The sequence below is a fragment of the Myotis myotis genome, unplaced genomic scaffold, assembly GCF_014108235.1.
Source record: "Myotis myotis isolate mMyoMyo1 unplaced genomic scaffold, mMyoMyo1.p scaffold_m19_p_3, whole genome shotgun sequence".
NCBI classification, from domain to species: Eukaryota; Metazoa; Chordata; class Mammalia; order Chiroptera; family Vespertilionidae; genus Myotis; species Myotis myotis.
The window spans coordinates 11,705,046-11,849,224 of record NW_023416335.1 but is presented as its reverse complement, the minus strand read 5'-3'; the positions used below and the strand labels follow the sequence as shown (position 1 = coordinate 11,849,224).

General features: G+C 38.0%; 1 protein-coding gene across 1 annotated transcript; it reads left to right on the top strand.

The window, feature by feature from the left end:
* Positions 1–37,293: 37,293 nt before the first annotated feature.
* TUSC3 (tumor suppressor candidate 3) lies at positions 37,294–143,686 on the top strand. Its single transcript, XM_036299950.1, has 10 exons — positions 37,294–37,634; positions 71,446–71,615; positions 88,808–88,925; positions 93,275–93,415; positions 96,984–97,124; positions 97,242–97,331; positions 128,523–128,586; positions 136,221–136,295; positions 138,597–138,687; positions 143,387–143,686. Exons 1-10 carry the CDS (start codon positions 37,497–37,499, stop codon positions 143,400–143,402), a joined length of 1,044 nt encoding a protein of 347 aa, XP_036155843.1. The 5' UTR covers positions 37,294–37,496; the 3' UTR covers positions 143,403–143,686.
* The last annotated feature ends 493 nt before the right edge of the window (positions 143,687–144,179 follow it).

Below are 144,179 nucleotides of genomic sequence, written 5' to 3'. Positions count from 1 at the left end.
ATTTATCTTCAAGCCAACTCTCCTCAATACAGGCCGATACAGAAATTCATTTACTTTCTTTTGCTATCATCTATGTCTACTTAAATGTTTTGATAATTGTCAACTGCTACAATCCAACTACTATTTTTTATAGCTACCCCTTTTTTACATGATTTGCTGCAACATGATTATAATGGCTGATTTTACTGAGCCATTGTCACATTGACAGGCACTGCACTAAGCTCCAGGCTTAAATGATCCAATTTGGTCTTCACAACCCTAAGTGGCTCATATGATGACTAGGTTCATTTTATAGATGAGTCTAGAAATGGTAGGAAACTTGCCTAAGTTATAGAACTCGTAAAGGGCAGAGCTAAGACCAGAATCCAAATCAGTCCGTCCCCAGGGATGGAGCTAGTACTCTGCACAGCTTCCCTCTGCCCTTTGGACGGGCTTGCACAGTTAAGGCAGCATTTGAGATCATTTTTAGGTAGTATCATCTTTGGATTCAGTTAATTAGTGCCCATATTATTCTTCCCATCTGTCAGTTTTCTGTTGATCTCTCAGCCTCTTATCTAAATCCCAAAAGCGATTTTTAAATTCCCCAAGATAAACTTTCAGATCAGAAACTGTTTAACCCTGTACTTTTATTTCTGTGGAGTTGAAAGAAGAAGTTTAAATAAATAAACTGGAAAATTAAAACTTTAGAGTACTTCGGGATATACACCATTTCAATAGCTGGGTGGTTTTTTTTTTTAAATAAACTAATCATTTTAATTTTATATGAAGATTATCAGCTTAAGTGTATTTTTGCCTTAGTTAAAATTGTGCACATTAACATAAATACACAGAGCAAAGGGAAGTAAGTAATTTGCATTTTATAAATGTAATTAGCATTAATAGGATGTATGCACTCTGAAAGTCTAGATGATATAGCTGCATTAATTCTCTTCCCCTGATAGATTTAAGTGATTCCAGAATATATTTCTTTCTAATTAGATTGTTCTAACAAGGATAACTCAGTTTGATGAACATTTTGAGCTCAGTAGCGTAGAACTTCTGGAACTTTAACAACATAATGAGATATTTTTTGGCTTTCTGTACATCAAGCTTTCAAAGATAGCTTTAAAATTATTCCTATAATACTTCTTTGCTCCTACTTAGAAATTCCATTCTGAATAAAGTGAATTTTTTTAACACACCAAAGTGCAGCCTCTACCCAAAGAATGACTAAGTAATTGTATGATTTTTCAAATAGGTTTTGTGTTCTTGTGTAAGAAAAAATCCATTTAAAGAAAAAAAAAGTTAGTAATATCTAATTCAATATAAACAGTGAGCAGAGTATAATATTTTAAAAATCTATAATAATTCCTAGGAAATACATTTATCACCCAAGATGTATATATTTTGTAATGTATTGTATTCCATTATACTTTATTCTTTTTGTATAGTTCAGAGGTTTAGAGGGTGTTTTGATTTTAACACACTATGGTCCTTTCACTTATTAAAGTGATATTTCCCTCTAAGGAAAACAATAACTATATCACCGAAGTTAGTAAATCCTCAGATATTAAGGTTTAAGAGAGAGCTCACTTATATTTTCCAAATGTTATTTACAAAAAAAATTATTCTACAGTGTGCTCAAATATTGGAATTTTCTAATTTCATTGACCAGAGGGTAAACATGCCTACATCTAGTTTTCTACTATGCATGTATCCCACTCCCAACACCCCCTTTCTAAAAGTTTTCTAGAATGGATACTCAATAAACTCTGCCGACAACATGACATCAAACTTTCTTTGTAGAGATAGTTTAATTCTGCAAATAATGACTTGCAGTCAATGAGCTACCTTGGAAAATTGACCCCACTTTTCACAGTGAACAACTTATAAGAAATAAATATAGTGAAAAATATATTTGTGCATACACATATGGTGTTTTCGTATAAACAGTCAAAGAATTCTAGATCACAAATAAGAAAATGTTGGCAAAAGTATCTTCTTGTTTTTCTGCTTTTTTATTTTTCTTATTTTTCTCTTTCTTGCCTATTTCCCAGTGGGGTTCCATGATGCTAAAAAAAAAAAAATCAGTAAAATATCCACAGAAATTTTCATGAATAAATGCTATACTTCCTGGCGAGTGTGTTTCAGTGGTTGAGTGTCAGCCCATGAACAAGGAGGTCACTGTTCAATCCCAGGTCAGGGCACATGCCTGGGTTGTGGACTTAATCCCCAATAGGGGGCGTGCAGGAGACAGCCAATAGATGATTCTCTCTCATCATTGATGTTTCTCTTTTCTCTCCCTTCCTCTCTCTGGAATCAATAAAAACATATTTTTTAAAAAAAGAAATGCTATACTTGTCTTGGTCAGCTAGGCCTGTCATATAAGACTGAGTGGCTAAAACAACAGAAATTTATTTTCTCACAGGCCAGGAGTCCAAGATCAAGGTGTTGGCAGGGTTGGTTTCTTCTGAGGCCTCTCTCCATGGCTTACAGATAGCCACCCTCTCACTCTCTCTTTCCATGGTTGTTACTCTGTGCACACATGGCCCTGGCATCTCTAGCTATGTTCTAACCTCCTCCTCTCATAAAGACACGTGTCAGATTGAATTAGAACACACCAAATGGCCTCATTTAACCTTAATTACCTCTTTGAAGGCCCTGACTACAAATTCAGTAACATTCTAGCAGTGGTCGGCAAACTGCGGCTCGCGAGCCACATGCAGCTCTTTGGCCCCTTGAGTGTGGCTCTTCCACAAAATATCGACTTCTGCGCATGGGCCACGAAGTTTCAATTGCACTGTACTTGCACGCCCACATGTGGTATTTTGTGGAAGAGCCACAGTTTGCCGACCACGACCACTGTGAGTTAGCTCTTCAACATATGAATGGGACACAATTCAGTCCACATGACTAATCTAGTTTTCTAGCCAAATAATCTACTTTGCCTCACTCCAATTCCCGTTTCTATGGGGAGATTATCTGTAACTTCCCTGCCTGTTGGTCCTCAGTATGAAATATAAGCAGAACTTTTAAAAGCCACCATGTGGCTCATGTGATCTCTGTTTCCTGAGCATAATTATGGGTAAAGTCTTCTTTATTTGGATCCTAGAGTAAAGACGACCTAGAGCATATCTGAATCTTACCTTCAGTGGATATCTATGGGGAGCAAAAAAAATATATCTTTGTTGATATTTTGGAGATCATTTGTTTCTGTAGCATATAGCTTACTTTGATTACTATATACATGTACATATATATCATTGATGTATTATTAAATCCTTCACAGTTCTTTATACCATAGGAGTAAAAGTTGAGTACCTGGTTCCTCATCTTGTTTATGCTGGCTTTGAAAATAGGAAATTGAATTATTTTTTGATTAGTGAAATGGATATATAAAGCCTTATGAATTAGATGGTTCATTTTAAATCCAGAAATCTTGCTCACTCAACCTCATTCTCCAAGTCCTCATTCTTTGAGACATGGTGATTTCATGGTTAAAAGTTAATATAGTTAAGGAAGAAGTTGAGTATCAGCATGCCAATCTCTGTTCCCACAATCATATGTACAAAATACTCAAGGCTGTATAATTGAAAAACTGTATGAGGTATACTTAATCTAAATTATGACATATGAAATATTATGCAGTCATTTCAAGGATGTTTATTTAGTGTTATAATAGCCTAGAAAATTAATTCTGTGGTGGAGTAAAGCCTGATCTACATAAAAATAACAAATTTATATGTAAGAAATTTTTAGGGATAGAAAAAAAATTGGAAAAATCTAGGAAGCACAATTTTAATTGCAGTGTTTTGTATGATAGAATAAGTGATATTTTTTCTCGTTTTCAACTTTCTTGTTTTCCAAAATTATACATTGAGTATACATTACTTTAAGTAACGACTTTTAATAAATGAAAATAATACCTGTACAAAACATAGAAGTTCAAACTACATAAAAATTCTAAGTGGGAAAAACTCATTTGAAACTACAAACATTTACAGAATAAAAAAAACCACCTAAACATTTGCAAAACATGAAAAGTATTTCTCTACTCACATATATTGAACAGGAGAAGAAAAGCGAAATATGATGTGAGAAGAATGTGTTAATATTATGTTCTTTTAAGGTTAAATCCTATTAAATTTTGTTAACTGTATTTCACACAAAAAGAAAATGGGGTATAACTGAACATATTTTTAAATTTCAGATAAATGTTCTTAAACATCATGAGTTATTATTCTTTATAAAAAGACCTCTGAGAATAAGAACAAAGGAAACTGCCTGTTGCTAGTTTTTCTACTATGAAAGATAGATACTTGGCATTGCTACACATTTTGTTATTTCCTCTCTGACCATCCTGTCATTGTACATTATATTAAGTCTACTTTAGTGATGTTTTTAATGTTTATATTAGGTTATGCAGTCAAACATTTTCAAATTGTTTAACTTTACTTTTGATTTTAATGGATTTAATAATCTACACTAGCCCTTTAAAACAAACTTTCCATTCCTGAATTCTCTTGGTTGGCTGAGAGTTTTTACCATCAAGTATATTTTATTGGTTTGTTTTGTTTTGTTTTGTTTTTCAAGGGGGCTGTCCAAGATCTGTTACCTGAGACCTTTCATGTTCAAGAAAATCTGCTTCCTGCATTTATACTTATTCTATGGTCAGACTTTTTTTCTTTTCTTCATGGTCTTTGCTTTATTCCCTTCTTGCAGTGAATGTTACTGTGAAAAAGTCTGAAGTCAGTCTGACTTTCCCTGCTTGGAAGTGATTTGTTTTTATTTTCTATAATCAGGAAGAAGTCTTTTATTATTATAAGTACTCAATTATTTACTAGGCTACATATCAATGACAATAATTTTTTGTTGGAATAAATGATGCCCTTTGGAATAAGTTCTTGTTCATTACTGGAAAATTATACCATATTATATCTGATTACCTTTTGTGTTCTATTTTTTTCAGTCCATACATCAGAAAACCCATTTGGCTTTATATTCCCTTATTTTCACCATGTCTTACCTGTTCTTTGTCATCAGTTTTTATTTAATTTAATTCATATTCTTTAAAGATGTTCTACTACATAAAGCATTGTAGGAAAAGGCTCTATTCCTTGATATTTTACAGCATTCTCCTTTTTATTCTTTTTCATCATTGTGACTCGAGGATGTTTACATATTTACCATGTTATTTTATACATCTTATTCATGATTAAATAAGGCAGCTTTGTGCAGACCTACTTTTAGTTCTGATATATTAGATGAACTTTGACATACTTCCCATTAACTTGAGAATTATGTATCATCTATGAGCTATCATTTGAAGACGTGTTATTCCATCCATTTTTCCATAGTACAGTCATTTTTCTTGGACTTTTGTTGAGTTCTTTCAACAACTGTCTTATCCCCTTATTTTACCCCCATTTAATTAAGTGAACGAATGCAATGCTGCCATCTTCAGGTCACTGGCTAAATACGACTGGAAATGATAAACTGATTCCTTCCTTAAAAAGAAATATATATATATATTTTTGATGGAGTGTAAATTTGATGGAACAAAACTGGTGTTCTTAGAGCTCATGCTATTCTTTAAGTTCCTGTTTTTCTAGCGTGGTCCTTGGGGAGTGGTAAGTTCACTCTCTATTTTCTGGTATCCTATTTTGTCCTTCCCCTGTCCTGACCTAGCACTGATCCCCAGAGGGTAATGCATTTGGCTCCTGGGGATCTATGCTTCCCTCTGTCATGTCCCAAATATTTACTTGTACATTCTAGTAAACTCCTTTGCTACTCCATGCCTTAGAAATACCAGGTACATGAGCAGGGACAAAAGCCACTTATGATTTTGTGCTTATGCAAAGTGTCTCATTTCTAAAATAATCCTCTCCACTTTTCCTAGTCCTTCCCGTGATTCTCATCTTAACTCAAATCCCCAATCTGCCCTAAGCCCAGTTCCCCCAGAAACCTGTCATCATATTCATCTCTCCTCATTACTAATCAATAGAATTCAATACCTAATTGTTCTCTAGTTGCCTCATTTTGCTCATTTAGATTTATGATTATTTTCTAAAACTACTGAAGCAAATGTTGTTTTCTGCACATTTCCTAGCACAATAGAAGACACAGTAAATGCTCAACAACCCCATAAGAGTTGTTTATGTGAGATACATCTAAGTGCTCACTAAAAGGAGATCTTACATATCTACCCCTTCCTCATTCCTTAGTAGAAAATGAGTTTATTTTTGTAAAGTTAAGTATGAGCACCTTGTTCTTCATAAAAATGACTATGTAAGCTATAACCATGCAAAGAAATCTTAATAATCAGTGGGAAAAATTATGATTGTTCAATGATCTTCAACATTTTTTTTCAAAATTTAAAAAATTCGTACTGTTGCTTAAAAATAAATAGGGGAATGAAACCCCGTAAAATGAATGTTTTTTGTACACAATTTTTCAAAATAACTTATCAAAAGTAATTTGAACAGCACTTGCTTTTTTTCCCCAGGATAGGTTATGATATGGAATAAGCATCTTTTCTATTTCCTGGTGAATCATACCACTCTGTCCTAAGTTTGGATTAGCTATTTTATTTACCTTTTGCACTTTCAGTGTCAGAAAATATCTCCCAGAATTCCTTTTAAATGGAGATTTTGGCAGCATCACTTCCTCTAGGACTTTCTTATTTCTTTTGTCACAACCACATTCGTCCTTTGTGTCTATAAGCTCACCTTCATGAAGTTCCTCCGGCTGCTTGTCTAGTCTTTGGAGCAGCAGCAATGTCAACATTCCCATTACCAGCTCGTTCTTCTCTAACTCCACTAATGTTCAATTAGAATTTCACTTTCAGTGTTGTCACTTTTTGTTTCTTTGCTGCACTTTCTTCTTCATTGGCTAATTCCCTCTTTCAATTAGTATGTTTCTAAAATGTCATGTGGGCTTATCACTGGGAGACAAGGAAGCAACACAAGAACATACTTTGCTGTCTCTGCATGAACTGAATGGGAGGTGCATAGTAATCAATAGCAGACTTTGAAAGAAGAGATGTGATTGGTCATTGATCATGATACACATCTATTATTTATGTAGTAATTAGTGGACTGAAAAGCTAACAGCTAAGTTTGTACTTTATGCATTTGTTCAGGTTAACACATAGCAGTACTTTAACCAGGAAGCACGTCGTTGTGGGATGGGTATTATTTAATTAAAATGTGGTAACTGAAATAGTTGCATATCTGAACTATACAAAGCAAGGGATCCCTGTACTTGGTTTTAACATTCTTTAGATTGATCATTCTGTAACTTCCAAGAATAATCCTCTCTTCCTCTCCTACATTTGCTAAGATAAACATATTATTGTCCTGTTACTAATTTTCAGGAATTTATTCTAAATTCCTTTTCTCAAAATTGAAGCTAGTAGCAATGCAAATGTATCTGTAGTCCCTTAAGTATGCTATTCAGATATCCTATATTTTTTCCTTATAGCCTCAATCTTGCATCTTTTGAATATAATTGGAGGATGATTCAGCCAATCATCCTATATAATAAAAGGCTAATATGCAAATTGACCGAAGGGCAGAATGACCAGTTGCTATGAACACACTGACCATCAGGGGCAGACTCTCACTGCAGGAGCTTCCCCCTGGTAGTCAGTGCACTCCCACATCCCCTGAGGGCTCCCAAACTGCAAGAGGGCACAGGCCAAGCTGAGGGACGCCCCTCCCCCCACCCCCACCCCGAGTGCATGAATTTCGTGCACTGGGCCGTTAGTCTAATATATAATCTTATCCAAAGGGGCAGGAATGTATAAATTTCTCATTCCTTAGTAGGACAGAGATTGTTCATTTTTCCGTCTTCTCTAGCTAAGCAATAAAATACTCTTTTCATCATTGCTTATTATATTTGAGGAATATTTTTTCTTATTTTGTTGTTTTCTATTTTAACCCTCATAGTTTGGTTTATATCTTTCTTCCTTCAATGATCTGACCTAATTTCTACTACTTGATTTTTTTGCAATTAACCTGAAAATATTGACATACAAATATCAAACTATTGTTTTCCAAAGCTTTTATCTTTAAAACCAAATGGGTTGCCTTGCTATTTACTCTTTTTCAATATGATAGTGAATGGCTAGGCCTATTTGGGTAGATTGTTGATATGAAGGGCAATAGCAGTTAGAACTAACTTAAGAAAAGCTGGTTTTTGGAGTCTTCCCTGACTGTCTACCCCTCATATAACACTAATGTGGCAGTTAACATTCACTTTTCAGTATTACTAGTATTTTATGTTATTATTCAAAGATCTTGTATACAATAGAGACTTCTCTATACAATTCCAGAAGGTAGGATTAAAGCCAATAGGAGGAAGAGAAAGAGCTTCCTAGTTTGTTTTCACCTTAAAGATTAAATATTCTAATGTTAAGAGCTTTCCCAAAACTGAAGACTTGAGGAGGTAGGAGTCCTGTATCTGGAAGTGTTCAAACAGAAACTGGAAGGTCCTAGGAATATGGCAGATAATGCATGAGTAGGAGATTTGATGTAGTGACTTTGCAGATTACCTCATACCCAAATTAAGTAGTTTTTAATATATCACTTAGTGATATCCATGTTATGTTTTATCCTGGTGTGGATGGAAAATATGCAAAGTTTTCAAAAATAAGGGAGTTGATTGTCTAGTGATAGTGCTTTCCCCTCTTCACCAAGTGCTAAAATACATTGTAAAATAGACAAAACTGGTAAAAGTGGCTGCCATTTCTTGAACACTACTGTGTTCCATGCACAATGTATGGTGCTTCATACATATAATCTTTAATTCTGTAAAAGTTCTGCAGGGTAGGTATTATTTTTTAAAAAAGGACAAAAAAATTAGAGTGCTTAAATAACTTATCCAAAGTCACACATTGAATCAAAGAGCTAAAATTCTATTGTGGTTCAACTCCAGGTTCTGTACTGCTTTACTGTATTGTATGATTCCAACTTTTAAACATGAACTTCAAAAATGAATTCTAAATATTTATTGAATGCTTGATACTGGAACAGCATTATAAAGATGTAACTAAATTTTAAAATAAATATAAAACATAGGTTGTTTTTCCTTCAGAAATTGAACTTTCTGGTTAGAAAAATGATGCTATATTTTGAAAGTCTAACAAGTCAAAAACGTAACCACAAAAGATAAACCTTAAAATAATTTTACATCTAGAATATAAAATATATATGTTCCTTCTTAGTAACCAATTAGGCAATTATAATCTTTACTTTCAATTGGGTTTGGAAAGTAAGATATAGGAATGTCTAATTACCCCATTCTTCCTGGCAGAAGGGCTATATACTCATGGTTTCTACTGAAAAAGTCAGTAAATGTGCTACAACCTCTTCAGTGAGTTGTGCACAGAAGAATTGCCCTTTGATTTACAAGTCCAGCTGCTATTTGCACAACATGGTCTTATTTGTACTTCCTTCTCTTTAGACTCATAACATGCTTGAAATCTTTGTTCAAGAATAACCCCGTCATAGTAGCCTGCTGCTCCACCAGCTGCTGCACTCTCTGCTGTGGCTGCTGTCCTCATGTTTCTACGAGGCTATGTCATTTCCAGTGGTCTTTCAGTGAGCCAAATAGTCAATTAATTTGGGGTCTGAATTCCTTCATCGTATGTGTATGTCAATGGAGTCTTATTGAAATAAAGTGAGTGACATGGAGCAATGCTTTAGCTAACAGGTCATAAAATCTGGCAGGATTTGGTATCCTCCAGATTATAGCTTGGAGTATTTTTCCCAGGTATGAAATGCTGCCTTAAGAGCCCAGAGAGTTCTGCATGGTGTTGTGTTTCCTTTGCCATATTGGAGATGAAAGACCCATGATTTGTTCTTTGCCTTTAATGAGGTAGTTCAGTATGTCCCTGACCACTGGACCCCTAAGATTTTACTGATGAAGCAGGCTTTTAAATCTTTATAGAGCTTATCTCTTGCCAATTCACCAGGATTTCCTGCCCTTTAGCCATCTTTTGCGCATCCTACCTGATCAGCATCATGCCACGGACCAATGTTCTGTCTGCACATTCTGCATTTAACAACATGTAGAATGTCCACACAAAACAGACCTTTGGGGGTTGTGTTATGACAGAGAATGAGAGAGATAACGGAGTCCTGCAACAAAACTGAAAACATATACTGTTGTTCTTTCTGTGTAAATGCAAACTATTTCTGATACTCTTTTTTGGTAGGAATGGAATTAACTTATTCATCAAATCAATGGCTGCATGCCATGTACCTGAGGCCACATTGATCTCTCCTAGCAAAGATGGAGCACATTTGGCGTAGCCGACGCCGCTGGGAGTTCCTTTTCATTGAGTTGATGGTCATCACGTTCTGGGAGCCTCCTGGTTGTTGCATGGGCACCAAGCTGGTAAATTAAATGCAGGGACAATAGAAACCAGCACTCCTGCACCTTTTAGAAATCCCTGGATTTAAGTTATCTATTTTTTAAAATATATTTTTATTGATTTCAGAAAGGAAGGGAGAGGGAGAGATAGAAACATCAATGATGAGAGCAAATCATTGATCGGCTGCCTCCTGCACACCAGGGGATGTCCCCACACCCCGGGCATGTGCCCTGACCAGAATCAAACGGTGACCTGGTTCATAGGTCCACACTCAACCACTGAGCAATGCTGGCTGGGCAGTATCTGAATTTTTATAATGCTTGACTTTTGTCCCAGAATGAGACACTACTCCTATCTTGAAAGGTTGTTAGCGACAGAAACATCCTTAGAAGATATCCTAGAAGAAAGGGAATCAGTATTTCTTTTCACAAAGCTTATTGAAACACTACAGACCTAGAAGGAATAACCTCTCGGTGAATGAGCCCTTGACAAGAGCAATTCATTGGAGTGACAGGATTTAAAGCCTAATTGGAGTGCATTTCTAAAAGAATTCGAGAAGAATTAGAGACACTAATTATAGACAATTCTTTTAAAGAGTTTTGCTGCCAAAGAGGGCAGATCACTGAAAGGGAAATGTGTGCCCAAGACAAGTTTTTTGTTTGTTTGTTTAAGATGAAAAAGGCAAAAGTATGTTTGTATTAAAGAAAGAAAAATTGATAATTTGGGAAAGGGGATTAAAAATTACTAAAATGGTGCCTTTGAGTAGAGAAATGGATGAGATTTATTTGAAAGTGTAGGTTTCAGCCTAGAGATTATAGCTTACAAATGGAAGAGAGCATAAGAATACAGATTGCAGAGATGAATAGATGGGATGGTGAGTTCTGAAAGCTTTCTTTTGATTGCTTCCATTTTCTCAGTATAGTAGGAAGCAAGAGCAAAAGTTTGAAGTGAAAATAAAAAAGTGTTAAAGGTTGGAATAGAGAGGAGTAGGTTTAAAATCTTATTCTAGGAGAGTGGGAGAGGGCATGGACCAGAAAGCTGTAGTATGGTCGCTAAGGAATCCAATTCGGGCTTCTAGCCATGAATTTGAAGTTAAATCACTCAGCGTGGTTTTATCTTTTTTCAACCAGGATTAGTTGCACAAGTCCAGGTAGGGATTAAATGGAACGTTGTAAATAAATGGTGTTTTAGGTTTTCTCATCTCCTTTTGCAGATTGCCTGCATTGTCAAAGTTGGAGACAATGAAAAATATACAAGTTCTGGTTTGTCCTCATGCATTTCGGTTTTGCTTCTTTTTCTCCCCTTCAAGCTTTTCCTCCCAATTGTTGGCCCTGTTGACCTATAGTGACGGTTAGGCACCCTCAGACCCAGAGACTAGAGCAGTGATGGTGAACCTTTTGAGCTCGGTGTGTCAGCATTTTGAAAAACCCTAACTTAACTCCGGTGCCGTGTCACATATAGAATTTTTTTGATATTTGCAGCCATAGTAAAACAAAGATTTATATTTGGGGTATTTATTTTATATATTTAAATGTCATTTAACAAAGAAAAATCAACCAAAACAATGAGTTCACATGTCACCTCTGACACGCGTGTCATAGGTTCGCCATCACTGGACTAGAGCCTTCCATCGACTCCTTCAACAAATGTGTAAGTTTGAATCCATATAATAAATCCCTTTGTTCCATAGTGTTTCTGTTTACCTAATTGAACCTCAACTTATATAGGATGAAAGGATATTCAGAGAAATTATGACAAACCATGAATTCCTATGGCAATAGCAGAAGTACAGTATTTCTGTAGATGGAGAGCCATTGTAGATTAGGGCAAAATGGTGAATGCAGCCAGTTAATCGGAGGTTAGAGTGTAAGTGTGGAAGGTGACATGGGAGATCAGCGCACATTAAATCCACATAAATAAGGGTGATAGAGTGTTATCCTTATTAGTCCTGTGGAGTCCACACCAACTCTGATAAAGAGCCTCTGATGGCAGAAGACCAGCAGATTGGATAGCGGGAAGCTATCTTTCAGGTGCAAAGAGGCCTGAGCAGCTGGTTTTATTTCACTCACAAGTTTGGAGTTAATTTGAAGGAAGTGAGCAGATCAGGGAAGTCAGGTTTTACGTTATTCCATACTTAATGCACATTTAATTTTCTCAAGAGGCCCTATTGTATGTCATCTGTTTATCACCAAAGGTCCCACAGACTCTTTTCTCTTATGGTTTTTACATTTTGGAAGTTTTTTTTGTTTTTTTTTAATCAAAAATGTTGGGATTTTTTAGTCAATCAATAATCAACTGCCAATTTGAAATTTAGATCATCATAAACCAGCCACTGTTATCAGAAAGGAGAGAAAAATCAACATTTTAGTTGGTCTGAGAAAGTTCATACAAGAAATAAATGTTTTTTATTTGCTCAGTTTCCAGAAATACAGTATAGTCTGGTTAAGCCTGATAGATTGATCATGTCCTTTTAAAATTCATCTTTAATAATAAACAATAAAGGCCCCCCTAAATAATCCTATATAATAAAGAGCTAATATGCAAATGGTTGTCCTGTGCTCGCGACTTCATGCCCTTGCACCCTTGCGCCGGTGCCTGGGGACCTCAGGCCACCCCCCTGCCCTGGTGCTGGGGCCGGGAGACCTGAGACCAGGTTGGGGGACCTGAGGCTGCGCCCCCTCCTCCGACGCCAGGAACAGGGGACCTGAGGCTGCGCCCCCCCGCCCCACCTGGTGGGGCTTGATGCGGGACCTGAGGCTGCGCACCCTGCCCGGCAGGGCTTGACAGGTGTGGGGCCAGCCGGGTCTGGGTCTCGTGTGATTTTGAGTCACATGTACATGGGCGGGGACTTGACTCTGGGTCCTGCGGTGCATCCCAGACTCTGACAGGAGGGAGATTTTTATATACATTTTACTAATTTTCTTTCATCTCTGACACTTCTATTATAGAGAAAGGGCAAATAGCAATATTAAAATATTTCCTCTAATTAATTCCCTTTTAATGTGCACGAATTTCATGCACCAGGCCACTAGTGTTAATTATATTTTAAGTCATTAATCTACAATAACAAAGAGAATAGGACATGAAACATCAGTAGTAGGTTATTTTAACAAAGTTTCAGAAGTTTTGATCCAGCTCTATCAGCTGCCAGGAGATATAAATACTGCCAAAGGCAAACATACTTTTTTCCCCCTAACTTGCTCCATTGAAGAGTAGTACCTCTGGGTGATGGACTAATTTAAGGAAGATTGATGGATAAACTAGATGTACATTTTACTCAAGTTCTACTCTCTTATATTTAATATGAATATTTTGTCTTCCTGACTCTAGCAAGTGTCCAAATGTTCTATTTTCCTTGGTTCATTATTAGTTGTAGAATTTGAAACCAAATTATAGGCTGTCCAAACACCAGCCTAGAGTAAGATGGCAATGGAGTTTTTATTAATCAAGTGTTTTCAAACCCAAAAATGTATGCAGTATATTACACAAGAAATTTATTATTCAAAAAGTTTACTATATTCTTAGTACTTTCCCAGAATTTTCTCTTTTGTAAAATTATCCTAAAAAGTTTTAGGGGACTTCAGAGGAGTATATAAAGAGGTCGGGTTAGTATCGATTTTTATAGTTACCTATTGTTAATGACTTCCATGGTTGAGTTAACGGAATTTGATTCATCCTCATCTAGTATATCAGAAATGCTTCACTGATCTTAGAATTGATATATATTTCCTATATTTTGTCCGTGATGTACTCAGCATATAATGGCCATTAAAACAATTACAAAGGAATGCATTGCCAACCAATATACAGAATTCATTGCAACTTTTTGTTCTCACCTGACCTTAATTACCGACAATTTCACTTTGTTCTCTAGCTTCCTTCGTTGCTTCTCACTCTGTTTGTTCCTGGGGTCATTCATTTACAATACATTACATTTGGGTTCTTTGTGTTTCTGTTGATACATACATAGCCGCTTGGTACTATGGCAGGTGATTATTTTCCCAAAAAATGGTTTGGGTTTCTATTACCATGCAGATTACTTTTCTTAATTAAAGTGTGTAGGTTTATAAATTGGAGCTGAAAGCATTTGGCTTCTCCATGAAACTCTCTGTTCGGCTATTCATTACTTGAAGTGTTCTCTCACATTCACACTACCATTAACCGGAAGGCAAAAAATGCTTCATCTTTAGACAGGTTATATTTAGACAATTAATCCTATGAAATATAGCCACTCAGTATTCACTCAATGTTTCCTGAATAATAAAAATGATGAGTAATACACAATCAGACAAAATATAAAAACAGGCACCACCCACTACAAATAATATATTTCCAAATGAGTCTATGGTTTTAACAGTAGGATATAATGTTGGAATGTTCATATTATTTAAGTTTAATTTTAAGGAGTGAGATGATTAACTTTATGTTCCCTTTTAATACAATTGGTTGAATTGTATACCAACTGGACAAAAATCTTAACAAAATTTAGAAATATAAAGGTCTCTAAAATTCCTCTACTTCATAGTACCAATGCTCAGATTCCCTCCATCCCTTATAACAATGACCAACGTCACTAATTTACACCTGCACTTCCCTTGGGAACCTGGACTTTCTGAACAAAGAACTTACGAAGACTCACCAGAAGTCACTTGATATTATACCTATTTGCCATAGTTTACCTTATCCCAATTCCATTATTTTATAGGTAAAGAACTGAGGGACAAAGAAGTAAATTGATTTCTGTAAGGTCATAAAAAGTTATTCCCAAGACTGAAATAAGAACTCAAAACTCGAGGACCCTTTCCCCCTCTCCATGTGGGAGTCTTCCCCCTCCCAGCGTGGGAGTCTATACTTGTTCTTTAATAAATTTCCACCTTTGCTATAAAAAAAAAGAACTCAAAACTCCTGCTTACTAGTTCAGTATTCTTTGTATGCATCAAAATCATCAAGCTGACTTCCATACCATTCCTCCCTATTCTATTGATAATTAAACAGGTACACACAGCCAAGCATGGTTTTACATATATACATATATACACATACATACACGCATACACACACATACGTTAAGGCTAAGGTGATAACAACTTAAAGTCTAAGTGATTGTGAGAGCTTCCTAACCTATATATATATAAAACCCTAATATGCAAATAGACCGAACAATGGAAAAACCAAACAACCAAACAACTGCTCGGAATGACATGCACTGACCACCAGGGGGTGCATGCACAGAACATAGCGGGCATCAGCAGCAGGTGGCAGAGCACGAAACATGGCGGGTGTCAGCTGCAGCACAATGGTGGAGCAGGTGAACGGGGGTTCCAGACCAAGGCAGGGTGCTGGTCACCGTCATCAGGGTGAGCCTCTGGTGGTTACTGAAAATTCTTTGCTCCCATGTGCCACAGTACTGCCCAGCACTTTCACCTGCTGCCGTTGCCGGCCCTGCTCGCACTCAGTACCGGCCCCAATTGCTCAGCGCCATCAGCAGGTGTGAGTGGCGACTGCTGGCAGAAACAGGATTGGGGGCTGTGGTAGGAGGGGCCAAGTGGGGGCGTGCCCCTGTGCCCACCGCAGCCTCATGGCTCACAGTTCTTTTTAAGGTGCGTGAATTTGTGCACTGGGCCCCTAGTATTTAATATGAGGTAAAAAACAAACAAAACCACAATGTTTACATCTAAGATTTGCACATAGCTCTTAGATGATTGTACTTTCTGGCAAAATGATCAAATTCAATGACAAATCATAAAGGGAGACTTTCTTTGTATTTTAATTAATCCTGCATATTACACAGTTGATAATCATCACATTAAATCTTTGTTAGCTCTGACCTGTGAACCAAGAGGTCATGGTTTGATTCTGGTCAGGGCACATGCCTGGCTTGCTGGCTTGATCCCCAGTGGGGGGCATGCAAGAGCAACCGATCAATGGATCAATGATTTTCTCTCATTGATAAGTCTATCTCTCCCTCTTCCTTCCTCTCTGAAATAAATAAAAATATGTTTAAAAATCATTGTTAAACAGGAGCTATATCATTATTTCACATTCAATTGTATATTTCCAAGTTTTAAGCTTGTTTGATTGTTTTTTTTCTCCCGAAACACAAATAACAGATTTTTACCAATGTTGTACATAAGAGTGGATGTGTGCCATCTTGAAATAAATGAGGGATGATGCGGTTTTAAATTTCATTTTTAATTGATATATAAGTCATGTGCAATAAAATGTACCCCTTTAAAGTATATAATGCAATAATTTTTACTAAGTTTGTAAAGTTTTGTTACCATCACCACTATCTAATTCCAAAAACATTTGATCACTCCAACAAAAAAATTCTATGTGCATTAGCAGTCTTTTCCTACTCTTGCTTTTCTCCTCCTTTGATAACCACTAATCTCATTTCAGTATCCAAGTATTTACCTATTCTGCTGATTTCAAATACGTGGAATCATACAATATGTGTCTGTCTCCTTTCACTTGGTATAATGTTTGTGCTTATATCTTGAAATCTTCTTTTTCTAATTTTATGATTTGTTTAGTAATTTTTATAATCATTACCTTTTATCACTTAAAGTATTTTACATAACGATATATGCTTTTAATTTGCTGGCACTTATATTTATAATAATCTCAAATTATACATGTTATGATTTTATCCTTATAGTGTGATATTCAGAAAAAAGTAGAAAAATTAAATTAAAAATATAGAAAAAAAGCAATGAAAAAAACATTTAATGTAATCAGCTCCCTTAAAAATCTTTATTTATTCTCTGGAATGGAGGGAAAAATAAAATATATATATATTAATATAATAACATATTATTAAAATATATTAATATAGAGATATATTATATCAAATATATGTGATATTGTATGTGTATGTATACACCTGTATTATAGAGAATTTTATTTTTAATTAATTGAATTGGATTATGATATCATCAAGTCACTTCTCCTTATCAAAAGATACTCTCAGTTTCCATAATATTTATGTCTTTTTCTTTTTTTATGTAGACTTGTAAAGACACATTAAATAAACCACATATTAATAGGAATGGTTACAAGTCATGGCAGTGCATTTTAATTTTGAGAAAAAAATATAGGGCTAAAAGCAGTTTTATATCTCTAAAGGTTTATTTAAGGGTATTGTTAGTACATATCTAAAAGATCATGTTAGTAATGCTAATAATATGGCATCTCTTTCATAAAATTAAACATAAGTTTCATGCTTACATGCTTCATATCTAAATATGAAGAAATAATTTCATTTTAAAAATAAAATTGATCTAAATTATATTGTTCTCTCTTCTCTATTTGAAATTGTTCATTGAATTATGCCTATAACCCAAGACTATCCTAAAATTGAATCAATAAATGAAATCTCTGTATGCAAATAAGACATAAAATAGCATTTGCTTATACAACAAAGACATTATTACAACAGTGTTGTGTCATCCTGTATTTTGGCTCATTGACTTGGCTCCCTGCTCACTCTCATATACACATCTGCTGACATAAGATTTATCACCCATCTTTTAATTAAATTGTTGGAGCATGATGGAGGAGTAATGATTGTGAGAATAATGATTGCATTTTATTATCTTGTTTGGCTAATTTTAGGATAGGTTTAAAACTCTTTTTCGAGATAAAACCATAATTGAAACTTAATAAATATTATAAAATTGATGTATTTTTGTTGTTATTGTTTCATAATTTTTAAATTAAATTTAATGGGATGACATTGATTAATAAGATCATATAAGTTTCAAGTGTACATTTCTATGATGCATGATCTGTCTATTGCATTGTGTGCCCACCACCCAAAGTCAAGTCATCTCCTGTCACCATATATTTGGCTCCCTTTACCCTTTACTACTCCCACACCCTTCCCTGTGGCAACCTTCATACTATTGTCAGTTTTATATCCCACATAGGAGTGAAATCATATAGTTCTTAACTTTTTCTGACTGACCTATTTCACTTAGTGTAGTATTCTCAAGTCCATCCATGTTGTCACAAAAGGGACTACTAGTATTTCATAGAGGATTGTGGTACATGTATATTATGGAATACTACTTAGCCAATGGACACAGACAACAGGGGGTGAGGGCATGAAAATAAAATATAATAATAAAAATAATAAACAAAAATTAAAAAAAGAAAAGATGAAATATCTTTTTTAAAATGATTTTTGATAGAGAAGAAGGGGATAGAGAGAGAGCAAGAGAGAGATCAACTTGTTCCACTTATTTATGCATTCCTTGGTTGCCTCCTGTACATGCCCTGACCCAAGATCAAACCTGCAACCTTGATGTGTTGAGATGATGCTCTAACCAATTGAGATTCCAGGCCAGGGCCTGGAAATATTTTTTGGTATTAATCCCAAAGGTATATTTTATAAAATTATCATTTTTCATAGCTTTTTTCTATGTTGTTGGCATATAGGATTTCAATTAGTTTATTATTTATAAACTAGAAGCCTGATGCAGGAAGATTCGTGCAAGAATAGGCCTTCCTTCCCCTGGCTGCCAGCACCTGGGGGGTTCGCTCGGCAGCCTGTTTAGCGGTAGCGTGGCGGTGGCAAGTCCTGTGTGCTCCAGAGCTGCTTCCTCCTCACCCTCCTTCTCCAGAGAGTTCCTCTGTGCAGCGCTAGGGCTCCTGAGGAGGTGTGGAGGGGAAGTGGTGGGGGGAGCGAGGCAGGCGGGAAGGACCGGAGAGGTTGGGTGCGCTAGTGAGTTTCACTTTCCCATTGTGAAAGTGGGGTGCAACTGGCCCCCTTCCTCATCCTCTTCCTCCTTTGCCCTCTGCCTCCTGCCCGCCTGCCCTCCCTCCACGCCCATCACCCCTACCCTCTTGATTTGGTGAGATAAGGAGGGGGAAGATCTGATCATTTGGGTCTGTGTAGGTGGCCTCTTTCATCTATTCAAAACAAAGCTGAGCCGCCTGCTGCTGCCACCACAGCCGCCACCAGCCCCTTGGCTGGCCCAGGGCTCACAGGATGCGCTAACTGTGTACGGAGCGAGCTCCCACATGTGCCTGCGTCTGCACCCGTGAGGCTGCTCCAACACTAGGGTTTTGTTTACCAGAGCATCGGGGCAGGGGTGGGGAGACCCAAACAGTAAGAGCTATGACCTCAGGCCCCAGAGGTTTGCCTCTGAAGCCAGGGGCTGGGCCACGGGGAGGCTGCAAGGACGGTTGACAGGTGTGGAGCTTGGTAGGGAGGCTGAAGAGTCACGCTGCCCAGAGGCCCAGAACTGGGGGCGGGCCGCCACCATCTTTGTCAGGTTAATTTGCATACTCACTCCTGATTGGCTGTGGGTGTTGCAAAGTGATGATTAATTTACACATTTCTCTTTTATTAGTACAGATTATAGCACTATATCAGTAGTGATATAGTTGTAAAAAGGTATATATCTACCATCAAAGGCAGCTGGATGCTTATTCTAGTTTTAAATATTCCTATGCATTAAAATTATCTCATTCTTTGGCTGTCCTAGTCAATATGGAATAAAATAGTCTTGGCATGTGGTTATAGCTACTATAACTCTCGCTATACCTAGAAAAATAAAGTAGAGCACCTATGGGTAACAGAATTAGGAGATGTATGATCACTGGTGGATCATAAGAATGGACACTTCACTGATGGTGTTTTTGAACTCTCCTTCCCCAACAGTAGTACGCCTAGACTTTGACAATGGATTCTTAGATTTTTATCCTTCCAATTTACCTCTTATTCTGCTATCCTTTCATCTCCTAATTTTTATCTAGTCACATAATACCTTTTTCATCATGTTTTAGATGGATTCAAATTCAATAAACACTCCCTTTCTGCAAGGCATTAGGGAAAGACCAAGAGAGAGACAGATAGAATAAGATATGGTCTTTGTCTATAAGGATTTCTGATTTTGTAAGTAGATAGACATGTTTAAATATCTTTGACATCATGAAGACCGAGATTAATGCTACAGTAAAATTGGATTTTACTTCTAGTTGTACTTCTTAACAGCATTATGACCTTGAACAAGACATTAAACCTCTGAAAGCCTTCATCGCCTCATTTGCAAATGAGATAGTTAATGCAAACCTCTTGGTCCAATGCCTAATACAGTTCTAAGAAAATTTTTGGCTACTCTTAGCTACTTGTTATTTAAATGCTATCTATATGTCTATGAAATAAAAGAAGTCTATAAGATGCCATGAAACATCCCTTCCTCTGCATATAACAATATTTTTACTGCATGTACATGGAAATATAAGGATTTATAAATGATAGAGGAGATCCATTTATAAATGATAGAGGAGATCCCTTCATAATTTTTCTCATGCATTCATATTTTGCTCTACCTATTTGATTCCAGCCTGCAACCTATTATTGCCTCTACCCATAGGAAATTGCCCACAAATGATATCATTATTTTTTTTTAATACAATGTTTTTACTATATAATAGGCCTAAGAGTTGTAGAAATGGACAAATTCAAAATTCTTGTCCTTAGAATCTTGTTGGATAAGAAAAAAAACCTTAGCCAATGTTTACAATAAAATGATGAAAGTCATTGCCAAAGCAGGGCTTATATCTCTTGTATTGTTACTTATTCCTTATGTAAATTTCATGAGTGCTTTCCTGTCTTCAATAAATTATGTGTGCTTTTTGACGGCTAAGATTATTTATTTTACTTATTTTCAACCCTAAGATTACCCATCAGTGTGCCATGTGCCCTATAGTAGCATGCTAAATAATTGTTGATTAAATAATAACTACATTACCAACCTCCCAAATAATTGACTTAAAAAAACATTAAAAATATTTTCAGTAGAGGAGTAAACTGTCCATAATCCTAAGTTTAATAGAATCACCTATTTCTTTGTGTATGTTAAGTGCTGCGATCATACCAAATACTTAATTTTGTATTCTTGAAAGTAGTAATATTAAATAGAAGTTAACTTGCACGTTTAAAAAGAGTAAGCCTATGTACTATAGATAATATCGATATATAGAAACCTCTAATATGCAAATAGGCAGAACGGCGGAACACCTGAACAACTGAACAACTGGTTGCTATGATGTGCGCTGATCACCAGGGGGCACGTGCAGAACATGGTGGGCATCGGCTGTGGTGGGATGGTGGAGCAGGTGAGCGGGGGTGCCAGACCAAGGCCAGCCTCTGGTGGTTACTGAAAATTCTTTGCTCCCTCGCACCGCAGTTCCACTAGGCACTCAGAGCCACTGTTCGCATCAGAGCCACTGCTCGCATCCACTACCAGTGCCCGCACTGGCTGTAATCACTCGGCACCATCAGTGGTGCGAGCCGTGGCTGCCAGCCCCGATCGCCCCTCAGGGCTTCTCCACCTCCCCCTGCTCCTAAGAGGCAATTGGGGCAGCAACCGCCACTCACACCTGCTGATGGGACCGGCCCCAATAGCTCCACACTGTCAGCATGTGGGAGCAGCGGCAGAAGTGGGGCTGCAGGCAGATGGGGGGGGGGGGGGGGGCGGGCAGGGCTGCAGTGGGCAGGGCCGGGCTGGGGAGTGGAGGATGGGCCGAGACCTGCCCCTGGGCCCAACACAGCCTCCCGGCCCACAGTTCCTTTTAAGGTGCACAAATTCGTGCACTGAGCCCCTAGTATTTTAATAAATCTACAACTATCTAGCCATAATAACAGTGAACAATTGGGACAATTAATAGACAGTTATTTGTGATTTAAGTAATTCCTAAGATCATTTACCTTTGAATTTAGAATATATTAAAACAAAACTTAAAACAAAAATAATGTCTTACATTGATGTAAACTCAGTGGCTTTTGCTTATGCTAATATTGAACTACTTTTTTCTTAAGACTAAGCATTGTGTAAATGATATCCATTATTAGTAATGGGAGGAATTTTATTTGATATTCAAAGCCACAAAGAGGGTAACTATGTTTGAATAATTGTGACCATATGTGACTTCCCTGTTTATTTTATTTTTCATAAGTAGATTAAGACATAAATAGGCCAAAGAAACTCATTTTCAGATTCCCAAACCCATGGTTTATTCCATGGTATACTATTTTTACTATCATTCTTTCATAACTATACAGTGGAGTTTCCAAATATTATATGATGTGTGATATTACAACAGATTAAATGTAGAAACAGTATGAGAATACAGCTGTCTTCTATTAAGCCAGATATTAATAAGATTGGTAAAAATGTAAAAAAGAAGTTACTCTCTTCACTCAAATTTTAAAAAATAAAGATGTTATTTCTCTTAATAAGCAATGAACTTACTATTATTCTTAAATAAGTTGTGCAAAAATTTTCCTCAGTTTTAATTACTTTGGGTCCTCATTAATTTTCAAGAACATAAAGAGGTCTGAGTTCAGAAAGTTTGAGAACTGCTACAACATATCGCTAATTGTCTAATTATAGGACTAGGCAAAGAATTCAGAAAGACAGCTCTTGGTGGACTGGAGGATTCTGGGAGACTTCTTGGAGATACAGTAACTTGCATTGGGTCATCCATGATACAGGGGGATTTGAGCATTGTGCACTGGAAAGGGCCTCTTAGGAAGCCTGATGGAACAAAGACACTGGCACAACACAGAGTGCGGGGTAGGGAAATGGGGTCCTTTTGCTGTCATGGGAAAGCAAGTAGCAACAAATTACTAAAAGGAACAAGAGACAGGTAGAAAGACAAAGGCTGTAACCCAGGATCAGGGAAATTGAAAGGTAATCAGACTGGCTTTGGGGAGCCACGAAAGCTTTCAAGCAGGAGGGTGACATAAATGTAAGGCTGCTCCGGGGAAATTCACCTTGGTAATGGATTTGATTCTATATAGAGGGAAAGAGCAGAAGTGTTGCCATAGGAGCCCCTGTATAAAATGATAAGGACCAGAGCTAGAGCGTGCTGGAGTGAAACCTGAGTGATGGGGTAGCATTAAGGGAATCAGAAGGAATTAGAAGTAAAGCTGAAATACCAATATTGATGATAAAGCATCATTTGATTTTTTTAAATATAATTTTATTGATTTTAGGAGAGGAAGGGAGAGGGAGAGGGAGAGAGAAACATCAATGATGAGAGAGTATCATTGATTGGCTGCCTCCTGCACACCCCACACTGGGGATCAAGCCTGTAACCCAGGCATGTGCCCTGATCAGAACTGAACCGTGACTTCCTGGTTCATAGGTCTATCTATTCTCAACCACTGAGCCACGCTGGCCAGGCTTACCATTTGATGTTAAAGAGGCCTTTGGATCATAGCTGCTAAATGTTATTTGGTATAAATATTCAATATAATTATTCAATTAGAATTTTTAATTATGTGAACTCATCAGCAAAGTGTATGAAAACATTTAAATTAATGTGAATAACTGATGAAATCTCCATGTCAATCATGCCAGGTCACTAAAGACTTACTATATTGTGCAGATGGATACACACTATTGGTCTGTTCACTTAATGATAAAGAAAATACAGGTCTTGTCAGTTTAAAATTGCTCTTCAAACATTATTAACCCTTTTCTATGTGAAGCTTGCATGATCCTGAAGTTTGCTTTATTCTTTCTTTTTCTACTCATAAATAAGTACTTATTTTCAGAGAGTAAAAGCTTTAGATAGCTTGAACTTCCAGAGCAATCAAAGAGCACGTGCTGGGGTCCAACCCCAGCAGGTCCAGGGGTCCCCAAAGGTGTGGACGGAGTCGGCGAAGAGGGAAAGACTCAGAGGCAGCGTTCAGTTGATCAGCATGGTTGGGTTCTCTAGCCAAGTTCTGGTCAGGATCTCCAGCGAAGTTCTGGTTAGGATCTCCAGCCAGGTTCTGTGTCCATGTTCTCTTGCTAGGTTCTCCAGCCAGGTTCTCCAGGTTCTCCAGCCAGGTTCTGTAGCCATGTTCCCTCGCTAAGTTCTCCAGCCAGGTTCTGTCACCAGGTTCTAGTCAGGTTCTCTTGCCATGTTCTATCCAGGTTCTGTAGCCAGGTTCTGTCTCTAGGTTCTTCAGCCAGGTTCAGTCACCAGGTTCTAGTCAGGTTCTCTTGCCATGTTCTATACAGGTTCTGTCTCTAGGTTCTGTGGCCAGTTTCTGTCCAGGATCTTTTGCCATGTTCTCTCCAGCGAAGTTCTTCTGTGTCTAGGTTCTGTGTCCTATTGTCTTGTTGCATCTGTATTTATACCAGTTGATTCCAATCCTATCAATCTCTATTCCAAAGGTTAGGGCATTTCTTATCTCCATTCCAGGGAGTAAAGATTATGTAGCTTAAGCGTGATTGTTTGTAGTTAAAGTGATTAACTACCCACCGGGCACTTAGTTAAGCGGTTTTATTCCCTCCCTAACTTCAGGAGAAAATCCCTACCTGGGGAAACAACCTTTCTTGGAGAGGTGACCTTGGTTAAAACACATAGCACCAAGAAGGTTAGCAAACATATTAAGAACAGTATGCCATATACACCAGGTCCCTTGAAACATATGCTGTGCAGATGTTTCTTTCCTGCAGCGACTGTGTCAAGCAGCAAGGATGGACCGGCTTCCGGCAAGCACGCAGTGAAGAGCCTGCCTCTCACATCTAGCTTCCAGTTACCCAGCTCCTCTACCAGGAGGCAGCAGTGTTGAGAAGCTCGCTTTGATCAAAGTGGCACAGGCACTCTCTGCAACTAAACCCCATTACAAGACACAGTTTCAATATCATTGGATAAAGTAAATCCCTGACTTAAAAGGCCTTTTCACTCATTTTAAATATTCCTTATACATCTCCCCTTCACATCCTATGTTAATTTATATATAGTTTTAATGAGTAAATTAATTTTTAGTAATAAAATCATTGTAGATTAAATCCATTGACTAATCAATTGTGGTACTTAGCTTTAGAGCTTCTTGGTTAGCCCTGCTTTTAGCCCAGAGAAATATCCTTTGACATATTTCTTAATAATGTATTTAGTTCCTGGAATATAGGATGAACTCTTGCAAGAAACTCACTGAATATGTTATAATATTCTACCAATAAAACTTAATGACTGATTATAAATTCAGGGTAATACTTTTAATATGAAAATAAACTCATACTACTCAGCTTAGCATTTGTGGTGTTTCAAAAAGCACACACAACTACCCTTCATTTCATTTCTTGAAAATGACAAAGTTAAATTGAACATTTATTCAGTAAAATAAAATGTTGACATATGAATATAAGCATATAAGATACCTTATCTGGTGAGTTTAGGAAATAAATTAGGAAGACAGTTGTGTTTTTGGAGATTGAGTGTATAGTTTACTCATTAATTTTAAAAGTTTAATGTAATCTTATATATGTGTGTATGTGTGTGTGTGTGTGTGTGTAATTCCGAAGAAAAGATAATTGAAAGGAAGGAAAAAAAATAAGTTAAATTATTCACTTGTATCCTAACAAATCATAGCATTTTTAAGCCATGAGAACCACAAATCAAAATAACACTGTTAGGCATTCTGCAGCAAACTCACATCTGCCCAAGCTCAGACAATTTGTTTGGAATAAGAAGGATAGTGAAGTTATCTCTCCTGCTCACCTGGCTGCGTAGTCTCCTTTCCAATGTTCCCCTGGCTCTGGAGAACACTTCTCCAATTACTTGCAGAATCTCAGAGATACTCTCCACACACGCCTGTGACCCTCGTGGAGTCTTTTCCTTTTTACAGAAATTGCTACAGATTGCTTGAATTAAATAGCTTCAATCATTTGTCCATATCCCTACCTTCCTGCTGTATAATTTCATTAAGATAAATTGAATGTTCTTAATGCGTCTAGAAAACTCTGGCTGCATTCTGGCAAAGAGCAGCCAGACTCGGGGCTTTGACCTTAGAGCATCTAACATACAAGAACGTCAGAAAATAATATCCTCCCCCCACGTTCCCCTCAGTCAACCAATGAGCAGTTCTTAGAAATGATATTTTTTTGACCCTAATATATGTTCTTATGGCATCTCCAGGTACATGGAATATGTTGAACAAATAAGTGAAATGCTGTTTGAGATAACTAAATGAGATGCTAGGGTTGCTCTAAAAACAACCCAATCACAAACATAAGTTTGAAAATGTAATTTCACAGGTGTATGCTGTTTAGTATTATGATTCCATTTCATAAATCTTTTTCTAGACTAGTTCTTTATCCTGTGTTTCAAATATTAATTTAAGTTGACTTTTATAAAAGTTCCAGGACAGAAATCAAACAGTAATGGAAAAAAAAAAAAAGCATATGCAATGGGTTTTTACAAATGCTACTAAAGTTTATGAATAAAAAGGCACATTTTAATTTCATGCTATGAGAAATGATTTTAGGTTGAGGTCTAACAATAATTATAAAAATAGTTTACTTCCCATTGATTACATAGACATAGTAGTTAAATGTTTCAGTTATTGCCCAGCCGGCATTGCTCAGTGGTTGAGCATCTACCTATCAACCAGGAGGTCACGGTTCGATTCCTGGTCCGGTTGTGGGCTCAATTCTCAGTGTGGAGCTAGCGTGCAAGAGGCAGCCAATCAATGATTCTCTCTAATCATTGATGTTTCTCTCTCTCTCCCTCTCTGTTCCTCTCTAAGAAGCAGAGCAAGGAATCCAACTCCAGAGCCCATGGTCCCAAACAGTTTACTCTGTGTAGTGGTGCAGGGCGCACAAAATAAAGCAAAGTCCAGTTCCTGCCCTCAGAGTATCCTCAGCAGGAGCGGAACAATCATATTTTTTTTTTAAGTCATAAGAGCATTTTATTCTGATATCAGTAACAATTCAAAAAGGCACATGACTATGCAACTTAACAGAAACCATTGATTAAATCCTCTACTTTCATTAGAGTTCCCCCCAAAATTTATGGCCTGCCATTCTTAAGTTTATAATGAGCAATGTGTCCACATGTTTGGAACAAACATATTTTCAATGCAATAGTAAATGATCATCATAACACTACCAAATATTAAGAGTATATATTTTGAACTTTGTAATCATCCCCTTACATGTTTTATTTATTTTAATCCTCATAGGAATCCTATGATTTTTTTAAATAGAAAATTAAGATAATTTTGCTCAAGATGAGAAAGAAAGAATCAGCTCTTGGCTTCAGTCAGCTTGGAGCTGACCTGGCTCTGACAACAGGCCTTAGCATTCTTCTTTTGAAGCTAAAAGATTTCACAGAACATGAACGTCAAACAAGTCCACTCTGTGACGGTGACTGAGCAAGACAAAAATAATTCCCTTCCATCATCTGTCAGAACAAAGACAAGAACAATAGCACCATGCAAACCACGAATATGACCAAGCATCCGCCTCTCCCAGCTAATAAAGTGACTGCTCCTTTTTTCAAAATCAATTTTATCTTTAGCTCTATATTGTTCCTTTAACCTTCCGGACAAAAATTATTAAGATATCCTACCATGGATGCCTGGCCAGCATGGCTCAGTGGTTGAGCATCAACCTATGAACCAGGAGGTCACGGTTCGATTCCAGTCAGGGCACATGACTGCATTGAGGTCTCCATTCCCGGGGGGGACGTGCAGGAGACAGCCAATCAATAATTCTCTCCCATCATTGATGTTTCTATCTGTCCCTCTCCCTTCCTCTCTGAAATAAATAAAAATATATTTTAAAACAAACAAAAAAGACCCTACCATGGAACTTTCTCTGCTTGTGATGGCTCTCAATCCAGAGCAAAACCACACGTCCTATAATCCTCCCTGAAAGATTAAACACAAGCCTAAATCCTATCATAAGGAGCCCGAAAACCCAACTTGGTTTCCCTTCAGGTGCATTTGTTGGCTGGAGGGGATTAACAGAAATGGAGGTTCCACCAAGTTCAGCAGACACCCTTACTGTAGGAGCAGGACACAAGGCTTAGGAGTCACATGAATATTGAAGTCCCTTAAAATCTCTCTCTGTTTACATGTTCAAGGTCTCATGCTGGCCATGGATGGGAGGTTAATTTTACGCTGAACTGAGCTCTGATTGATGTTTCATTGTGATTGTTCAGCATTTGGGTTATTTTGTTTTGTTTATTCACTTAGGAATAAGTTATCTTGACATTTTTAGTCCCATGATCAGATATGTAATGCTTCTTGGTGAACTATTTTCTTGCCTTGCAGTATTTACTTCCAAGATCTGCTTTTCTTTCTTTTCTTAATGTGTTTTTATTGATTTCAGAGTGGAAGGGAGAGAGAGAGAGAGAGATAGAAACATCAACGATGAGAAAGAATCATTAATTGGCTGCCTCCTGCATGCCCGCCACTGGGGATGGGGCCCACAACCTAGGCATGTGTCCCGACCAGGAATCAAACCATGTCCTCCTGGTTCATAGGTCGATGCTCAACTACTGAGCTATGCAGGCCAGGCCATAATCTTCTTTTCTAGTCTAAGTGAGGAACAGTCTGTAAGGAGGGGACAGAAATAGATTTGGAAAGTCCCCGCTTAAGCCAGTGCTGAGGAAGGAGGAATCCAGGTGTCCTCACACGGTGTTCTTTGGGTAAAAAAATGCTTTCGGTCACCATTTCCAAATGAGTTTTCCTTCATTCTTGTGAGAAATGATTTATTGAGCTTCATCTGCCTAGAGTCAGGGGGTTTGTCTGGGGTCTGATCAAGGCAAATTCCAGAGACATAAGTTTGCACAAGTACCAGCCTCACAGACTGCTGCAGTTCTGGAACTTCTCAGTCTAAAACTGTACCTCTTTCAGGTCCAAACCCTGTGTCCTTCATGTTTTATAAGCCAGTCAGAGAAGGACAAGTACCATATGATTTCACTCACATGTGAAATTTAATGAACAAAATGAACTAATAAGCAAAATAGAGACAGACTCATAGAGAGCAGGCTGACAGCTCTCGGAGGTGTGTTGAGGGGGCGGGGGAGGGTAGAGGGATTGAGCAAAAAAGAAAAAGAGAAAAAACTCATGGACATGGACAGCAATGTAATGATTTCTGGGTGGGGGGAGGGCAGAGGTGAAGGAGGTAGAGGAAGGTATTGGGAGAATAAATGGTGATGAACAGATAGACATGACTTGGGGTGGTGAACACACAATACGGTGTACAAATGATGTGTTGTAGAATTGTGCACCTGTAACCTGTATAATTTTTTTAACCAGTGTCACCCCAATAAATTCAATAAAGAGAAAAAAATAAATATAATACTTACTTACCCTTTGACTGGTGACATTTCCTGGAGACAATTTGAAATTGCAGTGACTACTGGGCGAGCTTTTGACATTAGCAAGATGTTTACTTGATTGCTCCTTTGGAACAAAATGGGAAGAAACTCTCATGAGGAGATGGTCTTGTCTACAACAGAGATATTATTTTATTTCATTAGAAGACCCCTCTTCCATTTCATTTCTATACTTCTGGGTTCAAAAACCCTGGCTTTTAAATTTTATGGCTAGATAAAATTGTCAATGACTCTCTCTTTTTTGTGTGTATATATATGTCAAAATGGGTTTTCCTACATCTAAACTTTGTCTCCTCTTCTTGCAGATAGGAGCCAATAAGCCCTTTACAACAAATAATTTAATTTTTGTCTGAAGTTGACTTCTCATTTCATATTTTTCTATTTCTGTTCCTCTCCTCTTTTCCTAGTGCTTGAATTTTGCAGAGTAGAGAAAAATATTTTGTTGGTATGTGTGCATTCTTGGAATATCTAGTGTAGACAAACATTATATTCATTGAAGCATTATTTACAATAGCCATGATATGGAAGTGACCTAAGTGGATAAATAAGTTATGATCCATACATACAGTGTAATAGTACTCAGCCATAAAAGAGAATGAAATTTTACATCCTCAACAATAAGAATAGACCTAGAGAATATTATGCTAAGTGAAATAAGCCAGACAGAGGAAGGCAAATATCATATGAATTCACTTATATGTAAAAACTAAAAAACAATAAATAAATGAACATTCAAAACAGAAAAAAAAAATCATAGATACAGAGAAGAAACTGATAGTTGCCAAATGGAAGGGAGGAGGGAGGTAGAGAGCTGGGTGAAAAAGGTGAAGGGCATAAGAATTGCAAATTGGTAGTTAAAAATTAATCACCAGGATGTAAAATGCAGCGTAGGGAATATAGTTAATTATCTATCTATATAAAGGCCTAAGCGACCATCGCAACTGAATGGATGACCAAACAGGCTGCATGGGGCGACCAGGCTGGCAGGGGGGTTAGTGAGGGGTGACCAAACGACCAAGCAGCAGGCTGTGTGGGGTGACCAGGCTGGCAAGGGGGGCAGTTGGGGGCAACCAGGCCAGTGGGGGCAGGGGGCAGTTAGGGGCGATCAGGCTGGCAGGCAGAGGCAGTTAGGGGTGATCAGGCTGGTGGGGGGGGCAGTTAGGGGCAATCAGGCAGGCAGGCAGGTGAGCGGTTAGGAGCCACAGGTCCAGGATTGTGAGAGGGATGTCTGACTGCCAGTTTAGGCCTGGGATTGGGTCTAAACCTGCAGTTGGACATCCCCCGAGGGGTCCTGGATTGGAGAGGGTGCAGGCTGGGCTGAGGGGATTCCCCCGCCCCGTGCATGAATTTTGTGCACCAGGCCTTTAGTATTGTAATAACTATGTATGGTGCCAGCTGGGTACTGGAAATATTCCAGTGAATACTGTGTAAAGCGTATGATTTGCAAATCAGAGAACAGAGCCCTCCATATCATCCAAGGACAGGCTTCCACATGGGGTCATGGGAGGGGAGGAAGGAATTTTAAAAGAAATAAACTGCAGACAATGATCATGAAAGAGAAAGACTGCTAGGGAAATGAGGTTATAAGCTCACATTACTCATTTTCTGATTGGTGGAGGCAAATGGACTTTCAATGGTAAGAACGATGGGTAACACTGTTAGGCGTTTATCAAAGTCCTAGTTTCTGGTTGAGCAACTCCATTACAGGGAGTCCTGCTTATTAACCACACAGTGGGTACAGGTTTTCAACCAGTACAATGAGCACAGGAAGGCTGCCTGCTCTGCAGGCGGTTTCAGAGCCCCAAAGGGCAAAGTTAAGCTTTTCAAAACAGCTTCAGGTCTCAGGTTGCAAAAATCCAAATGTTGGGCCTTAGGTTATGATATTGAAATTCTATATAAATCCTCACACCTGTTTCCAATCAACTGGCTTATAGATTGGAGGTTCTAAAGACCCTCTCCTTGGGTTCAATTGATTTGCTAGAGTGGCTCACAGAATTTGGAGAAGTATTTTACCTACTTAATAGATTGCCAATTTATTATAAAAGGATATAACTCAGGAACTGCCAGATGGAAATAATGCACAGGTCAAGGGAAAGGGGTACAGAGCTTCTGTACATTCTCCAAGTGTTCACCAACTCCAAAACTCTCTGAACCCAGTCTTTTAAAGCTTTTATGGAGTCTTCATAACATAGCCATGACTGTTAAATGATTGGCCCTTGGCAATTGATTCAACTTGCTGCCCCCCTTACCTCCCTGGAGGTCAGGGAGGCAGGTAGAAAGTTCCAGAGGTCTAACAGCATGGTTGGTTCTGAAAACCAGCCCAAAACCTCAGGTAGGGGCCTGTTACAATTAGCTCCAAATGACCAGGACTTGATTAAGAACTGACAGCTTTCCAAATGTTTGTCCTTGTTTCCAACTTAGGACCAATTAGAGAAAGCCAAATATGCACCACTAACCAATCACAGAAGACATCTTTCTTGTTAGCCTACTTGCAGCTTCCCCCATGCCAACGGCCTCCACTCAGGGCACACCTGAAGCCCTTCATTTTTCTACTATTAATCTTGTCTACTCCTCTGCCTGCTTTTGTCTCTGCCAAAACTCAGGTGATGGTGGCTGACTCTCTTGCTATAAGCAAGCTCTGAATAATTAGCCTTTGCCTGTTCTCATTTGGTCTTCATTTATTTCCATAAGCCAAAATACATTGGTTTTGTGGCTGGGTCTTTATGGTGTAAAATTCATCCATATTATGTATAGATGTCATTGTTTTATTTTTATTAATATAGAATATTACTGTATCACAAATTATTTATTTTGCCATTAATGGCTGTTTGATCTCATTCCAGTTTTGGATTTTTAGAAATTAGGCTGCTATACAAGTGTGTACATGTCACTTGGTGAATACAGTAAATGTCCATAGGGAATTGCTAGGTCATAGGTAGATACTGCCAAACAGTTTTTCAAGGTGGTTGAACTCAGTTACCCTCCCACCAGCAGTATAGTTTGATAGAATTTTATCCTAATGTAATATTTATATACTAAAGGCCCGGTGCACAAAAATTTGTGCACTCAGAAGGGTCCCTCAGCCTGGCCTGTGCCCTCTCACAGTCTGGGACCCCTCGGGGAATGACCACCTGCTGGCTTAGGTCTGCTCCTCGGGGGATTGGGCCTAAGCTGGCAGTCAGACATCCCTCTGGCAGCCCAGGAGCCCTCAGGGGATGTTCACTTGCCAGCGGGGAGCAGGCCTAGCTGCAGTCGGACATCCTTAGCACTGCTGAGGAGGTGGGAGAGGCTCCCACAACCACCGCTATACTGGCAGCCGTCAGCCTGGCTTGTGGCTGAGCAGAGCTCCCCCGTGGGGGCACACTAACCACCATTTAGAACCTCCTGCATTGAGCGTCTGCCCCCTGGTGGTCAGTATGTGTCATAGTGACCAGTGATTCCTAGTCGCTCTGCTGTTAGGGTCAATTTGCATATTACCCTTTTATTATATAGGATTTCTATGCTTGAAAGTCATTTATTGATTTTTTTTTAGTGCTTGCAAACAATTTTTCCCTGGCAAAAAGGTGTGTAAATTGATATTTGATTTAAACAAACTACTGTGATCATAAGGTTATATGAAAATTTCTTTTGCACTGATTTATCATTGGTTATTTATAAGTACTACCCAATTGATAAAAATAACATATTATGACTTTGAGAAAATATTAATGAGCTAAATTTTATTATGACATTACTTTTAGAAATGATTTAGGTTTTTAAAAATCATTTTATATATCTATGGATCAATATTATTTATTGCTCAAATGAGATAATATTCAGCATCACTTTATTATCATTTTTTATTTTTCTTATATGCTAAGAAACTATTCACAATGAGTAGACAGGAATAGGAGTCTATTATTAAAATATCACTCAATCCTTTGAATTCCTTTTGAGTAATGTGCCAAAAATTACATAGCATTTTATGCCCCAAATGATTTTTAAATTGTCTATAGGACCACAGGATTATGTCCTCCAGTTGGAGGCAAAATATTGAAAACCTCTGATTAGCAAAAAGGTTTTTGCTAAGTAACTAGAATCACTCACTTTTTCAACATCTATGCAAACATGTCCTTTTGGCTGCTGCCCTGGATTGGTATTATTATTTTTATCACTAGTGGGGACAGCACACCTCAGCTCACCACGCAGGCTGGATGGAGAAAAGAGAGAAAAGGCAATTGCCCTAAGAAAGGTGTGGGCAAAGAGAACAAGTCATAGCCTTTGCCTCAGGCACTTTCCTAAATCCACCAATTTCAGGAAAGTACACATGATAGTTGAGATTTTGGAAATTAATTCTGGTAAAACCAATTGTCTATGTAGTTCCTGCTGCACACTCCAGTTTGAAGGCTGCTGTGTTAGAGCAGGAATAAAGGGTTGGATTTGGCTATGAGCCATGATCTATAGTTTAGAGCTCCTTTTGAATCTAGTGAAGAGCGACGGAAAGTCTGTGGACTGAAAATAGTGACTCAATCAGTGCTGTACTTTAGGGAATTAACTCGCCCAATCATTCAACAAATGCACCATTCTGTGTAGTGTGGATTCAAAACTGAAGAAAATAAAGCCCCTGCCTTCCTGTAGTTTACATCCTAATGGGAAAGGACAGGAAAATGAATACAAAAGCATAATGTCAGTGAGTGATGGGAACTATAAAAAACAAAAAACAGGGATGATTCTGGACAGTGTGCATACACAGCCCCTGTCCCATGGAGTGTAATTCCTAATGAGGGAGACTGGGAATAATGAAAGCAACAGCATAATTTCAGGTATAAAAAAATTAAAGGAGTATGTGTATTTTTTTTTTAGAAAGGGTAAAGAGTTTTTTCAAAAAGAGCGAATAGGAGATGACATTTTAGGAAATCTGGGCCTGGACTTGAATAAAATGATCAAGTATGCCATGGGAAATCTAAGTAAAGCGTTTCACCGACTAGAACAGGATAGAGGCAGAATATACTTGACATGCTTGAGGAAAACAAGAAAGCTAGCCTGGCTGGAGTGGTTAGAATGTGCAAGAAAAGTAGGGAATGAAGTTGGAAAGGGAGCCAGTGGCAAAGTAATGTAGGATCCTGAGGGCATGGAAAAGACTTTGCTTTCTATGCTTAAGGACAGAGAAAATACTTTGCACTGATTTATATATTAAAAGTATCATTAGCTGCTCTACCAAGAATAGAATGTAAAGAAGCAGGATTAAGAAGTCTTGGATTAGGCTGGTAGAGAAGGGTAAGATTATAAACAAGGGAAGGAAGAAGACAGACTAATAATGATGTCTGATGTCTTTTTAATGAATGGTGGAGTTACAAAGTGAGTACAGGAGGTCATATTCCTAATGCACTGGAGTTGGAGTAACTTCAAAACCAAATACAGGTGGCAGCATGACTGGAGAGAATGGGGAAAATGGAAGGCATCTCTGAGGCTCCGAAAATTGGTAGTTAGGGGGACGGTGGTACCCTTACTAGTAATTACAATAAAGAGATTAAGACCAGTTTGGAAGAGAAAGGGGCTGATGATACATTTTGATTATGGTAAGTATATATCAATGAAGATGTTTAGCTGATATAGATCATACATTTACTGTTGTCTTCAAATAGAGAAAATTTGAGGCACTTTTAAAGGCCCAAGGAAAAAGCAAGAAGCTATTCTTTGGGCAGTAATAATTATTATGGACAAAAATGCTCACTGACGAGTGGGAAATTAAAAGCCTGGGAGATAGAGAAGAGAGATTTACAGTGGAACCTCAGTTCTCGAACTTAATTCATTCTGGAAGGCTGTTCGAGAAGTGATTTGTTTGAAAACCAAGTCATTTTTACCCAGTAGAAATAATATGAATTGAATTAATCTGTTCCAGACGCCCAAAGATGCCATTTTAAAAGTTCTTATATACTAGTACAGCGCATGTCCAATGTACTGTTTAATCTATAAATAAACACTTCTTTCCTTAAATTTATTGAACCACCCCCTACTACTCTTAAACAAGTCTCTTTCAAGCATTCAGTCCAGAATGTCTTTCAGGTCAGCATGCAACATCTTTGCTTATTTATACCAGATATATCACTGCTTCCAAAATGGCTGTCGCTGACTGCTTTTCCTTTATCCAAATCAAGTTTTTCTACCTCTTCAATTGTCTGTGATCATTGTTTCTTTCACGCCCTTAGCAACATTAGCACCATTGATGGCCTCTTTGTTTTAAAATTATGCTACAAAAGCATTCTCTCCTTTGTTGCCTCAGAGATGCTTTTCGTCCCGCTGAGGTATCAGCTTGAAAGGGTTGTCAGTTTGAAAACCAAGTTTGGTTCCACAGCGGAGATATTTTTCTGTGAACAACTTGGTAGAGAATCGAATTGTTTGAGATGGGAGACGTTTGAGAAAGGAAGTTTGACTGTATTTGTAAATTCCTTTTACAAAGGTGGCATAGCACAGTCTGTAAGAATGGCTATGGGGCTAGGCTGCCAACGTTCAAATTCCTACTCTCCTCTTTTCTAGTTATATGACTTTGAGTTACATCTTCTGACCTTGATTTCTTTACCTGAAAATTGCTATAAGACTTATCTGACGGGGTAGTTGTGGAGCAGGAGTTGCTAATCTAGAGTTCATGAAATTTCAGAGCATCTGGGAACCTTGAATTTTTTTAAAAAACTTTTTTTTCTATTTATCTTTCATAAAAATCTTTTCTTCAATCATGAAGTTAGGCAATAAAACATGGTAGTATTAGAAGTGCTCATGGCTTTGTTTCTTGTAGAAAATGACAGATATTTTCATGTTACAGTACAATGGTAGCAGATAATTCAAAATATCATCATCACTCTTTCAAAATTACTGTTTCTATTAAAATTGCTGTTAGGTATGCTGCTAGATTACACATCTTAATCACAATGTGAACTTTGAATGTTTATACATCGGTTCTCACATCTACATTGCTTTCCAGGATTTCCAAAATACAAATGTTGGTTGACTACCAGTTGGAAGAATTGTTTCAATTTTGATAATGGTGTTTAATGATAATTGATTCCTTTGGAATGCTCTGTATTTAATTTATGCATTTAGAAGTACTATTTTAAGACCGGGTCAGTTGGCTTCCTCAGACTATCAAAATGTGTTCATGATCCAAATGAAAACCTCTTGAGACAGACCAGAGGAATACGGGGTACCTAGGAGGCATTGCAACAGTACTTGGCTCACAGCACACATTCATGAACAGTCTGCTGCCGTTGTTCTTGGAGCCTTAGAGAGCAGGAACTGAATTACGTCCTATTCCCTTCCGCATTGCAAGTGTCTAGTACAGGGCCCTGCAGCTTGGTGCTCCACGAGTGCTTAATGAGCGAATTAGAGGAAGGTGTGCAGCTTGGCCCCTCATTTGGAGGTGCAAGGAAGGGCTGTGAAGTTGGGGGCGGCTCCTGGGCCTCCAGGTGCTCCGGCTTAGGGCAGAGGCGGTTCAGAGGCGCCTCGGTGAGCCACAGCTGTGTCCCTACAAAAGGCATCAGGAGCCCAGCTGGCGCCTTTGCCTAGAGTGGCCAGGTCCCGACTAATTATCCTCAAGGCTCTGCCACGCCATCCGATGGGACGGGTCCGTCTGTGGGTCCAGGTAGGCTGGGCGCCCGGGCCCGGTGGACCCCTAGGACTAGCGTGGGACTCGGTGGCAGGACCGCCCCCGGCGCGGGTCCCGGAGCGAGAGACGCACGCCCCTCGCAGCGCGGGTCTCCATGGAAACGGCGGGGCGCGGGACCCGCCCCCTCGCCACGCCCACTTCCTGCCCCATCCCCGGCGCCCGGGCCCCTCTCCCCGTGAACCGGATGCTCTGTCAGTTTCCTCCTCCGCGTCCTCGGCCGCTGCACGGGTCCCCGGCGAAGCCGCAGGCACCCCGGAGGGCACAGGCGGGAGGCCCCCGGCGGCTGGCGGGGCCGCTGTCGGGCGCCGGTCGGAGCTGGGCGCGCACGGTTACCGAGCGTGGAGGAGACCCCCCGCGGCGATGGGTGCCAGGGGCGCTCCTTCACGCCGCAGGCCGGCGGGGCGGCGGCTGTGGCACCTGCCCACCGGGAGCTTCCCCTTCCTCCTCCTCCTGCTGCTCCTGTGCATCCAGCTCGGGGGAGGACAGAAGAAAAAAGAGGTAGATGGGCTCCCGGGGCCTTCCTCCGCCGGCTCGGGCGGGCGCGCGCGCGCGTTGCTAGGCAACCCAGTCGCCAGGCCTGGGTGATGTTGGCCTTGGGGTGGGCCCCGGGGGCGGGGAGCCTGGGGCCCAGGCCTTTGGGTCCCACCGGCTCCGAGGTGGGGTTGGCCCTGCGCTTTCTCAGGAGAGGAAGCCTTCGTGGACGATGCCCCTCGGCATCTCACGCCTCCCAGACCCCGGGCGCCTTTGACCCCAAATTGGAGAAGGACCTTGAGGCCCCGGCGTCACGCACTTTAGTGTTTGGGACGTGAACACACTCTTTGGGATGTATTTGTGCGTATGCTCCTGCCCCCTTCCTTATCCCCTTCAACAGGCCACAGGGCATCATGAGGATGTATGCTCTTCTGTATTCTTCATTACACATTTTTGTAGCTGTATGTTTGTTTATCTTTTTGTATGTTGAACTCACTGTATAATTGTGAGAGTAACCTCACATTAGTTATGCAAATTTCTTTGTAAAGGTCAGATCACCTGATTTCAGGCTTAGGCCTCTTAATAACTTGGATGAGGGCGAGGGTTGAAGTTAACTGATTTTGTTTATGGTGGAGTCATTTGCAAATTTCAGTCATCCTTCTTTACCTGGGATCTCGCAGGATCAGACAAATATTTACTTTGGAAATGTGAGTAAGGTCTCCAATTGTACATCACTGGAGTAAGAGCATTTTCGTTTATATAATTCAAGATGGTTTTTCCTGGTGAAGTTTTACACGTGGCTCAAAATATAATTCGGGTTTAAAATATTACACAACTTCCTTGATAGCTGGGTAGAGAGAGTGAAAAACAAACAAACAAACAAAAACAAAAAAACAGCCACACACAGAAAATACTTCTGATTCTCTTTCGCTTTACCTGAAACAACTCTGAACTCAATCTTAACTTCTTCCCTTTAATTTCTTTAAAAAATATATTTCATTGATTTTTTACAGAGAAGAAGGGAGAGGGATAGAGAGTTAGAAACATGGATGAGAGAGAAACATCGATCAGCTGCCTCCTGCATACCCCCCTGCATACTGGGGATGTGCCCGCAACCAAGGTACATGCCTTTGACCAGAATTGGACCTGGGACCCTTCAGTCCTCAGGCCAACGCTCTGTCCACTGAGACAAACCAGTTAGGGCTCCCTTTAACTTTTTTATTTTAACATGAAAGTGGTCCCTAAAAAATTCTTGGTGGAGTTCTGGTGAGAGGTTTAGAAAAGAACCGTTGTTAAATTAAAACTGTACTTACATATAAATTAAAGATATGTCTCCTAGCATTTGGTATTTATATACCATGGTTCAAGAGTTTTAGATTTCATAGTCTGTCTTAAGAAAGTAGTATTTTGTGTGTGCGTGTGTGTGTGCGTGTGTGTGGATTACCACAGCAGACGACAATTAAACGATGAGGAAATTCTGTTTTATCTCCTGGAAAGAACACTGTGATCACAGTAATTTTCAGTTGAAAGAAAAACTTTAAAAGAGGCCTAAAACATCTCAGCACCTCCAATTATGCATACTTATATGAAAAATGTTGTGAATCTAACATAGTTATACATTACAATAACATCTCAATTAAAAATATTTTTAAATGAAAAATTAGGGAGAAAATTGTTGAGGATTAAAAATAGTTGTCTTCCACAACTGCTTTTATTTCTTTTAGACAGGAGAGTCTAATACAGACATACCTCATTGTATTGCACTTCACAGATGTTGCATTTTTTACAAATTGAGGGCAAGCCCCTCCACCAGCAAAAAGTTTAGAATGTGCTTTGTTGCAGTAGTCTGGAACCAAACCATCAATATCTCTGAGGTATGCCTGCATTATATGATTGCAGAATGCACCTGTTTTATTTAAGGGAAAAGAAGAGCAACATAACAACTTAAATAGTTAACGTTTTAAGACTCATTGAGCACCCGTATCTCTGGAATCAGTTCAGTTCTCTGTCTGGTACTCAGTTAAAAAACTGATCTCTTCCAATAGTGGAAGAAAAACATTTTTTATTGGAAATGTTGGGAAATGGTTGGTTACCAATGTGGTACTTTTTTGACCATATGTCTGTCTTTGCTGAGTTTAGAACCGCATGCCCAGTGTAAGGTTTGACACCACTGAACCAGAAAGTAAGGCAGTTAGAATTTTATTTACTACATTACGTATTACTGACTTATGTGCCAGAGTGGACTTGGCATGAATGATGTATTCCTTTGTTCTGGGGAAGCCAAATTGAAGTCTGAAGTTGAACCTGGAATCAAGAATGGACCTTAGTCACATCTATTTATTTATTTATTTATTTATTTATTTAATATATTTTTATTGATTTCAGAGAGGAAGGGAGAGACAGAGAGAGATAGAAACATCAATAATGAGAGAGAAAATCATCAATTGGCTGCCTTCTGCATGCCCCACAGGGGGAGAGGTGGGGATAGGGAAGGGGGGATAGTAGTGCACGAAGTCTTATATGCAGATATGACTATCTAAAGTGCTTAGTGCAATGTCTAGAACATGATGATTAATAATTGGTAGCTAATATTATATGTTCCACATTTAAATGAAAGCATTATACATGATGAGGTCCTAAAATGTGATAATATTCTTAAAAATTAATTATTTTGCTAAATACACTGACTTTATAATAATTGTAAATTATATAGTTACTGGAATAAATTGTCTATTATCCTATATAATAAAACCCTAATATGCAAATCAACTGAACAGTGGAACGACTGGTCGCTATGACATGCACTGCCCACCAGGGGACAGACGCTCAATGCGGGAGCTGCCCCCTGGTGGTCAGTGCGCTCCCACGGGGGAGCACCGCTCTTCCAGAAGCCAGTCTCATGGCTGGTGAGTGCAGTGGTGGTTGCAGGAGCCTCTCCCGTCTCTACTGTAGGTGGGCCGTAAGAAGTGAGGGGTCCCAGACTGCGAGAGGGCACAGGACAGGCTGAGGGACCACCTTCCAATGCAAGAAATTTGTGCACCAGGCCTCTAGTTTTATTATAAAACAGTGAGAATTCCAAGCTCTTGCATTGTTTGAGAACTTCCCTGTAGGAGACTTTGCATCGTGAAAGAATTGGTGGCATGTATGGGGTGTGTGTGTGTGTGTGTGTGTGTGTGTGTGTGTGTTTCTTGATGGAGATATTTACATTCATTAAAAAATAATTAGTTTTGTTATATTCTCTAAGAATATAGTCAAGAGAAATAGTTAAGTGAACAGGCAAAGATAATTGACTAGAGATTTTTATAGTCACTTTCCTTAATTATGTTGAATACAGTCATTAAAAACTAATTTTTGAGTCCTTACTCATGTTGTCATATGACTGTGGGAGACTAGCCTCTTAGTGGTATGTCATTTGCTCTTCTGGTATGTCATGGAGTTTCTTTATTTTGATGGTGTTTCTATTTCTTATGTCATTAACACTTATCACCTAATCAACTTCATTTAGAATTGTTTTAATCTGTCATGACCACTTCTGATAATATAAAAAGAGCTCAAATCCTGTAATTATTTCCAGTGGACTTACTGACTTTGCCATCATCAAAAACAGCTATTATAATAATTTATCCTTTTTTTCAAGAAAATGATCAGTTACATGAATTAAGAAAGCATTAAAGTAAGTTTCTGTTTCATCTTTACCCCCCTCCCAAGTTGTGCCTCCTACAGTTCCTAACACTAGCTAAAGCATTTGTATGCATCTATTTGCCAAGCCAAAAATGTGGGCACATTTCACTTAGTCTTAAGCCTTTACTCACTTGTGCCTTTCTTTTCACCACCCGTACCCCCACCTCAGCTAAAGATACCCCCTGCGACTTCTCTGACCAGTGCTGTCTTTGAGGAGTACTGTTTAAATATGGTTGAAATGCCTGTAGGGTGCAATCCAAGTTCTTTGCTTGCCTTTTAGTGCTTTTCCTGAGTGCGCCTTTGTGTAGCTCGCCTATTTCAGATCTCACTACTCATACATGCTTCCCTCCAACCTCACCTCAGGCAGGTTACTACCCCTTCCTCCTGTTTCGGATGGGGATTCCTCCTCAGTGCCCACGTGGCGGGATCTCTGTGCTTCTTTAGAGTCTAGACTAGAGCACTGATGTGAATTTGCGTCCATTGTTAGTGCCGGTGAGACCCTGGGAGTGGGTGGCTGAGGTGGTGGGGACGTGCACTGTGGGAACTGATGGGGACATGGAGCTGAAAGGGTGGATGTAAGATGGTTTATGTGGACTTTACTCAACACTCAGAATAGAATAATGGGATGGTGAAGGGTAGTGTCCAAGAGTTCATTAGATGACAGTGTCTGAACAAGGTTAGATAATGGTATGTTTTTCAGGTATGACTCCTAAAGGAGCGGGAGTTTTTATGGGACGATACAGAAGTAAGAGGGTGCTAACTCTACCCTCATCCCCGGCTGAAAGTTGAGAATGGTTTCCATTTTACTAGCTCTGGGGTCTGACGAAGAGATTAAGGGAGTGAACACTCATTACAGACATGTAATACATGAGGAATTAGTTGTGATTTTGAAAATTTTACATAAGTTTTCCCCTTTGATATGATGACAGTATTGCAGTCTTAAAATGAGAAATTGGTAGCAGTTAATGGTAACCTTCATTTTTTTTTTATATCTTGCTTTCAAGGCCTCAAACCAATTTTCTGATGTTACGACATTTTTATGAATCAGATAAACTTTTTGCCTTTGCAATATTTCATAGATGTATGGAATATTGCTTCTGTTTAAATGATCTTGTAGAAATTTCGTAACATGATATTTTACAAATTGCAGCCTTTGTTTAGCAGTATTAACATTAGCTAAATTTCTTACAGACTGTTTCAGCTGTGGATCATTTTATAAGCTATAAGCCGGTATGAATTTAAATAATTCATAGTTCTCTGATTAAAAATGTATTAATACTGTATGATTCCAGCATATAAATGATCAAAACCATTAACAAAGAGAGGTAATAATAAACTTTTCAGTAAGGTTTCATATCTAAGAAGCAACTGGAAAAACAACAGAAGTAACAATGAGGCAGGAGTCTCTGGCTTCAGAGATTTTAGAAGAGAAAAACTCTTCTAAGCATTTTCTTATAATCAAGGTGTCATTACAGAATTACTGCCTAAAGTTAAAAACTGTAGTGATTTACCAACCACTGTAATCTCATGGATTTCTTCTGAGATGTTATTTGTAGATTGTACATAAAATGTCCTGGTCTAAAATAATCTCATCTCTTAGAGAGTGTGGTATATATAGCTAGCAATAGAACCAATAGAACTGCTTAGCAATTTATCTCTCCGTCACTCTTATATGCTCCTTTTAAGATGAATAATCCATGTGAGCATTTAAGAAATGGGATATAAATACAAAGATGGTTTGTATGTTAGCTTTCTATCAAGGCATCACAAATCGCTGCAAATTTAGTGACTTAAAGTACCCCCCCCCCCCTTTATTTTTTAATCTCCTCTTTTCTATAGGTCAGAAGCATGGCCTAGCTAGGTTATCCATTCAGGGCCTCACAGGCTGAAAGTAAGGTGTGGCTAGGCCAGCCGTGGGCAAACTACGGCCCGCGGGCCGGATCCGGCCTGTTTGAAATGAATAAAACTAAAAAATAAAAAAAGACTGTACCCTTTTATGTAATGATGTTTACTTTGAATTTATATTAGTTCACACAAACACTCCATCCATGCTTTTGTTCCGGCCCTCTGGTCCAGTTTAAGAACCCATTGTGGCCCTCGAGTCAAAAAGTTTACCCACCCCTGGGCTAGGCTGATTCTCATTTGGACCTCTAGGTCCACATCATAGCTCATTCAGGTTGTGGCAGAATTTAGTTTCTGGCAGTCATAGGACCAAGTTTCTTATTTTCTTGCTGGCTATGCTCTCTAGGCTCTTTGACCCACCCTCCATAGGCAGTTTAAAACATGGTGACTTGCTTCCTTCCAGGCCAGCAGGATTGCCTCTCTGACTTTTTTAATTGCTTTGAAAATGCCCATTAAGTTAGGCCCACATGATTAGGTTAGGCCCACCCAATATAATTCCCCTTTTGAATAGCTCAACTGATTAGGGACTTGACATTTGCAGATCTTTGCCATATAAGGTAACATAATTATGGGAGTGCTATTCTGTCATATTCACAATCTTGTCCATGCTCACCAAGAGGGAATTATTTAAGGGTCATTGGGATTATTTTAGAATTCTACCTACTAAAGTGGGTAAGCTCACATTTTTGAGATTTTTCTATATATTTAAATGGTAGTTTACAAAGTTCAACATAAACAGCTATGATAGTGTATAAAGCTTATAATTCTGAAATTGCATAGTACTAAGAAATAGTTATTCACAAAAATAAGTAGTTAGAAATGATAAGAATTATTTTATTATTTTAAAATATGTTTTTATTGATTTCAGACAGAGGAAAGGAGAGGGAGAGAGAGATGGAAACATCAATAATGAGAGAGAATCATCCATTGGCTGCCTCCTGCATGCCTCCTACTGGGGATTGAGCCCACAACCCAGGCAGGTGCCTGGCCAATGTGGCTCAGTGATTGAGCATCAACCCATGAACCAGCTTTTCTCAGGATACCAATTAAACTGATAAAGAAGTTTGGAATAGTAATTATATTTTCTTTTTCACAGGGGAAACTAGCAATTATACATTAAAAAGGAATTAATAATTTTATAGAAATGCTCCCTCCTCCCACCCATTATAGCATAAACCACTACCGTTCTATCAGATATTTACTTGCGGTTTCAAAATAGCAAAATTATTTATTTTGAATAGTAAGTTCAGATGTTTTTTCATTTTTATGGATCTTTGTAAACCTCATAGCAATGAACCCTACATTTCCAAGTTGTGCTCACTAATATTACAGAGAATATTAGGAGTATACCTAAGTTGAGACAACTTTATTATTTTTGAGCTCACATTGCTCTATCGGCTAAAATAAAAAGTGATTTCTTGTCTCCTTTAAAATATTTGTTGTAGCACCTTACCGTCATTCACCTGCCAACAGACTGATAGTATAAAAAGTAAATTATGAAATCCATTGTTCACATTCTCATTACTAAGTCTGAATAGTGTAAGATTTAAATATAATGCCATAGTAAAATTGACACTGTATATGGCATTATTCTATAGTAGTTTGAAAATGCATACATCTTTTTAATAGCCACTTTTGTTAGTGCATGCACAGTGACTCTGGACTTATTTGTCAACAGCTTCTAGAGAGCTACTTCTGTTGCTTTCCGGCTGTGGCTTTAATATTTTTTATCAGACTTTTATTTTTTCTACATTCTTTGATGGTGTGCCAGAGTTGTTTACTACATAAGTTTTTTCTTCATAGACACAAGCTAGACTACACTCCCAGCTTCCTCCACATTCATGTAGGGCCATGTGACCAAGTTCTGGGCAATGGAATGTGACTGGAAGTGATTCGAGACATCTCCAGCCCGGCCCGTAATGATTTGTCTGGTCTTCTGCCACCTGCTCAGAGGACTCCTCTGCATTGACTCATCCCCAGCTCCCCTGCGAGGGTCTGTGCCAGGGTGCCCCTGAGGTTTAGAAGGCAGGAAAGGAGGATAAAGCCACCGCGCTTCAGAAATAGGAGAGGTGGATTCAGGAGATCACTGCATTAGTTTTCTGTGGTTGCTGTAACAGGTTAGCACAGATGTACTGGCTTAAAACCGCACATTGATCTTCCCTTTAGAGATCAAAAGTCCAAAATCAGCCTTCCTGGGCTAAAGTCAAGGCGTCTCCAAGGCTGGTTCCTTGTGGAAGTTCCTTGTCTTTGTCAACTTCGAGAGGCTGCCTCAGTTCTTCCTGATTCCTCACCTGCATCACTCCAGCCTCCTGCTTGCATCCTCACATCTGCTATTGACTGATCCTCCCTCTTCTGAAACCCCGCTTGGCTAATGTAGGCTAATCTTATTTCAAGATCCTTAGTCACATCTCCACAGCTTCTTTTAGCATGTACTGTAATATGCTCCAAGTTTCTGGGATTAGGATGTGAACATGTGGGGTGGGCATTGTTTAGCCTATCACAACTACCCAGCAGTTGTAGACCAAGATACTTGGTGGAAGTCTTTAAGATCTATAAGAGGTCCAGGTGAACTCGTGAAAATCACCTGCTTTGGTGATGTATGCTGAGATTGTGGGTAGCTGCTTTCCTTATCTTTGTTTTTCCTGTCTCCCCAATGATGTTCTAAGCTTCCCCTATTTTTTTGCTACAGTACTATAGTCTGGTTTACTCTTCATAATTAGAGATGCTAAAACTAAATACTAAAACAAGTCTCGTCTCTTTCTGTATATTTGAACACTTGATTTAGGGTAGTATGTGTTCCTTGTATTTATGTTTATGAATATACTAGAGGCCCGATGCACGGAATTCATGCAAGAGTAGGCCTGCTTTCCCCTGGCTTCCGGCACCGGCTTCCCTCTGGCCCTGGCTTCGTCCGGAACGATGTCTGGCCTAATTAGCATATTAACCATTTATTATTATAGGTTATACAAAGAAAACAGACTCCTAACATTTTGTCCATCGCTTCTTAAGAAATTACTATCTCGCCCTAACCCAGTGGTCGGCAAACTCATTAGTCAACAGAGCCAAATATCAATAGTACTTCTTCAAAATAGACTTGCGCAGGCCTAAAACTGACTTCTGTGCATGGGCATGAAGTTTCAATCGCACTGTACACACGCCCGCACGTGGTATTTTGTGGAAGAGCCATACGCAAGGGGCCAAAGAGCCGCATGTGGCTCGTGAGCCGCAGTTTGCAACTGGTTTGGCTCAGTGGATAGAGCGTCGTCCTGCGGACTGAATGGTCCCAGGTTCGATTCCAGCCAAGGGCATGTACCTGGGTTGCGGGCACATCCCCAGTAGGGGGAGTGCAGGAGGCAGCTGATCGATGTTTCTCTCTCATCGATGTTTCTAACTCTCTATCCCTCTCCCTTCCTCTCTGTAAAAAATCAATAAAGTATATTAAAGAAAAAAAAAAGAAATCACTCTCTCATCCTCTGAACTAACTCATTAGTATGCATCCTCATTTGCTTCCATCGCCTACATTATCAGATGCTGCTGCTGTTTTCATATGTAGAACAGTGTGCCCATGTAATATACTGCTTGCACGGTCTAGACTTGCATCGAATTCAGTAGCTATTCTTTAATAGTATAGTCTCTTATGGGATGCAGCAGTTGGATTACTGGTATATTTCCACCAGATTTAAAATGTTTCTAGAGCTCAGAAGCAAATGTCAGTGGCTGGTGTCTCTTGGAACATAGCTTTAAAACCACAACATCATCTAATTTATTTTTCATAGAATTATTTTGAATAAGTGGTGTTATTATCTCTTCAAGATGAGAACCTCACAAAGTTCAAGGTGGCACAGCTGGCAAGGGACAGAGCCGTGTCTCAAACACTGGCCTCTTTTTCCATCAGGTATGCCTCAGTGAAGGCATATATACTTGTTTACCTTGCCTCACAAAAGATACATTTTCCTGAAAGTTGTAGCATGCATCATAGTTTGTTTTAATTTGGATCGTGTCCTCTTTTTGTCTTCAGTTAGTAATGGCTACCATCAGGGGCTTTAATGAATCTGCTCTTGGCACGGCCAATTGGGGATCCACAGCAAAGGTTCTAGTCCATAGCTGCTTTATCTTTTACTCTGTCCTCTTGGTTAAGCCAAGCCATTCCATCTTTCTGCCACAATACCTTGGTAGCTAAAAAAAAAATCGGAGTTGAGCTAGATCAAAGATGGCTTTCAACCCTCACCTCTTAGCATACATTTTAAGGAAAGAGTTGAAAATGCTATGGCAGTAGGAAGTGCTTTATTTTCAAGAGCACAAAAGTTAGTATTTTTTCAATTAAAAATATTCTCTTACTGTTTTTGTTTTTTTTTTAATTAGTCACCATCAATCACTCTCTGGATGTTTTCATAGCACGTTTTTATCCTCTCAAATCCTATATAATAAGAGAGGAATATGCTAATTAGCGCATCACAACCAGATCACAGATCAGTAGGAGGGTGGGCCAGAGAGGTACAAACTTAAGGAGGGGGCAGGGCAGCAAGCTATGAGGTGGGGAGAGAAGGGAGGGAGCTACAGGAGGGCAGAGCAGCGGGTAGAGAGCTATAGGAGGGCCGCAGTGACCTGGCGCACGGATTCATGCGCAGGGCTACTAGTAGCATAATGTCCTTCATATTATTCATCTTCAAATCTTAGAACTTGGTCCAGTGTCTTGCTCAGATTAGATATTAAGTATTTTTTTTAATACTTAGAGTAGTAGCAAACATTTCTGAAATATACAAGCTCCCTCCACCCCCCCTTTAACTCAAATAAATAGTACTTGGAAAGAGGCCAGTTTATGAATCTAGTTAAAATGAACAGTATTTCACAGAAATGAAAAAAAAGCTTTGAGGTTATCTATATAAAATTAAGTCAATGATAAAAATTCAGTCAGTTGCTCATATGCTACAATTTAACATTTAATTTCAAGTAGTCATAATCTCAGAATGAATACGTGATGGTTTTGTTGTGATTTTTCTCAATAAAATCATATTATAACATGATGGACATCTTCAGTTAATGCTTGACCTTTGGGGCATAATTCTGGAGGTTGTTTTCACAAAAATATTCTTAAGTTTACCAGTTTTTTTCAGTGGGCATCTTTCAGTTCTTGCATATTTATATCATTCTTTTTTGAAGTACCTAATGCCATTTTGTCTTTCTCTTTTCATATGTTAATTGTAATAATTCTTACAGGTCCTCATTTGTCATTGATTTGGCATATAATTTGAGTAGTTCTCCTGTATCAGTTTTAAAAAATAAAGTTGTTGAAAACCTTTCTTATTTATAAGATTGCAGTCAAATGTAAGAATGACCAAAAAATAGTGTGACATGATTTGTAGGGATAGATGCTTGGGTGAAATAAGAATGGATGTCTGCATAGGTATTACTTTCATAGGTGGTTGGACATTAGTGAATATAACATAAAGAGCTTTTGCCTCCGTGCATCTCTGTATTTTTGCTGGGCACATACTGAATACTTAGATAAGGAGGGTTTACTGTGGCTGAAACCGTTGATGAAATGCTGAGTTGAGTGGCCTGTTGGTGTTCTGGTTGCTGGTAAGGAAGGTCTCATTAAATAGAGGTGCAGTCGTACTTTCCACTTTTGTTCTCTGTTCTCTGTTTTTGTCTTAACAGACCCTCCTTTATGACCACACAGGTAAGTCTGTTACCAGCCCAGGCTACTCATACTGCGTATCCCACTTGCCATATTTGGTACACAGTTGGGCAGGTGACTGAGAGTCATTCATTGGGGTTTTTCTAGGTGGAACCAGCAGCAAGGGTATCTTACTGCTAATTGGCGCATGAAATTGGAAGGATGTGATTTTAGGTTGCCTGTCACTTTTGGCATGAAAAACTCTGATGTACAGAAGCTAAGGCGATAAACAGAGATTTTCACTGATTCAGTAAATGTTTGAGCGCTGACTCTCTGTCAGTCTTTGTTCTAGGTGCCACTGATTCAGAAAATAAATCAAGCTCTTGGATCTAGTCTTCCCTGAAACCAGATCTCCCTCCTTCCTTCCTTGTTGTATGTTCATATACAGTTCCTTTTCAACCAAGCTAGATTGAACCAGGCTTATGTCATTTTTAATTAAAGGAGTTTTGATAAATATGAAATCCATTTATCATTTTTTCAGCTTTGATTAAGAAGGTAATACAGAATTTAATATATATATATATATATATATATATATATATATATATATATATATATAAATACATTCAAATTGGTGAAATACACACTTATCTTCATAGTACAGGTACAGAACGAAGAAGCTGGCTAAGCTAATCCTTTCCTTAGGTGATTTTAGCTTTTTCCATTGCTACTTTGCAGTGATATTTTGTTCCTGGAGTTTTCCTGTCTTTTTTTTTTTTTTTTTAATCCTTTATCAGGCTTAGGTGGACAGGGTAAGGAAATTAAGCGTTTTCCTGTTAAGGGAGCCTAACTGGCATTCAAATCCTTAATCCACTTCTTAGTTACTTGTTAATTTTTGCCACTGGATAGCTTCCTCCATCCCTCCATCCATCCTTCCATCCTCCACCACCACACTCCTGCTGCATTCCTCATTGTTGTTACTAAAATGGTATAACTATGATTCTAAGTATAAATACACGTCATGAGGATGGGGAAATTGCATAGGAGGCATCTTCTTTCCCTAGTGGTCAACTTCCTTTTTTCTATGCTTAGTTGTCGCCTGCCCTGCCCTCTCTCATCTCTTCCCTCAGGCAGTTAGAGGTCATCAGGTGGTGGTCTCTTTTGCTCAGGTCCTTTCTTTTATTTTTTTAAATCTTATTTTATTCATTCCTGAGAGGAAGGGAGAGGGAGAGAAACATCAGTGATGAGAGAGAATCATTCATCAGCTGCCTCCCCTTACTGGGCATGGAGCCCGAAACCCTGGCATGTGCCCTTGACCGGGAAGGAACCCGGGACCCTTCAGTCTGCAGGCCAACGCTCTGTCTGTTGAGCCAAACCAGCCAGGGCTGCTCAGGTCCTTTCTTAAAACTGAGCTTCTTTTCCTCGTTGAGCAGATAGAATAAGGTGGGCGTGGAAAATAGATGGGGCTTAGTAAACCATTGGCTGCCTCTTAACTCCAGGAGAATAATGTCTGTGTTGGTTATTTCCTCTGGTAACTGCCTCTTAAAGCTGGCTTCAGGGTTTTGAGTCACAGTTGTTTCTCTCAGAGCTAGAGCTCATGTTGTAACTAATGTCTCAATCCTCTTGAGAATTTGGGAGGGCTTACATCATTGTCTCAATCAGTTTGGGCTGCTACACCAAAGCACCATGGCCTGGATGACTTATAAGCAACAGAAACTGATTTTTCTCATTTCTGGAGGCTGGAGGCCCAATCAGGGTGCCGGCAGAGTTGGGTTCTGGAAGAGCCTCTACCAGGTTGCAGATGGCTGATTTCTCATTTAATCCTACAGGGTGCATAAAGGGCAAGCGAACTCTGGGGTTCTTTTCATAAGGCATTAATCCAGTTCACCCTCATGACCTAATCATCTCCCAAAGGCCCTACCTCTCAGTACCATCACAGTGGGAGTTAGGGTTTCAACATGTGAATTTTGGGGAGACACAAATATTCAGTCTACTGCAACCCCTGAGAGAAGTAGGTCAGTAAAACATTATTGTAAGCTAGATGTTAGACTTTGTGTTCAAACGGGTTTTCATGTAGGTGTAAATCACTTGGAAAACATTTAGAGGGATCAGCCAATTAGAAGCTAATAAGCATGTCTAAACTCATACTTAGAGTTGTAAGGGGTGTTTCCAGCTGTGGAACTAACTATCCTGGTGTTATTATGTGTTAAGATTTTTTTGAAGGAGCAAAGGTAGTTTAACTTTTGGGATTTTTTTTCTACTGAGCATTTAGTTCTTATTTAAATTTTCCTTCATTTGTTGTTTTGAAAAATTTTATACTTACTGTAGGCTTAGTCATCAAAAGCAATGAGCATTTTTTAAAATATACTATACTATCTAAAGTATACATTTTATGGGACATTCAATCAACTGAATAATTTTTGCATATATATATACATATTTTTGTATATAAATATATTCTGTATTGGGAAACAATAGTTGTGTAAAGTTCATTTTTTGTGTGTTTGATACTTCACCTGTTCTTAGCCAAAAGGCCAAGAAGCAATGTGTTTGATTTTTAACACTTTGTTTTAAAGACGACAGAGGCTCCCTTGTAAAGTGGCCAGTATGTTATTAAAAAGCTACTGAGCTGTAATAATTTGATTTCATTTTGCAGTGATTATTTAAAATTGTCATTTTTTTTCAGTGAAATGGAATCTCTTCATGGAAACTAATTTTAATATTAAGAAGTTAAATATATTAGGTATGCATATACATATATTGTTTCATTAGTTACGAGACTAATATAAATATATATATATATATATATATATATTTATATATAAATTTCTTTGAGGCATACTTCTTCCACAAATATATAATTTACTAGGGGCCCAGTGCATGAATTTGTACCTTGAAAGGAACTGGGGGCCGCGAGGCTGCGGTGGGCACAGTGGCAGGTCTCGGCCCATCCTCTGTGCCCCCAGTGTTCTGTCTGCCAGCAGCCCTGCTCCTGCCATCACCACTCCAACCCGCTGACGGCACTGGCCCTGCTTGCACCCGCTGTCCTCATGGAGCAGTTGGGGCTGGGGCCAGCAGCGGATGCGAGTGGGACTGGCAGCGGGTGCGAGCAGCAGCTCTGGTGTGAGCAGCAGGCGGGACCGCAGTGCACAAGAGCAAAGAATTTTCAGTAACCACCAGAGGCTCAGTCTGATGACAGCGACTGGCACCCTGACTTGGTCTGGCGCCCCTGCTCACCTGCTCCACCATCCCAACGTGGCTGACACCCGCCATGTTCTGTGCTCTGCCGCCTGCTGCCGATGCCCGCCATGTTTCGCATGCCCCTGGTGGTCAGCGCACGTCATAGCGACCGGTTGTTCGGTGGTTCTGCTGTTTGGTCTACTTGCATATTAGGGTTTTATATATAGAAGATATTTTTGGTAGAAATGATACATATTTTAGACTTTTAAAAGATACTTTTAATCCCTAGATCAGTGATGGCGAACCTTTTGAGCTCGGTGTATCAGCATTTTGAAAAACCCTCACTTAACTCTGATGCCGTGTCACATATAGAAATTTTTTGATATTTGCAACCATAGTAAAACAAAGATTTATGTTTTTGATATTTATTTTATATATTTAAATGCCATTTAACAAAGAAAAATCAACCAAAAATATGAGTTCGCATGTCACCTCTGACACGCATGGCATAGGTTCGCCATCACTGCCCTAGATTAATGTGAATTTTAAATCTAGGAAAGGGTTATAAAAGTGAATCAGAAATTTATGATTTATATCCTATATAATAAAAGGCTGATATGCAAATCAATTGAAGGCAGAATGGCCGGTCGCTATGACGTGCATTGACCACCAGGAGGCAGATGCTCAACACAGGAGCTGCCCTCTGGTGGTCAGTGCGCTCCCACAGGCGTAGTGCTGCTCAGTAGAAGCCCTGAGCCTCTCCCCGAGGGGAGAGGGCCTAAGCCATCATTCGGACATCCCCCGAGGGTCCTTTACTGCTAGAGGGCCTGGCTGAGGACGCCCCCCCCCCCCCGCCAGTGCACAAATTTTGTGCACCAGGCCTCTGGTATTAAAATAATTATTAATTGTAAATGGATATAATAGCAACTGAAAATGATTACCAGTTTTGGATTTTGAGACTGATCTTAGTATTCTTGTTGAAATTTAAAAGTAATTATGCTTTGGTTCTTTATTTATTTGCTGCTACTTAGCACAAAAGTTGTCTTTTTAATTTTTCTTTTAAATTTTCTATTTGTGTAGTGGCTTGCCTGGATTAATTCTGCAGTGATCTGTTTTTCCTGCAGGGATCAACCTCTGATTTTAAGGCCTAGTTTTTTTCCTCCTTGTTTTTATTTTCAAGCCTGGTTCCCTAGGAATCGCCAGGTTTTGGTTAGAGGTTGTGATTAAGAGCCCAGACCCGCTCAGTCTTCCATGCTTGCCAGTGATCTGTGTGGGGTTTGAGGGATGTCTTCGAATCTTGGAGTTTTCATGTCTGCCCTGCGTTTAGCCAGGGCTTAGCAGCTGGCAGGCACTTTTCTAGTTGTCCCTGAGCAGGTGCAGTGTTCCAGACCGCGAGGGGTGCGTGTAATCTGTGCAGGGCTCTTTTCGCCCTTCTCTTTCCCTGAATCCCTCAGTTAAATTTATGCGGAGGACATCGTTTTGCTTGCCGTTTCTAGTGTCTATTTTTTCTCCAATTGTTTGCCATTATGCTCTCTCTTGTTTTGCATAATACCTCAGGCAGTGCTGTGGAGCACTGGTTCTCTGTCTTGCTTCTCTTCCTGAGGGCCTTTGCTGAACTGTCTTGGAGCTGGGGCTGGGGGAGATAGGTGGTGGCCTGTCTCTCCCTGAGCAACATCTCCCCTCTAGGAGTGGAGTTAGAGGAAATGGTAGCCCCTAGTCTTCCCAGCTTGCCCCTCCAAGGGTGGAACCCCCACCTTCTGCCCTATGAACAGGGGCTGGGTGAGGGGAGGGAGTCTCCTCTCCCTTCTTAGATGCTTTGCCCAGAATAGAAAGTCTGCAAAACAAAGCATTTCTGGCTTACATGCCATGGATTCCTGCTGTTCTTACCAAGATTCCTTGGATTCTCTTGAATAAAGGCTTCTCAAGTTTTACATGCCCTTACGTTCCAGAGAGGCAGAAGGATTGTTCTTGGTAACTTTCACCAGTTTCCTTCTGTTTTGCTGAGGAAGAGGAGCTGCCCAGCACCTCTCAAGGCCATTTTGGAAATCTGACTCCAGAAAACATCTTAGAGATACTTTATGCACCTGACAGATGATGAAATTAATACATGGGAGGCTAAGAGACTTTATAATACTATGAACTATTTGATGAAGAACCTGACCCTTTTTTATCTTTCCTCCTAATTTTAGATTCCACACATTCTACAATTCCAGTGGCTTCTAAACTGTTATTAACTTGGTATAAAAATTTAATTTTGAGATATTATGACATGTTTTGAAACCAGACTAGCTAGGATGTGGTTGACACGGCCGTGAAATCTTTCTCTCCACTGATACCACGGTTGATCTGTGTGAGAGATTGATGAGTCCTCCTCCCAGATTGTTCCATGTGTTTCTGTACCTCCTAGATGAATTCCCTTCCAGGTAGGGGAGGTCAGCTCTTTTGTGAAGAATATGTACATATGGAAGTTGTTCTGCTCCACTAAAATTGGTAGTACTTATTAATTAAAGTTATTTGTTTAATAAATGACAAAATATTTGTAGTGATTTAAAATAGGAAAAGTAACAACTAATGTGTACCCTCTCACAGTTGCTCTTTTTTTACATATTATTTCTTAGGTTTAAGGCATACACAGTTGACAGGCTGTAGTTACGGTTTTTACTGGTTCTTGAAATTAAATGTAATAATGTTTGAAAGACAAGCAATATTACTTTACCTTCTCAGATTGATTTGACTGTGGTTTCTGTGCTTCTGTATTAATTGTAGAGTTTTTTGTTTTCTTCTTTCTATTTCTAGAAAAGAATGCCATTGGGGTTTTGATAGGGATTGCACTGATTCTGCAGATCACTTTAGGTATTATGGACATTTTATCAATATTAAGTCTTCCAGTCCATGAACAAGATTCTTTCCATTTGTTTGTGTCGTCTTTAACTTACTTCTTCAATGTTTTGTAGTTTTCATTATGCAAATCTTTCACCTCCTTAGTTTGTTTTTTTTTTTCTCGTAAGTATTCTGTTATTTTTGGTGCTGTTGTAAATGGGATTAAGTTTCTTTTTTACATGGTTTGTTGTTAATGTGTAGAAATGCATACTGCTGATGTGAATGCAATATGGTGCAGCCACTACGGGAAACGGTGTGGAGGTTCCTCAAAAAAAATTAAAAATGGAACCTGCCTTATAACCCAGCGATTCCACTTCTGAGTATTTATCAAAAAGCAATTAAAATAAACATTTTGAGGAGATAACTGCACCCTCATGTTCATTGCGGCACTATTCCCAGTAGCCAATATGCAAAAACAGTACGTGTCCATCAGTTGATGACTGGATATAGAAAATGGGGTATATACAGCCAGCCATAGAAAGGAAGGAGTATGTGACAACATGAATAAACGTTGAGAATACTATGCTAAGTGAAATGCCAGTCACCAAGAGAAAATACTGCATGGTTACACTTATATGAGGCATGGGAAATAGTTAAATTCATTGAATCAAAGAGTGAAATGGTAGTTGCTGGGCACTGAGGTGGGGAATTGGGGAGTTACTACTAATCAACAGCTATGAAGTTTCAGTTAAGCAAGTTGAATGAGTTCTAGAGATGTGCTATCCCACATTGCAGCTATGGTCAACAATAATTCAGGTGACTTAACATTTTATTAAGAGGGTAGATCTCATGTTAAGTTCTTACTAAACTAAACTAAAATTTTAAAGAATTATCCCCTCCCCCCCCAAGGTCATTTTAAACACCAGTTGCAAATAATTATGAATGAAACAAAAGGTGGCAATGATACTGCGTTAAGATACATCCTAAGGTACATGTACTCCCTCACATCCCTGAAAATTTCTGACTTCTAGCCAGGGAGCGTTTGAAATGTCAATTGAATAAGTTCATGGCTTTGAACATTTCTGGGAGGAGTAGGAGTCACTGCTGATGGGGTCTCCCTTCTCCTGCCACCTGCACTACATTCCATCCCATGCTGGGAAAATAGGAGAATTTTTTTTTCTGAAGACGGCATGACTTCTCTTGTTTCTAATGGTTTACTGATCCTAATTTGGGTTCTAACTACAGATTGGGAATAGTGCTCTATAATTTTTGGCAGGTTTTTAGATTTCAGTTTTTGGCAATTTGATATTGAAAAAAGTAAAAATGTTTTTAAAAACTCGAGTATTGAATAGGTTAACTATTTTTACATATGATCTTACACATTTCATATATAGGGTGGGAAAAAGTAGGTTTACAGTTGTGAGTATGCAAAACTTTATTCTTGCATTATTATTTATTAATTATTGTATTATTTTCCATACAAACAAATGTATCAGTATAAATATAATGAACAATGGATCAGGTAATGTTATTTGTCAAACACTTGTTTACCACTACTATGTGAAAGATGCTGTTTTCAGGACTTTACAGATATAAACTTAGTGTTGTGATTTTCTACTCATTGTAGGGCATTAAACATTTAGTATTTAATCACAATAATTATAGGATTCAGTACTATTTTGGATTATTTTCTAAGGTGTGTTCTCAATTCCTGGTCACTTTGTAATAACATCAAGAACAAATACAATTCACTTTAGATGTGAAAGCGAGAGCCAATGCAGAGATTGACAGAGATCGACAGGGATGTTAGAGGTGAAAGCAGTGTCACATGGGGGATGATGGAAGTACTAATTTGACAAGTTTAGCTTAGAAAGATAAAGGCTCGTCGTTGTTCCCTCTGAATTTTTTAATGTATCTTCTGTGGTTAATACTTAGGCTCGAGAGGGCAAAAGTAGTTCCAGTAGATGGGTGTTACATGTGTAAACATGTGCTCACTAAAAGGAAGAAATGTAAAATATTATCACAGTTTTGAAATGAAATTGGCCACCTGGTGAGATAGCAAACTAATTTTTACCAGAAGTGTTCACCTTTGGTCACCAACTGTCAGGATATTGTACATGCCATGTTGTGTGGGAGATTTAATTAAATTACATCCACTCCAACTCCAAGTACATTCTTTACGGAAAGGAATGGTAATGGATTTTCAAAAAAAAAAAAAAAAGAGGGGGTGGATTTTTTTTTGTTTGTTTCCTTTCTTGGACAATTTCTAAAAGAGTACATTTGTAAGAAGCATGGACCATTTATCTATTCTAAACAACAAAAACATCCCTCTTACTTGATAAGAGACTCTCTTCAATGAGGATATAGTTTTAGGATGAAAAACCAGGAGAGGGAAGAAGGAAGGGGAACATCACCTTAGTAAGCAGATTGCTGAATCATAGCTGAAGACAGATGGTATAAGGAGATTGCCCTCTACTAACGGGGCCATATTTTGCAAGAAACTGTTAAAAACAGCTACTCATGGGAAGTATGATCAAACACAGTAGTATAACTACTTAATGTTTTTATGGAAATTAAAAATATTTAAATCTTAGTCGATGTTAAACTTGTTTAACATTTCTTGAACATATTTTACATTTTGAACCTCATAGACATAGTTAATTTGAGTAATTAGGTAGAGGACAATGTATTGATGTGTCAGTGAGTAGCTGTAAGATTGTTCACCTCAGCAAAGCATTGACTTAAAGGCAGACGGGTCAAGGAGGATGGGAGTGTCTTGTTTAATTTCTCTTTGTATTTTAAATTGTGGGAAAATTCAACTGGCAAATAAGAAATTTTTAATAGTATTTTCTCTGTTTTGATTATTTATTGATAATTTTATCAAATGTGTACTAGCACTCTAGCAGGTGTTTACAGTTTTAGGGGAAATTTGAAGCATATCCTATTCAGAGACTCTGTTTAGTGATGGAGATGTATATAAAAACCAACAAAAATAATGTAAGTATAGGTAGGTTCACTTTATGATCTATAAGGGTATGTCCATGCCTCTGTACGGTAAAAACTGGAAAGGTTTCAGAGTTAGGTAATTGACTGAACTGAGTCTTAACCAATGAGGAGGAGTTATACATGTTGATGAAGGCTGTGTGCTAGAATATGGAGAGTGTGTGTGTGTGTGTGTTGTGGGGTTGTGATGGTGATGGTGATGGTGGTGGTGGGGAAGGGAGATGAATGGAGAACCCCAGGTGGTACAACAATCTGAAAATATAATGCATTCAGGGACTGTCAAGTATTGGGTCCTTTTGCATGTGCAGGATTCTGTTGGGATTAACGTGAGTGAGGCTGGACAACTATAAATGGAAGCCAAGGCTTGAAGGTTCTGAAATGCTATTCAGAGCATTTGAAATTTATATTGTAGGAGATGTGCAGATATTGAATTATAAAATACAGATATGTGAATCACTGCATATCTGCATTTAGAAAGATAACAGTAGAATTTTAAAAAAGAGGGGAGCATATGTACTACTTTCAACAATAAACATAAATTTTAAAAAATATGTTCATAGCAGCACAATTTACCATAGCTAAGATTTGGAAACAGCCTGAATGCCCATCAGCAAATGAGTAGATTAGAAAACTGTGGCACGTCTACACAATGGAATACTATGCTGCTATAAAAAAGAAGGAACTCTTACCATTTGCAGCAGCATGGATAGAACTGGAGAGCATTATGCTAAGTGAAATAAGCCAGTCAGTGAAAGAAAAATACCACATGATCTCACTCATTTATGGATAATAAATACCATTATAAACTGATGAACAAAAATAGATACAGAGGCACAGCAGCATCAAACAGACTGTTAAATGACAGTGGGAAGGCCGGGGAGGGTTGGGGGCAGGAGTGGGTGGGGGTAAGAGATCAACCGAAGGACTTGTATGCATGCATATAAGCATAACCAATGGACTCAACACATGGGGGTGGGGTGGTAGGGGAGCCTGGGGGAAGGTCAAGGGGGGAAAAAAGGAGACATATGTATTACTATTTGTAATACTTTAAGCAATAAAATAAATTTTTTAAAACAATAAATGGGAAAAACCTGTATGACCATTGTTAAGAGAAATAGGAAATAATATGAAGGGGTTCTCTACAGCAGTGGAAATAAATGCCTAGGTTTTTAAAAAATTATGATGTAAAAGTTTCAATATGGTATTGGAGGAGGACATTAGACTTTAGGAGTTGTTTCTGTTTGCTTTTCTATTGGGATTGTGAAAGTAAGCCTTTGAATAGTGGTTGATGTTTATGGTGGCAGAATGGGAACTCCATTAATGTGGTTAAAACTGTATTACTCTGCAATATTTAATTTGTTCATTTCTGGCATGTTTATAACCAGAAAAACTCAAAACTGTATTTTGCTAGAGCCAGGAAAATAGTTTTAGTTTTTGGGCTTATATTGATTTCTTCTATCCCTTTACCTTATTGTTTCACTAAATTAGACTTGAAATTTCTGGGATTGCTTTCTTCAGTTTCTTAGTAAAGAGATACATAAAAGCCTGGTTACTGAAGAATTTTTTTATACATACTCCCCTTTTCTGAAATGAAGGTGTTCATTACTAAAGTTTAATGTGGTAGTAACTGCACGTTAGAATATAATGAAAGAGTCTCATACCAACCTGACCAAAAGTAAGGATTATATTGAAGTGAAGTGAGTGTAGATTTCAAAATATTCATAGAATCAATCAATAGACGGGAAGATGAGTGTAGAGCAATCAGTAGATGGGAAGAGTAGTATAGGAACAGCAAGGAGGCTCAGGGTAACTGATGCACCCCTGGCTGGTTAGACATTTCTTCCTAGAGGAATCACAGTATCTTATCTTTTAGCTACTCTTTTTTGAATATTTTTCACTGTCTTTGTCCAGGGGGCAATAACTGTTGTTCTGTTGTTTACAGAGTAATGTAGGTAAAAATTTAAAACAACATGGAAATTTATGAAGTAATCTTCTCTAGAGATAAACCATTATCAGTTTGCTGCATGTCCTTTCAGATATTTAGCATGCACATAAAATAAGTTGAACAAATAGTCACACACATCTATTTGAAATATGAATTAGTACTTTACACAGTATTCTGAAAAGTAATCCTTTTGAATTACTTAAAGGTAAATTGTGACTTATCCTTTTAGGTAAGTCTGTCTCATCTTGTTATTGACTATGATCCTGTTCTTTTCCATGCCATATTATGATCTAAGCAATCTTCTTTTTATAGGCACACATAAGATTAACAAACATTTGCAATTATTAACAGTGCTGCAGTGAATATCCCTATACCTAAGCACATGTGCCTTGACTGATGATTTCTTCAGATACATTGTAAGAAATGTTATTGGTGTACTAAAGCGTATATGCATTAAAATTTTATGTCTTTTTAGGGTGATTTTGAAAGATTTACCATTGTATAACATATTACCCTTAACATTTTATATTGATATTTTTAATATAGCATATTACATGTATGTGTTAAATGAAGCAAAATATTTATATAATATTTTTAGCAAATGAATATTTGCACTAAACATGGGACCTGATGTACAGACTACTTCCAGGTTTTCATGATGAACTTTAGCCCTGGACCGCTCTCTCTGATCATAATAGCAAATGTTCTAAGACAGCGGTTCTCAACCTGTGGGTCGCCAACCTGTGGGTCGTGACCCCTTTGGGGGTCGCACGACCTTTTCACAGGGGTCGCCTAAGACCATCGGAAAACACATATACAATTACATATAGTTTTGTGATGAATCACTATGCTTTAATTATGTTCAGTTTGCAACAATGAAAATACATCCTTCATATCAGATATTTACATTACGATTTATAACAGTAGCAAAATTACAGTTATGAAGTAGCAATGAAAATAATTTTATGGTTGGAGGTCACCACAACATGAGGAACTGTATTAAAGGGTCACGGCATTAGGAAGGTTGAGAACCACTGTTCTAAGAAGAGGAATTCTGCCACAGTGGATGGGGAATGGGGTCTGGACCAAGAACTATGTGAGCCATGAGAGTGCTTTGGTAAATCTGTTTCTGAATTTGCAATGAAATGGAATTTTACCCATAGATTCTCCCTTCCTGAGTTCTTTATTTTGATTTATCTCTTGAGTTCATACTCGAGTAGTCCTGCCCCCTGCTAAGAGGGTCTACTCTGTACTAAATTCACTTTTTTGCTTGCTTTGCTACCTTACATTACTTTTGTGCTTTTAATAAGTAATACATTTCAATTACGATCCATTCTTGATATTGTAGGGATAAATGGAACAAGCAGGGGCATCTCATTTTATTCTGGGGCCGGGTGTAAACTTAGGATATTTTCTCTAATATTATGCAACTAGAGACCCAGTGCATGAAAATTCTGCACTCGGGGGGTCCCTCTCGCAGTCTGGGACACCTCAGGAGATGTCCACCTGCTGGCTTAGGCTCGATCCCCCAGGAGATAGGGCCTAAGCTGGCAGTCAGACATCCCTCTGGCAGCTCAGGAGACCCTTGAGGGATGTCCACCTGCCAGCGGGGAGTGCGCTAAGCTGCAGTCGGACATCCTTAGTGCTGCCAAGGAGGTGAGGCGGGAGAGGCTCCCACCACCACCACTGTGCTCGCAGCCATCAGCCTGGTTTGTGGTTGAGCAGAGCTCCCCCTGTGGAAGCACACTGACCACCAGTGGTCAGCTCCTGCATTGAGCGTCTGTCCTCTGGTGGTCAGTGCACATGATAGCAACTGGTCTTTCCCGGTTGTTCTGCCATTAGGGTCAATTTGCATATTACCCTTTTATTATATAGGAGTTTCTTTGGAGACTTGGGGCCACAAATCTTTGGGCCTCTGCTGGTAATACAGATTTGAATTAGTAGGTAACTGTGATCATTTTAATACCTTTTACACAAAATAACTAAAGGAAATCTTTTGCTCTGCCCCAAATATTTTACTTCTCCTATCATTTGGAAGTAATTCAGTAGACCAAATCTTATTTTGGTTGATGAAAGGCATTGGAAAACATTTAAAGTACATTTAAAGCTTTGCTCTTGGCTTGTTTGCTGTTAGATTCCATTTAGGTTTTCTTGGTTTTAATATAACCATCACAGATTTTACTGATCAGTTTGTGTGACTTAAGAATAAACTTGCTAAGAAAAATCATCTCTCAATTTTGCAATTAATAGTTGATGTTTTTGTTTTCACATATTCTTGTAGTAAACATTTTCTTTAGCTATAACACATTATATGTTGCTATTATTAGTGAAGAGTTATATACAAACCTGGCTTCTAAAATAATATATTATTTTGTGCTGTAGTGTATTATTATAATAGGATTTCTGCTATTCTCGTTAACACTGGTAATGGCCACCTTGCCTGGATCTGGGCCCCCAGGAGAGTAAGGCCAGATGGCTGTGTACAGCTGTAGGAAGGGTTTCTTTTCTCCTCTTGCAGCTGCTGTGAGGCTTTGTCGCTGGTACCTGTTTTTAAAATGGAATATTTATTTATCTAACAGAAAGATACGGAGTTCAATAAAGATGGTGACTGAAACTAATGCAGTGGAATAAAAACGGATGCTCACTTAGCCCCTTTCATGACTGTCCCTTATTAAAATGATTTCATATTTTGATCCTTCAGGGATCAAAATTCTAATGATGCTATCTCTTGACAGGAGAGTATTGTATTTAAGCAATTTACTGTGAAAAATTGTCATGAAGACAGCCCACGTGAATTAAATAAAAACCCAAAACAATAAAATAACTGTCTTCACTTTGTAGTAAAAAATAAAACACAATAACTCCCAATTCTGGTAAAGCCATTCATTACATGAGTGTCACTAAAAATATTTTTACTGCCTCTTAGAAATAGTTCACTTAACGAAATATTACAGTGTTGCAAGGTTTTTCTTTTCTAAAAAAGACATGAATATTTGAATGAATGTTTTTATCAGATAACTATTTCTACATTTTTAATTCAGATGTGAGTTGAATAGGTACTACTATTTTTGACATGTTGTTCTTAGGAAATGTGTGTAAGGCTATTTCCACTTGTAGATACCCCTCTCCCTGTCGCAAATGCTGATTCCCTTCGATGTCCTTCACCGGACCAGCTCACCTTTAGTGTCTTCTCTGAGGAGGAACTGTCTGAGGATTTCCACTGTTCCTCTCTAAATTTAAAGAGCTTGATATTAAATACATAAAAAACTTTCAGGATGATTTATTTAAAGTCTTTTGAATCTCTTACTTTTGCATCTTTGAAGTAATGATAGTTGAGTTTTCCAATAGAGTGTTATATTTCCTGCAGAAATACCATAATTTGCTGAGTTCTTAATTGATTGAACGGACTGTTTGAATCCTTGCCCTCTTTGGGCATATGTATTATTTGCATTTAATATATTTTTAATCAAAATAGTCTATTTTCTTATTTATTATGTGGTCTTCTGAGTGCCCTTAAGGCTCCTGGTGGTTGTTAGTGGTCAGTTTGTAATGTACATGGGGTGATGGAGTGCCTGGTCTCTGTATTTTGATTTCTGGAAGTATTAATTGCCCTTTGCATTGTATTAAAACCTGAGAGGAATTGTATAATATTAAGGAAAATGAATAAGGATTTGTAGGAACAAATAATTTCAGGAATTGAAGATAAGTTCTTTCCCAAATGCAAAACAACACCCATCTGGCTACGTCTGTTTGATTTATCAGTGGGCTTTGAGTGAACCTCTTAGATACTAAACTCTTAAAAAGTAAAGACTCCCCCAAAATATGGAGAGACAGAAGGGATCATGGTTTCTATGTGTCATCAACAGATACCTTCAACATGTACTTCTTATTCTCACTCCAAATCTATATCCTGTGAATTACTGTAAGCCAGTGGTTCTCAACCTTCCTAATGCCACGACCCTTTAATACAGTTCCTCATGTTGTGGTGACCCCCAACCAAAAAATTATTTTTGTTGCTACTTCATAACTGTAATTTTGCTACTGTAAACAAAATGTAATTATATATGTGTTTTCCAGTGGTCTTAGGCGACCCCTGTGAAGGAGTCTTTAGACCCCCAAAGGGGTCGCGACCCACAGGTTGAGAACCGCTGCTATAAGCAAATTATATTGTGGCTATTTTAATGATAGCGAGTACCTGAGTAAATACTGTGTAGGTGACTGGTACACAGGCACTTGAATGGCTATTCCTCTGGTAGACGTCTCTTAAGACATGAGACCACATGTATATCTTTGTTTTGGTGCATCTGATCATCATTAAAATGTACCTAGGGATAAAATGCTGGAAACAACATATGAATATAAAAGTATTAGATTAGTGAGATTTTTTTCCCTATGTAAGTTTCACTTTGGAATGAACAATTTTATTCCATGATGCTTAGTGAAATGTACCATTTATTTGTATTTTTGTTAGGTATTGATTTGTAGAAACATGAATTGAGAACAGTTTGAGTAATATCATGTTGAGGATTGGCATATAGATTATGCAGTTCATTTATTATAGTGACTTGCCTTAAAATTCAGTTTTCATAAAAAACTTTAAGATAAAAATGTAGACTGGGTACCTATAGTTAATATGACTGACTACCTTAACTTCATTAATATGTGGAACCTGCTAGCCCTTGCTTTTTACAATGTAACAGGCAAGGAAAGGGTTTCTTCTTTTAAGATTCTAAATATTAGATTCCTTTTGTCTTTTCTGATCTGGTAGATTTATGGCACCTCTGTTCCTATTTCCTGGCCTTAGCCTACAGAATCCAACTGATCACACACTCTTTACATAGCCCCTGTCAAGATTTCAGAATTTTCCCCTGTGCTAAATTTAAATTAGCCATGACCAACCAGTTAGTGTTCACAGACATGAGATCTTATATGCCATCTTGCCCTGATGGCACTAAGGCATTTACTTAACACCAAAGCCACAGTGTAATACCAATATAAGCAATATTTTTACTGCTAGAGCTTCTTTGCCGTAAGGCCTTGAGAGGAGGACCTGCTGTACTCCTTCCTCTTTCATTTTCCATAGATTTAACACAATGCTTGTCATGTAATCAGTAATCCACAATGTTCATTTATAAATTTAGCACAGTGCTTGTCATTTACTAAGTACTGAGAAAACATTAGATAGCTCTGAGATTTAAGATATTAATTAGATTATTTTTTTTAAAAAATTTCCACTTAGATATTCCTTCAGAAGCCACTGTTCCTCTCAGTGTTGCTGATAGAAATTAACCTGAGCAGAAGGGAACACAATTTGAGTGCCTATCCTGCATTAAGTCATTTAATTTTATCAACATTGTTGTGAGGTATTATTTGTTTTAGAAATAAAGAAACTGAGATTCAGAGAAATAATTTGGTCAGGTCACATCCTATCTAATAATAGACAAAGATTGAAATTAACCGTACCTCCGCTACACTTCCCATTGGCTAATCAGCGAGATATGCAAATTAACCGCCAACCAAGATGGCGGCTGGCAGCCACGCAGCTGAAGCGAGCAGGACCCTTGCTTGCTGCAGTGATGAAGGAAGCCAAGCTTCCTCCCTGCTGTGGCCGGGCTCTGAGCTCCTCTCTAAGCAACAAAGTTGCAATTATAGAAGCTAAACAAACCCCAGATACCTGCTTTCAGCAGTCCGTGGCCTCGGAGCTGGAGTGGCAACAAAGTTTCAATTATAGAAGGTAAATAAACACCAGAATTAAAAAAAGAAAAAAAGGAGAGGCTGGGAGCTTCAGTCGCTGGCAGGCTTGGCCAGCCTGAAAACCTCAGCCCCTCATCCAGGCTGGCCAGGCACCCCAGTGGGGATCCCCACTCTGAAGGGGGTGTGGGCAGCCTGCAAACAGCCATCAGCCCCTCATCCAGGCTGGCCAGGCACCCCAGTGGGGACCCCCACCCTGTAGGGGGTGTGACCAGCTGCAAACAGCCATCAGCCCCTCACCCAGGCTGGCCAGGCACCCCAGTGGGGATCCCCACTCTGAAGGGGGTGCGGGCAGCCTGCAAACAGCCATCAGCCCCTCATCCAGGCTGGCCAGGCACCCCAGTGGGGACCCCCACCCTGAAGGGGGTGTGACCAGCTGCAAACAGCCATCAGCCCCTCACCCAGGCTGGCCAGGCACCCAAGCGGGACCCCCACCCTGATCCGGGACACCCTTCAGGGCAAACCAGCTGGCCTCCACCCGTGCACCAGGCCTTTATCCTATATAGTAAAAGGGTAATATGCAAATTGATCCTAACAGCAAAAAGACTGGGAATGACTGGTTACTATGACACATACTGACCACCAGGGGGCAGATGCTCAATGCAGGAGCTGTCCTCTGGTGGTCAGTGAGCTCCCATATGGGGGAGCTCTGCTCAGCCACAAGCCAGGCTGATGGCTGCCAGTACAGCGGTAGTGGTGGGAGCCTCTCCTGCCTCCTCAGCAGTGCTAAGGATGTCCTACTGCAGCTTAGGCCTGCTCCCCGCTGGCAAGTGGACATCCCCTGAGGGCAGCCGGGCTGCCAGAGGGATGTCTGATTGCCATCTTAGGCCCAATCTCCTGGGGAGCAGGCCTAAGCCAGCAGGTGGTATACCCCGAGGGGTCCCAGACTGCGAGAGGGCATAGGCCGGGTTTAGGGACCTCCCCCCCGAGTGCACAAATTTTTGTGCACCGGGTCTGTAGTTGCCTATAAATACAGAACCATCATTCAGACTTGAGCCATTGAATTCTTTTCTAATTTAAAAATAGACATATGGTGCTTTCTCAGTTTTAAAGGTTACATTATATTCCATCTTATGGATGTGTCTGTGTTCCCTGAAATAGACAAAGTTACCCCAGAAATTATTTTTTTTTACTTGTTCCCTTGGGAATAGGGAATCAAGGTTTCTGAGTATTACTCTCTTTAAGAGACCAAAACAGACACCCAGAGAAGGTGAACTCTGAAAGCAGTTCTGCAGAAATGAAATCGTAGCAGAAGGAAAAAAATTCCAACAGAAAGGAGCACAGATGGCCCTGAAATGGAAATACATACGTCAAAGGGACAAATGCACCTAACCTGGCCCTTAAATAGGGCTACAGTTCTGTCCCAGAGAAATGCAACAGTGGAATAAACCTTGTTTGGAGACTGTAGCTCAACCTGTGATTCTTTCTTAGGTCATTGAATTCACGTTGACTAGTTTTCTGTTCCTTACTGAATGTTTCTACTATATCACCTTGCAATACTTTCTTTGGAGAATTAGCTCAACCTTCTTTATAATAGACTAGAGGCCCGGTGCACAAAATTGGTGCACGGTAGGGTCCCTAGGCCTGACTGGCAATCAGGGCCAATCTGTGGGGCGACTGGTGGGACGATCGGGGGGCCCCCGCTGGCACGCACCATGGCTGGCCTGGTGCTGCCCACTTGCCGGCCCCACCCCCTGCTGCCGCTATCGTTCACCTCCCTCTGCAAGGTGACTAGTGGGGCAATCAGGTGACCCCACTGGCACCCGCCTTGGAGGCAACCGCAGGGCCATCGGGTGGTGGTGGTGCCAGCCTACTCGCTGGCTGTCCCTGTCCCCTGATTGCCCTGCCACCGCCGCTGCCGGTTGCCTCCCTCTGCGGGGCAACTGGCAGAGTGCCGGGAGCCGGTCCATGCTTGCTGTTTCAAGGGACCTGGCATATATGGCATACTGTTCTTAATATGTTTGCTCACCTTCTTGGCACTATGTGTTTTAACCAAGGTCTCTGAGAAAGGATGTTTCCCCAGGTAGGGATTTTCCCCTGAAGCTAGGGAGGGAATAAAACCTCTTAACTAAGTGCCAGGCGGGTAATTAATCACTTTAACTACGAACAATCGTGCTTAAGCTACATAATCTTTACTCCCTGGAATGAAGATAAGAAACGCCCTAACCTTTGTAATAGAGATTGATAGGATTGAATCAACTGGTATAAATACAGATGCAACAAGACAGCAACACAGAACTTAGAACACAGAACTTAGAATACAGAGCTTAGAACACAGAACTAAGAAGACAGAACCTACACAGAACTAGAGACAGAAGAACTTCGCTGGAGAGAACATGGCAAAAGATCCTGGACTGAACCTGACTACAGAAATGGGCAAGAGAACCTGACTAGAACCTGGTGACTGAACCTGGCTGGAGAACCTGGACAGAACCTGGCTGGAGAGCCTAACAAGAGAACATGGACACAGAACCTGGCTGGTGATCCAAAGCAGAACCTCTCTGGAGATCCAGACCAGAATTTGGCTGGAGATCCTGGCTGGAGATCCTGGCTAGGCTGCTGATCAACTGCACGCTGTCTCCGTGTCCTTCCTTCTTCGCCGACTCCGTCCACACCTTTGGGGACCCCTGGACCCGCTGGGGTTGGACCCCGGCATCTGGCGCCCGAACAGGGACCCCTAGGTAAGCGCCCCACACTCGGGACGGATCGGACTCCACCGTAGGAATAGGGTGGATAGTCTCCGCCGACTCCGTCCACACCTTTGGGAACCTCTGGAACAGGATTCCCTTAGGTAAGCCCCCCCATTGAGAACCCCCACATTCGGGACGGATAGGACTCCACCAGGGTACTACAGAGCCCCCTATAGAGGATAAGTAGGGTAAGAAGGTGGATAGTACAGAACTTAGATTGAGAAGATGTGCCATACTGAGTCCAAAGAAAGAAGACTCTGTATTGATTCTTAGATTGAGAAGATGTGCCATACTGAGTCCAAAGAAAGAAGACTCTGTATTGATCTTTAGATTAAGAAGATGTGCCTTACTGAGTCTAAAGAAAAAAGACTCCGTATTGATCTTTTAACACATATGCTTGCTAGCAGAGGAATTAAGGTTACTCCCAGTCAGACAGAATGTTTTATACAAGAAGTATGTCCATGCTTTCTGAGGAAGGAAAGGTAAATGTAAAGGCATGGGAGAAGGTAGGCCCAAGGGGCCTTATCCTTAACCCCACTGCAGCCTTTACCCCGGGAAAGTGCAGGATTGGCAAGTTCTCCCTGGGGTGATAGATCAGGACTCAGGTAATAGCGGAAAGCAACTGGTATAAATACAGATGCAACAAGACAGCAACACAGAACTTAGAACACAGAACTTAGAATACAGAGCTTAGAACACAGAACTAAGAAGACAGAACCTACACAGAACTAGAGACAGAAGAACTTTGCTGGAGAGAACATGGCAAAAGATCCTGGACTGAACCTGACTACAGAAATGGGCAAGAGAACCTGACTAGAACCTGGTGACTGAACCTGGCTGGAGAACCTGGACAGAACCTGGCTGGAGAACCTAGCAAGAGAACATGGACACAGAACCTGGCTGGAGATCTGAAGCAGAACCTCTCTGGAGATCGAGACCAGAACTTGGCCTGGAGATCCTGGCTGGAGATCCTGGCTAGGCTGCTGATCAACTGAACACTGTCTCCGTGTCCTTCCTTCTTCGCCGACTCCGTCTACGCCTTTGGGAACCCCTGGACCTGCTGGGGTTGGACCCCGGCAGCAGAGTGATTGGGGGGATCCCTCACTGGCACCCGCCTCGGCTGGCCTGGGGGCTGGGGGCAGCTCCTGCATTGAGCGTCTGCCCCCTGGTGGTCAGTGCACATCATAGCGATAGTAACTGACTGTTCCATTGGTCATTTGGCCATTCGGTCAATTTGCATATTAGGCTTTTATTATATAGGATGCTCTTGAAAGTGTGAGTCAACCATGATGCCCTTCCCTTCCCAGACCTTTTTTTCTGTACGAAGAAGACAGCTAATCAGACAGCTCACTTCTGCACACTAGTTCCTAAATAGAGAATCTGGGACTAGGCTCTCTTTAGTTACGTGTTCTAAATCTATATTTAATGCTCAATATTTTTGCTATTATTTTCTTCAAGTGTATTGACACTTTAAAAATATATCTTTCTATATTATCTTAAAACCTTTAAACATCTGTAAACTACATGTTAACTTATTTACCTGGCCTAGTTTTTACCATAAAGAATGCATGCTTACAAAGAATTATTTTCTAGGCCTAATCAGGGAATTATAGTAGAGCAGCAGTTCTCAACCTCTGGGTCGCGACCATCGGAAAACACATATAGCATCTCAGATATTTACATTATGATCCATAACAGTAGCAAAATTACAGTTATGAAGTAGCAACGAAAATAATTTTATGGTTGGGGGTCACCACAACATGAGGAACTGTATTAAAGGGTCACAGCATTAAGAAGGTTGAGAACCACTGCATTAGAGGAACTTTCATAATAAACTGTCTCTTTGTTTATATGGCTCCCCGGATTTTTTTAAAGACTGTGTGTGTGTGTATAGAGATATCTCACACATGAACATATAACATACACACATACACACACACACACACACACACACACACACACACACACCACTATTACATGGATAAACAAACAGCCTAGGAATTAACAGTAGAAAAGCCAAGTTTGAATCCAGGCTTAACCACTTAGTAATTTGATCTTGAGTAAGTAATTTAGGTTCTCTGAACCTGAATTTTTTTCTCTGTGGATAGGGATGTTGGTTGGCACCTGACATGTTGTATGCCTAGTATGATAACTGACACATTGGAAGTACTCTTGAAGCATGTCTTTTTGTTTGTTGTAAGTCTTATATTAAAGTATGGGTGATAATGCTACATTTAAAAAATAAGCTTAATTTTTTATAATTTCTGAAATGAGTGTGGCTAATTGTCATTGGCTCTGTGTCAGTGACGAATGTTCAGAGAGCATTCTGAAACGATGATCAAAGCCATATATCTAATACCAATTTCAGGTGCTTCTGGCTCTTGGATTGTTGACTTTAAAATGGGAAAGTTGCTTGAGGCAAGAGATATAAAAACTGAACACTCTGCTCCTTGTGGGTGGAAAGTGGAACAAAAGTTAACAACCTTGTGTGAATACTCAAAAAAAAAGAGAGATCTTATACTTTCATGATTAATGTTTATTTTAGAAGTTTATAAATAACAACGTGTATCTCTATATAAAAACCTAAGCAACCGTTTGTCTGGTAGCTATGATGCGCACTGACCACCAAGGGGCAGACACTCAATGCACAGGCATGGAAACATGGAACAGACTGATGAATCTTAGAGGGAAGGGGGGAGGGTGGGAAGAGATTAACCAAAGATCTTATATGCATACCAGAGGTCCGGTGCATGGATTCGTGCACCGGTGGGGTCCCTAGGCCTGGCCTGTGGGGATTGGGCCAAAATGGCTGTCCAACATCCCATCCCCCGAGGGGTCCCGGATTGTGAGAGGTTCCATATTACATTTAGTTTTCATCTCTCCCTCTTCTCCATGTTACTGTTCCTCAGCCTTTCCTGGTCTTTCATGAACTTGACACCTTTGAGGAGCACTGTTTAGTTATTTTATAGACTGTTACTAAACTTCTGTCAGTGTAATGTTTTCTCATGATTAGATTGAGGTTTACCTTTTTGCTAAGAGTACCATGGAGGTGATGTGCTCTTATCTGCGGATCTCAGGGAATACGTGATGTTGATGTGTCTTATTACTTCTGGTATTGTTCACTAAAACAAGGACTTTTAACAGAAAATAACATTGGCTAAAATATAATCTCATGTAATCTGCTTATATGAAATACAAACTGAAGGACTTTAACCTTGTGTAAATTTAAATTCCTATATTTAATTGCAGAATCTGTTAGCCGAAAAAGTAGAACAGTTGATGGAATGGAGTTCCAGGCGCTCAATCTTCCGAATGAATGGCGACAAATTCCGAAAATTTATAAAGGCACCGCCTCGAAACTATTCTATGATTGTTATGTTCACGGCTCTTCAGCCTCAGCGGCAGTGTTCTGTGTGCAGGTAATCAAGCATTTAAAATTTTAAAAAACTACTATCCCGTGCTTATATATTTACTTTATTATATGAAAGGTAAATGTACATAATAGAATAAAACAGTTGTTCATTGTTTTATTCACATATAACTATGAGCATTTAAAAGTAAGCTAAAATCATTGTGTCCTAGGAAATGACATTGATAGGCCAATATTATTTTATTATGTAACATATTTATTGACCATTTTCATATATAATCATGAAAAATAGTTATTAGTATGTCCTATCTAAAGATAAGAATATGATAGAATTTGGTTTGAATAATGCCTTGTAGGTCACCTAATTATATCTTGTAGACAGTGAAGTAGTCCCTTTAGACTAATGTAACAGTTTTATAGAGAGGACACACTTACTAGGGAAGTCCATTTAGTTTTCAATCTCTCCAATGACTAGAACTTGCTTCCTGTGAAACAGAAGTAAACAATTTGAAATGCATGAAGTATTTTTCAGTAGAAATAGCCTAAAGAAAATTTTGGACAAGTACAAATATAATACATATGTAGCAAATGCTGTTTTTTAATGGAACTTTTTATTTTGAGATAATTGTAGGTTCATGTGCAATTGTAAAAAAAATAATGCAAACAAATCATATACCTTTTACCTGTTGGTCCTCAGTGGTAACATCTTGCAGAACTATACGCACTCTCACCAGCAGGGTGTTGGTAGCGATACAGTCAAGATACAGAACAGGTCCATCCCCATAAGAATCTCTCTTGCTGTCCTTTATTGCCACCCCCATGTCCATTCCACTCCCAACCTCCAAAATTTGTTCTCTATTTCTGTATTTTGTCAAGACTATTATGTAAATGGAATCATACAGTGTATGACCTTTTTAGTTTGCTTTTCATTCACTTACTATAATTCCCTCAAAATCCATCCAAGTTGTTGCATTTATCAATAGTTTAATCTTTTTTTTTTACTGAGTAATATTTTATGATACGGAAATACACACTTTAACCACCCATCTGTTAAAGGACATCAGTGTTGTTTCTAGTTTTTGGCCATGATATATACAACTGCTGTGAAACTTCTTATACAGGTTTTTGTGTGAACTTAAGTTTTTGTTTCTCTGGGATAAACACCAGACAGTATAGTGCTTGGGTTATATGGTGGTTGGCTGCTCAGCTTTACAAGAAACTGTCTAAATGTTTTCCAGAGTGGCTGTGTCAGTCTACACATCCACCAGCAGTGTGTAAGTGAGGTCGTTTTTCCATCTCCTCACCAGCACTGCTGTTGTCACTTAGATAGAGATGGAGTGCTGTCTCATTGTGGTTTTATTTTGCATTTCTCTAATGGCTAATGGTATTAAACATCTTTTTATGTGCTTATTTCTCTTGTCGAATATTGTTTTGCATGCTTATTTATCATCCATATATCTTCAGTGAAATGTGTATGTTTTTTGCCCATTTCTAATTGGAGTTCTCAGAGTTTTTTATATATTATAGATGCTAGTTCTTTATCAGATATGTGTTTTTCAAATATTTTCTTCCAGTCCATGGCTTTCTTTTCATGCTCATAATGGAAAGCTTTGCAGATTTTAATTTTGGTGAGCTTCAATTTATAACTTTTTCTTCTTACAGTCTCACTTTCCTTGTAAAATTGAAGAACTCTTTGCTTAGCCCTAGATCCCCAAATTTTTTCCCTGTTTTTTTCTAAAAGTTTAGTTTTAAATTTTGATCTGACCTTTGAGAGAAAGCATTCAGTCTTTCATCATTGAGTATGATATAGCATCATTGAGTATGATATAGCATCATTGAGTATGATATAGCAATAGGATTTTTGTAGATGGCCTTTATCAAGTTGAGGGAGTTCTTTATTTGTAGTTTGCTCAGCGTTCTTATCCTGAATGGGTGTTGGATTTTGTTAGGTTTTTATTGATGTGAATTAATATGATTTTGCTTCTTTAGCCTGTTGATATGGTGAATTACTTTGATTTTCCAATGTTGGACCAGTCTTATAATTTGGAAGAAATCCCACTTAATTGTGGAATATTATTCTTTTTATGCATTGCCGGATTCTGTTTGCTAATATTTTGTTGAAAATTTTCACATCTAACTTTATGATAGATATTGATCTGGGTCACTTTTTATATCATTTTAATGCTGTTTTGTCTAGTTTTGGTACCAGGGTAATATTGGCCTCATAAAGTGAATCGGGAAATGTTATCTCCTCATTTATTATTCTGGAAGAGATTGTGAAAACTTACACAATTTTAGAAGATTGTGTTACTACTTCTTTAAATGTTTGATAGAATTCTTCAGCAAAACCATTCAGGCCTAGAGATTTTTTTTTCAGGAGACTTTAAATTGAATACTCCATTTCTTCAATGGTTAAGGACAGCTGTTGTTTGTCCTTATCCATTGTCTGTTTCTTCTTAGCTGACCACTTGACCACTGTTTTCTGAAAAACAATTGTTTTTTGTGTGGTAACTCCACGTCCAAACTCTGCACATTGTATATTCATCTGTAGACTTTTTAAAAAATGTCTGAGTCATTGTTAGCTCTAGTAGACATGGACGTTATTAGTGACATGGTCAATGAAAAAGACAAAACGGTTCTGTCCAAAGAAGTTTGCAGAAAGAGAATTTCAGTGTTCTGAAATTTTCAAGGATCTTATCACAACCTGATAGTGAGTATATAATAGAGCATGGCTCACAGTGGGCAGAGAGGATAGTGAACAAAAGTATTTTGAAAAACAGCACTTCAGATGATTCCGAGTTTCTCTCCTATCAAATTTGAGGACCAGTACTCAAGTGAGCATTAATACTGCTCTCAGAATTGGGCTAGCACGTATGGATAGGGAAGGTATGTATATCTTAAGGGATGCTGTGAAGCCCTAGGCAGGAAAAATACCACCTTAATTGACATTTTTGTGTAAGAGATATTTTCCCTCAAACTACAAAATGTCCTTTGACATGCTGTAATACCAAATATGTTTTAGGAAAATCATTTTCTTGTACCTAAAAATTGAATTAATTGAATTCCTATATTCACTACTATGTGGAAAAATATATTTATTTGATCATTGTATTTCTGGCAGGTATAGTCTAGAAATACCTTATTACCAAAGTATTTATTTCACAGTTACATATACTTGAATATATTCTGATAACATTAACCATAATATACTGTTAAATGATTTTACGTAACATTATGTTGTTAAATGAATTGTTAAATATGGACCCTTAATTTTGTTTGTTTGTTTATTGATCCTAGAGAGAGGAAGGGGGGGTGAGAGAAAGAAACATCAATTGGTTGCCTCCCACATGCACCCTGACTGAGGATTGAACCTGCAAACTGGGTATGTTTTTGGTGTATGTATGGGATGACACCCAACCAACCGCGCCACACTGGTCAGGGTTGGACCCTTAATTTTTTTAAATAACAGAGCTCAAAATAACCTTTATTTGTTTGCTTATTATAGCCTATCTATATAATAAAAGCCTAAGCGACCATTGTGGTGGAACGACCAGAACAACCAGTCCCTATGATGCGCACTGACCAACAGGGGGCAGACGGTCAATGCAGGAGCTGCCCCCTGGGGGTCAGTGCGCTCCCACAGGGTGAGCACTGCTCAGCCAGAAGCCGGGCTCAAGACCGGCGAGCACAGCACCGGTGGCAGGAGCCTCTCCCGCCTCCACAGCAGAGCTAAGGAGCAGCGAGCAGGCAGGCGTTAAGGAGCGAGGGGTCTTGGACTGCAAGAGGGATGCCCGCCCCCACGAATTTTGTGCACTGGGCCTCTAGTTTTGTAATGCAAGTTTATATTTTAGAATAATTTTAGATTTATGAGAGAAAATGTGTGCAGTAACTATAAAAAATTAAGATAATTTGTAAATGGGTGGTAGGTTGTTAGAGAAGCGAGAAAGAACGGGTGAAGCTTTGGAAAGGAATAAAAAATGTAGAGTCAATATATGGTTCCCATACCCAGACATTCTGATTTGCTTTGGGATAGGCCCAAGGCATTGACATTTACACAGACATGATCTAGGTAATTCCAGTACGACCAGTAGTGAGAAAGGGAAGATAAAAAGCAAGTTCATGGTTCATAGTTTTTGTTTTCCTTGAGGAGCAATGGGATTGAGAAGACTAGTTGGATGACCATATAGCTTTGAGGATCCTTTGAAACCAGAATACCCAACTTCTTAGTGAGGAATCTATAGAGTTAAACCATTTTCTGCCCCAATACTCAGCAACTTAGGAGCAAGAACACCTTCCTTAGTGGTCAACATGTTTGGCTTATGGCGTAAAGGGGGTTAGGCAAGTGCTTGAGAGTGCTAGTGAGACAGTATTACTATTTGAAATGTGTGGTCATGGGTTCAAAGTTGGATAGTGGATCAAAGGAAGCCAGGGAACAGCTGATAAATTAGGTGTGAAAGAATTAAGTTCTATTTTAATGAGAGTGAAGAACAGATTTTGTGTAAAAATAGGATGGGGTTGAAAATTAAGAAGATATCATATAGGGTTACTTAATAAATAACTTGTAAGTAATTTACTGAAGTATAATATAGGTGATTGTTGATGTAGAGAAACTTATAGGGCTGTGGTAATGTCTAGATTAAATCATGTGTGCTGAAATTGTTCAGGGTGATAATGGAGTTGGAGAGGAAGAAAGTTAAGTGAGCTGATAGAGGGATGCCTTGGGGTTTGTTAGATGAGGATGATACATTGATATTATAGAGTCATAGAATTGTCAAAGGAAGATCTGTTAAATAATTGTGGATGAGCAGTGTTCTGAGATTTACTGTTATGGAGCCAAGAGAGTACTGTGACCCATAGGAAAGTTGGCAGAGTAGATCAAAGAGATCTCAACTAAGTAAAGGTAAAGTGTTGAGAAAAATTATTCAATTATATTCTCATATTCTAAATTTAGCCTCAAAGGGAGTTGTAGATTCATTGAAAGAGACATCCTATCATAAGCAGTCATTTTTTTTTTTTAACATGAATTAAATTCTAGGTTCTGTGTCAATGAAATTTTGGGCCATTTTTAATAAAACTGCTATAATTTTTATAATTCTGTAGAATATTTGTAAAAATTTATAGTTATAATTTTAAAATGTTTGTGCTTTCATTTGTGAGACTTTCTGCTTTTTCTTTAAGATATTTTCTTCTAAAGTTAATGCACACTTAGATTCTTCAGTTGCTTTAGGCTGATGAATGAGCTGTTGGCTTCCTTGTGAGCCCTCTGAGCAAATCATGCTGCTCTTCCTTCACACAGTCAGTTTATTCACAAATTTCAGAATTCAATTCTCACCTTCTTCAGTGCTAGCATTGAACTCCTGGGCCAAATAAAGTTGTTAATTAAGACTACTCAATACAATTCTCACCTCCCTCCCCTAAGTGTTAACTCCAACTTCCTTTATCAAATTTTATTAAAGGGAATATTACCCATAATTGCTAAATCTTTTAAATGTATTCTACCACAAACTCACTCATCTCTTACAGAAGTCACAAAAAATTCTAAGAACAAAATATCCTCTTCTAAGGTTATTACTATGGATCAATAAGTATAAGAAGAAAACGTCCAGATGAAGGAAAATAAAAATGTACATGTAGAGTCATGCAGGATGCATGTATAACCAAAGTTTTGTGATGTCTTGGAGATTAATATATTATTAGACTCAAAAGAAATGAAAATTTTAGTGATTAAAAAGATATTTTATAAGTGAGTGGAATAAATTGTTACATTTACATATTAAATGTTAAGTGGCTAACATCCATCTCATCTGATGAAATAAAATTATTGTTTACTATGTGTAAACTATTAGAGTTACATGTTGTCATATATATTAATATGTGATACATATGAAAAAAATATATATATATACACATACTGTGGCCTGGTGCACAGATTCGTACACATTGAACGGAAATTAATTAGAAGAAATATTTTAATATCTCTATTTGCCCTTTCTCTATAATAGAAGTGTCAATTAAATTCAGGATTGACAATGACAGATTGAAACACACACACATGCAATTGGTGCCCACGAGAGCTTTATATGTATCATGCATGTGCGAGTCAACATTTATTTTTATTTATTTATTTTTTAAATATATCTTTATTGATTTCAGAGAGGAAGGGAGAGGGAAAGAGAGACAGAAACATCAATGATGAGAGAGAATCATTGATTGGCTGCCTCCTGCACATCCCCTACTGGGGATCAAGCCCACAACCTAGGCATGTGCCCTTGACCAGAATTGAACCTTGGCCCTTCAGTCCACAGGCTGACGCTCTATCCACTGAGCCAAACCAGGTAGGGCTCAACGTTTATTTTTAAATTGCCAGTGTGCGCCATATGTACCTGCAGGTCAGTTGGACGTACATATGTACTGTCTGTCACTTAGCCTTTTATATATAACTAGAGGCCTGGTGCATGAAAATTCATGCATTTGGGGTGTGGGGGAGGGGGATCCCTCAGCCTGGCCTGCACCCTCTTGCAGTCCGGGAGCCCTCAGGAGCCTAAGCCACAGTCTGGCCTCCCTCTGAGGGAGGCGACTGGCTGGCTGATCAGGGAATAGTGCCTGCCAGAGTGGCTGGTCACCACCTCCAATCGTTGTCTTCTCCCTCTGCCCGTCCCCTTCCTCTGCCCACTGGCATCCGCCTTGGCTGGCCTGGTGCCGTCCACTCACTGGCCCTGCCCCCAGCAGACCTGTCATTCCGCCTTTTGGTCACTTTGCATATTAAGCTTTTATTATATAGGATAGATAGACTAGAAGCCCAGTGCATGAGATTCGTACACTTGGGGAGGGTCCCTCAGCCCCGCCTGCGCCCTCTCGCAGTCTGGGAGCTCTCGGGGGATGTCCGACTGCCAGCTTAGGCCTGCTCCCCATGGACATCCTCAGTGCTGCCGCGGAGGCGTGAGCCTGGCTTCTGGGTGAGCAGTGCTCCCCCTGTGGGAACACACCACCAGGGGATAGCTCCTGCATTGAGCGTGCCTCCTGGTGGTCAGTGCATGTCATAGCAACCACTCTTTCCACCATTTGGTAGATTTGCGTATTAGCCTTTTATTATTTAGGGTATATATATATATATATATACACACATATATATATACATATATATGCATACATATATATACATATAGTATATATATAATACTATAAAGGTTAGGTCTGAAAAAATTCATTTTATAGATGAGAACCTCAAAGCTGAGAGATTTGATTTACCCAGTCACACAGCTAATACCTGTCAGGGTTGGGATTTGTGGCTCTGGAGCTAATAGAGTTTGATGCTTTTTTAAAGTGTACACATTTATCATTGCCTTTATCCTGTGAACTGTAATTTGCATTTTGCTTTTGTGTTTCCAATTAAGATTACTAATTTTTTAGGGCAGGAATCCATCGCCAGCATTTATTAAACTCATTAGATCATGAAAAGCTTTTATTCAGGGTAACATCTCATAACAGGAACAGGCACGTTGGAAATAGCTGGCCAAAACTGCGCAGAAAGAGCTATCAGCCTTTTGTTTCATTAAAGCGAGGCCACGTCTCTTATGAGATTAGATTTTAAAGTGAGCACAGAAGGTGAAAATTGTGTATAGATAAAATTACCCTTGTACATCACTTAATGCTCTTGTAAGTGCTTGGTAAATGGTTTGGGGACTATAGTCCTTATCATTTCCTCTGTTTCTTAGATAATATTTCTCTATGGCCTTAATTATTGTCACCCTAATATGCTTGTCTACAAGAACAAAAGGTTTCACTTCTTTGTCAAAGACTGGCAAACCCTCATGGTATTCACACACTTTTTGCCTGGTTTAGCTAATACATAAGAACTGTTTCAAGCTTGATTGAATCCAAGACCAGTTTAATATAAAGGATTTTCTAGGGTTATTGCTGAGCTCAATCTAGTTTATTATTTTTTAAGTTAAGGCATATGATATAACTTAACCATATTAAATTTCTTCCTTGGTGTTTCTTGCTGAGAGTGGATAACCCCAACTCTTTTCAGTGACCTTTCAGTTGTCTGTGTTCCTTGGTAGCAGTCTCTGAGCTCCTTCTGTTTTCTATATTATTGGTATATTAAGTCCAGCATTAGTCCCCTATCTTAATTTCAAACTATAGAAAATTGAAACAGTAGTGCAAGGATACAGTCTACCTTTTACCAAGATTTACGAATTATCAACATTTCGACACATTTGATTTTGCTCTTCTAAGTATACATCAAACATGAGTCACATATCAGCAAATGTACATATAATTATTGGACGTCATGAAATATACCTGCTATGTACTGGAGTATGCATCTATTAAGAAAAGGGAATTCTTACCTTACCATTATTATTTTTAAGTGAATTGACTTATTTCAATAAAATCTTACTGTACTGTCCATATTTAAATTTTATATTTGTCTCCAAATATTTTTTATAGCCTTTTCTTCCTATTTGGGATGTTGTCAAAGTTCATAAATTGCACTTGAATGTTATACTTCTTTATTTTCTTTTCACTTTTAAAATTCTTGTTTTAAAAAAGAATCCAGGCCAGTTGCCCTGGTTTGGTGTCCCATGCTCTGGATCTGTCTGTTGTTTGTTTCCTTGTGATTAAATGCAGTTATTACTTTTTGCAGGAGTCCTATTGCAATTATTTGTGTACTTATTGCATCATCTCAGGAGGCACCTAATGTTAGGTTCTTCAGACGCCAGTGATGAAATCTATCGCCTCATTAGGGTGACGATCTCCACATTTTGTGTTGTTTAAACATGTCCTTTTTCCCGTGTAATAAGTAATTGGGGAGGGGGATACTTTGAGATCTTGTAATTATCCTGTTTCTTAGTACCGTTTCACCCAGTGATTGTAGCATCTGTTGATAATCTTTGCCTAAATTTGCTACTGGTGATTGTGAAGTGATTTGTTTTTTAAATTCTGTCGGTCCTTCTATATTAATTCCTTGAGCTGCTCAAAAAAGGAAAGAGAGGTGTAGGTAAAGCTCACCTTTATAGGTATAGTATCTCTAAGGTTCTTATTTTATTCACTAATTCATTACTATGGTTATTCTTCTTCATTGTTCAATTTACCCTAAATTTGACCTGCATGATGCTTCTCTATTGGTCATTGCTTTCTGGCTTAACAAGATACTCTAAGCCTACTTTATAGTTTATCTGCAACAGTGACATCTTAGTTGGGAATGGTGTTGACAGTGGTAGATGCCAGTAGTAGCCCTGAGAGGAGTCATAGGGTAATATAGTCAGTTTGCTAGAAATGGATGGGGACAATCCCTGAGTAATATGGTCTCCTCCACAAAGTAAACAGGCCAAGTTCTGGTAAGAGTCCCAAGTCCAGTTAGCACTGCATCTTCTGCTTGAAATTGTACTCAGTTCCAGGTGGGTGCCTTGCAGTGTTAATTACAGTAGTGGAGTCAGGTAGCTGTAGTGGTGATCTGTGTCTATGACTCTGTTTCTATTCTGCTTGTTCATTGTTTGTAGATATGTATACATTGCCATGTTATTGTTTATAGTTTGATCTTCTTTTCTTCTTCTTAAATAAGACCATTTAACATTTCATATGATATGGTTTGGTTGTGATGAACTCTTTCAGCTTTTTCTTGTCTGGGAAGGTCTTTATCTGTCTTTTTATTCTAAATTTGCAGGGTAGAGTAATCTTGGTTGTAGGTCCTTTCTGTTCATCACTTTGAATACATTAGAGTTGTTTCCTAAGGAAAGGTAAGTACTTAGGTCGGAGGAAAGTATAGATGCACAGGAAATACAGAGCGTAATGAGCACAACCAGCCTCTTGGATTTATCTTACCGAGCAGTGAATTAAGCAGTCTATTGCAGGGTGATAGGGAACTGCTGATTTCTCAGGTCCTCAGAGGCACTGGGTCTATTCACTAGTAATATATTCCATTGTACTCAGTAGGGTCCTGGGCATGTGTAGCACAACCCGAGAGAAATCACTGTTACAGTCTTCCTGTGTGGTGCTGTTTGCAGCAGTTAGATTTTTTCTTCAGGACCGTAATTAACAGGTTGTTCTGCTCACACTAGATCTCTCGTTATATCTATCACTGTCTATAGAAATTGATTAATGTGGGGTTTCATGAAGACATACTTTGGAATTACCATGCAATCTGTATTTATATACATATATACTTCATTATAAAATATGAGTATAAAAAGGATACTTTGGGATTTTTGATATAAATCTGTGATCTTATAGGGCATTAAAGATAAAAATTAATGTCATGGGGAATATATTAAATATATGCAGCTACAGATGAGTTAATTCTTTTTAGTTTTACATAACCTTTAAAATGATTATAATATAAAAAGCTATAGCATTTGGATTAAATGATTTTTTATTCCTTCTTCCCATAATAAAAATGGAGAAGATTTTCTAGAACAAATTGATCGGAACTGTGCCCTGCAGTCATTGCTTAAAGCTTCCCTAATGTTTCAGTGCAACCTGACTGCCCTCTTCAGGTTGCATGTGAACATGTTAGAACAATTTACTGAAGTAATAAAATTAGGCCTAATAATCCTGTGAATTCCCCAAACAGAAAATATTTGTTTTAATTAACAATGTTGGAAATATACTTACTTGACTGAAACATTGGGAGCATTTGTGGTTTTCAGATTTCAATTTAGATGGCAGTGAAGTTTGAAGTGTGCTAATAAGCCTAGTGATGCCTTCCTTTGCTCGTTATAACGTCCAAGCTGACACCAACATTGGCAAGAATCCACTGAATTTCTTATTTGTCGTTAGTTAGGATTCTTCTGTCCCCTACTAGTCAGTAAGAAGTTGGACTGAGGGGATAAGTGTAATGGAGTTAAGTTTAGAAAACAGAGTTTATGTTATTGGGGCACATTCTTTCTAATCAGTCTTTTATACTCTGAATAGATTTCATCAACATGAAATTCGTATTTCTCAGGCTCAATGATTTTTTTTTTATAACAAACAAATCTGTTCAGTGACCATATTGCTAGTGAATTACACCCAACAGAAGCAAGCCCCCATTTTCCTTGTCAGTATTCAGTTTTCTATAAGTATTTTATTTGTGTTGAAAAATGTAATTTGCTTGGCTCCCCTAAATTCTCTATTCAAGGTAGATATATTCCTAAGTAGAGAAACTTGTGTAGAAAATTTTTCTGGTTACTTTGGTGCTCTAGTTTCTAAAGGAGAATATGTAAGAAATAGGTCATATCTTCATTTGTAGTCTATTTAAATAGCTTCATATGTTTTCCCAATTAGACCCTTATAATAACACTAGAGGCTCAGTGGGGTCTGGCCCACCTGGCTGGCCAGGGGGAGGATCCCAGGGGGTTGGTTGGCCGGCCCTATCTCCTGGTTGAACTCCCAGTTGAACTCTAGGTCAAGGGGACAATTTGCATATTAGCCTTTTATTGTATAGGATTCTGAGTGGTTTCCAAACATTTATTTTCTCTTACTCCAATACATTATACACACTGTTGCCAGATACGGCTTTCCTCATTAGCATTTTGCATAATCCCCTTCATTCAAAGCACTCCTCATTGTTCACTGTTTACAGAATGAAGGCAAGGTCCTATTTATCTCTCCACCAGAAGAGAGCTTCCAGTCGTTTATTTTCTAACAGTGAACACTAATACATATTTCAGACGTGGCAGTCTTTGTTTACACTAATTCTGTTACCTTAATATTCTTTCTGTTCTTTCTTATAATTTTAGTCCCTCCATTCTTTTGAGTAGTTTTACATTTTATATTCACCTTGTCCAACTGCCCAAGTCCTCCTCTATATTTCACATAGCACCTCTGATTTGCAACCTTTTAAAATATCTGTATCATATTTATGTATTAGTGTGTGTCTATTCCTTTCTATAACAAGCTTCTTACAGGTGGGGACCTGAGATATACTTCTTTATTATTGCAGCATATATTAAAATGCTGAATAAATAGCACTGATAATTAAGATCTAGATTCTTTATTTGCATGACATTGACATGAAGAACATGATTGATAGTCATTACAACCTTTTAAGTCATGACCACTGGTCTTGACAAAGAGCATTTATTTTTGATGGTACATAGATTTAAAGTGTTTATTTTTTTCTCCCTAAGACCACCAATAAAGTAAAGCAAATTAGTTTTACAAGAGACATTATTGTGGGACTTAAATCCGACTAAATGGACTTTAGTCAGACTTTCCAGAGTTCAGAGTCTCTAATGATTCATTAGCTTTAGGGTATAAATGATATTGACTATTTAGGAAAGGATATTATTCACCATCACCATCCTCAAACCTTTATTAAATGCCTGTTCTTTACTGGGTCCCAGCCATTGAACAGTCAATATGTAAACATAATGTGCATAATATGATACAGATATATACTTAAAATAAGTAGCAGTGCACAGTAACAGAATTTTCATTTCAGATAGTTACCTGAACACATATGGTAGGGGTAGAGATGGGAATGACTTCTGAGGGAGAGGCAGCTTTTGAAAGAAGTGAAGGCGTTCCAAACAAAGGATTTAATTCTTAAAGAATGAGCATGGGATGTCATACAGCAGAGAGGCCCTTTGAGTATAGTATGTTCATAGAGACATAGATAGTAGATGTGAGCTGTGCCCCGGGGATGGAGGATCTTGTCTTCTACTCTGCCTATTGTCTTTATGATGCAGGCGTTGGGACACTTTCAGGATTTGGGAACAGATGATGGATTGATCATTGAGAAGTCAAGCTGAAAAAGTAGATGATACAGAGTTTGAAGGCAAAATGAAGTCATTCTCTTTGACTCATCAATATTCCTTATCACATTTTATTATTTTCCTCAGAGTACTTGGGACTATCTGAAATTTTGTGTTTCCTTTTCTCACTGGCATTTTTTTCTCCCTGAGATCAGGGACCTTGTATACACTATTCACTCCTGCATCAGCTGACAGGTTGTTGGCACTCCTGTGTATTTGTGGACTGAATTAACGAGTGAATGAATGTATGTATGCTTAGTAGAGTCTAGTAGGTCTGTGTTAGGTTCAGACCTTATGAGGAAAAGAAATTGAACATTATCTCTGTTTTATGTAATTCCATTAGATACTATACACAGATGTTGAATACTAAAATTTGATTCTCCCTGCGTATTTTTTCAGAACAAAGCATTTTCATTTCTTAGAATATCATAAAAATGCCATTTTTTTGCTGATTTGCTATTTCCCTAAGTTATATTTTAAAAGAAAAATTATTTTGGTGTAAAATTATATAGATTTTTACTATAATTCCATTCTTCTAATGATTTTTTTAAGGTAACATTGGTCTCTTAAAGGTTTATTAGTGTGCAAAGAGGCTCAGACCTACTCCATTGTCAGGGTCAAGTCACTGTATGGTTATTATACATTTTTTCTTTGAAAATCAGTGATGAGTACTTACCAGTAATATTGTATGTATTCCACGTGACACAAAAATCAGATCAGATTTTAGGGCACCTGTTGCTTTTAGCTCATTTTTATTTTAGTGTTGGAAGAGGAGGGAGGCCCTGTTTTATGTGGAGTGAGAAAGACTGTACGCTGTGCATTCCTCCAGTAGACGGAGGTGTTCTCATTCATACCCAGCATCAGTTGCCAGCATCTGAAGTGCTTTCCCTCTGCAGGCTTCTGGGCTTAGTTCCTGCTCTCTGAACTGTCCATTCTCTAGCTTTCAGTCCTTGGGATTTGAGCTTTACTGTCACTTCATGTGAGCAAACTTTTATGACCACACCGTGTAAGTAGGTCCTCCTTATTTCCTATAATATCATTCACTGCACTTTCTCCTCAGTGGACATTTTAGCTTTTAATTATTTGTATGTATTTTATTTTGGTTGTTTATTATGTCTTCTCGCTAAAAAAAAACACAACTCTTTGAGAGCAGACCTTGAAGATTAGCTCACTTTCTGCTCAATAAATGCTTTTTCAGTGAATTACAATTAAATCTTATTTAACAACCGAAACTTTAAAAGTTTGTAACTATTTTCATTGTACATATTCTAAAAATATACTATATAATTTTCTGCCTACTGATTACAATGCAGTCCTCAGCTAATCATTACAATGGTCAATTTTTAGACTATGCTCTAATAAAATGATGCCCTTAAGGTAAATGACCTCAGATTATAGCCCTGTTCATATGTAGCCATTTTAAATATATATTTTAATCACAGAATTACTATGTGCTCCTTTTAATGGAAAAAGGGCCTACAATGAACAACTACATTCCCTAGCCCTTGTGCTCATCTGCAGTCTTGGCCATAGGCAATCACTAGTACCCCTTTGTATTTCCTTCTGGTGATTTATTTCATATCTCTAAAAGTTATTCTTATAACAGTATTTCATAATACTCATATTAATTTCCTGCAAAGACTTGATCTTTACATTTCTTGCTGTGATGGGTGAGGATTTAACTCATTTCACCCCTTATCATTTTTGTAGCTTTTTATTTTTTTTACTATTATATTCTTCCTTTCTTGTCCATTAACTATAAGTGATATCTCTTGATTCCTTCATAACATGAAGATTAGCAGGTGCACCCTTTCCCATCACCTCCCCTTCTTCCCTTTTATCTACCAAGTTGTGATCACTGTATTTACATGTTGTCATAGTTGATAGCATTTACTTTCTGTACTGTAACTGTAATTATGTCTGTACTCTGTGTATAGGTTTATTTAGAAAGTTAAAAGGTAATAGGCAGCATTTATATTATTTGTACAAAAATAGCATTGTCTGCAAAGTAGTAGGTTATGATTAGGATTCCTTTTCTACAGCACCATTGTTTATGTCCCCTGTTCCACTGAAAAGAAATTGTTCAAAATAACCTTTTTTCATCAGTTAATCAAAATTATGATACATTTTAATTTGCATTACATTTAGATCTTACCTTTTATGTTCATTCCACTGTTGTTTTTCTTGTTGTGGGGCCAAATGTCTTACTGTAGTCTTAGTATCTTCCAGCTCTTTCTGATTCTAATGATTGCTTAGAATCTATTCTCTTCATCTTGAAGGCCAAGTAAAGGCCTGTTCTAATTTGTACTTCAGAGCCTTCTTATATATCTTCCACTCTTCCTACCTGACCATACTTCTAGCTGCTCTATTCCCTACCTTTTAGAGCTTCTGACATAGTCTCAGGCTTTCTTCTTTTCTTTTTATTCATGTTACCTTTTTATCAATTATATGCTAAGGTGATCTCACATTTCTTAGATTCCTTAGAACATATTTATTTCAAGCTTAATTATTTTGATATAGAATTTAAGATTGAAAAAAAAAAAACATGCCCTCAGAACTTTGAAGGAATTGTCCTGTTATCTAGTGTTGCTAATAACCAGTCCAATCCCATTCTCCTTGGTAGCCTTTGTTACATATGTTTTATTTTGAAAACTTTTAGAATCTTCTTTTTTATCCATAATGTTCTGAAATGTCATAATATATATAGGTGTTGGTCTTTTCTTATTCCTCTTACTCAGAACCTGGGAAATAATTTTAATTTGAAGACTTAGTCTCCTTGAATTGTGTTATGTCTCCAGAAATATTCCCTTTAATTTGTCTCTCTTTTCACTCTCGGCCTCTTTCTGCTTGAAAATTGTCTTTATTGGATTAAATCTCTAGGTCCCTTCCTCTCCCTACCCTCAATAGAGTCCACCTGTGTCACTTTTTGTTCTGTGAATTTTACTGATCTCCATCTTCTGATATTGGTATTTAGGTTGAACAGTCATATTTAAAATTTGTAAGTACTCTCTTATTTTCTTTGTTCCCTCTTTACATTACATTGTTCTTTGTGTGTGTGGCTACATTTGGGAGAAGCAGTCTGCAGTGGGCCCCAGCATCCTTGCATGTTCTCACTGCATAGACCAATAATTCAGTGTTGTGTGTGCAGGGACAAGCCTTAAGGAGCGAGCTCATGTCTCCCCTGTTATCACTCGCTGTAAAAACAGTAAGTCCCTCAAACTCAGCATTTCTCTCAGGTAACACTGTCTTTTGTGTGTGCAGGCATCCACAAATATCCTTTTGTGTCACTCTGTGAGGCGTGGGGGCACAGGGAATTGATGCAAATAACATGAAGTAATAATGTCCTTTGTCTCTGACCCAGGAGTCTCATGTGTTCTACCAGCATCCATGAAATAGTCTACAGGCTAGCTTGTTAATTATCGAGATAACATCTCAGACCCTGTCTCTGCTGCTTCTGATCCAGTATTTTCCTAGCTTGGTCATGCACCTCAGTGTCCTTGGAGAGTGTGGCTTTCTCCATCAGAACTTTTACTAGTACATTAACTTGTTTCCAGATATTTTTGAAATCTCTTATCTGCTGCTGACTGTTATTTGAAGGCTTGTTGTTATTGTGAAAGTATACTTTTTTATTTCTTTACTTCCATTTTTAGGAGAGGGACTCCCGAAAAATCCTCTGAGAAATCAGCTACTACTGTATGGAAGAAGAACTCTTAAACATTTTAGCAATCACTTACTGTCTTTTTATTCAATGACTATGCTTACATCCTTCCAACACCATTTCAGTTTCCATCCCTACACCTAAATATAGAGCTTTATTATCTGGAAAATCAACAAAATGTCCAATAGAAATTAATTGAAAATAGAAGTAAATATGCTCTTAGAGGAGGCTTGTTTTTGTCATTGGCTTCTTTGTGCCTTTTTTATTTATTACTTTTAGGTTTGAATGTAAATGCATTTTTAGATAAATGGGATATAAAAAGGTGTAGTATAACTGTTTACAGTTTTAAAGTGTTCTCATGTTTATTGTTTTTCTGTTAAAGTGAATTGAAAATATTCTTAAAAATAGCTTTATGCCTTTTACTAAAAGTTATCAGAAAATTTAAATATATATAGGAGATGCCACAAAATGATTTTACCCTCTAGATGTCTAGAGTAAGAGTTGTTAAACTTGTTTTTGAAAGTGCCAGGATGAGCTTTGGCCATGTGGTTTTGGTTACAATTATTATACTCCAGCAGCCAGAAAAAAATATGTCCATGACTCATGTGGCTCTATAGCAGTAAACCTTTATTAATGAACAATAAAATTTGAATTTTATGTAATTTTCACATCATGGAATATTTCACCCTTTTATTTTTTACGACCAATTAAAAATATAAAATATAGTCCTATCTTGCTTTTCAAACAAAAACTGGCCACCTCTTTTCCTAGAATTGCCTGTTTTATTAACAGCTTTGTTAGTGCTTGAATACTGATGTTTCTGCTCTGCTCCGCTGTTCTTATCAGGCAAGCTAATGAAGAATATCAAATCCTGGCTAATTCCTGGCGCTATTCATCTGCTTTCTGTAACAAACTCTTCTTCAGTATGGTGGACTATGATGAGGGGACGGATGTTTTTCAACAGGTAAAAGTTTTATTTTCGTTTGCTAACATCTTTAATAGAGTCGGTTATGGTTGATACGTTTTGTTTGCCCGATAGACATACCATTTTTTAAGTAAGTTAACAAATACAGTAGTGGTTATAATAACTTGTTTGTTGGGATTAAAATACAGCTAATGTTATTTTTATCTTTGAGTAGTGTTTGCCATTAGCAAGTATGGTAAACGCATTTTAACTTTGGATTGTGGAGGAAATGTGTTTTGTCAGCATACAATGGCAGTTTACATGCATTAACCTTATTTTGATATTTAATTGTATGTAGTTTAAGGTAATATTGTGCATAAAAGTATGAAATTTTATCTAAAATTCAATGTTTTAATCTTTACTTCTTTCCATATGGCAGATAGTTTTATATACAAACTATTAAATATTTTTTGAAAAGTAGACCGAATAGTGTCCCTCCCAAATTCATATGTTGAAGCCCTAACCCCAATGTGACCATTTTTTGGAGACAGGGACCTTACAGAGGAAATTAAACATAAAATGAGGTCATAAAGATGGGACCCTAATCCAGTAGGTCCTCATTTAACCCTCATTACCTCCTTAAACTGGTGTCTAAGGAGGACACCACTTCCTGGACCTGGTTGTGAGGAAGACACGAGGAGTATATGTGCACAGAGATAAAGCCATGTGAGGACATAAAGAAGGTGACCATCTTCCAGCCAGGAAGACAGGTCTGACTAGTAACAAAGCTTCCTGGAGCTTCGATCTTAGACTTTCAGCCTTCAGAACTGTGAGGAAATATGCTTCTGTTATTTAGGCCACCCCATCTCTGTGTGTTACAGCAACCTGAGCAGACTAATAGGTTGTCATCCAGTCTTCTCCATAGAGCAAGGTACAGGATTGTGGTATAAGTATGCTAGTTGTCATCAATTTGTGTCATTGTCATTGCTAACATCGAGTACTTATGTTCCAAGGACTCTTTTTAGTGCTTCACATATATTCTTTCATTTAGCTTCCCAATGACCCACTGAGAAAGGTATTGTTATCTGTATTTCACAGATCAGGAACTTAAGGTATGGCAAGGTGCAGTCACTTGTTGGAGGTTATAAAGCTATTGTCATATGGAGCTAGAATTTAAGTGCTGAACTCGTTCCCAGAGTTCCTCTTACCCTGCAGTTATTAATGCTTTATGTTCATCACTGCTTGATCAGTGCCTTTCAAATGTAAAACTTCTTACAGTGCCAGGCATTGATTAGTTTGGGTATCTTGGTCTATTTTATATTCCTCATATTTATTTTCCTCAATATTTATTGTCATATATTTACATATGACACGCAGCATAATGCTTTGCCAGGTCATGGGACAGCATTTAGTTTTGTAAGGAGTCTAGTTCACTAATTATAAAGGGTCATTAGTGAGTTTTTTTGCTTATTTGCTCCGAGGTTGATTAATTAATTATTCATCTTTGCCAGTTTCTAGTTGAATAAGATAAATTTCCTCTTTTGCCTTGATCTTTCTTTAGTATTCTTTACTTATTTCTTTCTCCATAATCTTATTTTGCAGATAATTACTTTTGTTCATATATTCAATCAAATATTGAGCAATGAATTTCCTTATAAAGGAAAATTACAATACTATAAGAGCCAAATATTCTTTCCTGTAATTTATAGGTCTCTATAGAATCTCCTGATTGTTCTTAGAGGTCGTCAGATGGAAGTGCTCTTCATTATATACATGACTCCTCTCTACCATATATAGGCAATAGTCATCCAGGCCTAATCTAACTGCTAGAGCAAAAGCTTCAAGCCCAAATGTCTGTCCTGGACAGGCTGTAAACTAAGCAAAGAGAGTAGGTTGGGTTAGTGTCATTTTGTTATGGTCTCTTTGTTTATGTACACACTTAGCATATTTAACACATTAGTTCTTCACTTGCACGAGTAAATATGCTCTCTCCTGTATTTATTTCAACAAAGTCTTTCTTGGCCTTTTAAAAAAATAGATCTTCAATGGAGCCAGATATTCCACTGTCCTAACTACTGTAAGAAATGAAATCAGCTACAGGCCAGGCAGCTGGCTCTTGGGCTGGGCGTTGAGGAAAGAGTGTGCTGGGGGCGGGGACTGCGGAAACGGAGGAGACACACCCAGCTCCAGGACTGAGGAAATGCAAGCCACATCTAGATGTGGTTTTCAAGAAGAGGTCCAAATCCAATCTCTCTGTCTTTAAAATATTGGCAGCTAATTCAGATTAAACAAAACTGTGAGACCAAGTCAGCCTGTTTTTGTGCTGGTACTGACTATAGGCTGCCAGTATATAACCAGACGGCTGTGTGGTTAGAGATAATCATTGAAATCTTTTATATTATATGCTTTACACGTTAAGTTTGGCATAGATATGAGAGCTGAAGTCAAGATGGTTTTAAATTGCAAAATTTCCTGAGGCTAATTTTGATTCAGCAGAATTACGAATATAGAACCGCTTTGTCTTTTCCAAAACCTAGCCCCTGGCTTAGCAATGAGTTTTCATGTTTAAATGCAGAAATGCATAAAAGTTATAGCAGTTAATGATTTTTATGGGTAATTATAATCCACACAAAAACAGAATTATATATTTTGTTTGACATGAGAACCACTGAAAGATTTTTAATGCTTATGTTTCTTTTTCTCATCGATTATTGAGTCACATTTTGTTGAAGTACTTTCTCTAAACTGATGCTTTAAAGCACTGTCAGCAGTATTGTGGTGTTGGAATACAATATTAATAACAAGTGCAGAAATTTGGCAATTCTTGGCACGACGGGGACTTGCTGGGCAAGTAACTTCAATTATATGTGATTCCCGTGCAATGGCTGGGCTAAGTGCCTGACAACAGGCCATGGAGTAGGAATATGGTGTGTTAGGAGGAGCTCTGCACTAGAAATCAGGCCTGTGTTGTAACCTGCTTTATTGTAGCCTTGGGGAATTTGTACATTTTAATTAAGATGAAAACTTTGAATTATATGATTTGTTTTTAACTCTGAAATTCTAGGATGTTAAGCCTTAGCTTGGGTTTTGTGATTGTTCCACTGCAAGGAATTTCTTCCTTGAAATCGTATATTTCCACATGTATTTCCATGTTGGCTGTAGCTATCTCTTGTGCATTTCTCTGTCAGGGAAACACACGTGAACACAGTCAGGAGTGGGAGAAAACAGGGAAGAAAGGAACCTGTGACTGTGTTTTGTTCCACTTAACAGACATTAAATGTCCACAACGTGCATCCCACTGCTGGCTCTTTACCTCAGTGTCAACCGTGGTCTATGGGCAGTGCTGATCTACAGTTCAAGTCATGGCCCAAAATCCCTTGGCTTTTAATTTGTGACATTTTTCATAATTCCTGGGCAGCAAGAATTTAATCTGTATATATTTTTGCAGTTTGTTCCTCAATGCAAATTTATCTAATATTTGTTTTTAGATATTTTATTGTTAAGCACCATTTATACTGTACTAGTATCTTACTCAGTACACTTTTCAAATAGAAATTGCCTTTAGAAAATAACGAGATATAACCATTTTTAAGACAGTTGAATTAATAGAGAAGTTAAATAGAAAAAGACTATCATTGTGGATTTCTGCTTCAGTCTGGTAAATTCCGATTGTTTAGAGCAAAAATGTTGGTTTCTGTGACAGTCATCAGCATTTTTTAAGTTTAATAGAGTCAATCTACTTATAATTTGTTTGAAATTAATTCCATAATCTATATATATATAAAGCCTAAGTGACCATCTGACCAGTAGCTATAATGGGCAGTGACCACCAGGGGGCAGGAGCTGCTGCGGTGACTTGGCAGCTCTGGTTCTCAGGTGAAGCGCCTGGAACCAGAGAGGAGGAAGCCCGATTCCGGGGTGCATCACCTGAGAACTGCCCTCTCGCAATCCAGGATCCCTCAGGAAATGTTGGAGAGTTGGTTTCGGTCCAATCCCCGTAGGCCAGGCCATGCACCAGGCCTCTAGTATATTTATATTGTTCATCAAATGCCAGTACTTTTTCTCAAGTCGAATAGTCCATGCACTGCCAAATTGCAATATTTCTATTTTACACTTTGAATTACTTCATATTTTACTCTAATTATAGAATTTAAGGTAGGAAAAGAATGAAATAGCTGATAGAATATGAATGATGCCTGTTGAATGTGGAGGTTCAGCACACAGCCTAATTTATAAGTTCTTTTTACTCAGGAGTGCATTAAGGTGAATAAAACAGTAATTAAGTTCTGGAAAGCCACTGGGTTTTCGAATAAATGCTATCTTTCCAAAACTCATGGAGGAAAAAACATGAGCTGTTAGATGAACGCTATATAAAGATGTTATATTTAATTTTATTTTCTGTCTTATAGCTCAACATGAACTCTGCTCCTACATTCATGCATTTCCCTCCAAAGGGCAGACCCAAGAGAGCTGATACTTTTGACCTTCAAAGAATTGGATTTGCAGCTGAACAGCTCGCAAAGTGGATTGCTGACAGAACGGATGTTCATGTATGTATTTCTCCTCCACAGTTTTAAATAATAGGCTAATTAGCTTGGTTTGTTAGGGCATGTAATAAGGCCACAGGATTTTTAACATTTCCCTATGCAGCATTTTTCCTTACTTAGAGAAAACTGTCTGATAACTATAAGCTATAAATTAGGTGAATTTAAAATGTCATTATTCTAAAAATCATTTAAGAACTATTAAACTGTATGTGAGGCAAAAAGTAATTTCAGAGGCTAAAAAAATATACTGAATATTACTCAGTGGTATTAATAATCAATTTCTAATTAAAAAGCTAGATGCATAATTTTTATCTATTATTTGGGCAGGTACAAAGGCGATAACACCTTCTTTTCATGAGCCATGTGAGAAAATGCCACACATACACTGTTCTTGGCACTGTAAGGTGGTGTAACTATTCTACATCATATCTTTATTTTATGTCATTTACCTTAAGGAAATAATCGAGGATGATTTAAACCTGCAGTCGCCAATCTTTCGGACCTCAGGGACCACCAGTGGTCGGCGGACCATGGGTTGGCTACCACTGAGAAACTACTTAGCCATAAACATTTTTTTAAAAGAGGAAATCACTGTATAAGTTGCAGGCATACAGTTTTATAATACATCACTTGTATATTGCATTGTGTGCACACCATCCAAAATCTAGTCTCCTCTGTCATCTTATGTATGACCCTTCCCTTCTGGGAACCACCATGCTATTGTCTGTGTCATGAGTTTGTTCCTTTATTTTATATCCCACATATGAATAAAATCCTTTTCCAACTGACATACTTGGCATAATATATGCAAGATCCATCTGTTTGTTGCAAATGGCATTATTTAATCCTTTCTATGACTGAATAGTGCTCCATTTATAAATGTACCACATCCAGTCATCAGTTGCAGGACACTTAGGTTATTTCCATGGCTTTGCTGTTGTGAATAATGCTGCAATGAATATGGGTATGTATATCTCTATAGATAAAGTGTTTTCAAATTTTTTCAGGTAGATACCCAGAAGAGGGATTGCTGGGTCATATGGTAACTTGATTCTTATTTTAGGAACCTCTGGACTATTTTCCATAGAGGCTGCACCAGCTTACATTCCTACCAGCCCCTTTTCTCTACATCATTTCCAACACTTACTTCTTGTCTTGAGAATAGTCATTCCAGCAGTCATTCTATGAAGTGGTATCTCATTGTGGTTTTAATTTTTCTTTCCCTTGTAGCTATTGAAGTTAAGCATCTTTTCATATATCTATATGTCTTCATGGGAAAAGTGTGTGTTCAGGTCCTCTGTGCATTGTTTAATTGGATGGGTTGTTTGGTGTTGAGCTGTATGAGTTCTTTATATATTTTAGAGATTAGACTCTTATCGGAGATATCGTTTGCAAATATCTTCTCCCTTTTGGTTTGTTACCTTATTTAGTTGATGGTTTCTGTTGCTGTACAGAGATTTTTAAATTTGATCTAGTCCCATTCATGAATTTTTGCCTCTACTTCCCTTGCTTTGAAGTTCACAAAAACCCCTTTGAGACCAAGGTGTGTAAGTTTAGTACCAATGTTTTTTTTCCTATATGTTTTATTGTTGCAGGTCTTATTTAGTTAATTTTTCAGTTTGGTGTAAGCATTCTAGTTTTATTCTTTTGCATGTGGCTTTCCTTTCTTCACTGTATGTTTTTGCCTCCATTATCAAAAAACATTTTTTTGTCCATGTATGTGTGGGTTTATCCAGTTTTGTTCCTTGTTCTGTTTTTCTGCCAAAACTATGCTGTTTTGATTATTGTAGGTTTGTAGTAAAATTTGAGGTCAGGGAGTGTGATACCTCCAGCTGATCTAATTCAGGCTCATCTTGCATCTGCCTACCTACCCTACCCAGCACTCAGTTAGCCATTTCTCCTAAGAGCCTTGTTTTCTTTTAGTGGTGAATGTTAGTAGAACCAAGACCTATACATACTGTGAAATCATGAGTTCATACCAATTATGTCTACTTATAAAATATAGTCTTGATGTTCATTAAAGCACAATCATGAAAGTGAAAAGACAGCCCACAGAATGGAAGAAAATATTTGCAAATCATTTTTCTTAGATGGGACTTACATCTATTATACAGGGCTCTTACAACTCAGTAACATAAAGATCACTTAAACAGTGGGTAAAGGATCTGAATAAACATTTCTGCAAGGAAAGTATACAAATGTCCAATAAGCACATGAAAAGATGGCTTGTCATCAGGGCACTGCAATTCAAACTCACAATGAGATACCCATTCACCCCCACAAAGGTGGCTAAATCATTGAGATAATAAATGTTGGTAAGTGGAGAATTGGAACCCTCATATACCACTAGTGGGAATGCAAAATAGCACAGCCACTTTCGAAAACAGTTTCTCAAACTATTAAACATAGTTACCACATGACCCAGCAATTCCACTCCTACATATATACCTAAGAAAAATGTAAACATATGCCCACACAAAAAATTGTACAAGAATGTTTATAGCAGCATTACCCATAATATCTGTCAACTGGTTAATGAATGAATAAAATGTGATATATGCATACAATGGAGTATTCACCCTTAAATGAAGTATGGGCACATGCTACAAGGGTGAACCTTGAAAACGTTATGCTAAGGGAAAGAAACCAATAACAAAAGACCACATACAGTGGGGCCTTGACTTAACGAGTGTCCTGACTAACGAGTTTTTCGAGATACGAGCCATCTCTCGGCCGGTTTTTTGCTTTGAGTTGCGAGCTAAAATTCGGGTTACGAGCCAGCTTCAGATACCCCACCGCTAGTTGGCGCAGCGAATGTCACAGTGAACGCCACAACATCAGCCCAGCATCACGTGTCTCACTCGTTCACTTTTTGATTTGACATACGAGTAATTTGAGTTACGAGCTCCGTCACAGAACGAATTAAACTCGTAAGTCAAGGCCCCACTGTATTATATGAAAGTCCAGAATAGGTAAATCTATAGTGATAGAAAGTATACTAGTGGTTGCTTAGGGCTAGAGGGGGTAGGGTAAAGGGAATAAATGCTAAAGGGTATGGGACTTCCTGTTGAAATTATTGTAATTTTCTGATTCTGACTTATGATTGCATATATCAATAAATATGCTAAACTGAATTGTACAGTTTGAGTAGTGAATTGTATGCTATTTGGATTATTTCTCAATAAAACCGTTTTTAAGAAGCCTTTTTAAAAGGTCCCAGTTTGAAATAATACAAATATTATGTCCCCATCTCACCTTTACTCTTTGCCAGATGATCCCATGTTCTCTGGATTAATCAGAACAGAATTAATCTGGGTTGAATATGCAAAGGTAGTTTTGCATATGTTTAACTGTAGTTACCTAAAATGAGCAAGACTTTTTACATTGTCATGATGTTTCAAGGTATATATTTTTGATTTGTAAGGAGTGAAAAGAATGTTAGTGCAAGGTCTGAAAGTGAGGTGTCCCCTTTCTAAATTGTTTGTATTGACGATTGGAAGGACTTAGAATGTGGTCAGGAGAAAAAATTGGTATTTTCCTTTCACTTAAAGTTTTCATTGCATTTTTGCAGATTCGAGTCTTCAGACCACCCAACTACTCTGGCACCATCGCTTTGGCCCTGTTAGTGTCGCTTGTTGGTGGTTTGCTCTATTTAAGAAGGAACAACTTGGAGTTCATCTATAACAAGACTGGTTGGGCCATGGTATCTCTGGTATGTTATCACATTGTACTTCCCCCCTATATTTTGTAAAATAGCATAAGTTGTATAATATGAACAGAATGAGCCAGATTGTTACATAATGGAAACACATTGCACCCTGTCTTTCAGTGTATAGTCTTTGCTATGACTTCTGGTCAGATGTGGAATCATATCCGTGGACCTCCCTATGCTCATAAGAACCCACACAATGGACAAGTGGTAGGTGCACTTCCTAAGCATCCATAGTCTGAACTGCAATTCTGTTCATATAGGAACCAGAAATTAGTGTTTAGGAAGAAAGGGTTGTATATGTGAATCTGTGTTCTTTCTCTTCTCATTTGCTACCTCTGCCATGTACATGCACATAACATACAGTATATATTGGGTTTTCCTTTTTTTAGTGTCAGGACTGCTTTAATTTTGATTAAAAAATTAGCCATGTACCTACATCAAATTTATATGCATAAACTACTTTTTCTACTTATTTTTTATTATCACCACAGCAGTATAGACGCTCACAAGAGGAAGTAGGATTACATGTAGGCAAATTGGTGAAAACCTAAAGTGAACTTCAAAGTTCATAAGCACGAAAGTGGTGCGCCAGTGTCCATTTCAATTGATCTGGATGTTAATGGAGTTCTGTGCTTTGGCATTTGGGCTTAATAGTTGTACTTTGTAATTTTGTTGCCTGTTTTGCATTTTGATGAATCCCTGTCTGCGTTTAACAAGGCATGGCATCTCTCTTTTTTCCTTTTCTTACCAGAGCCTTTTGTGTCCTGCCTCATGCCTTCGTGGCTCTATCGAGCTACTAGTAGGGAACACGGGCTGATCAGAGAGTCTTCTGTTGGGATAAAGCATGAAAAACCTGGGCTCTTTCTGTGTAACACCATTAAGTCATGTTTTAGAAACGTAAGATTCACAGCCACTGTTATTTCTTCCACACATTTAACTTTGGAACCCTGTAGCATTACGTGCAACATTTCTTCATTTGTAAAATATCAAAGTAGAAATAGTTTCTGTTCCAAGGCCACATTAAAAGTTACTGCCCTCGTAGGTTGGCTGTCTTTCAGGAAGAAGTGAAGGCATGTTTGGGCTGTAAAACTCGCGTTACGCAACCAAGGATGAACCACCCCCCTCCTTCCCAAGGTGTCACAGCTGTGGGGCAAGTACCCACTATGGGAGCTAATGGGAGGGCCAGGGGCACTGCCAAATGCTCTGCCGTGCAAAGGTCAGCCCCCAACAAAGTGTCATCAGGCACAAAGTGTCAGAGTGTTAAAGAGGAGAGACCTTGGTTCAGGGCTATAGAGAACCTTAGTATAATTTTGTCATACATGTTTTGCAGCCAAGGATATTATCTCATCTAGCATATATACCCCAGGATGACTTTATAAAAGTGTTTTTAGATGGAAGTAACCAGTGCTAGGATCACAGTGACCTATATATAGTTTAATGTTTAGAATGATTGTAGATATTGAATGTCATCAGTAAATATGACTGATATGTAAATAGTTTGGGTGTAATAGTGTTTTTTAACATACCTTAGTAAACATGATTTAATCTGTGCCATTTTACACGCTTAGAAGAGCTTTATGTGAAGAGCAAACTCTTTGCCTTTATTCTGAAGTATTCAGGCAAAGCGAAACAGGGAAAGAAAACAAGGTTGAGTTTCTCCCAAGCTCTGCCTCTTCCAGGTATATTATTTGGGGGAAGTTTGTCTGTTTTTCTATAAAATGAGTCTAATACTGCTTGTCTTACCTTGTAGTTGTCTGAGATAAAGTATGATATTACGTGTATTAGAATTTTTAAAAGTCTTAATTAGGGTTCTTCTCAAAGACAGTGATTCAAGGCACAGTAGTTTATATCAGAGGAGACAGAAACATGGGGTAGAAGAGGAAAACTGGGAAGGCAGTCAAAAAAGTGTCCGTTAGTGCTGGGGGGTCTCCGGGAACCAGTGCAGGACAAGTGGCGAGAGCAGCTGGGTTATTATATGCCACCTCTCCTCAGCCACTTGCTGAGTGCTCTTTCCCTGGAAGGCATTACTCCCCACACTGGTGGCCTTCAGCCGTGAAAGAAATCCAACAGGCAGTGCCATGCTGGTGGCGGGAGTCAGGCTGAAGGTGTAGGGGCCAGAGAACACACAGGGCACGCACAGACAGTGTACACTCCAACCCCCAGTGATGTGCCAGCTTTATTCTTTTCTAGTTGATTCCAAAGCAAGGGAAAGACATTGTGAAGAACTATACTTCTGAAGTGGTGTTTTTCAGGTATCATGCTCGGCTAGAAATAGCAACAAATAGTACTCAAAATGTCTCAGCAGTTGTGGGAAATTTTTTAAGCCAATGTCATATGTCTTGTAAACAATCCTGCAAGGGAAGTGTAAAAACGTGTATATATAGTTAAGAGTGTCTGTATCCATCAGAAATGATATTATTCTTATTACACATTGTAACAATTCTTATACAGATGAACACATTATGTATTTCCTTATAGTAGGTTTGTTATTGATGCTCCAGCAACAGGGCCTGTGTTTTGCATTGCCTTTTTGAGAAGTGGTATGTATGGCAGTCCCCTGAGCTAGTCACCCCTACTGCCCATTCGCCTCAGAACCAGCAGTATACTCTCAGGGACACGGTCAGAATGGGTAAGAGTTTTTGGTCATGCACTGAATTGATGGATAAAGAACCTGTGTCTTCTCTGGACTAGTGATTCTAGCTTGACTAGTTATGTTTTCTAACTAGACTGAACTACCTAGATGAGACAGGGTGGATAAGACTGTGGGGGATGTTGTTGGGTCTTCATTTAGCTATTTGTTTTTAAAATATCAACATATTCATATGTTAATTATGGAATAAAACATGTCTAGATGAATCTAAAAATGCTACCAGAATAAGTTTCACTGTATTGAGCTTAAAATCTAAATGAATACAGAGAAAGAAAAGGAATAGTGGAGGCAGTATGGTGCTGTGCTGATTGAAAGCTTATTTGTTTCTTCTTATTAAGATGCTACGAAATGACACAAGTACTAATGGTCCACTTAACAGCATGAAAGTCATCACAGAAGAAGCCATTACTGGGTAGCTAAAGGGAACCTATACAACTGTATAGTTCTGGGGCATAAAGACATTTTTTTTGTTGTTAAAAAACCAATCATCTTAAATGAAGTGCATTCATTGAGATAAAGCTTATACTTAGGTTATAACTCTCAACATAAATAAATGCACTTTTTAAGATTTGGCCTTTATCTGCTGCCTAAAGATTGCTGTGGGTTTACCAGATACAATTCAGAACTTTCCACTGCATTGCAGTTCAGTCATTAATAGAACTAAGAGCTGTGTTCTACGTGTACTGCAAAAGCATTTTATTGCAAAATGGCATGTAGCATACGCTAGAATTTATCATTAAGGAAGCACACTTTCTGTTTCAGGCAGCCTAACAGCCTTATACTTTCATGCCTCAGGGATTTGCATAAGCTTGCTCTTTGAGGGACATATTTTAGTAACAAGCTGAAAATTATATAGGCTTATTCAAGCTAACTATAATTATTTTTGTATAAAAATATTTACAGAGAAGTTCACTACTTTTATTGTACTCTTCATACCACCAGAAAAGAGGTCAATATATAAAGAAAAATTTTAAACAAAAAATCAGAAACACAATATACTAAAGATATGCAGAAAGCTTATGGTAGATTTCATAAATGATATTCTGCCCTTTGAGTTGTTATTTTTTCATCAAATCAGTATTTGTTGAGAGCCCATTAAATTCCAGGCAGTAGCCCGGCCAGTGTGTTCAGTGGTTCAATGTCAGACCTAAGAGCCAGGAGGTCACAGTTCGATCCCCAGTTGGGGACGTGCAGGAGGCAGCCGATCAATGATTCTCTCTCTCTCTCTCCCTCTTCCTCTCTGAAATCAATAAAAATATCTTTTAAAAAATTTCAGGCACTACGTTTTCTCTAGTAGTACAGCTACATCATGAGCTCACAGATATTGTATATGGATTTGCCCACATCTCAGCCATTAAAGCCTTCCCTGCTGCTTACTGCATTGCTGGTACTAGAAGCTGGAATTGTTTTAGAATTTTGTTCAGTACCATGATCGCTTTGTTGCTGTGACTCTGCATTTAACTTCTTTTGCCTTTTTATTCTTTGGATTTTCATAGTTTTTGTCTGCCTACTTGGCCTTTGGTAAAACTCCTTGCCTTGATGTCCACCTAGTTTGACTTCCATCTTCACAGTTAGCTCTATGCACTCTTGATTCTGGCCTCTGACTGATCGTGATTACCAATTTTTGTAGCCAATCCAAACTGCTGCTATACTTCCTTTCAACTGTTGTTACCTAGGATAGACCACAGGATTTGTATTCTACCTCCTAGCAAGCATTTCACACAGGACATATATTAAATAAATAATAGCTGAATAGATGAATATATATTTCTTTGCAAATAGGAATTCAAGTTATATTTTCAGCATTTCAAAAATGTTAAGTATATCAGGGGAAAAATTGTTTTTCCCTCCTAAGGTTTGTTTATACTTTGTAATTAAAATTTTGAAAGCACATACACAGAGGGATTATACAACTACAAAATGGGAATGTGTTTAATATGTCACACTGATTCTCTCTGAGAATCCAGAATAAATGTGATTTCAGAGGAAAAAAATGGAAAACAAAGAGAAGAAAAGAAGAATTGACTCTCCTGCAGAGAAAGGGATAAATTACTTGTTAACTGGTTCATATTGTTCAAACTTTTTCCAATTTTGGAAAGAATAATGTACTACATAGACCCCTGTGGTCCTTAAAACCAAGGAAATTATTCTCATCCTGTCAAGATTAATTTAATTATCTGAACATAATTCATAATAAGCATATTCAGTCTAGTTTTTAAAAAGCATTTTAAAGTTATATTTGCTGCAACTTCAAAATAAGACACTGAAAAGTTTGACACAGTATTTCTCATTCAATGCACTTTTTTCAAGCATCATTATATTTCAAGTCTAACAATTATGATTTAAATACAATATTCAGAAACTTGATGGAATTAGCATTAAAACTATGACATCAGTGTCCATATTATCTGTGTTTATATTAAAAGATTAGAAGCTTTGAGAAGTCTAATCTTGTATGTCACATACATTTGTCAAAACAGAATGAAAATGTATTGTGTCTTCTATTTAAAAAATGCCACAGTATAGTTTTGTCATGTTGTAGACCAAATAATGCTTTAGTATAAATGACTTCTAAAATTTCAGAATAATTAATAACCCTAAAGGAAAGAAATGATAGATATGGCTTAGAGAAATTTCTCATTATTTTGCATAAATCATGTTAAATACTTTAAAATAACAGTACATCTATATTTGTCTATTGACATCTGCCTTTCTTTATTTCTCTTTCCCCTATTTCCTCCCTCTCCCCAAATATTTTCAACTTTTGAGGTCGTTTTGGCTAATAGCCTGAAGCATATATTAGAATGGTATGCAGGTAAAATAATGATCAGATTATTTTATTCTCTGTTAATTTGGCTTTACAGTGAACACATAATACATTTTCTTTTATAATAAGTAATCTTGAAATGACATTCTTCCTTTCTCTACACTTAAAACCCCTCTTCCTAGTTCAGGTGTCACTTTTTTGATGAAGTAGTTTCTTTATGACCTTGGGTGAACATGAAGTTCTCCTACTTTGAATGGCCATGGTAGTTATTTGCCTTATTTATTCCTTTCAATTTTACATCATCTTTTTGCATAATCATGTCCATTAATAAAATGAAATGATCTTGACCACAGGATCAGAATATTCCTCAGCTTTATAGCTTCTTTATTATAGCTTTTTTTTTTCAAATATATTTTACTGATTTTCTCCAGAGAGGAAGGGAGAGGGACAGAGAGCTAGAAACATTGATGAGAAACATCGATCAGCTGCCTCCTGCACACTCCCCACTGAGAATGTGCCCGCAACCAAGGTACATGCCCTTGATGGGAATCGAACCCGGGACCCTTGAGTCCACAGGCCGACGCTCTATCCACTGAGCCAAACCGGTCAGGGCATATTATAGCTTCTTTATACTGTAAGACTATATAGACTTGGATAAGGACACATATGTAATACCTTAACCAGTGGTTCTCAACATTCTGGCCCTTTAAATACAGTTCCTCATGTTGTGACCCAACCATAAAATTATTTTCGTTGCTACTTCATAACTGTAATGTTGCTACTGTTATGATTCGTAATGTAAATATCTGACATGCAGGATGGTCTTAGGCGACCCCTATGAAAGGGTCACGACCCACAGGTTGAGAACCGCTGCCTTAATCAATAAAGAAAAATAAATAAAAAAAAAAAAAAGAAAATTTAGGGTAAAAAAAATTTACATGAAAAGACTATATAGATTTCCAAGTACATGTACTAAAGTTTTTTTTTAATGTTTTTATTGATTTTTAGAAAGAGAGGAAGGGAAAGGGATAGTGAGATAGAAACATTGATGAGAGAGGAACATCATCAATTGGCTGCCTCTTGCAGACCCCCTACTGGGTATTGAGCCCACAACCTGGGCATGCCCCCTGACTGGGAATCAAACCCGTGACCTCTTGGTTCATGGGTTGACGCTTAACTACTGAGCATCACTGGCCAGGCCTAAAGTTTAATCTATTTGAAAAGATTTGCACTTATTCAGAAGATATTTCATTTGGACTTACCCCAAACTATGTGTTGAAATACAGAGTTAATATATACCATGGAATGTTCTGAAACAATTTTTAAGTACTACATGCATCTACTAAACTTACACTCTTTTATCCCTGAGTGTAAAAATAGTTTAAAAAAACTGTTGAAATTTATAATATTCTAAAATAAGCCTCAGTCTTAAAATTAATTTTGTAATAGATGTACTAACAAAGCTGCTATTAATAATGCAAAAAAGCTGTAATTGTCTCCCAAAGAAGCAATTACTTATGAAAAGCAACCATTTATTTCTGCCAAGAAATAAAATTATTGTGTCCTACATCAGATTTTGCAGGAATCAGTCAAAAGCCCTGAAAGTTAGGTAACATTACAGTTTTCTTTCATTGAAAGGATGAAAATAATATTTTAGTAATAAAGGAAACATTATGGAATAAGTCATCACTAACTATATATTGTGTTTGAAATTTGATTTGCAGTTTATGTACTTATTAAGTCTTTAAGTTACAGGTTCAGATTCCAAATGTAAATTATAAATCTTCAGGAACGCTTTGCCCATTATATGAGGTTACATCACACCACTGTACATACCTGTCTGGGTCAGTTTAATTGGATATGCACACTAATACCTACAACTTATTCTTATACACTCAATTACATGGGATCAACAATGGTACATGCTTTAAAAAACTTCACAGTATCTGGAATGTGAAAGAGTGTGAAAGACAGAGCAATACCACTCTCTATTGTCTTCCAGGAGCCCTATGGCTATTACAGCCATACAAACTCTCGTAAGCCTTAGATGTAAAGAAGAAATATCTGTATTATTATTGTGTTTGAAAGTAATATGTCTTTAAAAAGTTTGTGCTGTTAGGTGATTATAGTATCTGACTGTATATTTTGATACTAAAGGTATTTCTCCTGTGCCATTCCTCATTTTTATGTAAAAATGAAGTGTTTTCCATACCTTTCATTGAAATGTCTTCACGGTGTTCTTGTATTGTTTAATTTTCGGTTTTGATCACTAGAAAGCATTATTTTTCTCCAGTTTTCTTATTAGTTAATATATTAAGTTCTGAAAACATGGATCATCTTCAACATATTTTAAACTACTCAGTTTATTAAAATAATAACCTGTAATTTACCTGTAATAACCTTTTAAGTTGTGATTTAGACTTCATTACTGATTAAGATATCACTGAAGGTATTCTCATTTTATAGAAAATTTTTTACTTTGCATTTTTCTCCTAGCATTTCTTTCATTCTAGAAACTTTCAAATCGTTATGCCTCTCTTTCTCTCTTTCTCTTTCTCCTATTTTATTAATGCTAGTAAATGCCAGTCAACCTGGATTTAAGTGTTCAGCTATCTGTAATTAAAATCTGGTATTAATAAGGGTAGAGTGGTCTGAGATAACTAATGTGAGTTTTAAAATTGCTATATTTGCAAAAAATGGTGACATGAGAGAACGCAGCCTTCCTGGCCCCCACAATGATCAGCGATTGGATAGATAGCTATCCACAGATATAAACAGCTCTGGGAGACCTACTGAGTCCACTTAGGAAGTTTTAGCAACACAGTGGAACAAAAAACCAAACCTGAGAGGAATTGCACAAAAAGAGAAGGAATTTGGCTTCATTTTGCCTATGTTATCCCATCGCGTTGTGGGTATTGCCCAGCCCTGGAAGAGGTCCCAGCTGGAAAGAATTCCCCTGTCCAGCTTTTCGAGGAACCTTGTGACAGGTGCTTTCATTTCCCTCCACCGAGACCAACAAAGCTGAGCTGTCCGGAGCCAGCCAGGATCAAGAAAGAGAAGCGGGGACTGTTATTAAACACAGTGGGAGTGATTGCTTTTTATAGAGACCAGCTCTGGGGAAAACACATCCGGTTTCATCACTGTGGAAGCCAGCAGCCAGCACAGGGATCCATGGACCCCTTGCACGTTTTGCCAGCTTTCACCCCGTAGGTATTTTCATGAGCTGATGCCAGCTGCCTAAGTTCCTCCCACTCCACTGAAGCCGGGGACTGCACCTGCAGCCACCCCTGGCCTCTGGTGCTGCACATGGGTCAGACACCAACCGCCTAAGTCTGTCCCACCCTCAGAGGGGCCCAGGAGCAATTCTGGCTGCCAGTTTGGGGTGCTGCAGTGCTCGGTGCAAGCCTGGACACCCTGTGGCCTGAGCTGAAGACACATCATTCCCCTCCCCCCCCACCTAGTGGTACCACATATCCCACACCTGGTGCCCTGGACCACTAGACTCCAGTGACAGCAGACTCCATGTGCCCCCGCCCACAGGTGAAAAACTTTCCTTACCAAAGCCAGCCCATGAAATTGGGAAGAGGTGACTGCTTCTTAAGTGCTGACACACCTACACATCTCTACAGCAGTCACACAGACTCAGAAACATGACACCACCAAAGGAATACAGGAAACCTGCTGTAACTGGCCCCAAGGGAATGGAGAACCAGGTATTGCCCCACAACAAAACCATTTTTTTATTGTTCTGAAAAGATTTCAGAACTGAAGAATAAGATACACTGAACTACAGAATCGAATAGAGAACTTTCACAGCAGACTTGACTATACAGAAAAATCAGTGAGCTACAAACATTAAATGAAATTACCCAATCAGAGGAACAAAATAAAAATAGAATAAAAAGGAAGGAAGAAATCCTGCAAAACCTATGGATCACCATCAAAAGAAATAATGTATAGATCATTGGAGTCTCAGAAGGAGAAGAGAGGAGTAGAGGAGGTAGAAAGTTTATGTAAGCAAATACTGAAAACTTCCTAAACATGGGAGATATATGGATATCCAGGTTCTGAAGCTAGTAGGTAACCCCAGAATTTAAATAAGAAAGATCATTTTTAAGACGTGTAATAATAAAATGTCTAAAACGAAAGACAGAGGATTTTAAAAGCAACAACAACAAAGTCTCACACAAGATCATCCCCGGCAGGCTATCAGCAAATGTGTCAGCAAAGACCCTGCAGGCCAAGAAAGATGGAGGATATATTCAAGTGCAGAAAAAAGGAATGCCCAAGAAGGCTACTTTACCACCAAAGTTGTCCTTTGAAATGGGAGTGAGAGAAAGACTCCTTAATAAATAGCTGAGTATGTAGAGTAGTACAGCCACTATGGAAAACAATATGTAGGTTCCTGAAAAGATTAAAGATAGAACCATATGATGCAAATACCATAATTCTGTGTCTATATCCAAAGGAATTGAAAACAGGATCTCACCCCCACCCCCATGTTCATTGCACTGTTATTCACAATAGCCTAGAAATAGAAACAAACTCCTGCCTCTCAATGAATAAGTGGTTTTATATATAGATATATATATCAGTATTGCTAATCCATGGAAAGAAAGAAATCCTGCCATTTTGGAAACTTAAATGAACCTTGAGGGCATTGTGCTTAGTTAAGTAAGCCAGACAGACAAAGACAAATAGATTGTGATAGTATGCTACAACATATATGTCGGATTAAAAAGGAACAAACTTACAGAAACAGAGTAGAGTGATGGTTATCAGAGGTTGTGGGTAGGGAAAATGGGAAGATATTGGTCAAAAGGTAATGACTTCCAGATATAAGATCTATAAGTTATATGCTAGAAAGTTTATAAGAGTAGATCTTAAATGTACTTACTGCAAAAAAAGAACTAGTAATTATGTGACTGGATGGTGGTAATTAACACTGGACTATAGTGTTAATCAGTTTTCAATATATGTTTATCAAATCAATAGGTTGTACATATTAAACTTATACAATGTTATATATCAATCATATCTCAATAAAGCTGGAAAAATACACAAACACTTTATTAAAAAGTGCTACTTGCTCCAGAAAACAGCCTAAATGCAGAATGAAGTTTACTGCTTTGTTAATTATGGTTGGATTTCCTAATGAATTTTAGATCTTGATAGTGCATGCCATTTTTCCTCCCATAAGAGTTTGGACAAGAGGGACAAGTCACTGAAATACTTTGTGGTTTATTAGAGTTAGTGCAGGTCACAAAGAGAACAGCCTTTCTATTAGGTCATAACGAAGGCTCTGGAAGAAGCTAATTTAATGTTAAGTAAAAAGCACTTAGAGTTGTAATAGAACTTTAAAATATTTTTGACCAAATGGCTGTCCTTACAACAAATGTCATAGAAGCAAGGGGATAATGAAAGACATGCAGCCGACGGTGGACTGATCCATAGAGCCCACATTGTGAATGCAGTCTCCCTTAGTGTCGGAGAGCATGACTCGCAAAGGCCTGGTTCTGCTACCTGACAGTAGCCCCCTTGTCCATAGTTCTCTGTGGCCCTCTGGGAGATTCTTCATTTTCTCGTGATTCCTTGTGAGCACATCTGAAAAATTGGTGTAGAAGTGTATGCTGTCTTTCAGGCCTGAGCAGCTTCCTACGTCCACTTTCTGTCTGCAGATGATTGACAGTTCAAGGACTGATTTAAGCCTAGATCAGTGGCAGTCTTTTTCAGTCCAGAGTGGTGATTATTAATGCCAATAAAATTCTCAGAAAACTCTGTACCTACTTGATTCCAGTCAGCCCATTGTGCTAACAATCCCACCCACAGTTCTTTGTAAAACATGGTATTAGGGCAGCTATATTTTTTAACTTTCCCATCCACAGATCTCTAAATTTTGACTTTCACCAAGAAGGTGAAAGACCTGTATACTAAAAATTGTAAACACTGATTAAAAAAAATGGTGAAAGATGTAAATAAATGGAAAGATATTCTGTGTTAAAAAAAAGTTAAACAACAAAAACCCATATAAAACATCTTGCTAGCTCATTCTTTATAAGCAGGATTAGGGTCAACATTAAGGATATTCTAACATTGCAATCTATTACGGCATATATTTGAACGTAAGCTATTATTAGTTGTAGAGATTGCGTATACCTGTCCTAAACAGCAGTCAGCCTCACCGATGAGATACAGTTTTCCAAATCCAAATAATCTGAGTATAGGAAACCAGAGGCACTGACTCAGAAAAAATGAAGTTCATCATGCTACACCACCAGCAGTATTTACATTTCAAATCAGTTCTGTTCAATTCAGTGAATAACGGCTGTGCACCTTTCACTCTGTGTTGCACTGGCACTGTGCCAATATTCTGGGCTTAATTCTTGCATCCATGAATTTCATACTTTAGTAGAGATATAAATATACAGTTCACTTCTTATCAGCATAACAAGAGCTGTAATCATGATAAAAAAACACAAGTATGTGAGCACAGAGTAAAGAGGATTGAAAGACTGTTTTTCTCAGGGTGAGTTTGTAGGAAAACGAATAGTCTACCACTTAAAGGACAAGTGGAAAGTATATTCAAGATAGAGAGGACAGGTTGGACAGAAAGTCATTTAACGTGACTCATGCCTGTGGGTGTTGAATTGAGGCCATGAAGAAAACTTGGTGCTGGATTATGAAGGGCCTTGAAGCCCTTTTGGAAATTTTCTCTCAATCATGTGAGTAGGAAATTGTGGGATCATATGGAAAAGAGTGACCTGAGAGAATGTTTGCCTAAAAGTGTTTTTCTTTTTGTTTGTTTTTTTGGTTTTTTCCCCTTGTAATGGTCCTTTGGCCAGAAAGAGCAGGCCTTTGTTGGAGTTTTTTAAAAATCTGTTTCCATTGATGTTTGTGGCATACTGGCTTCTCTAATATCATCCAGTCCAGGACATATGAAGTGCAAAAAAAATGCAGAGAATCATTGTTCCTTGGTTCCTAAGATGCCCAACCTGTGTGCTTTCTCTCTACCTTACAGAATCTCATGTTTGCTTTATGTGTAACATCCAGGGTTTGGGCAGTGCTTAACATCTGTTCAGAGTCAGAAGTCTTAAATTGACTTTTAACCAAGGCAGGGGGCAGGGGCTGGGTGGACATGGGAAAAGGCGGGGGGGTGATGAGAGATATCTGCAATAGTGTCAACAGTAAAAAATTTAAATTGAAAATTTTTCTGGAAGTAAAATGTACAAACAGTGTAATATTTGTATCCCCCTGGGGGTTTCTCTAGGCCCTTTTCCATTTACATTCCTCTCCATCAAGGTAGCCACTAGATTTCTGTCATCTTAGGTTAATTTTCCTGTGTTTGAAAAGGGAATGATAGTATGTGTCTGGATACCTTTCCCTAACAGTGTTTTTGAGATTGAAGATGATTTGTAAAATGTGAATATATGTTTTACTACTGAAAATTTTAAGCCAGAGAACAGTATATTACAAGTAATGTTTTAGGAAGGAAGTTAATGTTGCAGTAGGTAAGTAGGTGTTTGGGGGGTAGAGGGGGTAGACAGTGGTTCAGTGTAGACGTTGGTGCGTGGAGATGCTGAACTCTCCCGTGTCACCAGACAACCTGTTAGTCAAGCAAAGCTAAATGCACTAGAATTCACTGCAGGAGGAAAGGCTTTGCAGTTTCTCAGAAGTAGGAAAAAGAAGGAGGTGGGTATTTATAGGCTCTTGGGATCTGGACTTAAATGGTTTAAAGGTGGGCTTTTCAAGACAGGCAGTTAGATATATTTATCAGAATAGCTTAGGATTCCTGGACATGGTGAGGCAAGAATCTTAAAGTAAGCTGTTTGTTGCAGGTGTGTGGACTGTCTCTGATAAATTGATCTGTAAGAATTTCTGGAAGCAAACAGTAAGGTTATTTTATTTTTTTGCTTTACAATCTTATCTTTACCAAGCGAAGATTTCTTTGAAGAAACTATTAAGTCATGTTGACACAGATGGTCTCAGTTCTCAGAGATAAGTTAAAAGGTTGTTGATGAATTTCAAGTTATTAAGGCTGCGACCGAGGTAATAGCAATAGGGTGAGAATGAAAGAGCCATTATATAAGGAAACAACACTGTGTGTGGAGTGAAAAAAAAGAGGTTCTGTTTTCAGGTCCGGGTGGGGCTCATTTTTGAACTTTGGCATTTATTCTTTAGAGACTTTTCATAGATCTTCTAGTTGGAGGAGACTCTAGAACAGCCGTGGGCAAACTACGGCCCGCGAGCCGGATCCGGCCCGTTTGAAATGAATAAAACTAAAAAAAAAAAAAAAGACCGTACCCTTTTATGTAATGATGTTTACTTCAAATTTATATTAGTTCACACAAACACTCCATCCATGCTTTTGTTCCGGCTCTCCGGTCCAGTTTAAGGACCCATTGTGGCCCTCGAGTCAAAAAGTTTGCCCACCCCTGCTCTAGAAGTTATCAAAGCCAGAATCCTCTAGTTGAGTTAGAAACCCTTTTACAACATCTACAGTAAATAATAGTTGTTGAGCCTCTTATTAAACAGTTTAGATGAGAACTGTTTTTCCTAATGAGCCAGCTAGTTTTAGCTTTATTTATAAGGAAGGTGTTTCTTGTATTGAGTTGAAAACTGTTCCTTGGAAATGCATAATGCTAGTAATCTCCCCCCCCCCCCCCCCCCCACAGTCTCCTTCTAAGATCCACAGGTCAGCTGCACAAACATTTGAGGCAGGCTATCATTCTGGACTCTTTTCTAGGCAACCTATTTCCAGTTCCTTCACCTGCTGTCACAGGCAGATCTGTAACTCCCCCAGCCTGGTCACTGTTCTCTGTCCTGCTCTGCAGTGAGTCAGCATCCCCCGGTGTAACTGCTCTTGCTCAAGTTTGCATACTGTCCTCCAGATGTGTTCTGAACAGGGAGGGGCAGAGGTATGACCTTTATTTCTAGGTAATTTATATTGCTCAAATAAACAAATAAATAACAGTAACACAGACAAAGCTAACTTTCTCTTAGCTTTTCCAGTAGCTACATCAGACTGTTAAACCTGAGGTTCATTTGATTTCAGCATTACTAGACACACTTGAAAATGACAGACAACTGTGGTCCACAGAGGGGAGTTAAAACCACCAGAATTATGTGCAAATGTCTTGGAACTGTATTGTCCAAGAATTGTCATTCTATTGTAGCTTAGAAATGAACACCTGCTCTCTGCTTCATAGCTGTCCTGTCTGAAAGTGAATGGGGGAAGAGAGTATTTGTCATGTGTTCCCACAAGTAAAAACCACACTTCAAGTTAACACAGAAAAGCTAGTGGTATTTCTGAAGTAATCCCTCCTCAAAGAGGTAGTGGTTTCCAAAACAAGATTAGAAAAATATTGCCAGTGGAAGCTCAGATAACAGAGAGCTTTTGGATTTCCTATTTTCTGAAATAAGCCCGTGTCCTTGGGCAGTTAGCACTTAGGCAGGGAGAGGTCAGGACACTTGGCTCTACAAGGCCTTTCTAGAAGCTGAAACAGCTACGCAAAGGAGGCCGCACAGAGGCCATCTTGTTACTGTTTAATTTAGACCCTGGGCCAGGGAAGACCTGCTGAGATTCTTGCCTGTTGATTCCCCACTTTTAGAAATCCGGATGAACATAATGTTTGCTAAATAGGATTTGATTACCTAACAATAATGCCATATGTGTTAATTAACATACACACTGAATAAAATCTTTATGTAACCAAGTTTTATAATAGGATAGAGCTACCAAACTACTTTTAAAATGACTCTTGCTTACGTATTGACAGCTTGTTGTGATAAAACTTTCTCAGCAGACTGCATCTGTCCCTGAGGTGACTATGTTATGGATGAGAAGAGGGCCCTCCTGCATCTCCTTAGTACTCTCCTGCCAGTGGGGATGGCAGGTGGGGCTGTTCCGTTAGCACATTTCTTAGACACAGAATTAGTTTTATGGCTTCATCTATTGCCTCACGCTCAAAGCCTTATTTATAATCAGGTAAAATTCCGTATTCCCCTTCCTGCTCATAAAGCTTGAATCTTTGTGCTGTGACTCAACAGAGATCAAATTCAAGGCATCCATTTTCCACTACTTGTTTTCTTATATGTTGTAAATTCAGATATTTAGATGCTAGTTAAATACAGTTTTTTTAAGATACTCATATTGTACCTGGTTGAATCTCTCTCAGATTTCAACAGAGTCTAAGAGAAACAGTTTCGTTTTGTACGTAATTGAACTAGACTGTAGTCTAGAGACAGTCACTGTACCTTTTATTGTCTCAGTATTCCGATCTAGCATAGTGCTCCTTTGAATAATGAATGGCTATTAAGGCATATATTTATGCTCTCTTTCTGTATCTGGTGCTTATTTTCATTTTAGAGCCTAGAACTATTCTTTGTATTTATTTTAAAATAGTTTATTGATTTTTAAGAGAGAGAAACATTGATGTGAGAGCACAGCATAGATTGGCTGCCTCCTGCTCACCACCTACGCGGGATCCAGCCCACAACCAGGGCATGTGCTCATGACTGGGAATCGAATCAGCAACCTCCTGGTGCATGGGACAGTGTCCACCCTACTGAGCCACACTGGCCAGGGCTCTTTGTATTTATTTTTACCATTAGGAAGCAATGAAAAGAAGAAAATATTATTTCTCTTAACAATATTCTATTTGAAGTGCTTTCCCAGGAAATAGAACAAAGATTTTCTATAATGTATAATCTAACAAAGTCATTCAATTAGGTATTAAAATAGTAATTCTTAAGCTAATTAAGAAAGTACCCTTCAGTTCAAACTTTCCTTATGATTTGCACTTATCAAACAGATGTCAAAGTCATAATGTGAATACTTAAAAAGCATTTGAAATGTCAATAGAAGAAACCTTTATCCTAAAATTATGTTTGCAAGAGTAGAAAAAGATAACACTATTATCAGTGTTTTTATAGTTTAGCCAACTTATATTAAAATGAGGTCTGTAATACAAGATAGATACTAATACAAAGATAAATATTTCATAACTTGATAAATAATAATTATGCAGACTTCCAGTAAAGATAGTAGAGTAAGTAAATGCTGTGCTTGCCTCCTCCCACAACCACATCAAAATTTCAACCGAATTATGGAACAACTATCATGGAGTCTAGCTGAAGAGATATAAAAAACACCTTGAGACTGGTAGGAGGGGCATGGATGGAAAGAGGCTGGCCCCACACCCACGTGTGGCAGTTAAGAATCTGGAAAGCTATCTGGGCAATGGGGGTCTCACCTAAGGAGCCAGGAGTCCTAACCCCATCCCCAGGTACTAGTGCTGGGAAGAGGAGTCCCCATAACTACAGGCTGTGAAAACCAGCAGAAATTGCCTCCAAGTGGGACAAGAACTACTGGATTCCCAAGCATTTCTCTTGAGGAGCCGAGCCGGACTCGTTCACATACTCACTCACTCACTCTGGGCTCCAGGGAGGGAGCAGCAGCTTAAGATCACCAGGGACGCACAGCAAGGAACTGAATTTATTGGCGTCAGGGTGAAAGCTGGAGGAGCAGGGGTCGGGATGGCTCTCTCCGGGGATAGGCACCATTGCTTTTTTGTTGAGCCCTTATCTCACCCAGCCCTCAGCTGCAGATGGGCATCAAATCATTAACCCAGCTAACAGTGTTCACCCAACCCTGGTGATTCCCTGAGAATCCACCTCACCCAACAAGCAGGCCTGGCCTGAGCGTTTTCCAGGACCCCTCCTGCCTCAGCTCACGCTGTGGACTTTTCTACAATACCTTATATAGGTCCAGAAACCTCAGACTATCAGGGGTTTGCTTCAGTGGGCACTGTACATCTTGCTAAGTGGCCCTAAGCCCAGCACAAGGGGCAACCAGTCTCGGTTCACATTGTAGTTCCCATCAGGTGGCCATCTGACCTGACCTAAGCTGTGACCAGTGTTAGCCTGAACATAACTACAAATAAACAATCATAAACACAGCTCAAGAAGCAGTTGGCCTCAGTTAACGATGTGGGTCCCACTAAAGCAAGCATGTCAAACTCGCAGCTGGCGGGTATCAAGTCCGACACTAGTGGGAGCATGGTCGGTCTCTCCCGAGCACCTCCAAGGCCAGCACAAGTGGCAACCAACAGCGCATCACTTGGTAGTTCCCAGTAGGTGGCCTCCAAGCTGGGCACAATGGACAGCCTGCACTGGAACCCTTCCTCAGTCTCCAGAACCAACATACTTGGTGGCTGGCTTCAGACTAGAGCACCACTCAACCAACTCCACAAATAATACACCCGAAGGGTGAACTCCACCAGAGCCCTGCTAAAGTAACTCCAGTGGGGTTAGCCCCACTAACAGCTTTCCCCTATAGACACACCCATCCCTCACAGCCAGCCAGCCTGATGTCAGTTCCCTGAGCCCACTGACATGCCCAAAACAACCAAGGCTCAAGTACAACAGCAGGGCACTACAAAATCCATTGAAGTATCCTATTTACAAGTAACCATCTTTGGAGTCTCTTCCTTCTATTTCAACCTACAGTAACTTCACCTTTTATATTTCCCTTGAACACATAGCTAAATTCATAGCCAACATTATAGCCTTTATTAAATTTCATGCAATTTAGTACCTATTAATTATGATGTTTAATTCTATAGCTCTTCTCAGTAAAAAGGATCGTAGTAGTATTTTACAAAGGAGGCAACTCCAGCACAGACTCAAATCTTGGTCTACGGAATCTGGAGCATTCACCATAGTGGCCTCATTGTACTTGGCCTTTGTGATTAGATAGCTTTTCATGCACATAGGCTGTTTCTTATTGAGAAGAAACACCATGTTTTATATTTACCTGTTTTTCTCATTGTATGGAGTGCAGTATCTCCTATTCTTAAGTACCAAATAGATATTTGTTGGATTTATTTATTGGTTGTTGGACTGATTGATTCAAAGTCATTTGATTTATATTGCCAAGGGATTTGACTGGCCTAGAGGCAATTTTAAATTTTCAAAGGTTTGTGAGCAGCAGACTGACAAGAGCTTTTAGAAGATTTAGCTAGAATAGGCAGGGATTTCCAAGTGGAAACTTAGATCATTAGAAGAACGGTTGTGTTATTGATAGTAGCATGGAAGCCCGACAAAGATAAGTTAGTTGTTATGGAGAATATTGAAATTTAAAAGAATTTGATTTTATAGTGTTAGTGCCATTCATGTAGGATATTTCAGTAGAAATATGCAAGTAGTAGTTACCCTATAAGATGTGAAAACATGCCCCTGGTTGGGAATAGGTCTTTGCTACAGAAGATCTGTTGACTATAAAAGTATGAATCTTCCAAAGGAGAAAATGTACAGAAATAATAGAACTTTCACAGACAAATGAAGTAAGATATTTTCTTTATAATTAAAGTATATGCTACTTTATGGTGACCTCTTTTCTTTAATAAACCTAAATGTAACTGATTATGCAGATTTTACTTAAACTCATGTATCCCCAATTGAATGTAAGTGTTCTAGATTTGTAGTAGTATAAATACTGCAATATATATTTACTATGAATTTGGGCCTTACCTAAATTTTTACTACAAATTCTGTTACCTATAAAGTTAATGTCCTTTTGCATAAAACACACAGGAAACGAAAAATACTGTTCTTCCTTCACAATATATCCAGGATTCAATAACTTCTTGCCACCTGCCATGAACATACTTCAAACTACCAACACCCGTCTGTCTGGATTATTGTAGTAACCTCTTTTTGCTTCTATCCTTGCTCCACCATAACGTATTCTCAACATAGATCACGCTACTCTTCTGCTCAGAACCTTCCTATTATGGTTTCTCATGTGACTCAGTGAAATCTAAGTCTTCACCAACACATTGATGAAGACTTACTGTTTGCTGAACACATTTCTACCTTAAGGACTTTGTGTTGGTCCTTATTCCCACTGCCTTGTCTGTACTCCCCCCAAAATCAGTGTGTCTACCTAATGTCCTTAGTGTACAATTTATTTTACATTATACATATATATATATATATACATATATATTATATATATATATTATATATATTATATATCCATATATTCATTATTTCTTTTTTTTCTCTCTGCCCTCACTCCACACACACACACACACACACACACCCCCCCACACACAAAGCCAGAGATATTTGCTTTGTTCACTTTTATTTCAAGGATCTATAAAAGTAACCTCTCACATTAGATGTTCAATGAATATTTGTGGAAGAAATAAATATAAGAATACCAATAAAGCTAACACTTACTGTAGGCTTACTTCATGCATGCCTTTCTAAAAGCTTTGTATTGTTATAACAGCCTGATCTCACAGATGAGGAAACCGAGCCATCAGTTGGTTGATGTGCCCACTTCCACACAGCTAGAATTCAACTCTAGAGGCCTGGCTTGGAGCCAGAGTCCTCAACCATTAGAGCGCGGTGCTTTTGTTGAAGATGACAGCTGTGTTTGGGTTATAAAGCTGTTATAGTAGAACCAGAAGTTGTGTATCAGCCTATTACATACAAATAGTTCTCATATTACCTGGATTCACATGGGTGGTATACTGATGAAATATAATGATGAATGTTGTTCATTTGTAGCCTTGAAATAGTAAGCTGAAAGAAGTAGAAAATTACCCCAAGAACTTGATGTCATATTTGGAAGATTAGCAGGTTCAACCAGTAACATCCATCATTAGTTAAACCCATTCTCAAGGCCTGCAAAGCCATGGTACTGTCAGCTGTGCTATATGGGTCTAATATCTGAATCCTGATCAGTGTCATTTTTATTTCTGGGACAGGTTTCATTTATCGTGCCATTGCACTACATTTCACACTGGATGTCAGGATGAAGCCTCTGATCAGATGTCAGAGACTTAGAGGCAGTGATTTTCCACACTGCTCTGCAGGATGCAGTGGTCTGGACATGCGGGGAAGTGCATGATTCTGGGCTTGCAAAGCAGTGGCATTAGGTGAACTTTAGAGAAAGTGTCATTTTTAGCACAATATAAGAGAAGTGTTAAGGATGTAAACTAAAGCTGTCTGAAGAACTGGACTGGAAACACTGTTGTAGCAGACAGTCCAGTGTGGTGCAATGGGACTCAGACTCAGCAATATTGTGCTCAACTTGCAATCGATGTCAATGATTTGAAAAAGTACAAAGTACAAATAATGATCAGAAGATGATCTAGCATATGCTAAAAGGTTTATTATGAAGAATTAATGGCCTGGCCACCTAGGGTATTTTTCATCTATGTGAATATGCCTACATATACAGAATTACCAAAGCATTTACTGAGAATTGGCAATGTGAACTTCCATTTTTATAGCTATAACAAAAAAGGAAGAAAAATGTTAGAGACTAAGCTTTGAAAGAAACAGAGTGGTTCTTGTTTATTTTTAGTGTCAATGCATTTCATAGAGTTTGCTTGATAAGATCTTTTTATCACCTAATAGTCCTATAAATAACAAAAACTATCTGTACCAGGCACATGAATTACAGAGGTAAATGGCTTTCCAGGGGAAATAATTCAAATATTGGCAAAGCTGAATTAGGGCACAAAGAAATTATGTTCCTAATGTATTTCTAGACAAGTCATAGATGCAAAAATTGGGTGATATGAAATGAGTGATTTTATTTGTAACAGAATGATATAACTTTTATGCTGCATTAGTTTTTTGTTGTAATTGTTCTTGCATTTTGGATTTACATTTATAATAATGACAATATGAATCTTCCTTGATTTTTTTTTCTTTCTGGAAATTAAAAGAGGGAAAAAAAAACCCTCATACATTTTGATTATATTATCCTTTTTATATATACCTGATGTGACAGTTAGCAAAGCTTTAAAGCATTATAGATTTACATATTCAGTATCTCTCACATTAAAACCTATTCAGTTGGATGTTAAAAATGTTGTAGACAGCATGGATGGAACTGGAGAGCATTATGCTAAGTGAAATAAGCCAGTCAGAGAAAGATAAATACCACATGATCTCACTCATTTGTGGATTATAGAGAACAACATAGACTGATGAAAAGGGACAGACCCAAAGACTGAGAAACAGCGATCAGGCTATCAATCCCCAGAAGGAAAGTAGGGGAGGACGGGGGTAAGGGGAAGAGATCAACCGAAGGACTTGTATACATGTATAATAAGCCAAACCAATGGACATGGACAACAGGGGGATGGGAGCATGAGTGTGTGTGTGGGGGGGAGGTTGGGGGTTAATGGGGGGGATGAGGACACATTTGTAATACCTTAACTAATAATAATAAAAAATAATTAAAAAAAATAAAAAAAAAAGAAAGAAGGCAGTTACAAAGGACAACATATTGTATGATTCCATTTCGTGAAATGTCCAGAGTGGGCAAATCTAATGAGACAGAAAATAGATTAGTGTTGCCTAGGGCTGAGGATGTTTAATAGGGAGAGACTGCTAATGAGTACAGGATTTCTTTTTTTAAAGTTGTATTACTGGGGTGACATTGGTTAATAAAATTATATAGATTTTAACTCTCAAAAAAAATGTTGTAGAATATAACAAACAGCTTTTCATTTTGATATTATTAGTTACAAAAGAAAATTCTGTTGAGAGCAATTATACAACACGTTTCAAGTTTTCTTTTGTTACTGAATAAAACAAAATCGATAAGTCTAGAAATCTCTTGTCAACAAAATATTACTAAATTACCTCGAAGGTGAAGCATGGGGCCTTTTAAATGTTTGCTGTAGACTTGGAAGAAACTTAGTCTAATTATGTTGTCATATTTTTATTCTCTTAGCATTTTGAAGGTGCAGTTGGCACGAGAAGCTCGCTCATTCACCATATTATCACTTTTGTGCTTCTTCAAATGGTGTCTGTGACTAGTGTCTGGGCCTTGAGGTTGTTTTCTGGTACCCTACAAGTGTTCCAGCCCGCACTCTGTTCTCACTGGGCTTTTAGGTGGGGACAACTATATTGAACTATTTCAGCGAATTCTGCTTAAGATTTCTCTAGTACTGATGGGAGGTTTTGATGTTGTCTATTTTGTTACTTCTCTCCCCCCCCCCCCCCCCGCCTTAAAATACATGAACCACCAGTCTACAGCCACTGTAACTCAGGTAAAGCTCGTGGGATAGATCTCTCTCCTTTATGATCAGGACTGACAACACTTTGGGGAGAAGGGCTTGAATAAGACCAAGCATACCTACCTCGGCTGGAGCCACGCTGTCCAAACACTGCCCATGGCTCCATGTCCCTGGTCAGAGGCTACCAGCCGTTTGGGTCTCGCAAATCCGATAGCTCAGCGTCTGCCTCTGTAACTTCACCATGGGTCTTGCAGTATTCTACAGAACCGCCCCTTACTGGACAGGAGGGTTGAAATTGGAGTTCTCAAACATATGCTGTGATGCCAGCTGCTGTCCCTGCTGATAGCATCTTGTACTTTCTTCTGTTGTTTGAGCCTAATTTGTAGGCAGCGCTCCTTATAGGCCTGCAGCCATGGAGCTCTAAGCTACTACACCTGGAATAGGAAGTCGTTGGGGTTGTTTTTTTTTTTTTAAGTTTTGCTAGTAAGATGCTTTCTCTGAATATGGAACAATTCTTTTATTGTTAAAAACACTTCTTATTAGAAATATATTTTTCTCTGGATATGTAGCCTTTCTGACAACTATTAAAGAATTACACATTCCCTCTCCCCATACAGCCGCTTGTAAAATGTAGGTAGATAGAAATGGCTTTCAGCTCTAAACAGGGTAAATTTCTGGTCCTGCCACAGACCTATTGTATGAGAATCTCCAAAGATGGAGTCTAAGAATCTGTTGTTGTTTTTTAAACAAACACCCCATTTTTGAGTGGTCAACCTTTTAATGCTCAAGTGGGATAAGTCAAATTGAAGAGTATGTCTGGGGTAGGGATTTTAGTGTTCTGGGTACCTTAGTGCAGGGTCACTCCAAATTTCAGGGTCTTATTGCTGACAGCTGACAGACAAAATATCCTGAGTGGCAAGCGATCCGATCTATCAGTGTTTTCACGAAGACCTGTGTCATGTGTAATCATTTTCTTGTTAAAGCCAAATATTTAATGAAGTACTTAGGAACTTCAAGCATGAGGTACATATAGCCTCTGGGAAATCAAACATAGTGGCAGTCTTTGCCACGTAGATGTAGGTAATACCTATTCATATCTCTTCTTTCAGGCAAACCCAGAAGGCCTGGCCCAGCTGTTGTCTGATATCTTGTCACTTCTGCCACTGGTGTAGAGGCCTAGCAAGGAATAGTGCTGACTCTGAGGAGTTGATGCAGGTTGATGAATGAAAAGACCCGTAAGGAAAGGGCTGGAAATGTATGACTAACAAGAAATAGAGGAATCTTTTATTAGAATGTCAGAGTGACAAGTACCTTGGTATTTCCACTTGTTTTGTTCAGGAGCAGCGTGACCCAGGATACCTCCTTTTGCCATCAGCTCAACAGAAGCCTTCTCCACTCTTTTTTTTGGTTTGGTTTATCAGTATATATATATGTGTGTGTGTGTGTGTGTGTGTGTGTATATATATGTGTATATACATACACACACACACACACACGTATTTCATAGTTGGAGTTACAATCTATACTACTTTAGTTTTGGCTTAAATCTAATCCAGCTTTGATTCTTTGGAGCACTTTCACTTGGCTCTGAAATATGTTTATTCTAGTTTTGTTTCTTTATTATTTAAAGTATTACATATGTCTCCTTTTTCCCCCAATTGACACCCCCCCCCCCCGCCACTCCCGCTCCCCAGGACAAGCCCCCACTGCCCCAGTGTCTGTGTCCATTGGTTATGCTAATATGCATGCATAGAAGTCCTTTGGTTGATCTCTTACCACCACCCCACCTGCCTTCCCTCTGAGGTTGGATGGTCTATTCAGTGTTTCTTTGTCTCTGAATCTATTTTTGTTCATCAGTATATGTTGTTCATTATATTCCACAAATGAGTGAGATCATGTGATATTTATCTTTCTCTCACTGGCTTATTTTGCTTAGCATAATGGTCTGTAGGTCCATCCATCCTGTTCAGACGGTAAGAGTTCCTTTTTTTATAGCAGTATAGTATTCCATTGTGTAGATGTACCACAGTTTTTTAATCCACTCATCTGCTGGTGGACACTTAGGCTGTTTCCAAATCTTAGCTGTGGTAAATTGTGCTGCTATGAACATAGAGGTGCATAAACCCTTTCTGATTGGTGTTTCTGGTTTCTTGGGATATATTCCTAGAAGTGGGATTACTGGGTGGAATGGGAGGAAAAAATGGAATAATGACACTTTAGTTCCGAGTCTGCTTTCTGCACTAAGGTACCCAGAACACTAAAATAAAATCATCTCTATTCTCTCCTTTTAAGTTTCTTTCTGGGAATACTACTGCCCAGGAAAGGATTCATTTGAACTGTTGAGTTATGCTGTCTTATTTAGTGTTAAAATTAATAGAAATACTTAAAGGCATCCTAGGATCTTCCCACTGTATGATGCTTTAATACTGCTTAAGATGGAACCAATCAATTGAGTCTTTATTAAAAACACAATTCAAATGAATCCTTTCCTGGACAGTGGGTTTGATCTTGGACTAAGACAAATTGTCATTTACGTAACACCCACAATATCTAATCCTTGTTTTATTCGTTTGCCATTTTCTTGGTGTCAGAAATAATTTTAAAATATTTTACAGCTTTTAAAATGATCAAGATCACTTACATCTCTCTAGGATTGGCGTAAGCACACTTTTTATTTATTTAAGAAACTTATACCAAAGCAAATAGATGCCAATATATATTTTGTCAGTGAATAAGGAAGAAATAAGAACTAATTTGAGTCCTATAATATCATTGTCTTCAAAAGAGTTATTTCCTGGCATATATATATCTATCTCACTGAACAACATGTACTCTGCTTATGGTACTATTTGATTTTACTTGAAAGCCCCTTTAACTACAACAGTCTTTATTAAGGTTTATCAAATGGGCTGGTTGTTTATATCTTGCTTTTGCTCCATAGATGGTAATGTTAATATTAGCTTGGTATGTCAGGGATTTGAATAAGAATTTTAAAAACAATTATTCACTGGCAGGATAATTTAACCCAGGCATATAGAAGATTCTTGGTTAACGATAGTCATAAACCAGAGGACATTACGCTTATCTATGAGTCAAGTGACTAATAATAATAACATTGACTACTTGTGGGTTTTCAGCCTGATACGAAATTTTTTTTACGTGTATTATCTAAGTCACTTTTCACATTTAGTTTATTCCGTTATTCGGTTGAACAGTTTGAGGCTTAGAGTAATCTTGTTCCAGGACACACTTGCAGCAGTTCCAGAATAGGCAGGCCCACTCAGACAGTGTGATTAAAATCCATTTTAGTAACTGCTATATGACCCTGTTTTCTTGGTAAAATCAATCTCAGTGTTTTTATTTCATACATTAGGAGACTTAGGCTCCAGTGATTGAACGGACCAAGATTAACGACTAGTTTCTCAAATTGAATGCATAGCGTCAGCACTAGAAACCAGGATCCTGCCTTTCCAGCTCAGTGTGCTCTTCATCACGGCGGCCGCCTTCCCAGACAGCAACCCGTTGGGCAGCACTGGCCATTCCTATTTTAGAACATTCAGTGCATAAAAGGACTCCTCACTGATGACTCACTGCCCACACACTTAATATTGAAAAAGCAGAACATAATGGTTTTACCTTCCAAGAATTGAGGAATAAAGGGAATGAGGTTTCTTTTATCTTCTGACATGTACTACATTTTGCTTAATTTCCATTTCCTTTTCTGTTATGTAAAAGGTATTAGGACCATTGTAGTAAACAAAATATACTAATTTATTTTCAAGGAGGTCACTTGAAATTAAGTGTATTTTTCATATATATTATTTATATTATGCTCTGCAAACTTCAAGTCATCTAATATTTCTTCTGTATAAAATTGGCTTTTAAGTAAGTTGTGGTAATGAACTTTCTGATAAAGTATTTGTTAATCATTCTTTTATTTGATTCTGATCCATATGCTTTATGAAGTATTCAGTGTACACAACAAGTAAAGAACATTTATATTAATGGTTTGTCAAGCCATTTGTCTCCATGGAAAAATAGATATGTATCAAATATCAAAGGACATGCAAATTTTTTTCTTGACAAGTCATCTGATCTGCAAATGCACTGTGGTTATAAAAGCAAGTTAAATATGTATCTATTTAGGATTAAATTACCATTTTACCAATATCCCCCTTATCTGAATTAGTAAAAAATCAGAGGGAGAAAGAATATAAATAAACATCATGCTCAAGCTGTAAAGGGATTTCATTGCTTTACATATTACTTCAAACTGCATGCATCAGTTAAATACAAAATTTTAAGAGCAGCTTAAAATTGTAGACCTCAGTTAAATCTTAATTAGATTAAGCCATTGAAGTAGGTGGCCCCTGAATGAAAGGTAGCTTCCTAAGGTCAATATTTAAGGCCTCTGGAATGTTTATTGCCCTTTTATTCTTGTATTTGCTCATGGCTTTTAGTATGTGCCAATAATCTCTTTGTTTCGCTTTGATAGACAAAATGTGTTCTCACAGTTTGGATGTATATACTTGTTAGAATATAGTATTTTTGAGTTTTTTGTTTGTTTTCTGTTTTTTGTTATGCTGCATCTCCATTGTCTAAATCAGACATAATAATTGCCCGATAGAAATATATTAAATGAATTCTACTTTATTAAATCCTGAAGTCTTTTGAGTATCTGGTCTTAATGTGATTTTGATAACTGAAGAAGATGGACAATAGCCAAATGTTAGTACAGGTTCCTGAGTATCATCTTTAAAAAATACCAGTTTAACACACTATATTCACCAGTTAAAATAAAATGAATTTCTGAATGGCATTTAAGCATCCTCGTCTAATGTTTAGAAAATAGAAATAGCTTGTTTGGAATAGACTTTAAAATGATTTATCCTTGGTTATTTTTCATTACTCACTATAGAAAAACAAACAAACAGGTACTGTGCTGATTACTTAACATGACTTCATCTTACTTGATTTTTAGGATAATATTTTGAGGAACATCTTCCTATTCCTATTAAGGATGAGATCATTGATGCTAAGGAACTTGTTCTTGATTACACAGCTAGTAGGTAGTGAACTCAGGAGTCTGTGCAAGCCTTTACTCTGTACTGCCGCATGTATACAAGAAATAAGCCACAATTGTTATAGATTTGTTAGAGTGAAGTAGGCCTTTAAGGACAAAACGTGAATTCTTTTTTAACCTACTGTATTTTTAAATTAGTTACAAATATGTAAGTTCTCTAGTATTGTGTCTTGAAGCAAATATATATATATATATATTTAATGATATATTTTTCTCACACATTTGAGAAAGAATTGAAGGGTTCTAGTAGGGTAATGATAGTAATAATAGAATCTGATTAGTTCTATCAGGATTAATCTAACAATTAGACTATAGGGTAGAGGCAGGTAGAACAAAGGAGGCTACTGCAGTGATGTAGGGAAGAGATGACTGCTCGGGCCAGATGGTGAGGCTGGTCTAACCCGTGGCTCCTCTGCCAGTGCTCCCTGGAAGTGTAACAGGTGGCTGAATTTGGAATGGATTTTGAACATAGAATTAACATTTTTTTCTCAACGATTGGAAATATGTAAAGGGAGAGAGGAGAGAACAGACAAGAACAATTTCAAAGTTTGGGCCTAAATAACTAGAAAAAGCAAGTTGATATTTCTGGGATTGAAAGGGGGGTGGACATATCAAAAGTTTGTTTTGACCATTTTAGCCTTCGAAGTAGTCTATTAATGAAGACTATTAGATTACCAAGCAGAACTGGATATATATCAGCCATATGCAAGGCTGAAGGACTGGTCTAGGGGTAGAAATGGAGGAATCATCGCTGTAGAAAGGATCAGTAAAGTCATGGGGCTGGAGGAGAACACCTGGGAAGGCTGAATATAGAGAAAGGGCTTAAGTCTCTGCATCTCTGAGTTACTCCAGAATTTACTGTGAGGATGATGAACGGGAACAGCCAAAGTGCCTGGGGGAAAGGAGCCAGGAAAGTAGGAGAATCTGGAGTGGCATCTTAGAAGTCAAGGGAAGGAAGTAGTACAAAAAAGTAGAGGGACCCCATGCAGTGGACTTAACAGTTCAAGTCCAGTCAGAATTGGAAGTGGAAGTCTGTTGATGACTTTGACCAGAGAAGATTCTATTACTAAAAAAAGTTTTGAAATCACTCACCTAGAAAATATCTCAAGTTCTTGCTTCTCTAAATTTGTGATTCTAATATAGGCAAACTACCTTCTAGTCATTATATAAATCTAGGTATAATATCCAGTGTTGTTATGTTTAAATATTTAAGTCATACAAATGTTGACTTTAATGATCATTGTTTAATTATGTGATTGCCAGATAAAGCTTTTATAAAATGTTTCATTTGATTGCCTTCTTGTCTTTTGATATCATTAATTTATTGTGGAAAAGATATGAACTTTGGAAGTAGACACATGTTTCAGTCCAAATTCTACCAATTACTAGTCATGCAATCTTAAGCAAGTTAACTTTTCTAAATCCCAGTTTCTTTATTTGGACGATGACTTGATGATACTTATTTTATATGGTTATCCTATATAATAAAAGCCTAATATGCTAAGTATCTGGTTGGCCATTCAACCAATCAAAGCGTAATATGCTAATGATATGGTAAGGCTGCGCAACTGCTTTCTATGAAGTTCACTGACCACCAAGGGGCAGACAGTCAACTGGTCGACCAGTCGCCATGACATGACAACCAGGGGGCAGGCTCTCCAACTGGTAGTTTAGCTTCCTGCCAGAGTCTGGCTGATTGGGACCGAGCAAGACGGGCCGGACATGCCGTGGAGCCCTCCCATGGTCCTTCCCCAGCTGGCCAACCTCCCATGTCCCTCCCTGGCCCCAATCATGCACTGGGCCTCTAGTTATGAAGATAAAATGGGATAATATATATGAAGCATCCAGTAAACAACAAGGTAGCATAATGAATAAGAGCTCAGAATCTGAAAGCAGAGACCTACATTCAAATCCCAGCATTTACACACACTAGATATGAAAATCTGGGCAAGTTTCTCTTAAACCTCAGTTACCTTATCTATATCATGACTATAATAAAAATGCCTACCCTGTAGGATTAGTAGAATTAAATGAGATAGTGCATGAAAAACTTTTAAGTGTCTTACATAAAATGAGTGCTAGATAACTGGTAGATATTACTATTAGTAGTATTTGGTACAATTCTACTTACTATTATTCTTGCTGTTACAATTAATTAGAATAAAACCTTTGTTCCTTAGTATTGAGGGTCTTATTTTCCAACCAGACATAAATTGCTGTTAGTATTTGTTTTGGTTCATTATTGTCATTCATTACTAATGTTAAAAGTCTTAAATGATTAACTACCGAGTTTGACTTTCAAAACTGTGCTTATCTCCATATAGGGACATTTAAATGGATAGAGTCCGTAGAAAACACATATGGTAGGATTCCTCAGAAGTTATAATGTGAATGCCCAGGAACGGCTATCTTTTAGCCAGTTTGCTTGAAGCTGTGCTTATACGTCTAAATACCCCTTTGGATGAGGCAGTCGCACTATGAAATATTGAGAATTTTTAGATGGAAGCAAAGACAGTTTAGATCAGAGTATAAAGTATAAAGAACAGCCTTTACGTGAAAATACCAAGACAGAATTAAAAAAAAAGACTTTATATACTTCAAAGAGATAGTAGGAATCATCTGATTTTGTTCCTAATTTTATAAATGAGGGGCTATTGAATATCTGACACATTTGGTGATGTGTTTAGGGTTAAGGCCAAAGAGGAATAATTTCTAACTCTTTTTTGTTTTTAGCCTAAAATAGCCTGCTTTATTCACTTTTTTCTTTTTCTCTCTTTTTAAAAATAATTCTTTATTGTTGAAAGTATTACACATGTCCCCTATTGATCCTCTCCAGCTGCACCTGCCCTCCCACGCCCCAGGCCTTCAGCACCCTATTGTCTGGGTCCATGGGTTATGCATATATGCATGCATGGTCTTTGGTTGATTACCGCCCACCTACCCACACCCTTTTCCCCACCCTCCCTCTGAGATTCCACACTCTGTTCCATGCTTCCAGAAATACTGTCTCCAGTAAAGCATAATGCTTTCACCCATACGTGTTGTCAAAATAAAAACAAAGGAAATTTTTGAGAGGACTAAAGCGGTTCTTCTCGAATGATACAATTACTCTTCAAATGTGATGTAAAATTGAGGCTATCAATTTTATGCCGTAAGAGGTTTTTTTCTCGAATATTTTTTATGAACAGAAAACCTAGACAAGTATTTTTATTTAAAACAACTGCTAAGCAACTAATTTTCATGAGAGATTAACAGCTGAAATAATGGAGACATCAGATTTTTTAGAAGCAAAATATCTTAAATGATTTTTGTCAGATTTTCTGTAATATACTGGATATCAACTAATACAGTTCTTACTAAGTATGAAAAACTGTACATTTCTCAGTGAGCTAAAACAGTTTTAATATTTATATTTTAAAAATCAATTAAAATGTTCTAATGAAATGAGTGCACTAATAAAGCTACCTTATTTTGATAATGTGGAAAAGAGTGATTTAATATTTGATAGATTATTGTTGACTTATTTTAATAGACTCAGTAAACTTGGTAAACTTACTTGCTCTTATTTATAACTTTTGCTATTACATTGTGTGTATGTTTGTGCTAAACCTTTGAACAAGATATAAGTTCACATTGATATTAAGTTGCTGCCTACAGTTTACAGTAATATCAGCCCCTAACATTTACATCTATTATTTCTAGTTAACAAGTAATTATTTCATTTAAAAAACTCCAAATGGAGCTTATTTAATAGACTTTTCCATTATCTTCATGGTATAAAACTACAATGTACCAAAAAATCCCTAATTCCTCAGATTGTAATATTTGCTTCTTTGTCTTGTTTTTCTAGAGCTACATTCATGGAAGCAGCCAGGCCCAGTTCGTGGCTGAGTCCCACATTATTCTGGTACTGAGTATCCTTTAAAGGACTGATGATTGGAAAAGGAAAACTATGTTCTGTCAAATTAATTCTCTCCTGATAATAAATACCAAGACTTGTAAAATACATTATATTTTAAATTGGCTGTGTCTAATTTTCTGATTTCTATGCTAATTATTTCCTATTATACTTTTGGCTTTTATTCTGAATCATTAACAGTCTCTTAATTTTCTCTTTTTTACTGAGTAATGAAGTTAGAGCTTTTGCTCTGCCTCGGTTATCTCTGGCTAACGGTTATTTGTGAAACTTGTATGGTTTTCCCATAGGATCTTAATGGTGGGGGCCGGGGGGAAAGCATCCTATAATGTAAAAAGCAAGATGAAAAACATTATTTTAGTACTGGTCCCCTTAAATACTATGATCAGTCAGAAGAGGGAGACGTAGGACAGTTAGAAACCTCTTTCTGGAACATACCAGACCCATTGTTTTGAATCAGGTAATTCTGCCCAGTTTGGGGTCAAGAAGATAGCAGGATAGGAAGGAAGGAAGTTCAAGTATTTAAGACAAACTGAATATTCTCTGAGTGGGGAGTTACTTTTTAGGCAAACAACTGTATTTGGGGGAAACACTGAGGTTTGTGTGAGTCATGTGACGTTTTGACTTTGGAAATGAAGCTGGAGGAGAGATTATGACTCCATTTTATATTCCAGTGTCTTCTAAAGCTCACTGAGCAGCACTGACCCTCTTCTTCCTCGTACCAATTCTCAACCTTTTCATTCCTCCCACACGTGACCACACATACTTGGCGCATACATGGAATTGTGCATATCTGTAGTCCGTTTCTTGCCTGCATTTATTTAATTACCTCTATCTTTTATGGCTTCAAATTTAAGAAATGACTAAGATGAGTATTTTTGTGTGTGTGTTGTACTTTGCTTCTTAGATTGGACTTGGAAATAACCTACATTTTAGTAAACATTCTCAAATTTTGTGATTTTTCATCAGTAACTACAGGTTTCTGTGTTCTGACTTTAATATGGTAAGATATTAATCTTTTCTGCATATCAGAAGGGTTTTTAATGAGAAAAGGAAATATTTGCAAACATGTTTATAGGAACATCTCCATATCTAAAAATGTGGGTAAGGCCATATTTACTCTTACTTCATCTCTTAATTGCATGTTTATGAAGCAAAATACATTTGTGTTCAAGTATAATAGTAAGAAAAAATATTTGTTGCAGGTCACTTTTTAGCTCTTATTTATATATACACATTTTTTCTACCCTATTTCAATCCTTGATGTAGCATTTTAGCAGCATACTTTATTCAAAGCATCTAGTCTATTAAACACATCAGGAGTACCTCACAAAAGAAATGAAAGTTCCATTATATGGCAGGAATTCTCCAAGGTTCCATTTCATGGCTCATTGACATGAAGCTGAGATTTAGGATGCAAAGAAATTTCATAAGCAGTGTGAAGTCTTCCATATAGAGTTCTAACAGGAATACCTAAAAGAACTAGAAGTCCCTGTTCTCTTTCTGTTACCAGTAATTATTTATTGCTTTATTTCTGTTGTTTTATTTCATAGATATTTATGAAAAAGAAAATTTCTTTTAAAATGATAGACTCACTAAAATTATCAGTAAAAGTTAAGAAGCCATTATGTAATAATTTGTGATTTTACTTTTATTTGGCAGTCTGCTAATTTTTTAACACTATATATTTTTCTCTTGCAATTTATGTATTTTTTCCCTTATGGGAAAAAAATTCCAGATGGTTACTTTTTATCTGTAGAGACCATTTCTGCCTTTTGTTTTTCTCCTCTTAATTTAGTAAGCCAGGTGATTAGATGCAATGGCTATGTACAAACGTTTGTTGGAAAAAACCTAAGGAAGAACAGATGGAGTTGGTTGTTGTCATAGGTTATATACTTATATTTACTACAAATGTTTTTCTCCCTATTAGTAGTGTTTTATTTTCTCTGTTTCTTATTTAGGGAAGAAAAAGGAACAATCCTCAGTAGTCTATGAGAGAAAACTATCTAAAAAGTTTAAGAAATATTACGGCATTTTAATACAGATATGGGAACCAAGAAGAATTTATATAATCCTTTATGTTTTCCCAGTAAAAATTTATTTTTCTTTCATTTACTTTTCATTCAGTTATGTTTCAGTACCTGATGCAAATAAGATATTTGCTATTTACAAGAAAGTAGAAAGATAGAAAAAGAATTATCCTGCTTTGTAGCCAGTGCTAAAATCAGTGCTCGGACGCAGCAAGAAAGCAGAGAGCACCTGGATGCCCAGGTAGTTCAACTGACTGTTGGGTTCATTTTGCCACAGTAGCCAAAGAAGTTTCCCTGTTGGAGAATAAGTGAGGGAGAATATTCCAGTAGGAGGCACAACAGGTACAAAACATAACATGAGAATATTCACAAATTGTGAAGAGATTTGTTTGGGTAATGAAAATGTACACATGCCTTGCTAAGAAACTTGAACCTTATCTGAATTCACCAAGCTACAGTCGATGTGTGCCAGTGGGTACAGGACACACGAGGCATTGTATTGGCTTTACTGCCAACTATACAAACTCTGACCTGTCCCATGATTCCCCATGTCCTTTAAGTTCTGAGATCTAAAGATGGCATAGATAAGTATCAGTTGGAAGTAAAAGTGCTAATATAAAAGGCAAAGGCTATACTAGCGATATATATTCTTATAAATATCACATTTGTTTTTCATTTGAGAAAACATTTGTTTTCCATTTATCATGAAAGTTTGATTCTGCATTTATTTTCAATCTGTGATAGAGAAAAATGTTTATTTTAATGTGTTATATCGAAGAAAAAAACATTATAGGAGAAAATTAATGATGGATGCAAGTTGAAGATAATTTTAGATTTAGATCCCTTTAAGTCTTCTGTAATGTGCTCATATATTTTTCAACTTCTGTTCTCATTCATCTTTAAATTGGCAATCGTGATTCTCTTCCTGGAGCAACAGTGAACCTAACATCATGTGCAATTGAGAATGAATTATAATGCAATACAAATGCATTTGTTATTAGTTCAGTAGGATGCCCAGTGCCTTTGGTTATTATATATAATTTACACAAATAGCAGCTTCTAGTGTATGTGGGATGCCAGTGTTTTGACTTTTTAAGCAATAAGATGATGATTGGCAGGCTCAGAAAAGAAACTGTGCAGTCTGCAAGTAGTTGAAGTACTAGTATATATTGCTACAATGTTAATTCAAATGTGCAAAATAATACATGAACCAGACCGTGTGTGTGTGTGTGTGTGTGTGTGTGTGTGTGTGTGTAGGCATTAACTATCTCAGAACAATAGAACAAGTCTCAGAAACATTATAGTTTATCCACTATATACTTACATCTCATATACTCTTTTAATGTTGTGCCAAAATGGCCCAGCCATAATTTTAAAGGCAGAAAAGCATCTGTTATCCCAGAGTTAGACATAGAATCTCCCCAATATCTAGGGGCTTTCCTTAATTATTCAACCTCCCACCCAATGAAGGAAGCTCTACATATCAACTCTGACAGATGAACATCTAGCTTCTTCCTCTGTTTAAAAATTAATCCTTCGTGTACAAATGTTCGTTACAAATGTGAATTATTTTTCTCAAATGACAAGTATTATGTAGACTCTTTTTTCTTAATCCAAAACTTTTGTTTCCTTGGATACTATGGAACTTAAGCCCAATTAATTCTCAATAATCAAAGATCTTACATTTAAAAAATATTTTTAAATAAAAGAGGGAGAGTTGGTGAGTTTAAAGCCATTTTAGTTTAATTCTTATATCTTAATTTTAACCATCAAGTTTAAAGTAGGTTCACAGCTCATTTCTCAATACTTTTGCAGGAAACATTCTGAGAATGAGATCATACTTATTATCTGACCCTACTGCTTTCGAATAAGGTATTTTACTTGGGTGTTATACACAGCCTGTATCTAGACACCTCTTTGCTTTAAAATTCGTATTTTAGGGTTATATGTACAAAGGTTTACAAAGTTTTGCATTTCTTTATATACGCATTTATGAATATGAACTTTCCTTTCAGAAGGGATTCATAGAGATCAGAGCAGGAATAAATGAAATATAAACCAGAAAAACAATAAAAAAAAGATCAAGGAAACTAAGAACAAGTTATTTGAGAAGATAAAATTGCCAAACCTTTAGCTAGCCTAACAACAACAAAAAAAACACCCTAGTACAGCCTTGGGCAAACTACAGCCCTCGGGCCAGATCCTGCCCGTTTGAAATGAATAAAACTAAAAAAAAAAAAAAAAGACCGTACCCTTTTATGTAATGATGTTTACTTTGAATTTATATTAGTTCACACAAACACTCCATCCATGCTTTTGTTCCGGCCCTCTGGTCCAGTTTAAGAACCCATTGTGGCCCTTGAGTCAAAAAGTTTGCCCACCCCTTCCTAGAAGATCAACTGATACTGCAGATATAAAGAGGATTATAAGACATTCTAGGAACAATTATATGCCACATAACCTAGAAGTGGATACATTGCTAGAAACACACACTCTACCAAGACCAAATCAGGAAGAAATAGAAAAATCTGAACAGACCAATAATGAGTAAAGATACTGAATTTGTAATAAAAAATCTCCCAACACAGATTTCCAGGACCAGATAGCTTCACTGGAGAACTCTACCAAACTTTTAAAGAAGAATTAACACCAATCTTTCTTAAATTCTTCTAAAACTAAGGAGTAAGGAACACTTCCAAACTCATTCTAGGAGGCCAGCATTACCCTGCTACCAAAGCCATATAGGGTACCACAAGAAAATTATACTAATATACCAGTATCCCTGATGTATATAGATGCAAAAGTTCTCAACAAAATATTAGCAAACCAAATTCAAGAACACATACATAGGATTGTACATCATCCACCAAGTAAGATTTGTCCCTGGGATGCAAGCAGGGCTCAACATATGAAAATCAATAAATGTAATATATAATACTAGAGGCCCAGTGTGTGGATTCATGCATGAGTGAGGTCCCTCAGCCTCCCCAGCAATTGGGGCTGGCCAGGGGGAGGGACCGTGGGAGGTTGGCTGGCCATGGGATTTTGCTGTGGGAGCACACTGACCATCAGAGGGCAGCTCCTGCATCGAGCATCTGCCCCCCTGGTGATCCGTGCACGTCATAGCTACTGGCTGGTCATCAGGTCATAAAACCCTAAGCAAACGTTCAACCAGTTGACCAAACAGCCAGTCACTATGACGTGCACGGACCACCAGGGCGCAAACACTCAATGCAGAAGCTGCCTCCCGATGGTCAGTGCAATCCCACAGCCAACCTCCCACTGTCCCCCATCCCCCCTCACACCCCTCCTGGCCGGCCAGGCCAAGGGAACCCCACCTGTGCACGAAATTGTGCACTGGGCCTCTAGTATATAGATAAGTTACAAATTCAACAATGCAATGTTGTTTTCGCTTTAAATAGCTACCTTTTAAAAATATTAAGAGGCGAGAGAAAAATTATATATTTTAAATTTACCCTGATGCTTTTCATTTTTTTCTATAGATCTGTGTTCCTATCTGGTATAATTTCCTCAGACATAAATAACTTCTTAAGCACTGTTGTAGCTGAGATATTCTCTCAGCTTTTGCTTATATTAAAATGGCTTTATTTCACCCTCATTCGGAAGAATATATTAGATGTTGAATTCTGGGTTCACAATTTTGTTAGCACTTTAAATATATAATTTATTTTGTGTTGTTGTTTCATTGATTTGGATGAGAAGTTGGCCAAAACAGCACTTTCTCTATATGTAATACTTTTTATTTTTCTGCTGCTTTCAATATTATCAATATTAAATCTTTATCTTTGGCTGTGGTGTGCCTAGATGGGGCTTCTTTGAATTTATCTTACTTTGGGCTTGCTAAGCTTCCTGAATCTGTGAGTAATATATGTGTGTATGTGTGTGTGTGTGTGTGTGTGTGTTTTAAACTAAATGTGTGCTAACATAAAAACATTCAAACCTGTAAAAAAAAAAGAAGAAGAAAAGAGCAAATGGGCTTTGTGCTCAGATAGCTGCCTTGAATTCTGGCTCCAGCACTATTAACACCTTGTTCTAGTTAGTAGACCTGTCTGTGAGTTGCGTTATCACAATGTACAAACAAGAATTAAAACAGTACCCACCTCACAGCATTGTTAAGGGGCTGAATGAGAGGAATCCCTGTATGGTGTTCAGCCCAGTTGCCTGCATACAGTTGCTTCTTCCCTGTGTTTCCTTCTAGCAGTTTTATAGTATCAGATCTATGGTTAAGTCTTCGATCCATTTAATTTTGTAAATCATATTTTCCCCAGGAATAGAAATCATGCCACTTCCCCCATGAATTTCTTATTGAAATTTCAGCAACTACTTAGCAGATGAAATCATAAAATGAGTATTTTATTTATAATACCTACATAAGGTCATTTTAAAACATTTCATATATTTGCAAATATGTGTGATAGTAACTATGTATAATCATATGTGTAGATTAAAATTTATACATGAATAAAAAGGGTGTTTCCAGAGAAAGATGAAAGGAGAATCCTAACTTGACTCCTTAATAAGGACTTACATAGTCATATCCGTCTGCTCCAAAGCACCAAGCAGTAGAAATTACCCACATAGGAACAGGTTGAATGATACAAGCTTTTAATTTTTTCTCTCATTACTAGCAATGCCCTATGACTATGGACTCAAGGGAATTTACATCAGTAGACTGTCTAAAACACCTTAAGAATAATGAACCCTTAAAATCCACAGATTTATATTGGTAGCATGAAACATTCATTCTCTTACACGATTCTTTCAGGCCATCACTACATGATTGAAACCCAAGGAATTTAGTAATTATCTAAATTTCGTTGGTTTTCAAACTGTGTATAATGGACCCCTAAAAGTTTAATGGTAGTATGTAATGTATATACATGTATTGGGTGGGGAGGCCGGGGTGAGGGTGGGAGGGTGATGCTATTGCACAGGGCTGATAGCAGCTTTTTCTCTTGTTACTTTAGACTTCTGACCAAACTTGGTTGGTTTTATGCTGAATATATTTTAATCTTCTATGACTGCCAATGCAATGTATCATTGTGATTCTATATTATCTATGTATAATGTGAAATGTCATTATTGGTTTTTGAGAGTCCACATAAAGCATACGTGCTGTGAAGGTCCTGGAATTTAAGAGCATTTCAATTACTTGCAAAGTCTCACAAGGTTTAAGGTTATATATTTTAAAAATCAAGTTAGCCCTAGCTGGTTTGGCTCAGTGGGTAGAGTGTCAGCCTGCAGACTGAAGGGTCCCAGGTTCGATTCCAGCCAAGGGTAAATGCAGGCTCGATCCCCAATAGGGGGCATACAGGGCAGCCAATCAATGATTCTCTCCCATTGATGTTTCTATCTCTCCCTCTCCCTTCTTCTCTGAAATTAATATTTTTTTAAAAATCAAGGTAGATTTAAATACACAAAGAATGATAATTTTCTTTTTTCTGCATAGAATAAATTGTATTTACCTCTGTGTGCATTTGTAATTTAAGTATTCCACTACGGAAAACATTGTGTTCAGATCCAAAAAAATAATATGTTTTATTTGCATCCATTGCTACTGTTTCCTTGACAATTACTATAGATGCTGCTATCACCATGGGGATGGTTCTTCTAAATGAAGCGGCAACATCCAAAGGAGATGTTGGAAAAAGACGAAGTAATTCTCTGTTGTTGTTGGTTTTTTTTGTAATTTTGTTTTAGACTTAAGATTCATTTAAATCAAACGAGGAATATAAAAGTTCTTTGTAAACATAAACTAAAGAAATGTTCTGGTTGAGGAACGTTGCAATGTTTTTTACTCTTCTATTCTTAGATGTACTCAAATAATTAAAAATATATCCCTTCCGAATGGGTTTGGGTGACTTTCTGTGGAACTGCAGAGAAAGGAGAAATTCTCTCCACCCTCGTCAGGGTGTTCTGCCCAGCTCCATGGAGGATCTAGTCCTGGAGTACCATGCGTCCTGCAGGGAGAGGTGGGGCTGCTGGGGGGAGCCTGAGAGGTGTATTGTCAAATGGTAGGTCCTCAATGCCATGGGAATCAGGTGTGCATTTCTGAGCCCTTTTTAAACCCAGAACTTATGTATGAGGAGCACAGGTGCCTGAAAAAGGCTAACGTTTTATTAAGAACCTTTTTTTTCTTCCTTTGAAAAAATGAAAGATGAATAATTTATTTAAAATAAAAGACTTATTTCCTTTATGGGATAATAGCTAGGGTAATATGATTGTTAGTACATCATAGTGATTTCTGAACACTTAGGTATCATAAGTGTTGAAATGTATTGGGTGAAATATACAGTTGAGTTTACCTTTTCCCATGATGTTCTCAACACACCAGTTTGAGGAAATATAGAGGAAATAAACATGTTACTTTGTTTAGCTAAGCATTGTTCAGATATATCACTTCATGATATATCTTTTAAATAAACAGTGGGCTGCTCTTTGGGTTGATAAATAACATGAGGCAAATTCTTATGTGATGATATATTACCATATATCCTATCATATCAGGCTAAATAATAGTAATAAGTGTGTATTAATATTTTAATCATAATGTCTATGAAATCATTAATTTCAACTTTTCTCTTGGTCGATTTTATATATATATTTCTCCAACCCCCACTGCCAAATTATTTGTGTGTGTATGTGTGTGTGTGTGTGTGAGAGAGAGAGATTGATTATATTTTTAAATTATTTCCCTTATTCTGGTAGAATTGATATAATACAACTGTGATTATCATTGACCAGGTCATTGACCAGGTCAGAATGTTTCTGTGTCATAGCATTTGCTTCTTACAAGTATGTTATCTGGGATGGGCTACAGTGATTCATTTAGTAATTACGAACTCCTCACCAACCATTTAATTCCTCTCCCTATCCATATACAAATATTTGGTTGCATTATTTTATTCCACTGCAGGAAATCAAGTAAATATGTATTCACATATTTTGAGCCTCATTTCCCACTGAGCATACTAACCAAACAAGGCTACTAAGAGTGACAAAGGGAGTGAAAAGTTTTATTCAGCGTCTGAAAAGTTTTTTAAAATAAAAAAGGAAAAGAAGTGTTCGATAAAAGTACTAAATGTAGGAAGATATAAAGTAAAACATCATACAGTTAAGTCTGAGTTTAGTAAGGCTGTTGTAAGCTATGTTGTTACATGCTCCATCTAGTGCCTGGTGTCCAGCATACTTGGATATTCTACACTATTTTTAAAAGTGTTTTTCATTTTGTGATATTGAGTACCTTTTTTTTCTTCCTTTGAAGTTCACCTATATGGCCTTGTCTGAAATGAAATGTCACAGAGACTACAATTGAATGCTATTAAGCACTTATGACTTATTTTGTACTCAAATCAGAATGATATTCCTACAAAGTTGAATGAGAACTGACTAACAGATTTCTAGGCCATTATTTTGAGAATACCATACCATATATATACTCCCTTTTACTCTCCAAGCTTTTATTCTTAGCTTTTTATACATCATAATGAATTGTCAGTAACAGGCTTTTACTGATGCAATAATCTAAAATTATTTTCATAAATACTGCATGGCCCTGAGAATAAAATTATATTTAGTATTCCAATAATGCAGATGTCTTTGCTAATAGAGCTAATGCTTCATAATACAGGGATAGTTTCATCTGTGGTTTATCACATATTTTGTTTGTTTTTATCCCCTGGGGCATTTTAGTACTTGTAGGAACTCTGTAAGAGAGGAAAACTATCAGAAGATTTAAGTCAGTCACTTTGGTTATTTTCATACCCAAAACATACCCGCTCATTGGGAAGAATGTGTAAAACAGTGAATCCATTGTATTTTGGATTATCTGATTTGTTGTATCTGTATGTGCCATGAAATATTGATATAAGTACACTGCAATTACTGAATGCATTTTTAAATGTAGACACTTGGGTTGCATGTGTCTAGACATTAATGGTATTTTCTGTCTCTCTAGTCATTTGCCTGGTGGGATTGGGCCTGGTGGTCTTCTTCTTCAGCTTCCTTCTTTCAATATTTCGTTCCAAGTACCACGGCTATCCTTACAGGTAATATCATTATACTAACGTGACTGTTTTCATTCTTAATAGAATAAACAGAATTTCAATGGTTAATTTATATTCAAGGGTTGATGTAAATAACTAGCTCATTTTCCCAGATTTTAAACTCAGTTAAGCAAGTGTGAGCACCTCCTATGCGTTCAGCATAGATTGTACAAAGGAGATAGAAGACATGGTCCCTGCTCCCAAGCAGAGTATATTATATTATATATATATATATATATATATATATATATATATATATATACTTATATATTTATATATTTATATATTTATATATTTATATATTTATATATTTATATTATCCTATATAATAAAAGCCTAATATGCAGATTGTCCCCTTGGGCAGTCATTCAACCGAGAGTTCGACCACTCGCTATGACATGCGCTGACCAACGGGGGTGGCACAGAACATGGTGAGTGTCGGCGATTTGGCCCTGGCAGTGGGCAGCAGTGAAGGCTCTGCTGGCCCTGATGGGCCCCAATGAGAGTAGGACCACGGCAGGATAGTGGAGCAGGTGAGCAGGCGACACCAGGCCATGCTGGGTGTGAGCGGGGGCCTGATCGCCCCACTGATCACCCTGAAGACGGCAACCAGCAGTGGTGGTGGGGGCCTGGCCCTGATCAATGGTCCCACAAGCAGATGGTGGAGCAGGTGAGGGGGTGGTGCCAGGCCAAGGCGGAGTGCCAGGTGGGGCTATGGGGCTGGGGGGCACAAGCTGGGGCTGCAAGCTGGGGCCTGATCCCTGCAGGTCATAGCATTTGCTTCTTACCAGTATGTTATCTGGGATGGGCTGCAGTGATTCATTTAGTAATTATTATATGTGTGTGTGTGTGTGTGTGTGTGTATGTGTGTGTGTATACACACACATACACACACACGTGCATATCCATATAACAAAATGGGTTTTAAGCTTTGTTGAATTCATCAAAATTTCTTTTTCTTTTAGATTATCTATCTATCATGGCTTTGACTGCATTTTCAGTTTTTTTTTCTCATATAATCTACTGTTAAGTTTTTACTAAACTTTGCATCATCTTTTGAATTCTGCAAAGTTTTAGCTTTTTCAAATAAGAAAAGCCAACTTGAAAGGAAAATTAAATGATACAATAATCTCTGGTGACTAGAGTTGTCATAATGAATATCTCATACAATTTCCACCAACATATTGTCATGATTGGAGGTAGGAAGTTGTTGAAAATTAATTCTCATATCACCTCATTATAACCAAACTTTAGACTTTTACTAGAACCTAATACATTTGGTGAGCAAGATTATACTTGGTCATTTCATGAACTAGGCACAAATTTACTTCTTGAGCATATTCCTTCTTCAGCTTCTCTTAGAGAATAAATGTTTTACTTTCTCTACAGAGTCCTTCTAATAGCATAATCCATCCTTCTCTTAATTAGGGGGTAAAGGGCCTATATTTCCTTTTGCAGTTAAAACTGCTGAGTCAGTGCAACTAGTGATACATTGATAGAAAGTAAAATCTCGTCAGACCTTACATCTCTTCCACAGTGAACCGTGCAGTAATCTTAAGATGGTTTATGTGGATGATGGCAACAGTACACGGCTTTATCTGAGGGACAAAACTTACCCCGTAACGGGGAGATCTGCCTGTGGTGCTTCAGTGGAGGAGTAAGCCTCTTCAACCCCACCTGGCAGAGGCTCGGTTCAGTTCTCTTCTTCCCACACGGGAAAGATAAATGTACTCAAGGAGTGGAGAAATGTAACATACCTGAGCTGTGGGATCATCTGCCTTAAATCCTGACTGCAGTGTAAATGAGTTATCAGACACATTAGCTCCCAGGGCAGCTAGAGTAATAAAAAGGGCAAGTAAAGTCTCCGGTTTCTTCATTTTGTTCTTAACATTATTTAGCCAGCCAATTTTGGTTTTGAAAATGTGATCAGGCTAATCAAATCTAAAGTTAAGTATGTCCAAGAAAGAGAAAGCTGCGTTTTTCTCTTTCCCCTACCCTAGGATTGAGAATCATGGCTCTGTATGATTTGAGTCTCAGTTTGTAAATGAGTATTTGTATTCCCTTTAATTTCTTTTTTATCTATGATGCCAAAAACACTGAAAAAAATTAACTCATTTCAATCTACAGCACTTACAATATGCCAAAGAAAAGGCGTCTCTTTTTATTAAAGGTAAAAGACAGAAAAGGGTGGTGTTAGGAGATTTTTTAAACCCTATTTAGTTGACAGTCAGGAAATGGGGAAGGTGAGGAGCAAATTCTGGCTTTCCTTGTGTACCAGGTACCTACTTATGCTCCATCTACACTGTTCTCTGACGTAGCAGAGTAATGTGTAGGGAAAATAGAGAAAATTAAGTTTTTACTAGTTTCATTGCATAGTATTACATTTGACGGCACTGATTTTGTTAGGCTGTGAAGAATTTTCTTCAAGTCGGTACTTTTTCCCACGGAGTAGGTGTCATTTAACAGAATTCTCTCCAGTCCTCTAGATCTTCACCAGGAGAGGACATATAAATCCTCAGGAAGTTTTCAAATCCAGATTCCAGGTCTCCCCCTAGGTACAGAGTGAGCATTTCTGACCCGCAGCCCGTGCTTGCTAATGTGATGTCTCCATGAGTGTGGCATTGAGCCTCCTGACTATGTGACCATTCCCACTCCCTTGTCAAGGCCCCACCAGGTTAAGCAAGGGACAGGCCTGCCCTCAGCGGGCCTCCTGGGGCTGGAAATGGAAATGACATCTCCTGTGAGAGTCGGAGATGGAAGTCATGCCCAGGAGTGGCTGTGGATATGCAGTTGCACCTGATTCAGATGAAAACCCTAAGGAGGAGCTGGCGAGAAACAGTCAGACAGAGCCAGGCAGAGAGCTGGGGAAGGGGAGGCAGATCCTGGCACTGCAGCCGCTTCTCCAAGCCCTGGCATTGCCTGTGCAAAGAAATACCCGATTCACAGAACTACGACCATCATTTGTAAACTAATTTTCCACTTTCCTCACAATTTTGGATTCTGTTAAATCTACAATCTTTAGTTTCTTCTATATAGAGTGATCTTTTTACTTCATTTTTATTTTCTCTTAAACCTCACAAAACCTTAAACATTTATACCATTCATATTTTCTCAGTACTTCATACTGGTATTTTTTTTTGTCAGTCTATATGCTGAAGAGGATAAAAGTCTACTGTAAATTTATCCTATGTCCATAAATCTTCCCCACATTTTTAGTCTTCAAGGTTTTTTTCCTACAGTAATAATGTTTCATACCATCACTCAGTTCTCCCAGATTGTCTTTTAAGTTTTTAAACTTCCTGATTTAAATCCCTGATCTGCTTGTTACTAGCTGTGTCCTTTGACAAGTTACTTAACTTAAACCTTGGTTTCTCTTTTATAAATGGAAAAATTTTACATATTTCTTTTGCTTAGCATAAGGATTGCATGAGAGAATGCATGTAAGATCAATGGCACATTGCCATTATTAATTACTCAGTGGCACATATTAATTACTCAATAAATGTTTGAAGCTAATTATTATCATAATTAATTCTGATGTAAATATTTTAGACTCATTTATATCTAATCTACCTTTTTCTAACCAGGATTTTTCGTTACAGTGAAGGTTAAGTAACTTGTTTGCATGATTGAGTTGAGTGAAGTACAGATTTTCCATCAAAATTCCCTTTTGATGAATATAATCGGACTCCTGAGTCTCTTGAAACTACCAGTGAAACATCCATCTTAAGAATTTGATCTAATTACCATCTGAACCATAGTTCAAAAAAAAATTTATTGCAGTGGTAGCACTGAATCTGTTTTGGATATTAAATAAAGATTAACTTAAGGGTTTGTCCTATTTACTAATAAGAACAAAATGCTAATAGCAATACATGATAGTGTTCACTTATGGGTAATTACTTTCCCAATATTTTCCACTGCCGTTTTCACTCACGGTGAAGTTTTCTTCAAAATATTTCTGTAAAAATATTTATGACATATCAAGTCTCAAGTAGGAAAATAACATGAATCATCCTAATTCTGTCACGTTGCTTCCTGTTTTTAAGACTCATAGGAAATAATATTTAGAACCAGAAGATCTCAGCTCAAGTTCAATATATAATTTTGTATATTAGTTAATATACAAATGAGAGGTTGGATCTAAGAACCTCTCTTTGCTAACATTGGGACTTAGAGTTAATTGTACTGTTTCATTAGAGTCTGATGATGTTTTTATTATACATTCTTTCTGGTTCAATATAATGAAGTTATACATTTCATAAAAATCATCAATTGTTTATATTATGTAAGTAAATGAATTGTAAACTGAATGATAAAAATATTTAGGACATTGAAATTACCCACTTTAAATGTTTATTTCAGTCCATTCCTTTATTTCCCCTGTATTACCAGTTTAAGTGATTAACTATTGGTCTAGCCAAAGAGAGTGGCCCACAGAAATAGTGTGTTTTACCCAAACTTCACCACACAAGTTTAAGTTCTTATCAGCATCTTCGCCCACCACTGACCTACATTGAATCCCAGCCTGACCCCATTACTGGGAACTAATTCAGCACAGTTACCTGCATATAACTATTAAAATGAGATGAATTAATGTAATGATGACATTTTTTGTTATGTTTATAGGTACTAATTTAGAAAGGGATAAACAGCTATTGTGTTTTTCTTACTTCCACTCATCATAATTTTTCTTTTTCAGCTTTTTAATTAAATGAAGCCAAATGGGATTTCCATAAAGTGAAAGTTTACCATGAAGATGAAGTGATCCTGACACTCTACTTTGAATTCTTCAGTACATTTCCATGTTGATTGTGATAATGTAGCTTATTCTTGTGAAATTTTATAAATGTGAGATTTCCCAGTGAATTTAATTTATAGAAATGTGTGGTTAAATTTAATATTAGCACTGGAAAGAACAAAGTAAACACTGACGTGTTTTTCAAGCATATCATCATATTCAGTGTGTGCTCCAGGACTGAAATAAATGACAATGTGTCAATTCATGCTTAAATGTTCACTTATTAGTAAGGAAAACCACCGCGCTACTGAGGGGAAAACTAAGATGTGTGTGTTAATAAATTCCTAGGGCTGTGCAGAGATAAGATTTGTGCATGAAAATATGTCATGTTCTGAAAAATTATATTTATTGCAGTTTCAAGTTAAAGGATATGTATGGTTATATAGTGTTTTGTTCTAATTAGTCCTAACTAGAGGAAGGTGTGCAGGACAGGGAGCTGGGTGACTAGTACCTACAACTTGGATGCCTAACCTGGGAAAGATAGGTTCTTTCCATTTATAAATCTAAAGCAAACGTGACTAAAGCAACATGCCCCAAAGGCACCGGCAGTGGAAGCGGCACCCGGACTAAGAATTCGTTCCTCTCCCACTTCAGAGGTGTCATCTAGGAATCCAGACTTAGAGCCACAGAACTCACCCTTATTTCCCCCGCGTGGCCATCAAAACCTCATTCCCTGAATTACCCTGATATGAGT

Bases quoted from the DNA above. Each gene is read 5' to 3' on its own strand.
- TUSC3 (XM_036299950.1), top strand. From the start codon at position 37,497: ATGGGTGCCAGGGGCGCTCCTTCACGCCGCAGGCCGGCGGGGCGGCGG. The intron at 37,635-71,445 runs GTAGATGGGCTC...ATTTAATTGCAG, and splicing joins GAGGACAGAAGAAAAAAGAG to AATCTGTTAGCCGAAAAAGT. The intron at 128,587-136,220 runs GTATCCTTTAAA...CAATTACTATAG, and splicing joins CCACATTATTCTGGTACTGA to ATGCTGCTATCACCATGGGG.